Source organism: Podarcis bocagei, assembly GCF_964188305.1.
Source record: "Podarcis bocagei genome assembly, chromosome: W".
NCBI lineage: Eukaryota > Metazoa > Chordata > Lepidosauria > Squamata > Lacertidae > Podarcis > Podarcis bocagei.
The window spans coordinates 50815811-50959989 of NC_138131.1; the positions used below are offsets into that span (position 1 = coordinate 50815811).

The window sequence follows — 144179 nt, forward strand, 5'->3', positions numbered from 1 at the left end:
CTGTTAAAATTCATCTTGTTTGTTTTGGCCCAGTTCTCTAATCTGTCAAGGTCGTTTTGAAGTGTGATCCTGTCCTCTGGGGTGTTAGCCACCCCTCCCACTTTGGTGTCATCTGCAAATTTGATCAGGATGCCCTTGAATCCATCATCCAAGTTGTTGATAAAGATGTTGAATAAGACCGGGCCCAAGACAGAACCCTGTGGCACCCCACTAGTCACTCTTCTCCAGGATGAAGAGGAAGCATTGATGAGCACCCTTTGGGTTCGGTCAGTCAGCCAGTTACAAATCCACTGAGTGGTAGCATAGTCAAGACCGCATTTTACCAGCTTCTTTATAAGAATAGCATGGGGCACCTTGTCAAATGCCTTGCTGAAATCAAGGTAGGCTACATCCACTGCGTTCCCTTCATCTACCAGGTTTGTAATTCTGTCAAAAAACGAGATCAGGTTAGTCTGACATGACTTATTTTTCAGAAATCCATGCTGACTATTGGTGATCACAGCTTTCCTTTCTAGGTGCTCACAGACTGTTTGCTTAATGATCTGCTCCATAATCTTCCCTGGTATTGATGTCAGACTGACTGGGCTGTAATTATTTGGGTCCTCTCGTTTCCCCTTTTTGAAAATAGGGACAACATTTGCCCTCCACCAGTCTGCCGGGACTTCGCCTGTTCTCCAGGAATTCTCAAAGATGACTGCCAGTGGTTCTGAGATCGCATCTGCCAGTTCTTTTAATACTCTTGGATGAAGTTCATCTGGCCCTGGAGACTTGAATACATCTAAACTAGCCAAGTATTCTTGTACTATCTCCTTAGTTATTCTGGGCTGTGTTTCCTTTGCTGAATCATTTGCTCCAAATTCTTCAGGTCGGGCATTGTTTTCTTTATCGGAGAAGACTGAGGCAAAGAAGGCATTGAGGAGTTCAGCCCTTTCTGTGTCACCATCTTCTCCTCTGAGTGACCCCACTGTTTCTTTGTTCTTCCTTTTGCTACGAACATACCCATAAAAGCCTTTTTTGTTGCTTTTAACCTCTCTAGCAAGCCTGAGTTCATTCTGTGCTTTAGCTTTTCTGACTTTGTGTCTACACGTGCTGGCTATTTGTTTGAATTCCTCTTTGGTGGTTTCCCCCCTTTTCCATTTTTTGTACACATCCTTTTTTAATCTTAACTCAGTTAAAAGTTATTTAGATAGCCACCCTGGCTTCTTTAGGTCACCTTCCATGTTTCCATCTCATTGGTATTGCCTGACGTTGTGCTTTTACTATCTCCCTCTTAACAAACTCCCAGCCATCATGAACTCCCTTTCCTTTTAGTATTACTGTCCATGGGATCTCACCCAGCACTTCCCTAAGTTTTATGAAGTCGGCTTTCTTAAAGTCAAGAAATTGAGTCCTAGTATGCTTGGCTGCTCCTTTCCGCTGTATAGTAAACTTCAGAAGAGCATGATCACTCGCGCCTAATGATCCTTCCACTTCTACCCCACTAACCAGGTCATCAACATTGGTTAGGACCAGATCTAAAATGGCTGTTCCTCTTGTTGCTTCTCCCACTTTCTGGACAATGAAGTTGTCTGCAAGGCCAGTGAGGAATCTGTTTGACCTTATGCTCTTGGCCGGGTTTGAAATCCAACAAATATCCGGGTAACTGAAGTCCCCCATTACTACTATCTCCCTTCCTTTTGCATGCTTGGCCATCTGTTCCAGGAAGGCATCATCTATGTCCTCCGTTTGGCTTGGGGATCTATACTAAACTCCCACAATGAGGTCTCTGTTATGTTTCTCTCCCTTAATTTTGACCCAAATGCTCTCACTTTGGCTTTGAGGTTCTAAATCTTGGATCTCTTCACAGGTATACACATCCCTGACATATAACGCTTCCAGTGAAATCAGCGGAGAGAGCACAGGACCTCCGCTTGGCACGCCCACGCTGCGCAGAAGGCTTCCACGCAGAGAATCTAGGAGGAGACTTGGAGTCAAGCAACTTTTATGTTGGAAGAAATTTAGGTCACACCCACTGACGGATTCTGCCAGTGACTAAGACAGTCGCGTTTCAAGGGCTGTCAAACCAGGGAAAGTTTTAGCTATACGACTAGCTTGCAGCAGTTTGCAGTTTACGCACAAGCAACCCCAATTCCCATTACAGCAATCCGTCAGTCCCTTGTTGCTTGTGCGGAGAGCAGCAGAGGCAGTGTCATGAGTCAAGCTGGAGGAGCAGGCGCCGGAGAGGGGCCAGGAAGGAACCAACGCTCGAAGAGAGAAACAGAGAGTTGGAGCAGCAACTGGCTATAGTAGCGGCGCGGCTGGATGAAAGGCGGACTCAGGATGCCCAGGGGAAGCCCAACCCCATCGCAAGGAAGGTACCGGGACTAGTGCAGAAGTTTTCAGGCAACCCCAGAGACTATAATGCTTTTAAGACAGATGTGCAATATGCGCTGGACCTGCAGTATGAGGACTTTGCAGACGATGGGGGGAGGGTCGCTTTTGTGATAGGGCACCTGGAAGGCGGGGCCAGAGAATGGATTAGGCCCTTAATGGCATCGGAGAATGCCGCCTTAAAGAACTTGAGGAAATTTTTTAGCGCCATGGACCATATGTTCTCAAGTGATGTGGAGCAAAGCGTGACACGCCAGCAGCTGATGGAGTGCAAACAAGGGAACCAATCAGTGAGAGAGTACTGGTCACGATTTGCAATGCTAATCCACAAACTCGGGTGGGAACTGGGTTCAGAACCAGTGCAAATGCTATTTGAGGAAGGCTTAGCCTCTTGGGTAAAAGATGAACTTTCCCGCTCGCCCCGCCCGCAATCGATGGACCAGCTGACTAAAATGGCGCTTGCTGTGGGAGTATGCCAAGAGGCGCGCGCTCTGGAAAGGCGGGAAGGGAGAGTGGAGCGTTGGCATGACAATCGCATTCCAGACGTGCCTGGGCCACCTGCACCGCCCGTGCTGCCCGCGGAACCAATGGAAATTGGAGGAGCGCGCGTGCGCGGGGTTTCAAACTCCGGCGAGGTTCGCAAGAAAGAGGGGAAAACGACCAGGAAGTGTTTTCTCTGCCTACAGCCGGGACATTTTGCCAGAGTCTGCCCTCAGAGAAAAGCGTGGTAAGGAATGGTGGGGGCCGCGGGGGGAGAGCAGGAGCAGGGAAACGGCAAGGCTTGGCTGCAGGAGAGCGGGCACAGCAGCCAGGCGAGCAACCAGTGAAGGTGCCCAAACCAGACCCCCCCCCGGGCAGCAATAGCCATAGAGGTGGTGTTAGAACTCCCCAACGGACACCCTATTAAGGTAAAGGCATTGCTGGATTCTGGCAGCTCTTGCAACTTCTTTAGCAGGGATTTTGCACTAGAACACCAACTCCAGGTGGTGCCTCTCGAACACCCCCTGCAAGTAACAACCATTGATGGGAGAGAACTCTTGGGGGGGAGTGACCCACTAGACCCCTCCCATGAAAACGAGGGTCTCCAGACACACTGAGACAATTGCCTTTCACGTTGCCACATTAGCAGGGCCACCAATCATACTGGGAATGAGCTGGCTGGCACTGCACGATCCAGTAGTGGGGTGGCACCAGCGGACAGTCACCTTTGGGTCAGCTCACTGCGTAGAGCACTGCCACGAAGGGGAAGCCCCGAGGATGGCAGTAGCCAGGGTGGCAGGGATAGCGGTGGGAGAAAAGGTGAGAGTACTGTTATTGGTTTCAGAACTCACAGGGTTAAGGAGTTCTGTGTGACGTCTCTTACCTGAGGCGTGGTTAGAAACTCTTATGGGAGTGGATTGACTCTGAGAGTTTCAGTCTGGTTTCGCTTTTGCGGAGAGAGGACGCAAGATGGGTGGCTTTCACCAGGTTTGAAGTTATGCTGTTAAACTTCATGATTAAAGGCTAAGAAGATAAGGAACGCCTTTGTGTCTGAATTTATTACTGCAATTGCTTCACCGCTGTGTTTATCTCTGCTACTGGCAAGAGGGAGAGGCAGGAAGGATTTTTGGATCAGCACGGACAGACAGCAGAGCTGCGCAAAGGGAAGCGTGCTGGACTCCATGTTTGTTTTTCTTGGAACTCATGGCAACTTTGGCCTCTCCGTTGCCATAGGTTATGGGTGCTTGCCAACGCTTTGAAGCATTGCAGGAACGTCCCACGTGTGGGGGGGGAAGCCAGCAGGAGAGTTGCTGGGTCCAGCTGGAGCTCTGGAGCTGTTTCTCTGAGGCTGGAAGGAGCTCGCTGGGAGGAGAAGCCGATCTGCCAGAGGCCGGAGGAAGCTGATACCAGTCGTGAGTAAGCTTACCCCGGGGGAGAAGGAGATGGCTCAGTCCCAGGAACATGGCTTTGAGCTTAAGCTGCCATGTGAGAAGTTAACCACTAAAACGTGGTTGGAGTGGAGTTATTTAGCAGAGTTGTCCTTAGTTGGAGCCAAGCTCTGGGAATTGGTGAAGCCGATGTCTTCGTCAGCTGGGGCTGTTGCAAGCCAACGTGAAGCTGAGGAGCGTGTTCTGGCTTTTCTGGCTGAGAATGTAAGTGCTGATTTAAGGCCTATAGTTCTGGATGCAAGGAAACCTGCGGTCGCTTGGCTAGCTCTACAGGAAGTGTGCAAAGCTGGGGGCGGAAGCAAGGGCCGGGAGACGGCTGCATCGGAACAGGAGAGGCAAGAGGGCACTGACCACCTTCGTGGAAGCCGGTGCACAGCTGGGAAAGGCTGTGGGACCCCTGAGGGGGACGAAGGGACTATTGCCACTGCTGCTGTTGCTGCCAGTTTCGCAGGGTCTCAAAGCTGCGCAGGTGATGCAACATGTCTGCGTGAGGAGCTTGGAGAGAGGCAAGCTGCTGGGGGCCCTTTACCCACCACTGGGGGTGCAGGAAAGCGTCCTGGGAGCCCTGGGAGCAGTGGGGGGGCGGTGAGCAGTAAAAGCACAGAAAAGCCTCTTTTTCCAAAGGCTGCCAAGAGTTGTTTGCGTCGTAAGTCGAAGCCTGGGAAACAGGACAGAGCTAGATGCGTCAAGGTCAGCCATCTGCTGCAGAGGGAGATAACGGCTGCAGAGTTGTCTGGGAACTCTGAGATAAGTCCAGTCTTCGGAGCAACGAGAGAAGTTGCGGTTTCGGACGCTGCCAAGGACAGGGGGTGCAGCGGGACGTTTGTTGGCATGGCAACACTACAGAACAATTCCAGCAGGGACACAGCTGTGAAGTTTATAATCGACAGTGGAGCGAGTCATCACCTGATTGGAGAGACACCTGCTGGGGGGCTGCGGGACTGCAGGGCTGTTTTGGATGGGAAAATTGTGCAGTTTGCAAACGGTTCCCAAAAGCAAGTTTCTGACATTGTTGACGTGTATGTTCCTTTTTTGCAGGCGCAGCTGGAGATCTACGTTGTGCCAGGAATGTATTGTTGTCTGTTATCTGTACCAGCTCTTGTAAAAGAAGGGTACAAAATTTGTTTTGAAAATAACACCTGTTCTATTTCCAGAGGGGGGAAGCTGCTTGTCAACGTGGAAGGCAAGGACAATCTCTTTGTTCTGGAGACACCTCTGGAGGGTGGGGGGAATGCAGGAAAAGCACAGGCGCAGTGTGCTAGTGTTCCCAGTCATGATTCATGTGTTCATGTATGGCACAAGAGAATGTCTCATGCTTGTTCGGAAGATGTTAAAAGGTTGCCCGGCTGCACCAAAGGTTGTAAAATCACACCATGTGAGGGATCCCTAGTGTGCAGGGCATGCAGCAAGGTTCAAAGGTGCAGGTTTCCCGGGGTAAAGAGGGTAACCACAAAACCTTTTGAGTTGGTTCACACAGACCTTACAGGACCCATGAAGTGTGAGAGTCTGGGTGGGGCCAGGTTTCTGCTAACAATGGCAGATGATTTTTCTCAGAATTTATGGTGTTTCTCTCTCAGGTCACAGAGGGAGGCAGCGCAACTGATCCAGGATTGGGTTGCGGAGGTGGAACTAAGGTTCTCCACCAAGGTGCAAGAGTTCAGGAGCGACCGTGGGTCACAGTTCACTGGGTCTGCTCTGAAGGAATTCTTCAAGGAAAAGGGAATTCGTCACCAGGTGACGGGTGCAAAGTCTCCTCAAGAGAGAGGCGTGGCAGAGCACAGGAGTGAAACACTGGCTGAAGCTGTCAGGGTTTTGCTGTGTGACTCTGGGCTGCCTCAGAGCTTTTGGAGTGAGGCTTGGAAGTTTGCCAGCTTTGTTTTTAACAGGTCCTACAATCACGATGTAGGTGACACACCGTATTTTCTGTTGCACAAGAGGAAGCCACAGGTGCATTTCTTCCGTTCGTTTGGTTCTAGGGCTTCAGTGCCGATACCAACAGCGCAACGGAAGGAGGGTGGTCCTAGGTGCCAGGACATGATCTTCTGTGGGTATGATCCTGCGACAAATGGGTGGAAGTTTGCATACCCAGAGGGTGATCAGACCAAGCTGCTGGTCAGCAAGCATGCTGAGTTCTTTGAGCAGGGTGGTTGGTCACGGCCTAAGGTTGGTTCTGATTTTCTCTCAGAATGTCTGTCCGATTCTGAGGGGGAGGAAGAAAGGGAGGAAGGAGAGGCAAAGGCGGAGCCTGTTGCTGAAGACCAGGTTGCTGATGATGGTCAAGCACAGGGGTGGGTTTCTCCACAGGTTAAGATGGAACCCAAGAGCGAGCCTTCATCTCCTGTTAGCCATGTGCAGGAGGCCCGAAGACGCAGCAAGTCAGAGGGGGAATCTTCTGAGCTTGCTGGAGACACACTTGCTGACCCCAGTGGGTCAGGAGGAGCGCCCGAGGTTGTACTCCGGCGGTCAACTCGGACCACAAAGGGGATTCCACCTGAGAGGTTTCAGGTCACCAGTGCGTGGGTTGGTTTCGCACAGTGTGATTCTGGGAGTGTGGAAGGGATTCAACAATTGCCTGGGATAGATGCCAGTGGGAGGCAAAAGGCAATGGGAGGTGAGTTGAACTCAAAGAGGTCTGTAAATAGGGGTTCACAGTTTCCCTCAGGGTTCGAGACGAGAGGGGGTGTTATTGGTTTCAGAACTCACAGGGTTAAGGAGTTCTGTGTGACGTCTCTTACCTGAGGCGTGGTTAGAAACTCTTATGGGAGTGGATTGACTCTGAGAGTTTCAGTCTGGTTTCGCTTTTGCGGAGAGAGGACGCAAGATGGGTGAGCTTTCACCAGGTTTGAAGTTATGCTGTTAAACTTCATGATTAAAGGCTAAGAAGATAAGGAACGCCTTTGTGTCTGAATTTATTACTGCAATTGCTTCACCGCTGTGTTTATCTCTGCTACCGGCAATAGGGAGAGGCAGGAAGGATTTTTGGATCAGCACGGACAGACAGCAAAGCTGCGCAAAGGGAAGCGTGCTGGACTCCATGTTTGTTTTTCTTGGAACTCATGGCAACTTTGGCCTCTCCGTTGCCATAAGTACCACCTCAGTATGCAGACCTGGAAGAAGTTTTCAGTGAGAAAGAGGCGGATAGACTACCCCCTCACAGGCCCTTTGACTGTCAGATCAACCTACTCCCAGGGGCTCAGTTACCAGTGGGTAAGCTGTACGCCATGTCAGACAGGGAGATGCAGGAGTTGAGGAAGTTCATTGACAAGAACCTGAAGAGGGGCTTTATACGAGAATCAAGGGCGGTGGGGGGCAGTCCAGTGTTCTTTGTGGACAAAAGAGACTCCAAGGAGCCCCGCTTGGTCGTAGATTATAGGTCGGTCAACCGGGTATCGGAACCAGTGACCTTCCCTATGCCCAGAATTGATGACATTTTGGCCAGGGTAAGGAAAGGGAAGGTTTTTACCAAGTTGGACCTTCAAGGGGCGTACAATTTGATAAGGATGAGGGAGGGGGATGAATGGAAAACCACGATGTTCACCCCTCTGGGGGCCTTTGAGTACCTCGTGATGCCCTTCGGATTACAATCGGGTTCCAGCACATTTCAAGCTTTCATGAACCACGTGTTGGGGTCCCTGCTGTACAAGAATTGTGTGGCCTTCCTGGACGACGTACTTATCTACTCAGAGAACGAGGAGCAGCATCTGAAAGATGTCAAGAAAGTGCTGAAAAGGCTGCAGGAGCATCAGCTGTGGGTCAAACTGGAGAAATGCCAATTCCACGCCCGAGAGGTGGGGGGAGAGCTTCCAAGATGGCGCCGGCAAGGGCAGCCCTGCTCTAAGCTCCATGCTAGTCGTGCAGTTTTTTATTAGTTTTTAACAGTTTTATTAATTTCTTTTTACCTGTTTTAATTGCTAGCTAAGGCATTTAAACCTACAAGTGACACAGCAATTTGTCTCCCTTGTTGGAAGGACACTGAATCACCGGCTACACAAGGAACTAGAAGGCAAGCGTTGGTTAAAATTACTCCCGGGCACTGGATCACCGCTGCTGTAGCTGTAGCCTGGAGACAGGGTCTGAGCGGAGTCTCAATACTTGGGGAAGGGAAAGAAGCCAAGCCGAAGTTTTGAAGCCAGGCCAGGGGAGGACCAGAGGAGACCATAGGAGTCCTCAGGTGCCTGGACAAGCAGCTGAACCCGACGGGCTTGAGGACCCAGCCTCCCTCCCGAGCCGCTTTCTCCAGCTGCACTTCGTCATCCTACCAGCTAGTGTGGAAAGCTGTGAGGCTGTGAGGCTTCGGGTTGCTGAAATTACACTTTGAGAGGCAAAGAAGAAGTCTACGGCAGAGAGAGGTGAGAAGAAAGGAGACGGAAGTTCCAATTAAACAAAACAAAAGCCTGGAAGTTCGCAAAGCGGTGAGACCCTTCTGTTTTAAGTAAAGCCTGCCTTCACTTACCCCAGAGACCGAATAGGGGAGGGACGGGGGACCGGATAAAGATTTAAATTGAGAGCCCTTGACTTGTATAATTAACCGTGAAGAGGGCTGAGCTGGAGAAGATTTACTAGAGCCCTCAACAGGAGTAAATCTCTATCGGAATTTTACTCTTATTATAGCTCTTCAACGAACTGTGGAGAAATCCCTGGAGTTAAATACTCAGCTGCACAGCTAAATCACTGACTGTGGTAGGAAGTTCCCTTCTTCTCTCCTGTATTATTTATATTATTTAGTTCATATCTACTGTGGCTATGGGCAAGAGGAAACGCCTCAGAGAAGCAGAGGAATTACTGCTTCTCCCTAGCCCCAAGCTACAAGCTAAGGGAAGAAGAGTCCAGTCAAATCCTCAAGCAGCAGTTACTACACACAATAGATGTCTTCCACTAAGTGACTTGGATGTAGCCATTCCCAAGCCCCAAAATACCATCTTACACACTTGTAATCTAACGAGCACTCCCATTAAAGGTGGGTCTGACGTGGATGGAAAAAAGATCCAGGATAAAGAGAACCAGCTGGGAAATGAGTCCTCCCATTTACAATTAGTCATTAGGACACTGGACTGTATATTTAAAAAGATAGACTTTCTGACGTGCTCAATTTCCAAGCTAACTGAAAAAGTGATGGATATGGATGCCAAAATTGCCCTCAAAAATAACTACCAGAGGGGACCTCCACGGATAGCCCCACCAAAATCTGGGGCAAAGGGGATGAGAAAATACAAACTAAACAATCTCATGTGTAAGCAAAATCTAACACTGCAACCAAAGAAGGTGTGCCTAACGATAAGGTCAGAGATATGGGACTGGTCAAGCTTAGAAGGAGCTAAAATTGCCCTAAGTAAAATCCTGAGAATAAGCACAGTTCATATCGATCTTCGTGCTTTACTTCCGCTAACTCAATCAAATGGCCCTTACAAAGTTATTTTAGCCTTCCATTCGCTGAGATTACCCTTATTAATAATAAGAGAAAAATGGAAATTCATAAAAACAAAAATCATACCCACAAGGGTTTTTGCGGACAGCATAGTAAATCCACTACTTGTGGAAAAAGGGAAAGAGACATTAGATTCAGAAACAAGCTCTATAAAATCGCCAGACAAAGAGATCTTGCTCTCCCCACAGAGAACGGAGGAGATCGTCTGCAGCCCACAACTAGGAATGAATTTGGGTAGTTCCAGAATATCCAGTGGTGAAAGCGCCCTTATGAATTCATTTGATGAATTACAATCACAAGAAAAAGAAAAAATAATAAATAAATTAGACAAATTAAGAGAGAAGATGTTTCAGGCCAAAAGTAAAATAGGAAACAAAGAAATTCAAACAAACAGGGCCATTGAAGGCTCGGTGGACCTTCTCCAATTTAGCCCACAGCCCCAAAATAGGTCTATAAAATCCAAGGCAACGATACAGACAATCGTCCCGCCACCTTCATTAGTTAATTTGGAACCAGCTCATCCTGTACCAACCGGAATGGATATATCTACTAAAGAACAGCAAAATGTAAACAAAATTTCGACACATTCCTCAATGCCTGACCTGGAGTCATCATTATCGGACGGAGAATCCCTAGCTGATGATCTAGAAGTTCAATCTGTTATCGATACGGACTGGACAGAAGACCCCTTGGGCCATATAAATAAGATGATATACCCATGGAAGGAAAATCTAATAATAGCTAAAACTTGTACCGACCTAATCTCTGCCCCCCTAGGTGATAAGCTCTCTGATAAAACAAGGGATTTCAGAGAGGAGATCAGACCAAACCAGGACACTACCCCTATAGGACCGAGCGAGCAGAGCATAATTATAAACAGCTCAAGAGGCACACCTGCGTCAAAAGGAGAGAAGTCATCTACTATTAGTCAAAGGAAAATTACTGACTTCTTTAAATCTGACAACCCAAGATCAGCGTTCCCCCCTTCTCCATTGTGACTACCCAAACCCCAGTCAAATCTCCCCCCCCCCCATTCTCCTTTTTAAGCTGGAACATAGCAGGTTGGAAGGGGAAAAAATCTGACCCGGACCTTGTAAAACTAATAAACTTACACCAAGTAATTCTTTTACAAGAAACATGGGAAGAGGGGAGAGTAGATATTAATGGTTTTGATGTTACATCATTACCGGCATGCCCGTCTACTAAAGGAGGCCGGCCTAGTGGAGGATTAGTTATAGCAATTTCCTTGAAAATACAGGCAAAACTCACGCTTGTAAATGCTTCCACCTTTGCAATTACAGCCCTGATTACGGGGAAAAATTTTGAACTTGTTATAACAAATGTCTATCTTCCTCCTGGAGGCAACACTGCAGACTTATACAATAAATGGGGAATTTTGGAGGAACATCTTACTCTTTGTCTCTCCAAATACCCCAATATACCCAATGTTATAGCAGGGGACTTCAATGCTCGCATTGCAACAAACTGGGAGTCTTTAATCAAAGCCAAATGGTGGATAACTCCAGAATTCATTAATGACCTCGCCCTCCATACTCAAAGACTTTCCAAAGACAAAAGGGTAAATGAAGCAGGAACCCTTCTTTACCAATTGGTACTACGTCTAAACTTAGTGATTCTAAACGGGAACTGCCCGCCAGACGTACCGGGTGATTTTACACACATAAGCTCCTCTGCAAACAGTGTCCTGGATTATATGTTAGTATCTCATGACATTTTCCCCAAATTTTCCCATTTTAAAGTTGAAAATATTCAACTGAGCGACCACCTACCGTTGGTCGCCACAATGACTATAGACTGGACCCCAGATGGAGACAGGCACCCAACACATCTGATTACGAACTCAGTATTGCAAATCAAAAGTGTTAAATGGTCCGAATTACAGGCCCAAAAATACTCAGCATATTTCCAACAAGGGCTAAAACAAGCATATTCAGGCTTAATTGAGGACTACTACGATTATGACCAAACTCTAAGACTATTCTCGAATCTGTCAGAAGATCTATCGTCCTTTTTCTCTGTTCCGACGCATAAAATAAATCGAACACAAAGGAAGATAGGTGCATTGTGGTTCAATAGTGCTTGTAAACAGGCTAGACAACTTCTTGGTAACATCTACAAAGAATATAAAGCAACGGTCCTGCCAAAAGAATATTTCCAAGCAAAATCGGCCTACAAGCAAATTCAAAAGGGAGCTAGACAGGAATGGCAAGTGAATCAATGGCGGGCAATCATAGAAGCCTCATCATTACGGAACTCCAGACAATTTTGGCTCCTGGTAAATCAAAGAACTAAAAGATACCCTTTAACTATTATTCCTGCCCCGGTTTGGGAATCCTACTTAAAAAATTATTTTGCCACAACTGACTGTACTGCTAACACAAGAGATGAATTTCAAGAACAGCTTCCCCTCTGGCCCCCCACTGATCCGGAGGACATCCATGATTTGATCGTTAAACTCAAAACAGGGAAAGCGCCTGGGCCAGACCTGATCCCGGCAGAAGCTATAAAATACCATGCGGACTGGTGGGCTTAAGTCCTGGCGACCATTTTTGATGCCGTTAACAACTCTGGAATGATCCCGGAAGTATGGAAGGACGCTATTATCGTTCCAATCCACAAAAAGGGCTCACCAGACGACCCAGGAAATTATAGAAATATCAGTCTGCTCTCAATAGTGGGGAAACTGTATGCCCGCTTCCTGTTGAACAGACTTACCCAATGGGCCGAAGAGAAAAAATTAATTGGGCCCGAACAAGCTGGATTTCGCCCAAAACAGTCAACAATTAATCATATTCTAATTTTACAGCATCTTGCCTGGAAATATTCCACCCCAAAGGGTGGCCAACTCTGTGTGGCATTCATTGATCTAAAGGCAGCATTCGATAGTATCCCCAGGAACATCCTCTGGGAAAAACTCACCCGCTGGGGCATCGACAGAAGGCTTCTCTGGCTAATAATTAAACTCCATGAGAACTCAGTGGCCAGAGTGAGACTCACTCCAGAGGGCGATCTCACCAATTCAATTCCCATTAACAGAGGTGTCCGACAGGGCTGTATATTGGCTCCATTCCTGTTTAATTTATTCATAAGCGACATGAGGACTCCCCTAACAGAGGCTCAAGAAAGGATTCACGCACCCCGCCTAGCACTTTATCGTTGCCCTCTGTTACTATATGCGGATGACGCAGTCATCCTCTCCTTTTCTAGAGTAGGTCTCAGGAGGGCCTTAAAATTTTTTGGATCATATTGTAACACAAATTCCCTTACAATTAATTATGGAAAATCTAAGATCCTAGTTTTCTCAAAGAGCCGGAAACTCCATAATTGGAGAATTGATGGGAGAGTCATCGAACCAATTTATAGATTCCAATACTTGGGAGTTTGGTTACAACATAACCTTAGATGGAAGGCCCATGTAGCTTATGTTACAAACAGAGCCAAAGCTATCTCCTTGGCGATCTTGCGATTCTTCTTCACCGATGGAGCCCTCCACATCCCATCGGCGTTGAAAGTGTTCAAGGCCAAGGTGATCCCGACAATTGCTTATGCCATCTCAACTTGGGGGACTTTTGTCAACCTATCTCACCTACAGGTTATTCAAAATCAGTTTTTAAGAGGGATATTGAAACTGCCCAACTGTGTAAGTAATACAGCGTTACACATGGAACTTAATATTGTATCCCTGGAAAACGCCCTGTGGAAGCACATACTCTGTCACTGGTTATCTCTATGGCACAATCTCCCAAACTTGTATTTGATACAATGTATGTGGAGAGATGATTTCCAGAGCCCATGGGTAAAAAATTTACAACTGAAAATTACGGCAATGGGAATCTCCCCATCTAAATTACTAGAGCAGGACATAGTTCCAGCTAAAAGAACAGTAACCTGTAAACTAGAGGAGATGGACTTGCAGCAGAAAATGGTGTTGGGCAATGGTACCTGCTCACCTCAAAACCTTGGTTTATTACCCCTCTTAAGGCTCCCAAACTATTTGAATTCCTTAACTTCTTCGACTCATAGATATGCCTTTATAAAGGCAAGATTCAACGCCTTCCCATCGAACGTGCTGAGAAATAGATTTTCCAATGGACAGATATCGCTCTTATGTGATTGTAATTGTGGGGCACCGGAATCGTTGCATCACATAATCTTTGATTGTGCTTCTCACTCATCGGCCAGGAGCAAGTTTCTTGATCCATATCTAAAGGGAATCGCCGATGATTGGAATGAAGCCAAACTGAGATATCTACTAAATGATGAAGATCCCCTAAGATCACTCACGGTTGCCAGATTCTTGATCAGCGTCCTATCCCTAAAGAAGAAAAACGGACTCCTGTGCGGCTCGGATGACCCTTTTAAACCATGATATATGTTTTAGGATGTAACTAGGTGATATCACCACTGATGTCTTTTATTAATTTATGAGCAGAAGACGATGTCTATGTTGCAAATTTATTGTAATGTATGTTGTTGGGTCTTTTGCTTATTTTGCTTTGGTTCTTGTCTGTTCTTGTAAGTTTTTAGCTGTTTTAAATTTGGAGGTTTAAGTATATATATGTTGGTGGGAAACTGTCGTGTGACGGGCCAATGGCCGTAATAAATATCAATCAAGAATGGAAATAAAAAGTCCATTGTATAAAATACATTTGAGGGTCACTTGAGCAGGAAGCACGTGAGGCGCAGCAAAACACAGGCCGATAAACAGTAGACAAAGCCCATCTTTCCCAAACATCGCAGGAAAAGGCCAGAATTTACGAAGCGCATGAACCATCACAGCTTTCCTCAATGATGAAGCAATTGCTAATATATAATCATAGAACTAGGGAGTTTGAAAGGGCCACGAGGCTCATCTAGGCTTACCCCCTGCAATGTGGGAATCTTTGCCAAAGAGCTTCCCTCTTGTGGCTTATCCCCACAACAGATACTGACTTTGGGTTTTGGTCAAGCAAACAGTCTAATCCAGGCATTCCCAACCTGCGGCCCTCCAGATGATTTTGTCCTACAACTCCCATGATCCCTACCTCACAGGACCAGTGGTCAGGGATGATGGGAATTGTAGTCCAAAACATCTGAAGGGCCGACGGCTGGGGATGCCTGGTCTAATCTGTCAGTGCCTAAATGATCTCAAGTGTCAGAACAACTTGACTGCTATCAGGAAATTTCCCACCGTCCCATTTCGACTCTCCAGCACCTGATCTGCATCACCAAGCAATCCCAAAATGCCGACAGCTTTGAACCTTGCAAGATCAAATGTCTCGCCCTGGACTGGACTCGAGGGACGATTCCGACAGATTCCACATGGGAAACGCTCATGTCCCATGTAGCACCAAATCAGTAGTGCATGTGCTTTATAAAAAGCCTTGAGGAGATGATTGTGTTGTTGTTTAGTCGTGTCCAACTCTTCGTGACCCCCTGGACCAGAGCATGCCAGGCACTTCTGTCTTCCACTGCCTCCCGCAGTTTGGTCCAACTCATGCTGGTAGCTTCGAGAACACTGTCCCACCATCTCGTCCTCCGTTGTCCCCTTCTCCTTGTGCCCTCCATCTTTCCCAACACCAGGGTCTTTTCCAGGAAATCCAGGAAATGCTGGGTGAGATCCCATGGACAGTAATACTAAAAGGAAAGGGAGTTCATGATGGCTGGGAGTTTGTTAAGAGGGAGATAGTAAAAGCACAACGTCAGGCAATACCAATGAGACTGAAACATGGAAGGTGCCTAAAAAAGCCAGGGTGGCTATCTAAAGAACTTTTAACTGAGTTAAGATTTAAAAAGGATGTGTACAAAAACTGGAAAAGGGGGGAAACCACCAAAGAGGAATTCAAACAAATAGCCAGCACGTGTAGACACAAAGTCAGAAAAGCTAAAGCACAGAATGAACTCAGGCTGGCTAGAGAGGTTAAAAGCAACAAAAAAGGCTTTTATGGGTATGTTCGTAGCAAAAGGAAGAACAAAGAAACAGTGGGGTCACTCAGAGGAGAAGATGGTGAAATGCAAACAGGGGACACAGAAAGGGCTGAACTCCTCAATGCCTTCTTTGCCTCAGTCTTCTCCGATAAAGAAAACAATGCCCGACCTGAAGAATTTGGAGCAAATGATTCAGCAAAGGAAACACAGCCCAGAATAACTAAGGAGATAGTACAAGAATACTTGGCTAGTTTAGATGTATTCAAGTCTCCAGGGCCAGATGAACTGCATCCAAGAGTATTAAAAGAACTGGCAGATGTGATCTCAGAACCACTGGCAGTCATCTTTGAGAATTCCTGGAGAACAGGCAAAGTCCCGGCAGACTGGAGGAGGGCAAATGTTGTCCCCATTTTCAAAAAGGGGAAAAGAGAGGACCCAAATAATTATCGCCCAGTCAGTCTGACATCAATACCAGGGAAGATTCTGGAGCAGATCATTAAGCAAACAGTCTGTGAGCACCTAGAAAGGAATGCTGTGATACCAATAGTCAGCATGGATTTCTGAAAAATAAGTCATGTCAGACTAACCTGATCTCCTTTTTTGACAGAATTACAAGCCTGGTAGATGAAGGGAACGCAGTGGATGTAGCCTACCTTGATTTCAGCAAGGCATTTGACAAGGTGCCCCATGATATTCTTGTAAAGAAGCTGGTAAAATGCGGTCTTGACTATGCTACCACTCAGTGGATTTGTAACTGGCTGACTGACCGAACCCAAAGGGTGCTCATCAATGGTTCCTCTTCATCCTGGAGAAGAGCGACTAGTGGGGTGCCACAGGGTTCTGTCTTGGGCCTGGTCTTATTCAACATCTTTATCAACGACTTGGATGATGGATTCAAGGGCATCCTGATCAAATTTGCAGATGACACCAAACTGGGAGGGGTGGCTAACACCCCAGAGGACAGGATCACACTTCAAAACGACCTTGACAGATTAGAGAACTGGGCAAAAACAAACAAGATGAATTTTAACAGGGAGAAATGTAAAGTATTACACTTGGGCAAAAAAAATGAGAGGCACAAAAACAAGATGGGGGACACCTGGCTTGAGAGCAGTACATGTGAAAAGGATCTAGGAGTCTTGGTTGACCATAAACTTGACATGAGCCAACAGTGTGACGCAGCAGCTAAAAAAGCCAATGCAATTCTGGGCTGCATCAATAGGAGTATAGCATCTAGATCAAGGGAAGTAATAGTGCCACTGTATTCTGCTCTGGTCAGACCTCACCTAGAGTATTGTGTCCAGTTCTGGGCACCACAATTCAAGAAGGACACTGACAAACTGGAACGTGTCCAGAGGAGGGCAACCAAAATGGTCAAAGGCCTGGAAACGATGCCTTATGAGGAACGGCTAAGGGAGCTGGGCATGTTTAGCCTGGAGAAGAGGAGGTTAAGGGGTGATATGATAGCCATGTTCAAATATATAAAAGGATGTCACATAGAGGAGGGAGAAAGGTTGTTTTCTGCTGCTCCAGAGAAGCGGACACGGAGCAATGGATCCAAACTACAAGAAAGAAGATTCCACCTAAACATTAGGAAGAACTTCCTGACAGTAAGAGCTGTTCGACAGTGGAATTTGCTTCCAAGGAGTGTGGTGGAGTCTCCTACTTTGGAGGTCTTTAAGCAGAGGCTTGACAACCATATGTCAGGAGTGCTCTGATGGTGTTTCCTGCTTGGCAGGGGGTTGGACTCGATGGCCCTTGTGGTCTATTCCAACTCTATGATTCTATGATTCTCTTCTCATGAGGTGGCCAAAGTCTTGGAGCCTCAGCTTCAGGATGTGTCCTTCCAGTGAGCACTCTGGGCTGATTTCCTTCAGAATGGATAGGTTTGATCTTCTTGCAGTCCATGGGACTCTCAAGAGTCTCCTCCAGCATCATAATTCAAAAGCATCAATTCTTCGGCGATCAGCCTTCTTTATGGTCCAGCTCTCACTTCCATACATCACTACTGGGAAAACATAGCTTTTACTATACTGACCTTGTTGGCAAGGTGGTGTCTCTGCTTTTTAAGATGCTGTCTAGGTTTGTCGTGAGATGATTACCCCTCCTTTATTGCCTGTTCCGGGTTGCCCAACCACTACCCCAGAGTCCTCTCTTGGCAGATCAAGAGGAGCAGGTGACGGCAAAGGCGGCCGGGTTTTGAGCTGGGGCAGTCAGAATAAGGTCCACTCTCGATTCAAAACCCTCAAATGTATTTGATATCATTGATTTTTCATTTCTATTCCTTGCAGATCATCTCGTTGTTTTATTGCTACAACCAAGGGCTGATGCAAATTAAGAGGATAATGATAATGATGATAATAATAATAATAATAATAATAATAATAATAATAATAATAATAATAATAATAATAAAAAACTTTTATTTGTATCCTGCCCTCCCCGTCCGAAACCGGGCTCAGGGAGGCTAACACCAAATATGTAACACTGGTATAAAATCAAGCAATAACGAAATTACCTCCTGAAAACAAGCCAGGATCAAATTCAAATCCAATTAGATGGCTTTCCGCAGGATTAGGGTTGGGAACAGTAAACGCTCATCAGGCCCAACTCTTATATGGGCCTGTGAGAACACTGGGAGGCCTCTTTCATACTAGTCCTTACACAAAAAGAGAAGGGGAGTCAGGTTGAACCAAAGGCCCGGCGGAACAACTCCATCTTACAGGCCCTGCAGAAAGATGTCAGATCCCACAGGGTCCTGATCTCTTGTGGCAGAGAGTTCCACCAGGCCGGGGCCAAGGCTGAAAAGGCCCTGGCCCTGGTCGAGGCCAGCCTAATCTCCCTGAAGCCCAGGACCTCTAACATTTTTTTATTTGCAGACTGTTAGATCCTCCGTGGAGAGGCGGTCCTAGGCTGTATTCATTCGTTTGGCCCAACGTGGGGCTCGTACCCATGACCCCAAGATTCAGAGTCTCAGCGCTCTGCCGCCTGAGCTACTCACACAGCTGCCCTCTTGTGCACCTCACCTCAAATTTGTCCGAATTGTGCATGCCTGGGATTCACTGCATGAGATGGGAGGTGGGGTGGTTCCCAAAGTCAGAGCTCAGGTAGCCAACGCGGAGCCGGCCCTCACTGCCTTTCAGGTCCTTGGGGTGCTCGTAAGGCGGCTTGTGGAGCACGTTGATCTAGCAAGGGGATTCAAGAAAGCCGGGTTACGGAAATGACATGGGGGTGGGGGACATGAGGCCACATCTTTGAAGTTGTTCCAATGTTACAAATATACATACCTTTGACTTGACAGCCCAAGAAAGACACGCAGAAAATCTATGCTTTAACCGACTCTCCTCATTCCGCCATTTGAACGAATTTGGGCTCCACCTCCCTCCATGAGCCAAGAAGCAGGAAGTCATGTAGGCAGCAGGAACAGGGCATCCCGCCAGAATTCCCCAAGCCTGAGAGCACATACACGGCACCCCACCGAGGGAGGGACCAAGGGGGCAACCATAGACATCTGCCAAGGCAGTTTAGCAAGGCAGGTGTTCTGAATGCCCATCTCCAGACAAGTCCAGTGGGAAAGGACGTGTCAAGAGTTTTATTGTTCTTTCAGTGATGGAGATTTAAGGGGTCTGATAAAGGGACCTCATAGTGAATGCATAACCCTTGTATACCCCTCCTCATTTGTGATGTGCTAGTGATGTAGTGATGATGTATCAACGATGCTGCTTGAAGTGTATTCTGGGGGGAAGAAGGAAGTTTTAAAAGTTGACATTGCCCCATGCTCGGGGTTCTTACTCCTGGGCAGACCTGTGGTGCAACAGTAAGAATCATGGTCTACTGACCACTGTTTTGCTCCAAATTACCGGGCTGGGACTTCCTCCTTTTACTGACAGCATGGACCCATGGGGGACAAGTGCCCCGGTGAGCTAGGCTGTCAAGGAGTCACTCACCCTGGAATTTTTTCGCTTAACAGCCATTGGCGCCAATACAGAGCAGGCTTCCTAAACCTTGGCCCTCCAGCTGTTTTCAAACTACAGTGCCCATCATCCCTGACCACTAGACCTGCTAGCTAGGGACCATGGAGTTGTAGGCCAAAAGCATCAGGAGGGCCAAGGTTGAGGAAGCCTGATAGAGAGCTCTACCTCTCTTTCAAATCAGAGCCGGCAAAGGCGGTGGAGTTCCTGCGCGGGTGCCTCGAGGCGGTTGGAGGATGGATGGCAGCTAACTGGTTGAGGTTGAATCCTGACAAGACTGAAGTTCTGTGGTGTGTGGGCGGGTGGGGGGGACTCCCTGGTCCTGAACGGGGCAACTGTGCCCCTGAAGGACCAGCTGCACAGTCTGGGGGTCATTTTGGACCCATGGAGGCACAGGTCTGTTCTGTGTCCAGGGCAGCTCTATCTGGGATGCAGGATAAGACCCTCCCTGCCCACGGACTCTCTTGCCAGAGTGGCGCATGCTCTTGTTATCTCCAGCTTGGACGACTGCAATGCGCTCTATGTGGGGCTACCTTACTGCAATTAATCCAGAATGTGGTAGCCAGACTGGGGGCCGTGAACAGCCGCAGAGACCACATAACACCAGTCTTGAAAGACCTGCATTGACTCCCAGTACGTTTCCGGGCACAATTCAAAGTGTTGGTGCTGACCTTGAAAGCCCTAAACAGCCCAGCAGATGAAACTTTCCTCTGGTTGTCAATATTAAGAGGATGCCAGCAAGATCAAGCCTTTCTGTAAAATAAAGGATTTAAATCCAGTCTGACTGAGACCACATACCACCGGTCCCAAGAGATCTGCTTTGGCTCCCAGTACGTTTCCAAGCACAATTCATAGTGTCGGTGCTGACCTTGAAAGCCCTCAATGGCCTCGGCCCAGTAGACCTGAAGGAGCATCTCCACCCCGGACACCGGGGTCCCTCTCCCGAGGGCCTTCTGGCGCTTCCCTCCCTGCAAGAAGCCAAGTTACAGGGAAGCAGGCAGAGGGCCTTCTCGTGGTGACGGCCGCCCTGTGGAACGCCCTTCCATCAGATGTCAAAGAAATAAGCAATTATCTCACTTTTAAAAGACATCTGAAGGCAGCCCTGTTTAGGGAAGTTTTTAAATATTTAATGCTGTCTTGTGTTTTTAATATTTGGTTGGCAGCCACCCAGAGTGGCTGAGGATACCCAGACAGATGGGCAGGGTAGAAATAATAAATTATTATATATTATTATATATCCAAAGCCAACATGAAAGCATTCAAACTCTGACGGAACGGAGCGGCGCACACCTCTTCACAGCATAGACCCACCTTGTCCAGGCAAAGGTTCCCATGTCTCTCGGCAATAGCCTTTCGGAAGCCGTGAGACAGTGGATACAGCATGCTGTGATGGGGGTGCACCGAAGGGAGCCGGTTCTTCTCCAGCTGGTCAGCCACAATACTGACAAGCTTCTTCATTCTCTCGTCGTAATCGGTCCAATCACAGACGATCTGAAAGGGGGCAAAGAAAACCAGGGTTCTAGATTCAGGTAGGTAGCCGTATTGGTCTGATGAAGTCAAAATATATATAAAAATTGTCCAGTAGTGCCTTAGAGACCAACAAAGTTTGTTCTTGGTATAAGCCAGGCACCCCAAACCTTCGGCCCTCCAGATGTTTTAGACTACAATTCCCATCATCCCCGACCACTGGTCCTGTTAGCTAGGGATCATGGGAGTTGTAGGCCAAAACATCGGGGGGGGGGGCGCAGGTTGGGGATGCCTGATATAAGCTTTTGTGTGCATGCACACTTCTTCAGATACACTGAAGCGGAAGTCCCCAGACCCTGATATACAGAGGGAGAAGTCCCCAGACCCTGCTATATAAGAGTAAGGAGAAGCCCCCAGACCCTGATATATAGTGGGAGGGTGAGTTGGGGTTTTTCTCCGAAGGGTAGTAGGAGTCAATGGGTATGGTCCACCTGCTGGCAACTGTGAATGACTGAAAAAACAAGGGATGGTACGCAGATGACCTGAAATAGTTTTAGGATATGTAATGAGACACAGTCGTCCACAGGTTGACCATACCGATTGAGTCCTACTACCGTTCAGAGAAATACCCCGCCCCACCCTCCCTCTAAATATCAGGGTGTGGGGACTTCCGCTTCAGTGTATCTGAATAAGTCTGCCTGCACATGAAAGCTTAGACACAGAACAAACTGAGTTGGTCTCTAAAGTGACATTGGACAATTCCTGAATTAGGTGACGCTTTTACCATTACCGTGGTACCTTGGGACTCAAACGCCTCGGTTCCCAAATGCCGGAAACCCTGGGAGTGTTGGCCCTTAAAACTTTGCCTCACCTGCAAACAGTGCGCCAGGTTGCAGTAAGCGTCAGGAAAATCCGGCTTCAGTTTCAAGGCGGTGCAATACGAAGCAATTGCCTCTGGGATGTTTCCGGAATCCTAGAAAGGGAGGGATATTTCAGCAATTGCCACTAGCTTTTTTTCTCAACCATCAAAACCAAAGATGAAGAACAGACAGAAGGCACGATGATCCACACCTGGTAGACTTATAAAGTAACATTCAACAATCATTGGAATAGAACAGGGGTCGGCAAACTTTTTCAGCAGGGGGCCGTCCACTGTCCCTTAGACCTTGTGGGGGCCAGACTAGATTTTGGGGAGGGGGAAAAAGGAACGCATTCCTATGTCCCACAAATAACCCAGAGGTGCATTTTAAATAAAAGGACACATTATACTCGTGTCAAAACATGCCGACTCCCGGCTAGATTGAGAAGGCCATGGGGCCGTAGTTTGCCTCCCCATGCTATAGAATAATATTGAGTATCAGCATGTAAAAATTCAATAGAAACCTACTCTTAACAATTACAATAAATTGTAATTAATCGTACAATAAATGAATATTACAATGAATGATTATTGTAATTGATCATAGAATAAATGTTACAATAAATGGTTATAAAACAATGGCAAGTCACAGTGTCTACAATAGCCGCAGCGAGAATCTTAACAGACAAAGGATGGAAAGGAGAATCCCATCCCTACTAAGTTGGCGTAGCTAGCAAAAAGGCTAAAATACGCAGAATTAGCAAGATTATAATACAGGCAGAATTACGAGAGGTTTTGGAAGAAACATTTCATAGAGAACAGGACACTTGCAGAGTACAGTGGTACCTCTGGATGTGAATGGGATCCGTTCCGGAGCCCCGTTCGCATCCTGAAGCGAATGCAACCCGCATCTGCACGTCGCAATTCGCCGCTTCTGCGCATGACATCATTTTGAGGGTCTGTGCATGCGGCGAAACCCGCAAGTAACGTGCTCCGTTACTTCTGGGTCACTGCGGAGCGCAACCCAAAAATATTCATCCTGAAGCATATTTAACCCGAGATAGGACTGTATTGTCTAAATTTACAGGGGTGCCCAAATTTTCCCAAAGAGGGCCAGATTTGACATGAGGGCGGGGCAAATTTGTTGAGCTGTTTTAGGATTTAACCCCAAGGTTGTTGAGCTCTTTTTAGGATTGAAGTTGTTGAGCATTTGGGGGGGGGGGTTGCCCCAGTAAGTAAACCAGGTTACGCTCCCTGGCCACACGCTGGACATGTGTGGTCTAAAAAAAAATGTTGGGAAAATTTAAATTCTTTGGCAGGTGTGGATTGACAAAGGACAGCAGGAAATATGACAAAACCAATGCATTTTGAGATCTAGGAGAGACGAGCAAAAGGGCGCCATCGGAAATGTGACGTAGGGGTGATTGGAAGTCACAATGAGATTTTTGGGTGTGGAACTCCACCATACTTTCCGTCTATATAAGCCACCCTCTATTTGGGGGGGGGCTCAAATTTAAGAAAATGAGCCATTCACCCACCCAATCACCCGTATAAGACCTCCCCCCCCATTTTTATTTCAAAGTAAAAATAGCAATTTTTTCATTTTCCTTTTAAAAAAATTATTTACAAACAAACACATAGACACAAAACAAAATTCGTATTACCCTACCACCCAAAATTTCAGACATTAAAACCACCCTTGTGGCTTCCCTCCACCGCCCCTCACCCTCCTATATAATATTTCACATTGCCATTTTTATTTCCCCCCTATTTATTTATTTATTTATTTTTGATTTCATTTTACATGCTAGTTGCCGTACATTTTCAACACTATACATTACATATATGGATTCCCCACATCTAACCCTATACACAACTCAGCATTTACCCAAATACCCACGTGACTTCCTTCACTCACATTGCAATTTTTATCTAAATTTATATTTCTTAACTCTTTTAACTTACTATTTATTATTATTATAAACCAGATTTACAAACATTAAACCAAACATATCAACATGTTAGTTTTTGAGCAGTACTTGAACACATAATCTTCAAACCATTTCCATTATATTTTTATTTTCCAGTTTGATTGGTACCTTATTACTGCACTTGACCTTGCCACTTCTATAAATTCAATTAGTTTCTTTATCCAGTCATCCTTTGTGGGTATATATTTCCTGTTCCAGTTTTGTGCAAGGAGTAGCCTTGCTGCAGCTGTCGCGTATAAGAATAATATCTTCCCATCTTGTGGTATTTCTTTACCTCTTATACTCAGTAAATATGCCTCTGGTTTCCCCCTCTAAATTAATTCTGATCATCTTTTTTATTTCCTCATGAATTTTTTAACGTTTCTGTAGCCCCACCATAAACGTATCGGCGTGCCCTCTGCCTCCTCAGACTTCCAGCATAAATTCCAATTCTCCCCTTTTTCTTTTTGTGCCCCATCTCGGTTTGGGACGGCTTTTGCCAGTTGTTTTCCTTTTGTAAAAACTAAGATTCCCCTGCTGCCCCCCCCCAGTTTTTTTTTAAAAAAATAGATTTAGCAGAGACACAAAGCTTACCTTATGGATGGAAGCAAGGTTGCTGTGGGCATCGGCAAACGCAGGATTTATCTGGATTGCTCTTGTGTAGCATTGCAGAGCTCCCTGGACGTCTTGCATTTCCTTCAAGGTGTTCCCCATGTTGGAATAGGCGTCTGCAAAAGTGGGACTGATTCTGACATGGAGGGGGAGAGAAAAAGTGCCATTTTGGTACAAAAATACTCTGAAGTTACGCTGGAAATGTAAGGGTCAAGAAGGCTCTTTCTATCCTATACGGTGGTCTTTAGGGCAGTTCATTAAAAAAACTTTTTTTAAAAATGCCTTCTCCAAAGCCTTCACAAAATAGGAAAACGTCCAAGAAAACAGCTGTTTTCATGGAGGGTTGAGATATTAACTGATATGCACAAAATTTCAGATATAGCTATATAATCCCTAGTGTAGTAAGATAAGACCTTGGGAGCAGGCATCTTCAAAAAAGTGTTTTTTATGAACCACCCTAGTGGTCATGTGAGACAGTGAGACCTTGGTTCTCAAATGTTTTTTATACAGGTTTCTTTATACAGAAGGTTTTTTATACAGAAAGGTTCAGCATTGTGGCATCCTCTTCATACGGACAAGCAGCACTTTCCTTTTGGGAAATTCCATGCTCCTCAATTCTGGCAATTATTAATCACTCTCAATTCCACCCTAATAATTGCCACCTGCCCGGATTTTAACTTGTCTGAATTAATTTTTATTTGAATTACTTGATGTCTGCTTTTAGGCTCGTTGTGTTGTTTTTATGATGTTAGCTGCTCTGAGCCCAGCCTTGGCCGGCGAGGGTGGGATACAAACAAAAACAAATTATTATTATTATTATTATTACTACTACTCAAACGCTTTGGTTCCCAAATGCCGAAAACCCAGAAAAAGTGTTCCAGTTTCCAGGCGTTTTTCGGAAGCCAAACATCAAATTTGGCTGTCAGCTATTCTTTCTGGGGCGCCTGCACCAATCAAACAGACTTCGGGAACAGATTAAGTTTGGTGCTTTGGTTTTTGCAATTTATGTGGTGTTTTTGTTTCGGAGGCTTTTTTGGTTCATTTGTTTTTGCGACTGTGCGGATCCCAGTTTAGTTACTGATTGATTGATTGATTGATTGATTGTGTGATTGCAGAAACGGATAGAAGCCCCGGTCCCCATCCGAACAATGACTATCATCAGTGCAGGTGAGGAAAAAAAATAATTTTCATTTTTATCATTTACAAGACTGTTGTATTTATTTTAGAGTACAGTACATGGATGACTGCTTTCATTTTAGGGATCAGTGGTCTCGTTAGATAGTAAAATTCATGTTAAATGGCTGTTTTAGGGATTGTTTTTCAAAGTCTGGTACGGATTAATCCGTTTTGCATGACTTTCTATGGGAAAGTGCACCTTGATTTTGGAACACATTCAGTTTGAGAACCAAGGTACCACTGTATAATTAACTGGGGGGGGGGAGAGAACATTTGTGTAAAAACCAGAAGCCTTTCTAATAGGTTTAACGGGTGAAGAAATACCAAGAGACCTAAAAAGACAGTGTATTCTATTTATGCCAGAATGTTCTTAGCCCGGATGTGGAAGGAAGAGAAGGTCCCAACAAAAGAAGAGTGGATTATCAAAATGACTGTGAAGATCAGACATCAAGATGATAGGAAATTTAAGCAAAGAAAAAAGTTAAAAGGACAAAATGGGGAAAATAATGAAGATGAAATGTGAAAAAGCATGGTGCAAAAACCTTAAGGATATAACCATCGTTAGTTCAAAGATGGCAAAATTAAGGGAGAATGAGATAGGCAGGAGAAGTAAATATTTAAAAAACCAGAAGAGGGAAGCTGGGGGAGATTGGGATTCATCTATGCTGTCTGCAAGAATGATGTTTGTGTTGAATATAAAATGCTAAAACTTAATAAAAACTATTTATATATATAAAAAAATTAAACAAGAATGGGAAAAATTTATTGAATACCTTAAAGATACATATTTAGATAATAATAATAATAATAATAATAATAATAATAATAATAATAATAATAATAATAATAATAATAATAATAATAATAATAATAATTGTATCCCGCCCTCCCTGGCCGAAACCGGTCTTAGGGCAGCTAACATCAAATATATAACATTAGTATAAAATCAAACAATAATTAAATTACCTCCTAAAAACAAATCGGGATCAAATTAAAATCAAATTAGATGGTTTTCCACAGGCAGGATTGATATAACATTGATGAAGCCAAAGTAGCAAATAAGGAAATGGAATAGAACGAATCATTGTAATTACATGCAAGAAAAGATGGCAAAATATGGAAACGGGGGGTGGGGGGTGGGGGAGAGTCCAAGGGGTTTGTATAATCCCAGTATTGTATATATTGAAAATGTTTGGAGTGTATGGAAATAAAATGATAAAATAAAAAAACTGAATAATAATAATAATAATAATAATAATAATAATAATAATAATAATAATAATAATAATAAAATTATTTATATCCTGCCCTCCCCAGCCGAAGCCGGGCTCAGGGCGGCTAACAACAATCAAAATAGTCCAACATTTTAAAACATTCATTATAAAATTAATTAAATCAAATTAAAATCAAATTAATGGCAACCATCAAGCAAAATTCTGTGCAGGTTGCCAGAGGAGGGAGTCAGTCTGCGCCCTGACCAAAGGCCTGGTGGAACAGCTCTGTCTTGCAGGCCCTACGGAAGGATGTCAGGTCCCACAGGGCCCTAGTCTCTTGTGACAGAGCGTTCCACCAGATTGGAGCCGCAGCCGAGAAGGCCCTGGCTCTAGTTGAGGCCAACCTAACCTCTCTGTGACCTGGGATCTTTAGGGTGTTTTTATTTGCAGACCGTAAATTTCTCTGTGGGACATACCAGGAGAGGCAGTCCCATAGGTACGAGGGTCCTAGGCCGTATAGGGCTTTAAAGGTTAAAACCAGCACCTTAAACCTGATCCTGTACTCCACCGGGAGCCAGTGCAGCTGGTACAGCACCGGATGGATATGATCTCGCAGCAAAGACCCCGTAAGGAGTCTCGCCGCGGCATTCTGCACCCGCTGGAGTTTCTGGGTCAGTCTCAAGGGCAGCCCCACGTAGAGCGAGTTACAATAATCCAGTCTGGAGGTGACCGTCGCGTGGATCACAGTGGCTAGGTCAGGGTGAGAGAGATAAGGAGCCAACTGCTTAGCTTGGCGGAGATGAAAAAATGCCGCCTTTGTTATAGCTGTAATCTGCGCCTCCATGGAAAGGGAGGTGTCGAAGATTACACCCAAACTCTTAACGGACGATGCTGGCACTAATTGCACCCCCGCAAGAGATGGGAGTTGCCCCCTCAATCCCATATCGCTCCGTCCCAGCCAGAGGACCTCTGTCTTCGAAGGATTTAACTTCAACCGGCTCCCACGTAACCATCCAGCCACAGCTTCCAGACATCTGGTCAGTGTATCTGGGGCCGAGTAAGGATGGCCATCCATCAACAGATAGAGTTGGGTGTCATCGGCATACTGATGGCAACCCAGCCAAAAACTCCGGACAAGCTGGGCGAGGGGGCGCATAAAGATGTTAAAAAGCATCGGGGAGAGTATCGCACTCTGAGGCACTCCACACACCAAGGAGTGGCGCGATGACAATTCCCCCCCCAAGCGCCACCCTCTGTCCCCGACCGGAGAGAAACGAGCGCAGCCATTGAAGGACTGTGCCCTGGATCCCCACGTCGGCAAGGCGGTGGTCCAGAAGTTCGTGATCGACCATGTCGAAGGCTGCTGACAGGTCTAGAAGAATCAGCAGCCCCGACCCGCCTCGATCCAGCTGCCTGCGGAGATCATCTGTTAGGGCGACCAGAGCCGTCTCGGTCCCATGACCAGCGCGGAAGCCGGACTGGAATGGATCGAGAGCAGATGTTTCATCCAGAAACCTACCAAGCTGTTCAGCAACCGCTCTCTCAATCACCTTACCCAGGAATGGAAGATTTGAAACCGGGCGGTAATTGGATAGATCTAAAGGATCTAATGATGTTTTCTTTAAGAGCAGACACACCACTGCCTCCTTCAGTTCCCCTGGGAATATCCCAGTGCCAAGGGACAAATTGATGATATCCCCCAGGGGGGCCCGCACCTCGTCTGGGCACGCTCTAATCAGCCAGGACGGGCACGGGTCAAGAGGACAGGTGGTGGGCTTTCCAGCTCGGAGGAGTCTGTCCACATCGGCTGGGGATATCCGGTCAAAGTGGTCCAATACTGGACCCGAGGACAGTCGAGGGGCCTCCAGTTCCTTTATTGTATCCAAATTGGCAGGGAGGTCATGGCGGAGCAACAGGACCTTCTCCGCAAAAAAGCTCGCAAATGCCTCGCAGCTGTGTGTCGAATTGTTATTTAAATTTGGCTGTCCTTCAAGGGACAAAAAATAAAATAAAAATAAAAATAAAAAATAAAAAAACCTAAAAGAAAAAGAGAAAGTGCTTTATCCACAAGAGGAGAGCTTTCCCACAGGCACCAGACCAGCGCATGAGGAGTAATAATAATTATTAACAACAGCAACAATAATTTATTATTTATACCCAGCCACTCTGGGCGGCTTCCAGCAAAAGATTAAAATACAGTAAGGAGGAGCTCTTTCAATCTATTTTCCCCATGGCTTTGGAAGCTCACCTGATGGCCTCCTTGTAGTGCATGAGGGCCTCCTGGAGCTTCCCCTGCTGTTGCAAAACACTGGCTAAATTTGAATGCGCAGCTGCAAACTCCGGGAAGACCTGCGGGGAAGAAGCTCACTCTTAGTTTCCCTGAGAAGCATTCTAAAGAGACGGAGGCTGCTCTTTGAGGCTCAAAATTTGTGGGCGAGAAATAAATCCTCATTTGGATTGACTTGCAAAAATTAAGGAGGAGGAGGAACCTATGGACTGCCTTTTTAGCATGCATAGGAAATACTGTTGGGAGATCAGACTGTCAAATGACCAATGCCATATTTTAAAGAGCCCCTCTTTGATGCTCAAATGTGGCAGGGGCTGGCTGCAAAATAAATCACCGTTTGGAATGATTTGTGGTAATGATGATAATAATAATAATAATAATAATAATAATAATAATAATAATAATAATAATGGGCCTATGAACTGCCTTTTTCGTACGCATAGGAAATACTGTTAGAAAATAAGACTGTCAGGGGATCAAGCTCAGCCGACACAGAGAACAGCATGTGCCCAGCTTTTATTTCAATTTCTGTACCGTTCCTTAACACCTTGCATTGTTCTTCTGATGAAAAAGCAGATTTTTGGTCATTCCAGGAGGCCTAGGAATATAAAAAGGGGGACAGACCCTCTTCCTTCCAAAAGGGACTTATCGGACCATGCTTTGTCGAGCCTCAAAATGCTACTTCACTTTCACTTCTTCACCATTATTTCCGTTATTGATCAAGAAAAATTTGATCGGCGATTTTTAAAAAGACCCAGACTAGGAGTCCAGGGTACGCATGCCTAACCCTTATATGTCAATTTAATTGTTGTAATTCTCCACGCACGTACCTCAAGAGCTTTCCGGTAGAGGCGGACAGCCTCCTCGATATTCCCTTGTTCTCGCTTGATGTTCGCCAGGTTATTAAGAGAATCCGCATGAGTCGGACATAAACGGAGAGCTGTATTGTAGCATTCCTCGGCTTCGGCAACCTTCAAAACACAAAACAGAGTTTTTACACGAATATTAGTATGTCTTTCACAGGAGCCCAAAAGGCTGCTCTGTGATGTGATGGCTGGATTGAGGTTTGATACGGCCCCTCAGCTCCTGACGGTAACTTGGTATTAGAGCGGTTCATAAAAAACTCTTTTTTTGAAAATGCCTGCTCCAAAGTTCTTCTCTTACCAACAGTAGAGATTATATAGCTATATCTGGAATGGCATGCATATCAGTTAATATCTTTTATATATATATGCCAGCTGTCCTTTGTCAACAACCAATTGTTGCTGTTTTTTTATATTGAATATATGCTATATGGTAACTGTTGCACCTCATAGGTAACTCAAGCCTTCTGCACGTCACAAAAGATGTATTTTATCAAAGTCATTGTTGAACTGAAATACAATTAAGAAGTATATTAATAGTGAAATGCAATTAAGAAGAAGCATATTAACAGTAAAACCCCACAATTGTTGAGCCTTTTTTAAGGATTTGACCCCAGAGGTGCTGACCTTTTTTTAGGATTAAAGTTCTTGAGCTTTTTGGGGGGAAGTTTTGCCCTAGTAAATAAACCGCCACGAGGGCCGGATTAAATCGACCAGAGGGCCAGATTAGGCCCCTGAACTGGACTTTGGACATGCCTGGTCTAAAAGAACATTGGGAAAATTTAAATTCTTTGGCAGGATAGCAGGAAATATGACAAAACCAATGCATTTTGAGATCTAGGAGAGATGGGTGGAAGGCCCCCAAAGTGGACTTTGGACATGCTTGGTTTAGGGGAACATAAATACAAGAGCAGACTAATCCGATTCAAACTCTCTTTCCCGCACACTTACCGTCTTTTGCAAGATGTATTTAAGGAAGACAGTAAGGGAAATGGTTTTGGTCATACTAAATCAAAATTAAGAGACAGAGTTGCTAGATAGTAAAAGAAAATCATTGCCAAAAACGTATAAGAATGGCATACAAAGGATGAAGAAGTTAAGTCGGTTATGATTAAATGGGCTCAAGATTTTGGTCATAACATTGAATTAGATAAGTGGGAAAGATTATGGGCAAAAACAATTTATTGAATGTACAGCACTAATTAAAAATTTAATGAAGGTGACGTATAGGTGGTATTTGACGCCGACTAAACTTGCTAAAATATATATAACTCAAGATAAGGCACGCTAGAAATGCAAGGAGAAGGAAGGGAATTTCGTCCATAGGTGGTGGATGTGCACTAAAGTCAAAGTCTACTGGGATATGATTTACAAAGAATTGAAAAAGATCTTTAAATATACTGTTATTAAAAAAACCAGAGGCTAATTTTTGAAAGTGATTTACAAATGCTAAAGTAAATTGTTTTAAGTAGAGTAAGAAGGTAAATAGGGCGATATATGTTCAGGTAGGCAGCTGTGGTGGTCTAACACAGTTGAAATATATAAAAAATATATAAATTGTCCAGTAGCACATTGCAGACCAACTCAGTTTGGTCTTGGTAGAAGCTTTTGTATCTGAAGAATTGGACCTGCATACAAAAAATTATACCAAGAAGAAGCCAAGTTTAGCAAGCCCTGTTTAGGGAAGCTTTTAATGTTTGACGGACTATTGTATTTTAATATTTTGTCGCCAAGAGTGGCTGGGGAAACCCAGCCAGATAGGCGGGGTATAAATTTTATTATTATTATTATTATTATTATTATTATTATTATTATTATTATTATTATTATTATTATTATTATTATCATCATCATCATCATCATCATCATCAGGTGCTACTGGACAATTTTTAAAGGGTGATATAGAAATGCTAAGAGGATCGTGACTGCTTAAGAAAGCCAGGGAGTGGGAGCGGGGGAAGGGGGAGGGGAGTCGACGCTTGGTATGAGCAAAGTTGTATGTGACGATATGACAAAGGAAAAAATAAAAGAGGACTTCTTCTAGGTTCTGTACCCCAAATCCCCCCCCAAAGAGCCCAATTTCGAGGTCACCATCATCCGGAAGGCTTTTTTCAGCAAACCCTCTGACATACAGAAAGCAAAAGGGACCGGTTTCATTTTCTTTTTTTAATTTTTATTTTATTTATAACATAGTCCACAACAACTCATACATACAAACAGACCCACCACCATTGACTAATTATCAAAATTAAACTCCTATCCCCTTACACAAAGAAAACATAACATAAAAATAAAAGACTTTATTCTGTTAAATGGCCGCCTTATTTACCTCTTGTATACTATTTCTTTTGTATGGGATTATTACAATTTTTCCTAATTATGACTTAAACCACAAAGTCTCCTGTAGAAATTAATTGAAACAAGTCCAAGTGTATATTTTGGGGCACTGTTTGGTAAAGTATTCTCTGCATTTTCCCCATTCCTTTTGGAATTCTTGTCTGGGTTGTGCCCTAATTGTCTCTGTTAATCTGGCCAATTCAGCATGGGGTAAAAGCCTAAGAAAAAGCTAAACAACTTCAATCCTAAAAAAAGTTCAACAATTTAAACCCTAAGAAAAGAGCTCAACAACTTCAATCCTTAAAAAAAGTAAACAACTTTGGTCGGCCCTTATGGCCCTTCACTTCATCAAATCTGGCCCTCTTTGAAAAAAGTTTGGACACCACTGCCTAATAGGAAAGTTTCTGTATTTTTTTTTCACAGGCCCACCAGAAATGTATAAGTGTCCCTTCTTCTTTACTGCACCTCCAGCACAGTTTTTTTGTTTTATACATTTTAGCTATTTTGGCAGGTGTTAAGTACCATCTATAAAACATCTTTTATATAGATGTTCCCCCCACCCCAAGGCAAAAGGGACCAGTTTCTTACGCTGCCTTTCTCTTTCAGCGCGTTGGCCAGGTTGCAGTAGGCGTCAGGGAAGTGGGGCTGGAGCTCAATGGCCCTCTTGTAGGTATCGATTGCCAGATCGATCAGCCCCTGTTCGTAATACACACATGCCAGGTTGCCGTGGACAACAGCGTGGTTGGGACTCAGGCTCAGGGCCCGTAGGTAGGCTGCAACGGCTCTGAAATGAGATCAAGGACTGGTTCAGTTTCATTGTCACCAGGGTGGATAAAAATCTGTTTTTTAAAAAATAAAATGCTTTGGGAGGACGATTAAGAGGATCGAGGCGGGCCGGGACTGCTGATTCTTTTAGATTTGTTAGCGGCCTTCGACATGGTCGATCACAAACTTTTGGACCACCGCCTTGCCAACGTGGGGATTCAGGGCACAGTCAGACAATGGCTGTGCTCCTTTATCTCAGGTCGGGGACAGAGGGTGGCGCTAGGGAGGGAGTTGTCGCTGCGGCACTCCTTGTTGTGTGGAGTGCCGCAGGGCACAATCCTTTCCCAGATGCTTTTCAATATCTTTATGCGCCCCCTTGCCCAGATTGTCCGGAGTTTAGGGCTGAGTTGTCGTCAATATGCTGATGACACCCAACTTTATCTGTCAATGGACTCGGCCCCAGACACACTGACCAGATGCTTGGAAGCCGTGGCTGGGTGGCTGCGTGGGAGCCAGTTGAAGTTAAATCCTTCGAAGACAGAGGTCCTCTGGCTGGGTCAGGACAACATGGGGTTGGGGGGCCAACTCCCATCTCTTGTGGGGGCGCAATTAGTGCCAGAGCCTTCTGTCAAGAGCTTGGGTGTAACCTTCGATGCCTCTCTTTCCATGGAGGCACAGGTTGCAGCCACAGCAAAGGTGGCATTTTTCCACCTCCGCCGTATTAAGGAATTGGTTCCTTACCTTTCTCGCCCTGATCTGGCCAGTGATCCATGCGATGGTCACCTCCAGGCTTGATTATTTTAACTCGCTCTATGCTTAGACTCACTCTGACACCCTATATGGGATTTGGTATATAAATTTTCCCGTGGCTTTTTTTGCTGGCCCATGTAGCACCAGCATGGATAGCTGGCTTGGGTGAATAGCTGATGTTTCCTCCCTTTGTAGTCTTGATGAGGCTGCATTTTAAGCTGTATTTTAATTAACTGGGGTTTTTTTCTATTCTATTTTATTGTAATTTATATTTGGTGTTAGCCGCCCTGAGCCAGGCCCTGGCCAGTGAGAGCGGGGTAGAAATAAATAAATAAATAAATAATTCGGGGAAGAATTATTTGTTTTAAGTTTTTCATGTGTGCGAAAACTCAGTCCAAGTTTTTCTTGGGGAAAAAATGTTTCAGCACATCAGTTAAGCAACATGGATACATATGCTACCATGTTACTGTTTTAGTGAAATAAATTGCTTAAATTGTTATGAAGGAAATGTTTCTTTTCTCCTTCCAATCAAGTGCAGCAGAAAAGTTGTTCAAATAAAAAGTGTTCACTTATTAAAACTCACCATCATTTCGTCACAATCGGGCTGTATATAGCAGAACCAAATCATTTTGATATAACTGTAGAAAAGACTCTGAAGTTAGGATTCCAAAAAGGAAACCTGCCTCCGTTTGTCAATATTAAGAGGATGCCAGCAAGGCTGAACCTTCCGGTAAAAGGGGGATTTAAATCAAGTCTTATGGATTTGGGATTTAAATCAATTTGCTTTAAATAAAATCAACCCTCTAGGCAACAATGGGAGTTAGTTTGGGTATGGGTGCAACCACTAAACTGAGAATATAAGACGTAATGTGATTATACGCAAAACCAATAAAAAACATTTATATAAAAAAGAGAATATAAGCTCTATGCCTATTTGCTTACCTGTCAAATATACGCGCCTCCTTCAAGACGTTCCCCAGATTAATGTAAGCATCCAGGAAGTTGGGGTCCAGGGTCACCGCCTGAAAATATTTAAGATAATAGATTTTTGTTACTAATACAGTCATACCTCAGGTTGAAGTAGCTGCGGGTTAAGCATTTTCGGGTTGTGCTCCGTGGCGACCTAGAAGTAACAGAGCGCGTTACTTCCGGGTTCTGCAGCTTGCGCACGTGCAGACACTCAAAATGATGCCACACGCATCTACGGAAGCAGCAAATTGTGACCCGAGCATGTTCGCTTCAGGATGCGAACGGGGCCCCGGAACGGATCCCGTTCGCATCCAGAGGTACCACTGTATAACAGCATGGTTACTTTTAAATAAGTGGGTCAACTTTGACCTAGGCTGCCTCCTACCTACCTTCCTACCTTATCGATCTACCGACTTTATCTTATTATCTATCTACTTGCCTACCTATCTTATCTATCTATCTATCTATCTATCTATCTATCTATCTATCTATCTACCTACCCTATCTATCAAATCTATCTACCTACCTACCATCTAATCCAGGTGTGGCCCAACTTGGCCCTCCAACCCCCATCATCCCTACCTAACAGGACCAGTGGTCAGGGACAATGTGAGTTGTAGTCCCAAAACAGCTGGAGGGCCAGGTTTGGCCATGCCTGAATCTATCTACCTACTCAATCAATCAATCTAACTAATCTATCTATCCATCTACCAACCTTTCTTATATATGTATCTATCTAATCTACCTACCTAATCTATCTATCTAATCTAATCTAATCTAATCTAACTATCTATCATCTATCTAATCCAGTGTTTCCCAACCTTTTTTGGGCAAAGGCACACTTGTTTGATGAAAAAAATCTCGAGGCACACCACCATTACAGCCCCGTGACGTCAGCGCGCAGCGTCACTTGAGCTCCTTCTCCTGCTCGTTCAGGGCCGCAGTGGCGTAGCGTGGGTTGTCAGCACCCGGGACAATGCAAGTAATTTGCGCCCCCTAACCCGTGGATTTGCGCCCCCTAACACTAACCCCCAGATGTTGCGCCCGGTGTGGCCGGCCCCCCCTGCACCCCCCACGCTAGGCCACTGATCCATAGCTAAAAGCAGAAGTCGACAAATGTGTCCTGTTTTTTGCTCTTCAAAATGTGGCAACCCGAAGACCCCCAGGGACCGTCCAACCAGCCTAGGAAGTGTGCTCTGGTCGCGGGGGAGGAGACACGAGGCATTGCCATCCACACCTGGAATTGAGGAGGAGCTGGAAAGGTCCTTTGGTTTCACACCCAGGACCCATTTTTTCTCTCTTCTTTTGAGAAAGGGGTGGGAAACGGGATTTGGAGGGCGCATGTGTGCGTGTAGCTGAGCTCCAGTTGCTCTGGGCATTTCTGGACGGGGCCGGTAGCGTCTCTCCTAACCCCTCCCCACCCCGGTCTCCAGCCCCCCCCCGCCCAAAGGCTTCCCCCTACCTGGCCAAAGTTCCACCCGAAGCTGGAGATGCGGTTCGCGCTGCCCACGAAGAGGACGCCGAACTCGGAGAGGACGTATTCCTTGCGCTCAGCGCAGCGGCGCAGCTAGCCGCTCAGGGGCCCGGGGCGGCGCGCGCGTCCTGCAGCCAGGGGCGAGTGCCATGGGGGCGAGCCATGGCAGGGCGCGCTGCGTGGAGCCTCGCTGCAGCCTCCCCCTCAGCTGTAGGGAGGCTGAGGCGGTGGGCAGAGGCCAGAGCGGAGCTTGCGGGCAGTTCGCCCGCAGACGCATGGCTCAGGCACGCTGCAGGCACCGAGGTGTGGCGCCCAGTGCCCCCCGCCTCGCCTAGCTACCAGTGGCATAGGAAGGGGTCTGCGGTGGGTGCGGGGCTGAAAGGACAGACAAGGCTCCAGCAACCACCCCCACCGCCAAGTCCGCCGGTCCTGCAATCCCTTGCACGCTGACTTGGAAGTACAGTGGTACCTCGGGTTACATACGCTTCAGGTTACAGACTCCGCTAACCCAGAAATAGTACCTCGGGAGGGGCAGAGAGCTGCGAGTGCGCCCCCCGCAGATGTTGCGCCCAGTGCGGCCGGCCCCCCCTGCACCCCCCACGCTACGCCACTGCAGGGCCGGGTCGCCGCCGTGAGGGAAGGGCGCCGGGGCGCTGCTGCTGCTGCTGCTGCTGCCGCCGCCGCTCCCGGCAGGCATGGGCCCAGCTGAGGCGGCGGCGGCTGTTGTGGTGGTGGCGGCGATAGCGGGCGGAGGAGGGAGCGGCGGCGGGGCCGAGGTAGCCGGCGGCGGCGGGGGAGGCGGCGGCGGTGGAGCAGGAGGGCGGCCGAGGCCGGTGAGGGAGTAGGGTTGCCCGGGGCTTGAGGAGCAGTCGCCGGGAGTTGCTGCTGCTGTTGCTGCTGCTGCCCGGACATGCCGGCCACCTCCTTGTCCGCTGTCTCGCGCTCCTCCCTTTTGCGCGCGCTGCCCCACCGCCGCCCCATTGGCCGGGTCCTGTCAGCTGATCCTGTGTTATTTCCTATGTGTGTGTGTGAGGGGAGAATGGAGAGAGAAACCTCGGCACCACCACCGCGGAGCCGCCCCCGGCTCGACGCGGATCCTCGCCGCCGCCGCCCCGCCTCTCGCCGCCCGACTCGCCCGCCTCCCTCCCACGGCACACCAGGCAATCTCTCGCGGCACACTAGTGTGCCGCGGAACACCGGTTGGGAAACACTGATCTAATCTATCTATGCAAGGAATATCAACTGTACGAGAAATGGTACCAACTAATGGTACTAACAGGACACCGGAGGCCCATTGCAGCTGAAAAAATGCCTCCAGTTTTAATATAAAAAAGAATGGGAAACGTTTATTGCATATTGACAAAAGCAGTGCACACAGGTTAATACATTAGCAGGATTAATTTTTTAAAAAAACCCCACCTGTAATGGTTAAATTTAAAGTAGAATCATAGAATCATACAGCTGGAATAGACCACAAGGGCCATCGAGTCCAACCCTCTGCCAAGCAGGAAACACCATCAGAGCACTCCTGACATATGGTTGTCAAGCCTCTGCTAACTGGGACTTTTCTCTTGCTTTTCTTTTGTGCAAATACCCCCTTCCCCCTGTACCTACCTACCTCTCGACCCTCCCAAGGCCTGCTACCTGAAAGCCATCGAGACCCAACCCAACTTTGCTGTGGCATGGAGTAACCTCGGCTGTGTGTTCAATGCGCAAGGGGAAATCTGGCTGGCGATTCATCACTTTGAGAAGGTAACTGTTACAGAGTTTCTGGGCTCTAGATGGGAAGGCCTGGAAAAATAATGATAATGATAACAATCCAATATAAGCCCCATTAATTGGGCTAGTAGCGTTCTCTCTTCTTCTGTTAAATAATGTTTTATTAATTTTTCATTAATCACAATCCATTAGAAGCCCCATTAATTGGGTTAGTAGCGTTCTCTCTTCTTCTTTTAAAGAATTTATTATTTTCATTCATAGCAATCTGATTTAAGCCCTATTAATTGGGCAAGTGGCATTCTCTTTGTAAATTATTTTTTCATTAATTTTTTCATTAATAACAATCCCATATGAGCCCCATTAATTGGGCTAGTGACATTCTCTTTTTAAATTATTTTTTATTAATTTTTTTATTAATAACAATCAAATATAAGCCACATTAATTGGGCTAGTAGCATTCTCTCTTCTTTTAAATATTTTTTTATCATTTCTTTCATGAATAACCTGATCTAAGCCCCATTAATTGGGCAAGTAGCATTCTCTTTTGAAATATTTTTTTACTAATTTTTTTCATTCATAACAATCCAATTTAAGCCCCATTGGGCTAGTTGCATTCTTGCTGCCGTCGTTGCAGACATAAGAAGTCTTATACCTAGTGAGAAGGCTTCTGGCTTTTTTGACAAATGTATTTTCAAACATTTTCTTTAAATTCATCATATATTATTTCCCAGAAAGCCTTGACCAATGTCACATAATAACAGATGCATATTAGTATATCGCTGCTTCGCAAGATGTTGCAGGGCTGAATGAAGTGGTTTGTAATAACACTGTCAAAATTGGATGCAATTTTTAAATATATACAGTGGTACCTCGTTTTACATAGACTTCAGGTTATACACTCCGCTAACCCAGAAATCGTGCTTCAGGTTAAGAACTTTGCTTCAGGATGAGAACAGAAATCGTGCTCTGGCGGCTCAATGGTAGCAGGAGGCCCCATTAGCTAAAGTTCAGGTTAAGAACAATTTCAGGTTAGCAAAGAAGGAAAACTACCCAAGACTTTCTTTTCAATGACGAAAAACTGTAATCTAATTGATGTTTGGAGACTTAGACATCCACTGGAGAAACAGTTTACATTTTATTCGGAACCAAATCAGTCAATGTCAAGAATAGATCAAATTTGGGTCTCGAATGAACTAACTCCAAGAATTCGGCAAATTGAAATTCAGCCAAGAGTAATTTCAGACCACAGTCCAATAAAATTGGAAATTAAAGGTTATGAAGAAAGATCATTTAGATGGAGAATTAACGATTACCTCTTGGGTGATCAAAAAATCATACAAGAGGCGCAAAAGAAGTTGATGGAATATTTTATGGACAATGCCAATAAGTCAGGTAAATGGCTCGCGTGGCAAATTAAGAAAAGAAAGGAACAAAACATAATCAACAAAATTATTGTGGATGGAGAAGAGATTGAGAACCCGAAAGGCATTAGAAAAGGATTCTTGGACTTTTATAATCATTTGTACAGCAACAGAGAAAAGAACAATTTGAAGAGAATAGAAAGATATTTAAAAGAAAAAAAGGTGCAAAAGATCCCGACAGAAAAGAAAGACAGACTGAATGCCCCAATTGAGAATGAGGAAATAATAGAGGTCATAAAAGAATTGAAAAAAGGAAAGGCTCCAGGACCAGATGGATTTACAGCCAGTTATTACAAAGAATTGAGGCACACCCTGACGGTACCACTGAAAGAAGTTATGAATAATATTTTGAAGGAAAAAGATATTCTGGAAACTTGGAAAGAAGCCTTCATCATACTTATTCCCAAGCAAGATTCTGATTTAACACACGATCTCATTGTTAAACACAGACTATAAGATTTTTGCTGGAATATTAGCAAAAAGATTAAAAAAGGTATTGAGAGAATTTATTCACGATGATCAAGCAGGGTTTCTTCCAGGCAGGCAGATGAAACATAATGTGAGAAATATAATAAATGTTTTGTAATATCTGTCTGCTAGGAATGAGAAACAAGCTATACTAATGTTTGTAGATGCGGAGAAGGCATTTGATAATACAGTGGTGCCTCGCAAGACGAAATTAATTCATTCCGCAAGTTTTTTCTTCTTGCGAGTTTTTCGTCTTGCGAAGCACCGTTTCCCATAGGAATGCATTGAAAATCAATTAATGCGTTCCTATGGAAACCGCTTTCAAGGCTGGCGGTGCGGAGAAGGGCTTTTCTCCCCACCGCAAGCCTTCAGGACAGATACGGGAACAGAGGGGAAGGGGCGCAGCGCTTCTCCTCTGTTACCGGGGCTTGCGGTGGGAGGAGGGTTTTTCCTCCCCACCGCCAACATTCAGAACAGCATTCTGAATGTTGGCGGTGGGAAGGAAAACCCTCCTCCCACCGCAAGTCTTCAGGACAGCCACCCGAAGGCTGGCGCAGGGAGAAGGTCTCTCCGCCCCACCGCCAGCCTTCGGAGAGCCTTCCGAAGCCTGGCGGCGGGAGGAGGTCTCTCCGCCCCACCGCCAGGCTTCGGAGCAGCCTTCTGAAGGCTGGCGGTGGGGCGGAGAGACCTTCTCCCGCCGCCAGGCTTCGGAGCAGCCTTCTGAAGGCTGGCGGTGGGGCAGAGAGACCTCCTCCCGCCGCCAGGCTTCGGAGCATCCTTCCGAAGCCTGGCGGCGGGAGGAGGTTTCTCCACCCCACCGCCAGGCTTCAGAGCAGCCTTCCAAAGGCTGGCGGCGGGAGGAGGTCTCCACACCACCGCCAGCCTTCGGAGGAGGTCCGAGGACAGTGGGGAAGACGTGCTGCGCTTCCCCGCTGTCCCGGAGATTTCCCTATGGGCTTTCGTCTTGCGAAGGAAGCCCATAGGGAAATTCGTTTTGCGAAGCGCCTCCAAAACGGAAAACCCTTTCGTCTAGCGGGTTTTCCGTCTTGCGAGGCATTCGTCTTGCGAGGCACCACTGTATATCATGGGAATTTGTGTTAAAAAATTTAGAATTTATGGAAGTGGGGAACGATTTCTATAATGGAATAAGGGCGATTTATACAGAGCAAAGAGCTAAATTGATTGTGAATAATGTAATAACAGAAGAAGTGAAGATATGGAAGGGTATAAGACAGGGTTGTCCTCTCTCGCCACTGTTATTCATAATGGTTCTGGAAGTCCTCTTGAGTGCAATTAGACGAAATGAATTAATAAAAGGGGTGACAGTAGGTCAAAACGAATATAAAGTTAAAGCCTTTGCTGATGACCTGGTAATAACGATAGAAGATCCTTTAAAGAGTTTAAATGTGGAGATGGAATTTGGCAAGGTGGCCGGGTTTATATTAAATGTGGGAACCAGTTGACGGAAACCAGCCGTCATTTTGGGGTGCAAGGCAAAGAAAAAACACACACAAAGGCAAATGTCTCCATGGACGGAGGGCAAAAAAGCTCCTTCCTCTCTCTCCTCCGATTTTATTATCCTTTGTTCTCTCCAGCCGCATGGCAGCATTCCAATGTCTCACGTTACCTCATCCGGTCAAGCTTTAACCCACCCACAAACCATATAGGGTTACAGTGCCCAGAGGGGAGAACCTAACTCCTTATAGGGTCAATACATTCTAATACATTGTAAGCTCAGAGTGCTGGTCACCGAGGTCAGCAAGGCACCAGGTGGCACTACAAGCCTTTTCCATGACTTCCTGGCTCCCACATGCCCTCTTTCTTTATTTATTTAATCAGAGTCATATATGTCAGTACCAATACGGTTATATCGAGCGCGATAGGCGACTCTTGTGAGACCGGAAGCGGGCCGCGGACTGGAGAACCATGCAGTACATACAGAAATTAAAGAAGGAATACATTGTATACAGCAACACAAAATAATGCAAATAACTACTATAATGATCACTAAAATCAATAAATGTCGAAGCCAACTTCCATCCGGAAGCCAAGAATATAACCATGCCCATGGATCAACGGAAGGAGGGGGGGCAAACGGATTGTGGGCTACCATGGTTTCCATATGGTCGATTGTCGCAGATATGCTGACATTATTATCAGGAATAAACATGCAACAGTGAGAATGAACAAGCGCACAAACTCCTCCTTTTGAAGCTAAAATCACATTCAAAGTATAACGATTCTGTAAAACCACTTCTCTCATTGCAGACACCTCCTGGTTGAGTTCCTTCAAAGCTTTTATGGTATCATTGAATAATCCTTCAGTCCAATTTGCTAGCCGATGGAGGTCCCTATAGTTCATTGCTGCACCCACCGAGGGCAGCAAGGCCCGAGAGACCTGGGTACCGATATATTGATTTATGGGTGAATTTACCTCCCGACGATTTCGTAGTCTAAGAGAAGATGGTAACTTATCAACCTTATACAACAACGGAACCACGAGACCCAATGTACATGTGCCTGTGAGGTTTCGAGGAATGGCTTTGTATGCTTTTTCGCCACAAAGCAACCATAACTCTCTTTGGAGTAAATAGCTGATATTACTACTCTGTTGGGACCAATTAAAGGCTTCAGTAAATAAGGAACTGATATGAAATTGCTCATCTGTGGCATTTGCTAAGCCAGGGATAGAAGAATTCAGACTCCAATTTGCATGGTAGGTTTCTTTCCTAGTTTTTAGCCATGCACTGGTATCGCTTCTAAAGCACTGAGATTGGTCACTGTATGTTCCTGTAAGAGAACAAGAGCTATTAAACATGAATTTCAATGTATATTGACAGTTTGGATATATGCCCCATGATTCTTTCCCCTCTTTAATTTGAAAACAAATGGGGGCAGGCTCATGGAGGGTCAATTGTACTGGAGGCCAAAAAGTTTGCTTAGGGGATATAATATCAGTAAATTGAAAAGATCCATTGACAGGCACGCCATGAAGCATTATGCCTGAATGACTGGCAAAGGGCGGCATGTGCATACATAACCAACATTTAGAAGCATGCAATAAACTGGTAAACTTAATCATATCTTGTACAAAAATATTATTCCTCCATATCTTATGATAATTTTCTCCCCTAAAAGTCTTATTCAACAATGCTGTTCTTATAGTTCGAGAGTGGCTGAGCCGTGGATACTGCCAGCCAGAGTAGGATTCAGGCGACAGCTGCTTGCCAGCCGATAAGGTGAAATATGGTGGCTGCAACTGGATTGTGTCGTCTGCTTCTCATCCTTGTATAATGATGCAGCAAAAGATGGCAAGGCAAATGGTTAGGAAGGCACTTCTGTAGTTGAAGGGACTCGCCATGGCCGCACGCATCGAGCTGGAACCCACAAAGGCTTGTCCTCGACGTCCACTGCCGCGTACCCTCGTCCCCACGTGATCAGCGGAACAGGTCCATGCCACGCGGGATCAGGCAAGCGTCGGTACACCACCAAGGGGCGGGGGAGTGCCTCCTCCTTCCTAAAATGCAATTCCGCGGGAGTATGGGTCCTATTATGTGGATATAAAAGATGGTTAAGTACAAAAAGAACTTGGTGAACAGCCGAAGGGATATCTGCCGTTGGTATGCTTCGGCCGCCAAGCTGTTTAAGCAATAGTGTTTTGAACGTCAGGTGTGCTCTTTCCACTATAGCTTGACCTGTGGAGTTAAAGGGTATGCCATGAGTTAATTTCACATTCCACAACATACAAAATTCCGAAAATGTTTTAGAAATATATGCTGGACCATTATCAGTTTTGATACGCGCAGGTTTACCCATGACTGAGAAACAGCGGATAGTGTGCTGAATGACATGCCGAGCTGTTTCCCCCCTCATGGGCGTAGCCCATATGAATCCAGAGTGGGTGTCCACCGTGAGGTGAACCTTGGAGAGTGGAGCCAACACAGGTGTGTGTGTGACATCCATCTGCCAACACGCCAATGCAGACGTGCCCCTAGGATTGACAGCATCAAAAGGAATGGCCAGCTGAGATTTAGAACAAGAAGCACATTGGGAAACTATATCCCTTGCTTGGGCCAAAGGAATAGAAAAATGCTTTGCCAATGCTTTCGCAGGAAGGTGAAAGGTGTTATGACCTAGTATAGGGTCAGAAAAGAGAGAAAAGGTAGAAATGTCCCTCAGAGCCACATCTGCTCTTGCATTGCCCTCTGCTAAATACCCTGGGTGTGATGTGTGGGAGCGAAGATGTGCAACATAATAAGATAATTCTCTGTGCTGAAGTAAGGCCTGCAGGCCAAGAAACAAGGAAAACAAGTCAGAATCCAAGGAAGGAGTTATATAAGATATTGGTAAACTAGCAAAAAGGCGATATACATACTGAGTATCCACAATAAGATTGAAAGGTTGAGTAGGAAAGGATTGAAAGGCAAGAATCACAGCTGCTAGCTCAGCTCACTGGGCAGAAGACTGTGGAGGGGTATATAAACATTTCCATTTTCCTCCCTCCTCCCATGTCACCACCCCCCTACTTCTTGTTCTATCCATGAAGAGGGTTAGTGCAGAGGGGAGAGGTGTGAGAGACAAGGGGGTAGCCAAACATAGGTGACCTGTGTCAGAAATGTCAAACGGTCATCCTTTGGAGGGTTAAAAATGATGACACCTATAAAATCAGCTAAAGCAATTTGCACGTGAACGTCCTTTGATAACAATGTCTGATGTGGATTCAATTACTGAATAAATGTTCTTCGGTGGGGTATGTGGTAGATGTAACCATTCTATAATGCAGATAGTCTTCTTCTTGTTCCGCCTGAGCATATAAAATTCCTGTTGGCAACGATGTAGCAAATACGGCCAGGTGCAGCTCGTGTGCAGCACCTCTAGGTGGCGCATGTGGAAAGGTTTCAATGCTTCACCCACAAAATGTTGACAAAGTGTAGGGGAGTTCCGCATGCCTTGAGGACAATCCACTGATAACGTTGCGAATCGTGATATACTGGCAATGTAAAAGCAAACTGTTCCTTGTCTGCTGGAGCCAGTGGGATGAAGATGGTTCAATGTGGCCGAAAGTCAATTGTTCAGAGATAAGCTGTTCAGAAACAGGATGGTGCCATTGCTGCGGATTTTTCTTTTGGTGGAGGCCACCGTTCTACCCACACTGAGGTATCGGTGATCCTGGTTCGCCACGCTGGAAACGTTGTATCGGTGGCTACAGGCTGGTTTTCATTGAGCGCTGCTGCTAGCAGATGAATCTTGTGGGTGGCTGTATCACCAGACTGACAAATGCGAAGCATGGCTGCTGTGTCTGTGGCAGGATTGTGTATTATCGGTCTTAACGCAACCTTACAATCCTCTTTGGCATATTCAAAGGCCAATTGTTTGATAATTATTTGTTTGGCTTCAGGATTTTCAATTTGTCTACTCACTGCTGTAATCAGCCTGTCCATAAAGGAAGAATATGATTCTCTTGCCTCTTGCCTGATTGAACCCCACCTTGATTGAATACTGGTGGGTTCTGGGATTTTTCTCATTGCTTGTTGAGCAGCAAGAGCAGTATCCCTCAATAAAATCTGCAGCAGTGTGGCTTGTACTGAAGCCTGAGCAAAGGGCCCACGGCCCATCATAGCATCCATCACATCTGCGAGGGTAATATTAGGATTATTCCCTCTTGCTTGTTGCAGTAAGGCAGGAGCATAACCATGACAGGCGATTTCCCATTCATGAGCAAATAATACACCAGCTGATGGAGGTAAAACTGTACGTGCCAAAAGCTTGATGTCATCTGGAACCAACAGCTGGGCTAATGTGGCTTCCAAAAGAGCCTGTGTGAATGGTGCTTGCAGTCCATTTGTCCTGACTGACAATTGGAGCTCTTTCAAGATTTTAAAGTCAAAAGGTTGGTGCTGGGCTTGAGTTCCTGCTGGAGCACCAGCAGGAGGCACAATAACAGGGAATGCCATGGTATCCTGAGATAAGGAACAGGCAAGGGCTGCACGTTGAAAGGGGGTAGCTGGTTCTGCTGCTGAAAGAGCAGGGTCATTTCCAGCCAGACCACGATATTTTTGCAGGATTGGGTCCTCTAGTGAGGAACTATAATCTGGAGGCTTGGGTTCTGGAGCTGCTGGCAGGGCAAGGATTGGAACAAACTCTAACACAGCAGACTGGATTAAAGAAGCTGGAGGTTGTGATGGCAATGCAGCCAGGGAGATATTTTTTGGTGATAAAGAGCCCATAGCGTAATGAACCTTGCACCATGCATTTAAAATCCGAGTACTGATGCTGGGGAGCTCATGAAAATGTTCACCAATCTTGTCCCAAAGTTTCAGTTCCCAAGTCCCATTTGCAATTACACCCAAGTCCCAGGGAGAATGTTCATCAATGGCCAGAATGAGCTGTATCAAATCACCCTCGGGAACTTCCAGTTTGTTGGAGGAGAGGAGAAATTTTAAGTCTTTTAAAAATTTCTGTTGGGGAGTAGTCAAAGAGCTGCCCATTTTTCAAAAATCAATATAATAGAAGGGATCGAACTCACCGGGATCTTTTTTAAAGATGTAGAGCGCTTTGCAATCCTTGCCGGACGTAGTGAGTCGATGATAACCACTGCTTGGATCAAAAATCCTCTCAGTTTCTTTTAAAATCCTCTTAGTCTGCCTCAGACTGTTTGCTTCCAGTTGCTTCTTTTTTCCCTTTTAAAAACCTCAGCCGTATCCTTTTATTCTGCCTCAGAGAGGGCACCACTTGTGGGAACCAGTTGACGGAAACCAGCCGTCATTTTGGGGTGCAAGGCAAAGAAAAAACACACACAAAGGCAAATGTCTCCATGGACGGAGGGCAAAAAAGCTCCTTCCTCTCTCTCCTCCGATTTTATTATCCTTTGTTCTCTCCAGCCGCATGGCTGCATTCCAATGTCTCACGTTACCTCATCCGGTCAAGCTTTAACCCACCCACAAACCATATAGGGTTACAGTGCCCAGAGGGGGGAACCTAACTCCTTATAGGGTCAATACATTCTAATACATTGTAAGCTCAGAGTGCTGGTCACCGAGGTCAGCAAGGCACCAGGTGGCACTACAAGCCTTTTCCATGACTTCCTGGCTCCCACAATTAAATAAGAAAAAAACCAAAGTAATGATTAAGAATATGGACCAAAGTGCAATAGAAGTAATGCAACGAGAATCAGGGATTGAAGTGGCGAAGAAGGTAAAATATCTGGGAATATGGTTAACTCCAAGAAATATTGATTTATTTCAAAACAACTATATACCGGTGTGGAACAGAATCAAAAAAGTTTTGTAAGTTTGGGGAAGGATGAAACTTTCTTTTTGGGGTAGAATCTCAACGATCAAAATGAGTGTGCTTCCAAAGATGTTATTTTTGTTCCAAATGATTCCTATAATTAGGGGGACAACGACTTTCAAAGAGTGGCAAATTCAAGATATATCTGGCAGGGCAAAAAGCCAAGAATACAATGTAAGTTATTGACAGATGCAAAGGAAAGAGGAGGCTTTGCGCTGCCAGATTTGAAATTATATTATGAAGCGTCTTGTCTCTGCTGGTTAAGGGAATGGATAAAATTAAAAAACAATAAACTGTTAGAGTTAGAAGGATTTGATAATAGATTTGGGTGGCACGTGTATTTGTGGTTGGAGAAGAAGAAAAGTCACAAGGGTTTTGAGAATCACATTTTCAGGAGCTCCATAATAGAAATATGGGATAGGTGTAAAAATATATTAGAACCCAAAGTTCCACACTGGTTGTCTCCATTAGAGGTTATGAGTGTAAAGAAAATCAATATGAGAGGGAATTGGATCACTTACGGAGAGCTAATAATTAAAGAAGGGGGGAAATGGAAAATGAAGCCATATGAACAAGTAAAAGAACATGTGTTTGATTGGTTGCATTATTTTCAGGTAAATGAAATGTTTAAAAAGGATTTAAAAGAGTGGATATACGGAAAAAGAATCGAAATTTCAAATAGAGATGATAAACAATGATTATAAGATATTGTCAAAAATGTATAAAATGTTGTTGGATTGGCAAACGATGGACGAGGAGGTAAAGTCGGTTATGATACATTGGGCCAGAGACTTTGGTTATAATATACAATTGGCTGACTGGGAAAAATATTATGAAAATGGAAAAAGGAAAATATTATGAAAATGGTATATAGATGGTACATAACACCGGTTAAGTTAGCAAAAATGTTCAAAACATGTAATAAGTGTTGGAAATGTAAAGAAAAAGAAGGATCTTTTTTCCATATGTGGTGGGAATGTAAGAAGGTAAAGGGTTTCTGGGAAATGATATATAATGAGTTGAAGAAGATGCTTAAATACACATTTGTAAGGAAACCAGAAGCCTTTTTGTTAGGAATAACTGGAAGAGAGATAAATAGGAAGGATTACAAACTTTTCCAATACGCAGTAACAGCGGCAAGAATATTAATGGCCCAAAAATGGAAACAAGAGGAGCTACCGACCCTTGAAGAGTGGAGAATGAAACTTATGGACTATGCAGAACTGGATAAACTGACTGGGAAGATTAGATATCAATGGGATCACAAGTTCATCGAGGACTCGGGAAAGTTTACAGATTATCGGAAAAGCATATGTGACGAACAGACAACGCTAGTGGGATTTAAAGAGGCTTTGTGAAAGTTAAAGATGTATTGTAAAAAAGAAATAGAACTGAAAGGATAATATTAAATGGCAATATAAATTTAGAGAATGCATAAAAATAGAAAATATGGATTGGTGGAAAAGCTTGTGGAAGTCCAAAAAGTTGAAATTTGTGAATACTGTTTGGGATGGCGAATTTGTAAATAGGAAAATTTAATAAAAATTATTATTATTATTTAAAAAAAGAACAATTTCAGGTTAAGAACAGACCTCCGGAACGAATTAAGTACTTAACCCAAGCTACCACTGTATAATATTTTTTTAGTTTTCACAAAAAACCAAATCATTAAATTAAATAATATTTTTTTAAAAAACAACTGTATACACAATCAATGTTAATCCCACATTATGGGATTATTTGACTTGCCTCCCCTGGTTCCTTTGTATTATCATCATTCATTATCATCACTGGAGAGCCAGTGTGGTGTAGTGGTTAAGAGCGGTAGACTCATAATCTGGGGAACCGGGTTCGCGTCTCCACTCCTCCACATGCAGCTGCTGGGTGACCTTGGGCCAGTCACACTTCTCTGACGTCTCTCAGCCCCACTCACCTCACAGAGTGTTTGTTGTGGGGAAGGAAGGGAAAGGAGAATGTTAGCCGCTTTGAGATTCCTTAAAGGGAGTGAAAGGCGGGATATCAAATCCAAACTCTTCTTCTTCTTCAATAAAATCATCATCACTAATTTAAGGTTATCAGATTTTTTTTCAATGAGTCCGGGGATACTTTTCAACTTAAATGGATTTTGTATGGGGACTGATTTGTAAATCCGGGGACTGTCCTTACTCCAGAGGAGGGCAACCAAAATGGTCAAAGGCCTGGAAATGATGCCTTATGAGGAACGGCTAAGGGAGCTGGGCATGTTTAGCCTGGAGAAGAGGAGGTTAAGGGGTGATATGATAGCCATGTTCAAATATAGAAAAGTATGTCACATAGAGGAGGGAGAAAGGTTGTTTTCTGCTGCTCCAGAGAAGCGGACACGGAGCAATGGATCCAAACTACAAGAAAGAAGATTCCACCTAAACATTAGGAAGAACTTCCTGACAGTAAGAGCTGTTTGACAGTGGAATTTGCTGCCAAGGAGTGTGGTGGAGTCTCCTACTTTGGAGGTCTTTAAGCAGAGGCTTGACAACCATATGTCAGGAGTGCTCTGATGGTGTTTCCTGCTTGGCAGGGGGTTGGACTCGATGGCCCTTGTGGTCTATTCCAGCTGTATGATTCTATGATTCTACTTTAAATTTAACCATTACAGGTGGGTTTTTTTAAAAAAAATTAATCCTGCTAATGTATTAACCTGTGTGCACTGCTTTTGTCAATATGCAATAAACGTTTCCCATTCTTTTTTATATTAAAACTGGAGGCATTTTTTCAGCTGCAATGGGCCTCCGGTGTCCTGTTAGTACATTAGTTGGTACCATTTCTCGTACAGTTGATATTCCTTGCATAGATAGATTAGATAGATGATAGATAGTTAGATTAGATTAGATTAGATTAGATTAGATTAGATTAGATTAGATAGATTAGGTAGGTAGATTAGATAGATACATATATAAGAAAGGTTGGTAGATGGATAGATAGATTAGTTAGATTGATTGATTGAGTAGGTAGATAGATTCAGGCATGGCCAAACCTGGCCCTCCAGCTGTTTTGGGACTACAACTCACATTGTCCCTGACCACTGGTCCTGTTAGGTAGGGATGATGGGGGTTGGAGGGCCAAGTTGGGCCACACCTGGATTAGATGGTAGGTAGGTAGATAGATTTGATAGATAGCGTAGGTAGATAGATAGATAGATAGATAGATAGATAGATAAGATAGGTAGGCAAGTAGATAGATAATAAGATAAAGTCGGTAGATCGATAAGGTAGGAAGGTAGGTAGGAGGCAGCCTAGGTCAAAGTTGACCCACTTATTTAAAAGTAACCATGCTGTTATACAGTGGTACCTCTGGATGCGAACGGGATCCGTTCCGGGGCCCCGTTCGCATCCTGAAGCGAACATGCTCGGGTCACAATTTGCTGCTTCCGTAGATGCGTGTGGCATCATTTTGAGTGTCTGCACGTGCGCAAGCTGCAGAACCCGGAAGTAACGCGCTCTGTTACTTCTAGGTCGCCACGGAGCACAACCCGAAAATGCTTAACCCGCAGCTACTTCAACCTGAGGTATGACTGTATTAGTAACAAAAATCTATTATCTTAAATATTTTCAGGCGGTGACCCTGGACCCCAACTTCCTGGATGCTTACATTAATCTGGGGAACGTCTTGAAGGAGGCGCGTATATTTGACAGGTAAGCAAATAGGCATAGAGCTTATATTCTCTTTTTTATATAAATGTTTTTTATTGGTTTTGCGTATAATCACATTACGTCTTATATTCTCAGTTTAGTGGTTGCACCCATACCCAAACTAACTCCCATTGTTGCCTAGAGGGTTGATTTTATTTAAAGCAAACTGATTTAAATCCCAAATCCATAAGACTTGATTTAAATCCCCCTTTTACCGGAAGGTTCAGCCTTGCTGGCATCCTCTTAATATTGACAAACGGAGGCAGGTTTCCTTTTTGGAATCCTAACTTCAGAGTCTTTTCTACAGTTATATCAAAATGATTTGGTTCTGCTATATACAGCCCGATTGTGACGAAATGATGGTGAGTTTTAATAAGTGAACACTTTTTATTTGAACAACTTTTCTGCTGTACTTGATTGGAAGGAGAAAAGAAACATTTCCTTCATAACAATTTAAGCAATTTATTTCACTAAAACAGTAACATGGTAGCATATGTATCCATGTTGCTTAACTGATGTGCTGAAACATTTTTCCCCCAAGAAAAACTTGGACTGAGTTTTCGCACACATGAAAAACTTAAAACAAATAATTCTTCCCCGAATTATTTATTTATTTATTTATTTCTACCCCGCTCTCACTGGCCAGGGCTGGGCTCAGGGCGGCTAACACCAAATATAAATTACAATAAAATAGAATAGAAAAAAAACCCAGTTAATTAAAATACAGCTTAAAATGCAGCCTCATCAAGACTACAAAGGGAGGAAACATCAGCTATTCACCCAAGCCAGCTATCCATGCTGGTGCTACATGGGCCAGCAAAAAAAGCCACGGGAAAATTTATATACCAAATCCCATATAGGGTGTCAGAGTGAGTCTAAGCATAGAGCGAGTTAAAATAATCAAGCCTGGAGGTGACCATCGCATGGATCACTGGCCAGATCAGGGCGAGAAAGGTAAGGAACCAATTCCTTAATACGGCGGAGGTGGAAAAATGCCACCTTTGCTGTGGCTGCAACCTGTGCCTCCATGGAAAGAGAGGCATCGAAGGTTACACCCAAGCTCTTGACAGAAGGCTCTGGCACTAATTGCGCCCCCACAAGAGATGGGAGTTGGCCCCCCAACCCCATGTTGTCCTGACCCAGCCAGAGGACCTCTGTCTTCGAAGGATTTAACTTCAACTGGCTCCCACGCAGCCACCCAGCCACGGCTTCCAAGCATCTGGTCAGTGTGTCTGGGGCCGAGTCCATTGACAGATAAAGTTGGGTGTCATCAGCATATTGACGACAACTCAGCCCTAAACTCCGGACAATCTGGGCAAGGGGGCGCATAAAGATATTGAAAAGCATCTGGGAAAGGATTGTGCCCTGCGGCACTCCACACAACAAGGAGTGCCGCAGCGACAACTCCCTCCCTAGCGCCACCCTCTGTCCCCGACCTGAGATAAAGGAGCACAGCCATTGTCTGACTGTGCCCTGAATCCCCACGTTGGCAAGGCGGTGGTCCAAAAGTTTGTGATCGACCATGTCGAAGGCCGCTAACAAATCTAAAAGAATCCGCAGTCCCGGCCCGCCTCGATCCTCTTAATCGTCCTCCCAAAGCATTTTATTTTTTAAAAAACAGATTTTTATCCACCCTGGTGACAATGAAACTGAACCAGTCCTTGATCTCATTTCAGAGCCGTTGCAGCCTACCTACGGGCCCTGAGCCTGAGTCCCAACCACGCTGTTGTCCACGGCAACCTGGCATGTGTGTATTACGAACAGGGGCTGATCGATCTGGCAATCGATACCTACAAGAGGGCCATTGAGCTCCAGCCCCACTTCCCTGACGCCTACTGCAACCTGGCCAACGCGCTGAAAGAGAAAGGCAGCGTAAGAAACTGGTCCCTTTTGCCTTGGGGTGGGGGGAACATCTATATAAAAGATGTTTTATAGATGGTACTTAACACCTGCCAAAATAGCTAAAATGTATAAAACAAAAAAACTGTGCTGGAGGTGCAGTAAAGAAGAAGGGACACTTATACATTTCTGGTGGGCCTGTGAAAAAAAAATACAGAAACTTTCCTATTAGGCAGTGGTGTCCAAACTTTTTTCAAAGAGGGCCAGATTTGATGAAGTGAAGGGCCATAAGGGCCGACCAAAGTTGTTTACTTTTTTTAAGGATTGAAGTTGTTGAGCTCTTTTCTTAGGGTTTAAATTGTTGAACTTTTTTTAGGATTGAAGTTGTTTAGCTTTTTCTTAGGCTTTTACCCCATGCTGAATTGGCCAGATTAACAGAGACAATTAGGGCACAACCCAGACAAGAATTCCAAAAGGAATGGGGAAAATGCAGAGAATACTTTACCAAACAGTGCCCCAAAATATACACTTGGACTTGTTTCAATTAATTTCTACAGGAGACTTTGTGGTTTAAGTCATAATTAGGAAAAATTGTAATAATCCCATACAAAAGAAATAGTATACAAGAGGTAAATAAGGCGGCCATTTAACAGAATAAAGTCTTTTATTTTTATGTTATGTTTTCTTTGTGTAAGGGGATAGGAGTTTAATTTTGATAATTAGTCAATGGTGGTGGGTCTGTTTGTATGTATGAGTTGTTGTGGACTATGTTATAAATAAAATAAAAATTAAAAAAAGAAAATGAAACCGGTCCCTTTTGCTTTCTGTATGTCAGAGGGTTTGCTGAAAAAAGCCTTCCGGATGATGGTGACCTCGAAATTGGGCTCTTTGGGGGGGGGATTTGGGGTACAGAACCTAGAAGAAGTCCTCTTTTATTTTTTCCTTTGTCATATCGTCACATACAACTTTGCTCATACCAAGCGTCGACTCCCCTCCCCCTTCCCCCGCTCCCACTCCCTGGCTTTCTTAAGCAGTCACGATCCTCTTAGCATTTCTATATCACCCTTTAAAAATTGTCCAGTAGCACCTGATGATGATGATGATAATAATAATAATAATAATAATAATAATAATAATAATAATAATAATAATAATAATAATAATAATAAAATTTATACCCCGCCTATCTGGCTGGGTTTCCCCAGCCACTCTTGGCGACAAAATATTAAAATACAATAGTCCGTCAAACATTAAAAGCTTCCCTAAACAGGGCTTGCTAAACTTGGCTTCTTCTTGGTATAATTTTTTGTATGCAGGTCCACTTCTTCAGATACAAAAGCTTCTACCAAGACCAAACTGAGTTGGTCTGCAATGTGCTACTGGACAATTTATATATTTTTTATATATTTCAACTGCGTTAGACCACCACAGCTGCCTACCTGAACATATATCGCCCTATTTACCTTCTTACTCTACTTAAAACAATTTACTTTAGCATTTGTAAATCACTTTCAAAAATTAGCCTCTGGTTTTTTTAATAACAGTATATTTAAAGATCTTTTTCAATTCTTTGTAAATCATATCCCAGTAGACTTTGACTTTAGTGCACATCCACCACCTATGGACGAAATTCCCTTCCTTCTCCTTGCATTTCTAGCGTGCCTTATCTTGAGTTATATATATTTTAGCAAGTTTAGTCGGCGTCAAATACCACCTATACGTCACCTTCATTAAATTTTTAATTAGTGCTGTACATTCAATAAATTGTTTTTGCCCATAATCTTTCCCACTTATCTAATTCAATGTTATGACCAAAATCTTGAGCCCATTTAATCATAACCGACTTAACTTCTTCATCCTTTGTATGCCATTCTTATACGTTTTTGGCAATGATTTTCTTTTACTATCTAGCAACTCTGTCTCTTAATTTTGATTTAGTATGACCAAAACCATTTCCCTTACTGTCTTCCTTAAATACATCTTGCAAAAGACGGTAAGTGTGCGGGAAAGAGAGTTTGAATCGGATTAGTCTGCTCTTGTATTTATGTTCCCCTAAACCAAGCATGTCCAAAGTCCACTTTGGGGGCCTTCCACCCATCTCTCCTAGATCTCAAAATGCATTGGTTTTGTCATATTTCCTGCTATCCTGCCAAAGAATTTAAATTTTCCCAATGTTCTTTTAGACCAGGCATGTCCAAAGTCCAGTTCAGGGGCCTAATCTGGCCCTCTGGTCGATTTAATCCGGCCCTCGTGGCGGTTTATTTACTAGGGCAAAACTTCCCCCCAAAAAGCTCAAGAACTTTAATCCTAAAAAAAGGTCAGCACCTCTGGGGTCAAATCCTTAAAAAAGGCTCAACAATTGTGGGGTTTTACTGTTAATATGCTTCTTCTTAATTGCATTTCACTATTAATATACTTCTTAATTGTATTTCAGTTCAACAATGACTTTGATAAAATACATCTTTTGTGACGTGCAGAAGGCTTGAGTTACCTATGAGGTGCAACAGTTACCATATAGCATATATTCAATATAAAAAACAGCAACAATTGGTTGTTGACAAAGGACAGCTGGCATATATATATAAAAGATATTAACTGATATGCATGCCATTCCAGATATAGCTATATAATCTCTACTGTTGGTAAGAGAAGAACTTTGGAGCAGGCATTTTCAAAAAAAGAGTTTTTTATGAACCGCTCTAATACCAAGTTACCGTCAGGAGCTGAGGGGCCGTATCAAACCTCAATCCAGCCATCACATCACAGAGCAGCCTTTTGGGCTCCTGTGAAAGACATACTAATATTCGTGTAAAAACTCTGTTTTGTGTTTCGAAGGTTGCCGAAGCCGAGGAATGCTACAATACAGCTCTCCGTTTATGTCCGACTCACGCGGATTCTCTTAATAACCTGGCGAACATCAAGCGAGAACAAGGGAATATCGAGGAGGCTGTCCGCCTCTACCGGAAAGCTCTTGAGGTACGTGCGTGGAGAATTACAACAATTAAATTGAGATATAAGGGTTAGGCATGCGTACCCTGGACTCCTAGTCTGGGTCTTTTTAAAAATCGCCGATCAAATTTTTCTTGATCAATAACGGAAATAATGGTGAAGAAGTGAAAGTGAAGTAGCATTTTGAGGCTCGACAAAGCATGGTCCGATAAGTCCCTTTTGGAAGGAAGAGGGTCTGTCCCCCTTTTTATATTCCTAGGCCTCCTGGAATGACCAAAAATCTGCTTTTTCATCAGAAGAACAATGCAAGGTGTTAAGGAACGGTACAGAAATTGAAATAAAAGCTGGGCACATGCTGTTCTCTGTGTCGGCTGAGCTTGATCCCCTGACAGTCTTATTTTCTAACAGTATTTCCTATGCGTACGAAAAAGGCAGTTCATAGGCCCATTATTATTATTATTATTATTATTATTATTATTATTATTATTATTATTTCTAAATATGTATCTTTAAGGTATTCAATAAATTTTTCCCATTCTTGTTTAATTTTTTTATATATATAAATAGTTTTTATTAAGTTTTAGCATTTTATATTCAACACAAACATCATTCTTGCAGACAGCATAGATGAATCCCAATCTCCCCCAGCTTCCCTCTTCTGGTTTTTTAAATATTTACTTCTCCTGCCTATCTCATTCTCCCTTAATTTTGCCATCTTTGAACTAACGATGGTTATATCCTTAAGGTTTTTGCACCATGCTTTTTCACATTTCATCTTCATTATTTTCCCCATTTTGTCCTTTTAACTTTTTTCTTTGCTTAAATTTCCTATCATCTTGATGTCTGATCTTCACAGTCATTTTGATAATCCACTCTTCTTTTGTTGGGACCTTCTCTTCCTTCCACATCCGGGCTAAGAACATTCTGGCATAAATAGAATACACTGTCTTTTTAGGTCTCTTGGTATTTCTTCACCCGTTAAACCTATTAGAAAGGCTTCTGGTTTTTACACAAATGTTCTCTCCCCCCCCCCCAGTTAATTATACAGTGGTACCTTGGTTCTCAAACTGAATGTGTTCCAAAACCAAGGTGCACTTTCCCATAGAAAGTCATGCAAAACTCTATCTAGTGAACAATAGTGAACAATGTGGTGACAGAAGAGCTTCAGATTGAAAAAGGTACACGTCAGGGGTGCCCCCTGTCCCCTTTATTGTTTATCTCAGTCCTGGAGGTTTTGCTGAACATGATAAGGAAGGATCGGCAGGTACAAGGAATACGGGTCGGAGTGAAACAATATAAACTGAAAGCATTTGCAGATGACTTGGTTTTAACATTACAGGAGCCAGAATCTAGTACAAAAAGAGTTCTGGAACTGATACAGAAATTTGGTCGGGTGGCGGGTTTCAAGTTGAACAAACAAAAAACTAAGGTGTTAGGGAAAAATTTGACAGCTACTGAAACAGAAGAACTATATATCTAAAACCATAAAATTCCTATCACAATATTCCCCCCTTTGGGGCTAGAATTTTTCTTAAAAATTTTTGCCCCACAAATAATAACATCGGATGTTGTAAATGGATGTGTTTGTATAAATATATCATAAAAATAACACATGTTGCGTTTTGCTACTAAATTACTTGTGGCATTTTAACACCTTGGGAGAGACCATTTACTCAATAGTGTTCTATGCTTTACACCTAGCAGGAAGGTAAGGTCCACTAATGACTGAAAAGTGCAGTTTGCTTCCCCCCCCCCCGCCATTTTTGTGTTCTCAGGTGTCAAGGTAGCTCTTCTGTGGTCTCACACTGACATAGTGCTACAGCAACACATCCCTTCTGTTGAATCCCCTCAGGGCTTTCATTTAACCATGTCGCCTGGCATTCACCATAGCTGGCACAGGTTTTGGGCATCTCGTGAGGGAGAGGTCTTCGCCTTGGCCTTTAGCTATGGGATTTTATTATAGGCTGTGGTCTCGCACTCGCACAATGGGAAGTTGCTCACTTGCACTTAAAGGACCAAAAGCTAATTGCAGCCTGGATACACTTGCCCAATTCAAACTGAGTCCAATTTGAATTTATCTTGCCCCATGGTTCTCAACTCTTCAAACCAATCTGTTAAAGAAAACCATTCTTAACAAGGGCAGTTGTCCAAATAAGTCAATTTAAGTCTATAAGAAATCATTCCTGCTAAACCAAAGCATATCCACCCTCATGTTTCTTAGAAGCTTCTCCTTGGTTTAGCACATTTTTTAAAATGGGTAGGGAAGGTTGGCATAGTGCCAGGTGGGACAACGAATTGTGGATATCTAAACATTGGACTACACAATAGTGTGAGCTATTAGAAAGTATAAAATGCATGAGAATTCTCCATTGGTGTGTAAGCAATAAGACATTAAACATAAAAACAGTTACACACAATATTCCCCCCTTTGTGGAAATTACACTGTCAGACACATTTCAACATTCTTACATAATAAGACATAATACAAAACAAAATAATTCAATATCTGTTGCATATCTTGACACAATTGTGATCTTTTACGTATGTATCTTTTGAATCCTGGAGCAGAGGCTTGAGGTTCAAGTGAAAAAATGTCCTTGCAATTCAACTCCTCCCCCCTTTGTCAGTTCAACCCCTCCCCCCTTTGTCAGCCCCACTCCCCCCTCAGTCTATAGCCTTTGAAAGAGATAACTGTGGGCACTTTGAAAACTCTGGTGTTGCAGGTCTTGTGAGTTGAGGGGTTGTTGCTGCTTTTCATCATTGCACATCTGTAGAAGTGATATCCTGTAAGGGGGCAGGGTTTTGGGGAGACTTAAACACAGTTAGACAAGGAAGGGGGAAAAGGCAAAAGGGATGTCCTTGAGTTTTCCGTGGGAAGCTGCAGATAAATAAAAATCTTAGCACATTAAGCATTTTATTTATTTCAATATTATTATCACATTTCCACATAATTACTGTTATTATCTGCTAAGTTTGTTTGCTTTCCTTCACTTAATTTTTGTTGTTGTTGTTCTTTTCATATTATAAAATAAAAATTACTCCACATGTATAGAAAGAGAACTGTAAAAAATACAAAGGTTAAAAAATAAAAAGAAAGCAAAAAATTAGATTACCAGTTAGATGAAAATGGACTTGACACAAAGACATCAGATTCAGAAAATAACTATTATTAAATAGTACAAAGATATTATCAAAACCACACAGATTACTACTGGACTGGGGGAAAAAGGGAAAACAATGGGGAAAACTTAAAATTCACCATGTGCTATCCAATAAAAGGACTTCATGAAACTGACTTTCAACATGTGATGAACATGTCCCCAAAGTAAAACACACACACACAAATGACCTATGAGGAACCAAAAATAAATAAATGCTAAGACACACAATTAATAAGCAACCTGAAGTAACCTGAAGTAATCTGTTTTGGCATTCTAACATCACAAATGAAAATAAAAGTGTTTCTTGATGTGACATCAGCTGTAATGTTAATAGCGGAATATTGGGAAATGAGTTAATACCAATAAAAATGAATGGCAATTTAAAGTTGTGCAGGTACCTTGCACTAGCCAAAATGACAGAATTAGTAAGAAATGCTCAAACAATGTTTGGTTGTGCTTCGATTAACTTCATAGACATCATGGAGAAACTGATTAAATAAATGAAAACAGATTATTTGTAACTTAAAGTGTCAAAGGCACAAAGAGATGGAAGTTACTAATACAGCAGGGATTCAGACTTGTTTCACAGAACAGAAAGAAAGTTGCTGTTTGGCTTTAAGGGAAGAAAGACAAAAAGAAAAACAAATGCAATTACTTTTTATAGAGTATTTAAATCACTGTTTGCATCCCCTCATTATCATTTGTGCTGTGGGAGAAAAGAAAGGACACTCTGTTGAAAGGGAAAATTATTTCATGTGAGAGGTCTGTCAGGAAATGCTGTTCCTAAAATGCATAGGCATACACACACACACACACACACACACACTGTTATAAAATCTACTCAAGAGAGGAACTCACAGTGGGAGTGCTTTGATATTACCTGTGAAAAGAATTTGACATGTCCAGTACTTAACTCTTTTGTATTAAGTAGCCCCTGGAGCAAAACACATTAAGGGTGATTTCCCTCAATGGCTATTTGGAAAGGTTTCTCCCTGCAGCACACTGCTCTCCAAACCTTCTCTCTCCCCCCTCCAATCTCTCTCTCTCTCTCTCTCTCTCTCTCTTTTTTTTTTTTAAGCTGATCTAGCCTCTGTGCATGTGCAGAGTTCATGCCTCAGCAAACCTTTTATACCATTGAAAATGTTGCATCTTTTGGCTCAATTAGAATAAGGAAGGGAAAGGTAAGGAGTAGATTTTAAAAATATGGTTAGATTTTAAAACAAAAAAGAGAAACTCAGCAATTCAAGTATTCACCATTCAGCCCAAGCAAAGGAGTGCTTCCTTTATGTACAGGAAAGGGCTAATATCCCTCTGGCCATTCGCGGAACAATCAACCGCTCTCTTATTTATGAGTAAAAATGGCCAGAGAGTTAGAATTCATAGGATTATTTTATTTTATTTTTTTAACATTCTCAGTCATGGTCAAGGCTAATTCTACTTAACTATATGAATTTTTATGTGCTTAAACTTTGAGTAGACTTTTAAGTCTGATTTTTGTAAATAATAGACAAAATGATAAACACTAATCACTTAAATGCCTGATATCACCAGTTCTGCTTCAAACATCACGAGCAAATCTGGGCTGAATTTCAACACATCAGTTACAAATTGGGAAAGTTGAAAGGGACCTGGGGTCATCTAGTCCAACCCTAAAATACAGGGTTCATAGCAAGATTTGTACTACCAGAAACACACACATTCACCTCTCACCTTTAAAAACAAAGAGCAAATCTGGGCTGGATTTCAACTCATCAGCCACAAATTGGGAAAGTTGAAAGGGACCTGGGGTCATCTAGTCCAACCCTAAAATACAGGGTTCATAGCAAGATTTGTACTACCAGAGAGACACACACATACTTATGTACACAGACACAACTGGGGAAGAGACCACAAGCCATGCGCCTATCATGTACTATGGAAGAGGAAAATAAAAGTACCCAACCCTTTTAGCAGATCTTGAAGCTAGTTTGAGTGAGTGTTTACTTCCTTAGACTAAAGAGTGAAAGTTCCTAGATAAATTATCTTTAAAGACTGAAGTGAACATTTTTCCTAAGATAGGGAGAGGATCTCTTATAAAGCATAGTTAAAACAACCATAGATTTGATTTAAAAGGAATACAAAAGTGACAATTTTTCCTGAACTTGCAGAGGAATAGTAAGCCTAATCTATGCCCCCCCCCTTTGCAGTTTCCTTTAAAGGAAGCTTACTCGGGAGTAAATTTACCTGTGTGATAGGAATTTTATGGTTTTAGATATATAGTAATGTTCATAACTGCACATACATAGATCAGCACAGGAACCATTTTGATTCCTAAACTGACCAAATCCTTTCTCTGCAAGGTTAAAAATGGAAAAGCCTCCCCATTGTCTCTTCCTTTAATCTGTGTTTGAATAAGAAGAGTGACTAGTGGGGTGCCACAGGGTTCTGTCTTGGGCTTGGAGAAGAGGAGGTTAAGGGGTTATATGATAGCCATGTTCAAATATAGAAAAGGATGTCATATAGAGGAGAGAGAAAGGTTGTTTTCTGCTGCTCCAGAGAAGCGGACACGGAGCAATGGATCCAAACTACAAGAAAGAAGATTCCACCTAAACATTCGGAAGAACTTCCTGACAGTAAGAGCTGTTCGACAGTGGAATTTGCTGCCAAGGAGTGTGGTGGAGTCTCCTACTTTGGAGGTCTTTAAGCAGAGGCTTGACAACCATATGTCAGGAGTGCTCTGATGGTGTTTCCTGCTTGGCAGGGGGTTGGACTCGATGGCCCTTGTGGTCTCTTCCAACTCTATGATTCTATGATTCTATGATTCTATGATTCTAAGGTGTGAGCCTGTGACCTGGCCCAGGAAATAAGTATTTTAGCATTACAAAGGAATGGCCAGGCTCCCCAGAAAATCCAATCAAGTAACCTGCTAGACAGGAGATAAACAAGGAGAAGAGAAAAACAACATTTAAATTTCTGTGATGTAGGTGGGATGTATCTGAGGGGTGGTCTTAGGTTACACCCCTTCTGTGATGTATGCATAATGTTTCTGGGGGTGGTCCTGATCTAGAGAAGGGGAATTTCAAAAGTCTTTATAAGGCCTCGCAGGCCATTGTTCTGGATCCTCTTCCTCTCCTGCGTGTGAGGGGAGTACCCTGTTGCAACAGATCAATAAAGATCAAGCTTACTAGCTGCTTTGCTTCTCAATATTCTCTGGTTGGCCTCTGTTATTTTCTCCTACCAATAGGGAACCTATGTAAGGACTCTATATGGGCTCTTGGATACCCCATAAGGGAAAAGGGCATATTTTTATTTACAACAGATGGCGACCACGCACGAAGGGACTTTTGGTTACCCAGATTCTGGAAGCGAGGAAGGACTGGTTATCCAGCGCGCACCAGGCAGTTTGCCAGGAGGAATAACCAGTCTTCCATCGGTCCCAGGGTCTGGCAATAACTGGAGTTTCAGCGGGGCTAACCAGAGGAAGCAAATCTTGATCAGGCCGGCCTTAAAAAAACCAGTCAAGAGATCCCGGGATCACCAGGACAGCGCTTGCGAAGTGAGTATGAGTAGGAAAAATGGGTAGTGGGGTGGGATTCTGCAAACCACAGCAAACCTATACTTCTCAAATCCTTACTTCTTTCCTCACTTTAACTCTTGAAAAATTGCCTTCTCCTCCTTTCTGTCCCCTCGATCTCAACACCAGCCTTAGCCCTTCAGAGTATGCCCAGGCAAGGGTTGTGTGTGACTTCTTTCACTTAATTCTTTATGCCGACCTATTCCTTCGGAGTTTTGCCCAGAAAGGTCGTGCAATTTCTTCTGCACTGAAAACTATAATTCCCAAGACTATAACTCCCAGCGCAGCCGCACCTCTGCCATGGCGATCTTTGTTAGAAATGACCTGTGAACAGAGAACGCAAGGGCGCTGAATTCCTTTCCATCTTTCATATTCCAGAGTCTCAATCTGGCATTGCAAGTGTGCAAGCGTTCAGTAGGGACTCTGAGTTAGATTGTAAAAGGCAGGGAGGTTGCTGTGGGTTGTAGAATAGAGATTAAGTCAGGTACCCCCAGGTTTTCCCCTCGGAGATTTGTCCAGGTATCCCCAGGTTTTTCCCCTCGGAGATTTGTCCAGGTATCCCCAGGTTTTCCCCCTCGGAGATTTGTCCAGGTATCCCCAGGTTTTTCCCCTCGGAGATTTGTCCAGGTATCCCCAGGATTTTCCCCTCGGAGATTTGTCCAGGTATCCCCAGGTTTTTCCCCCTCGGAGTTTTGACCAGGTTTCCCCTTTTCCGGACCCTTCGGATTTTTGCCCAGGTCCAAACCCCTTTTAATTGAAAATGGGTGCACCTCAGTCAAAAGAAAAAAAGTCCCCAGACCCCTGGCGTGAAAGAAGCCCAGTTGGTGCTTACTTCCCGCCTGGACTCTGACAGTCCCCTTCAATTTGTGTTTAAGAAACGTTTTTCCTGTGTTTAAATTGTACTTAGGCAACATCCAGCAGCTGCTTATCTTAAATGTGCCATCTAAAATAAGAATGCAAGCTTGCTCCAAATTCTAAATCTAAGGAAGCCATGTTGAACCTTATCAGTCTTTAAACAAGACAAAAATTGAGAATGAAGTGTGCAAATGTTTGTTAAAGAGGCTCTAAAAGAGAGTTTTTCTCCCAAGTGGTAAAATCCTGTATACGTGCTACTTGTGTTCTGAAAGGAGGATTACCCCACCCCCTTTCTCTAGTTTCAGTGGGGAGGGTGATTTTAAGTCTAATGGTAAATGATGTTGTGTTGTAACTTTTGAGTTTGTGAGTACACCTGTGTTCCAGTCTAAGTTAACCTAATGTTTCTGCTGCAAAAGCCTAGTTGAGCCAACTGCTCTCTCAAGCTAAAATGCAGTGTATGTATTTCATTAAGCATATGCCTATGAAAGTATGGTGTTCCTTCTAAGAAAATCTGAGTCCAGTTTTAACTTTGATCTGGTTGGACAGAAGAGTTATTGTAAGGCTCCTGGTATCAGTCTCTATAAGACGTCCTGGCCTCTTTTCTTAGAAAATGCCCCCCCCCCCTGTTTCATTCTGTCTCTTTCAGGGTTTTTTTGTTTTTTTCCCCCTTCTCCTTCTTATTCTGTGCCAGGTAAATTTACTCCCGAGTAAGCTTCCTTTAAAGGAAACTGCAAAGGGGGGGGGGCATAGATTAGGCTTACTATTCCTCTGCAAGTTCAGGAAAAATTGTCACTTTTGTATTCCTTTTAAATCAAATCTATGGTTGTTTTAACTATGCTTTATAAGAGATCCTCTCCCTATCTTAGGAAAAATGTTCACTTCAGTCTTTAAAGATAATTTATCTAGGAACTTTCACTCTTTAGTCTAAGGAAGTAAACACTCACTCAAACTAGCTTCAAGATCTGCTAAAAGGGTTGGGTACTTTTATTTTCCTCTTCCATAGTACATGATAGGCGCATGGCTTGTGGTCTCTTCCCCAGTTGTGTCTGTGTACATAAGTATGTGTGTGTCTCTCTGGTAGTACAAATCTTGCTATGAACCCTGTATTTTAGGGTTGGACTAGATGACCCCAGGTCCCTTTCAACTTTCCCAATTTGTGGCTGATGAGTTGAAATCCAGCCCAGATTTGCTCTTTGTTTTTAAAGGTGAGAGGTGAATGTGTGTGTTTCTGGTAGTACAAATCTTGCTATGAACCCTGTATTTTAGGGTTGGACTAGATGACCCCAGGTCCCTTTCAACTTTCCCAATTTGTAACTGATGTGTTGAAATTCAGCCCAGATTTGCTCGTGATGTTTGAAGCAGAACTGGTGATATCAGGCATTTAAGTGATTAGTGTTTATCATTTTGTCTATTATTTACAAAAATCAGACTTAAAAGTCTACTCAAAGTTTAAGCACATAAAAATTCATATAGTTAAGTAGAATTAGCCTTGACCATGACTGAGAATGTTAAAAAAATAAAATAAAATAATCCTATGAATTCTAACTCTCTGGCCATTTTTACTCATAAATAAGAGAGCGGTTGATTGTTCCGCGAATGGCCAGAGGGATATTAGCCCTTTCCTGTACATAAAGGAAGCACTCCTTTGCTTGGGCTGAATGGTGAATACTTGAATTGCTGAGTTTCTCTTTTTTGTTTTAAAATCTAACCATATTTTTAAAATCTACTCCTTACCTTTCCCTTCCTTATTCTAATTGAGCCAAAAGATGCAACATTTTCAATGGTATAAAAGGTTTGCTGAGGCATGAACTCTGCACATGCACAGAGGCTAGATCAGCTTAAAAAAAAAAAAAGAGAGAGAGAGAGAGAGAGAGAGAGAGATTGGAGGGGGGAGAGAGAAGGTTTGGAGAGCAGTGTGCTGCAGGGAGAAACCTTTCCAAATAGCCATTGAGGGAAATCACCCTTAATGTGTTTTGCTCCAGGGGCTACTTAATACAAAAGAGTTAAGTACTGGACATGTCAAATTCTTTTCACAGGTAATATCAAAGCACTCCCACTGTGAGTTCCTCTCTTGAGTAGATTTTATAACAGTGTGTGTGTGTGTGTGTGTGTATGCCTATGCATTTTAGGAACAGCATTTCCTGACAGACCTCTCACATGAAATAATTTTCCCTTTCAACAGGTGTGTATATGCCTATGCATTTTAGGAACAGCATTTCCTGACAGACCTCTCACATGAAATAATTTTCCCTTTCAACAGAGTGTCCTTTCTTTTCTCCCACAGCACAAATGATAATGAGGGGATGCAAACAGTGATTTAAATACTCTATAAAAAGTAATTGCATTTGTTTTTCTTTTTGTCTTTCTTCCCTTAAAGCCAAACAGCAACTTTCTTTCTGTTCTGTGAAACAAGTCTGAATCCCTGCTGTATTAGTAACTTCCATCTCTTTGTGCCTTTGACACTTTAAGTTACAAATAATCTGTTTTCATTTATTTAATCAGTTTCTCCATGATGTCTATGAAGTTAATCGAAGCACAACCAAACATTGTTTGAGCATTTCTTACTAATTCTGTCATTTTGGCTAGTGCAAGGTACCTGCACAACTTTAAATTGCCATTCATTTTTATTGGTATTAACTCATTTCCCAATATTCCGCTATTAACATTACAGCTGATGTCACATCAAGAAACACTTTTATTTTCATTTGTGATGTTAGAATGCCAAAACAGATTACTTCAGGTTACTTCAGGTTGCTTATTAATTGTGTGTCTTAGCATTTATTTATTTTTGGTTCCTCATAGGTCATTTGTGTGTGTGTGTGTTTTACTTTGGGGACATGTTCATCACATGTTGAAAGTCAGTCTCATGAAGTTCTTTTATTGGATAGCACATGGTGAATTTTAAGTTTTCCCCATTGGTTTCCCTTTTTTTTTTCAGTCCAGTAGTAATCTGTGTGGTTTTGATAATATCTTTGTACTATTTAATAATAGTTATTTTCTGAATCTGATGTCTTTGTGTCAAGTCCATTTTCATCTAACTGGTAATCTAATTTTTTGCTTTCTTTTTATTTTTTAACCTTTCTTGTATTTTTTACAGTTCTCTTTCTCTACATGTGGAGTAATTTTTTATTAAGTGAAAGAAAGCAAACAAACTTAGCAGATAATAACAGTAATTATATGGAAATGTGATAATGAATAAAATGTTTAATCCACTAAGATTGTTATTATCTGCAGCTTCCCACGGAAAACTCAAGGACATCCCTTTTGCCTTTTCCCCCATCCTTGTCTAACTGTGTGTTTAAGTCTCCCCAAAACCCTGCCCCCTTACAGGATATCACTTCTACAGATGTGCAATGATGAAAAGCAGCAACAACCCCTCAACTCACAAGACCTGCAACACCAGAGTTTTCAAAGTGCCCACAGTTATCTCTTTCAAAGGCTATAGACTGACGGGGGGGGGGCTGACAAAGGGGGGAGGAGTTGAATTGCAAGGACATTTTTTCACTTGAACCTCAAGCCTCTGCTCCAGGATTCAAAAGATACATACGTAAAAGATCACAATTGTGTCAAGATATGTAACAGATATTTAATTAGTTTTTTTTTTTTTGTATTATGTGTTATTATGTAAGAATGTTGAAATGTGTCTGACAGTGTAATTTCCACAAAGGGGGGAATATTGTGTGTAACTGTTTTTATGTTTAATGTCTTATTGCTTACACACCAATGGAGAATTCTCATGCATTTTATACTTTCTAATAGCTCACACTATTGTGTAGTCCAATGTTTAGATAACCACATTTCATTGTCCCACCTGACACTATGCCAATCTTTCCCTATCCATTTTAATATGTGTTAAACCTCGTTTTGCCAAGGACAAACTTCTGGATCCATAAAACACCAGGTACATGAGGGTGGATATGCTTTAGTTTAGCAGGAATGATCCCTTATAGAGTTAAATTGACTTATTTGGACAAAGTGCCCTTTTTAAGAATGGTTTTCTTTAACAGATTGGTTTGAAGAGTTGAGAACCATGGGGCAAGATAAATTCAAATTGGACTCAGTTTGAATTGGGCAAGTGTATCCAGGCTGCAATTAGCTTTTTGGTCCTTTAAGTGCAAGTGAGCAACTTCCCATTGTGCGAGTGCGAGACCACAGCCTATAATAAAATCCCATAGCTAAAGGCCAAGGCGAAGACCTCTCCCTCACGAGATGCCCAAACCTGTGCCAGCTATGGTGAATGCCAGGCGACATGGTTAAATGAAAGCCCTGAGGGGATTCAACAGACAGGATGTGTTGCTGTAGCACTATGTCAGTGTGAGACCTCAGAAGAGCTACCTTGACACCTGAGAACACAAAAATGGCGGGGGGGAAGCAAACTGCACTTTTCAGTCATTAGTGGACCTTACCTTCCTGCTAGGTGTAAAGCATAGAACACTATTGAGTAAATGGTCTCTCCCAAAGTGTTAGAATGCCACAAGTAATTTAGTAGCAAAACGCAACATGTGTTATTTTTATGATATATTTATACAAACACATCCATTTACAACATCCGATGTTATTATTTGTGGGGCAAAAATTTTTAAGAAAAATTCTAGCCCCAAAGGGGGGAATATTGTGATAGGAATTTTATGGTTTTAGATATATAGTAATGTTCATAACTGCACATACATAGATCAGCACAGGAACCATTTTGATTCCTAAACTGACCAAATCCTTTCTCTGCAAGGTTAAAAATGGAAAAGCCTCCCCATTGTCTCTTCCTTTAATCTGTGTTTGAATAAGGTGTGAGCCTGTGACCTGGCCCAGGAAATAAGTATTTTAGCATTACAAAGGAATGGCCAGGCTCCCCAGAAAATCCAATCAAGTAACCTGCTAGACAGGAGATAAACAAGGAGAAGAGAAAAACAACATTTAAATTTCTGTGATGTAGGTGGGATGTATCTGAGGGGTGGTCTTAGGTTACACCCCTTCTGTGATGTATGCATAATGTTTCTGGGGGTGGTCCTGATCTAGAGAAGGGGAATTTCAAAAGTCTTTATAAGGCCTCGCAGGCCATTGTTCTGGGTCCTCTTCCTCTCCTGCGTGTGAGGGGAGTACCCTGTTGCAACAGATCAATAAAGATCAAGCTTACTAGCTGCTTTGCTTCTCAATATTCTCTGGTTGGCCTCTGTTATTTTCTCCTACCAATAGGGAACCTATGTAAGGACTCTATATGGGCTCTTGGATACCCCATAAGGGAAAAGGGCATATTTTTATTTACAACACCTGGCACAGAATAAGAAGGAGAAGGAAAAAACCTGAAAGAGAGAATGAAACAAGGGGGGGGGGCATTTTCTAAGAAAAAAGGCCAGGACATCTTATTGAGACTGATATCAGGAGCCTTACAATAACTCTTCTGTCCAACCAGATCAAAGTTAAAACTGGACTCAGATATTTTTCTTAGAAGGAACACCATACTTTCATAGGCATATGCTTAATGAAATACATACACTGCATTTTAGCTTGAGAGAGCAGTTGGCTCAACTAGGCTTTTGCAGCAGAAGCATTAGGTTAACTAGAAACATTAGGTTAACTTAGACTGGAACACAGATGTACTCACAAACTCAAAAGTTACAACACAACATTTACCATTAGACTTAAAATCACCCTCCCCACTGAAACTAGAGAAAGGAGGTGGGGTAATCCTCCTTTCAGAACACAAGTAGCACGTATACAGGATTTTACCACTTGGGAGGAAAACTCTTTTAGAGCCTCTCTCAAATAAACATTTGCACACTCCATTCTCCATTTTGTCTTGTTTTTAAGACTGATAAGGTTCAACATGGCTTCCTTAGATTTAGAATTTGGAGCAAGCTTGCATTCTTATTTTAGATGGCACATTTAAGATAAGCAGCTGCTGGATGTTACCTAAGTACAATTTAAACACAGGAAAAACGTTTCTTAAACACAAATTGAAGGGGACTGTCAGAGTCCAGGCGGGAAGTAAGCACCAACTGGGCTTCTTTCACGCCAGGGGTCTGGGGACTATTTTTCTTTTGACTGAGGTGCACCCATTTTCAATTAAAAGGGTTTTGGACCTGGGCAAAACTCCGAAGGGTCCGGAAAAGGGGAAACCTGGACAAAAAAACTTGGGGATACCTGGACAAATCTCCGATGGGAAAAACCTGGGGATACCTGGACAAATCTCCGAGGGGGAAAACCTGGGGATCCGAGGGGAAAACTTGGGGAAACCTGGACAAATCTCCGAGGGGAAAACTTGGGGATCCAAGGGAAAAAACCTGGGGATACCTGGACAAATCTCCGAGGGGAAAAACCTGGGGATCCGAGGGGAAAACTTGGGGATACCTGGACAAATCTCCGAGGGGAAAACTTGGGGATCCAAGGGAAAAAACCTGGGGATACCTGGACAAATCTCCGAGGGGAAAACCTGGGGATCCGAGGGGAAAACTTGGGGAAACCTGGACAAATCTCCGAGGGGAAAACTTGGGGATCCAAGGGAAAACTTGGGGATACCTGGACAAATCTCCGAGGGGAAAACTTGGGGATCCAAGGGAAAAAACCTGGGGATACCTGGACAAATCTCTATTCTACAACTCACAGCAACCTCCCTGCCTTTTACAATCTAACTCAGAGTCCCTACTGAACGCTTGCACACTTGCAATGCCAGATTGAGACTTTGGAATATGAAAGATGGAAAGGAATTCAGCGCCCTTGCGTTCTCTGTTCACAGGTCATTTCTAACAAAGATCGCCATGGCAGAGGTGCGGCTGCGCTGGGAGTTATAGTCTTGGGAATTATAGTTTTCAGTGCAGAAGAAATTGCACGACCTTTCTGGGCAAAACTCCGAAGGAATAGGTCGGCATAAAGAATTAAGTGAAAGAAGTCACACACAACCCTTGCCTGGGCATACTCCGAAGGGCTAAGGCTGGTGTTGAGATCGAGGGGACAGAAAGGAGGAGAAGGCAATTTTTCAAGAGTTAAAGTGAGGAAAGAAGTAAGGATTTGAGAAGTATAGGTTTGCTGTGGTTTGCAGAATCCCACCCCACTACCCATTTTTCCTACTCATACTCACTTCGCAAGCGCTGTCCTGGTGATCCCGGGATCTCTTGACTGGTTTTTTTAAGGCCGGCCTGATCAAGATTTGCTTCCTCTGGTTAGCCCCGCTGAAACTCCAGTTATTGCCAGACCCTGGGACCGATGGAAGACTGGTTATTCCTCCTGGCAAACTGCCTGGTGCGCGCTGGATAACCAGTCCTTCCTCGTTTCCAGAATCCGGGTAACCAAAAGTCCCTTCGTGCGTGGTCGCCATCTGTTGTAAATAAAAATATGCCCTTTTCCCTTATGGGGTATCCAAGAGCCCATATAGAGTCCTTACATAGGTTCCCTATTGGTAGGAGAAAATAACAGAGGCCAACCAGAGAATATTGAGAAGCAAAGCAGCTAGTAAGCTTGATCTTTATTGATCTGTTGCAACAGGGTACCCCCCTCACACGCAGGAGAGGAAGAGGACCCAGAACAATGGCCTGCGAGGCCTTATAAAGACTTTTGAAATTCCCCTTCTCTAGATCAGGACCACCCCCAGAAACATTATGCATACATCACAGAAGGGGTGTAACCTAAGACCACCCCTCAGATACATCCCACCTACATCACAGAAATTTAAATGTTGTTTTTCTCTTCTCCTTGTTTATCTCCTGTCTAGCAGGTTACTTGATTGGATTTTCTGGGGAGCCTGGCCATTCCTTTGTAATGCTAAAATACTTATTTCCTGGGCCAGGTCACAGGCTCACACCTTATTCAAACACAGATTAAAGGAAGAGACAATGGGGAGGCTTTTCCATTTTTAACCTTGCAGAGAAAGGATTTGGTCAGTTTAGGAATCAAAATGGTTCCAGGTCGGCCTTCTTGTACTGATCTATGTATGTGCAGTTATGAACATTACTATATATCTAAAACCATAAAATTCCTATCACATACTACCCACACGCATCTACGGAAGCAGCAAATTGTGACCCGAGCATGTTCGCTTCAGGATGCGAACGGGGCCCCGGAACGGATCCCGTTCGCATCCAGAGGTACCACTGTATAACAGCATGGTTACTTTTAAATAAGTGGGTCAACTTTGACCTAGGCTGCCTCCTACCTACCTTCCTACCTTATCGATCTACCGACTTTATCTTATTATCTATCTACTTGCCTACCTATCTTATCTATCTATCTATCTATCTACCTACCCTATCTATCAAATCTATCTACCTACCTACCATCTAATCCAGGTGTGGCCCAACTTGGCCCTCCAACCCCCATCATCCCTACCTAACAGGACCAGTGGTCAGGGACAATGTGAGTTGTAGTCCCAAAACAGCTGGAGGGCCAGGTTTGGCCATGCCTGAATCTATCTACCTACTCAATCAATCAATCTAACTAATCTATCTATCCATCTACCAACCTTTCTTATATATGTATCTATCTAATCTACCTACCTAATCTATCTAATCTAATCTAATCTAATCTAATCTAATCTAATCTAATCTAATCTAATCTAATCTAACTATCTATCATCTATCTAATCTATCTATGCAAGGAATATCAACTGTACGAGAAATGGTACCAACTAATGTACTAACAGGACACCGGAGGCCCATTGCAGCTGAAAAAATGCCTCCAGTTTTAATATAAAAAAGAATGGGAAACGTTTATTGCATATTGACAAAAGCAGTGCACACAGGTTAATACATTAGCAGGATTAATTTTTTTTAAAAAACCCACCTGTAATGGTTAAATTTAAAGTAGAATCATAGAATCATACAGCTGGAATAGACCACAAGGGCCATCGAGTCCAACCCCCTGCCAAGCAGGAAACACCATCAGAGCACTCCTGACATATGGTTGTCAAGCCTCTGCTTAAAGACCTCCAAAGTAGGAGACTCCACCACACTCCTTGGCAGCAAATTCCACTGTCAAACAGCTCTTACTGTCAGGAAGTTCTTCCTAATGTTTAGGTGGAATCTTCTTTCTTGTAGTTTGGATCCATTGCTCCGTGTCCGCTTCTCTGGAGCAGCAGAAAACAACCTTTCTCCCTCCTCTATGTGACATACTTTTCTATATTTGAACATGGCTATCATATCACCCCTTAACCTCCTCTTCTCCAGGCTAAACATGCCCAGCTCCCTTAGCCGTTCCTCATAAGGCATCATTTCCAGGCCTTTGACCATTTTGGTTGCCCTCCTCTGGAGTAAGGACAGTCCCCGGATTTACAAATCAGTCCCCATACAAAATCCATTTAAGTTGAAAAGTATCCCCGGACTCATTGAAAAAAAATCTGATAACCTTAAATTAGTGATGATGATTTTATTGAAGAAGAAGAAGAGTTTGGATTTGATATCCCGCCTTTCACTCCCTTTAAGGAATCTCAAAGCGGCTAACATTCTCCTTTCCCTTCCTTCCCCACAACAAACACTCTGTGAGGTGAGTGGGGCTGAGAGACGTCAGAGAAGTGTGACTGGCCCAAGGTCACCCAGCAGCTGCATGTGGAGGAGTGGAGACGCGAACCCGGTTCCCCAGATTATGAGTCTACCGCTCTTAACCACTACACCACACTGGCTCTCCAGTGATGATAATGAATGATGATAATACAAAGGAACCAGGGGAGGCAAGTCAAATAATCCCATAATGTGGGATTAACATTGATTGTGTATACAGTTGTTTTTTAAAAAAATATTATTTAATTTAATGATTTGGTTTTTTGTGAAAACTAAAAAAATATTATACAGTGGTAGCTTGGGTTAAGTACTTAATTCGTTCCGGAGGTCTGTTCTTAACCTGAAATTGTTCTTTTTTTAAATAATAATAATAATTTTTATTAAATTTTCCTATTTACAAATTCGCCATCCCAAACAGTATTCACAAATTTCAACTTTTTGGACTTCCACAAGCTTTTCCACCAATCCATATTTTCTATTTTTATGCATTCTCTAAATTTATATTGCCATTTAATATTATCCTTTCAGTTCTATTTCTTTTTTACAATACATCTTTAACTTTCACAAAGCCTCTTTAAATCCCACTAGCGTTGTCTGTTCGTCACATATGCTTTTCCGATAATCTGTAAACTTTCCCGAGTCCTCGATGAACTTGTGATCCCATTGATATCTAATCTTCCCAGTCAGTTTATCCAGTTCTGCATAGTCCATAAGTTTCATTCTCCACTCTTCAAGGGTCGGTAGCTCCTCTTGTTTCCATTTTTGGGCCATTAATATTCTTGCCGCTGTTACTGCGTATTGGAAAAGTTTGTAATCCTTTCTATTTATCTCTCTTCCAGTTATTCCTAACAAAAAGGCTTCTGGTTTCCTTACAAATGTGTATTTAAGCATCTTCTTCAACTCATTATATATCATTTCCCAGAAACCCTTTACCTTCTTACATTCCCACCACATATGGAAAAAAGATCCTTCTTTTTCTTTACATTTCCAACACTTATTACATGTTTTGAACATTTTTGCTAACTTAACCGGTGTTATGTACCATCTATATACCATTTTCATAATATTTTCCTTTTTCCATTTTCATAATATTTTTCCCAGTCAGCCAATTGTATATTATAACCAAAGTCTCTGGCCCAATGTATCATAACCGACTTTACCTCCTCGTCCATCGTTTGCCAATCCAACAACATTTTATACATTTTTGACAATATCTTATAATCATTGTTTATCATCTCTATTTGAAATTTCGATTCTTTTTCCGTATATCCACTCTTTTAAATCCTTTTTAAACATTTCATTTACCTGAAAATAATGCAACCAATCAAACACATGTTCTTTTACTTGTTCATATGGCTTCATTTTCCATTTCCCCCCTTCTTTAATTATTAGCTCTCCGTAAGTGATCCAATTCCCTCTCATATTGATTTTCTTTACACTCATAACCTCTAATGGAGACAACCAGTGTGGAACTTTGGGTTCTAATATATTTTTACACCTATCCCATATTTCTATTATGGAGCTCCTGAAAATGTGATTCTCAAAACCCTTGTGACTTTTCTTCTTCTCCAACCACAAATACACGTGCCACCCAAATCTATTATCAAATCCTTCTAACTCTAACAGTTTATTGTTTTTTAATTTTATCCATTCCCTTAACCAGCAGAGACAAGACGCTTCATAATATAATTTCAAATCTGGCAGCGCAAAGCCTCCTCTTTCCTTTGCATCTGTCAATAACTTACATTGTATTCTTGGCTTTTTGCCCTGCCAGATATATCTTGAATTTGCCACTCTTTGAAAGTCGTTGTCCCCCTAATTATAGGAATCATTTGGAACAAAAATAACATCTTTGGAAGCACACTCATTTTGATCGTTGAGATTCTACCCCAAAAAGAAAGTTTCATCCTTCCCCAAACTTACAAAACTTTTTTGATTCTGTTCCACACCGGTATATAGTTGTTTTGAAATAAATCAATATTTCTTGGAGTTAACCATATTCCCAGATATTTTACCTTCTTCGCCACTTCAATCCCTGATTCTCGTTGCATTACTTCTATTGCACTTTGGTCCATATTCTTAATCATTACTTTGGTTTTTTTCTTATTTAATTGTGGGAGCCAGGAAGTCATGGAAAAGGCTTGTAGTGCCACCTGGTGCCTTGCTGACCTCGGTGACCAGCACTCTGAGCTTACAATGTATTAGAATGTATTGACCCTATAAGGAGTTAGGTTCCCCCCTCTGGGCACTGTAACCCTATATGGTTTGTGGGTGGGTTAAAGCTTGACCGGATGAGGTAACGTGAGACATTGGAATGCAGCCATGCGGCTGGAGAGAACAAAGGATAATAAAATCGGAGGAGAGAGAGGAAGGAGCTTTTTTGCCCTCCGTCCATGGAGACATTTGCCTTTGTGTGTGTTTTTTCTTTGCCTTGCACCCCAAAATGACGGCTGGTTTCCGTCAACTGGTTCCCACAAGTGGTGCCCTCTCTGAGGCAGAATAAAAGGATACGGCTGAGGTTTTTAAAAGGGAAAAAAGAAGCAACTGGAAGCAAACAGTCTGAGGCAGACTAAGAGGATTTTAAAAGAAACTGAGAGGATTTTTGATCCAAGCAGTGGTTATCATCGACTCACTACGTCCGGCAAGGATTGCAAAGCGCTCTACATCTTTAAAAAAGATCCCGGTGAGTTCGATCCCTTCTATTATATTGATTTTTGAAAAATGGGCAGCTCTTTGACTACTCCCCAACAGAAATTTTTAAAAGACTTAAAATTTCTCCTCTCCTCCAACAAACTGGAAGTTCCCGAGGGTGATTTGATACAGCTCATTCTGGCCATTGATGAACATTCTCCCTGGGACTTGGGTGTAATTGCAAATGGGACTTGGGAACTGAAACTTTGGGACAAGATTGGTGAACATTTTCATGAGCTCCCCAGCATCAGTACTCGGATTTTAAATGCATGGTGCAAGGTTCATTACGCTATGGGCTCTTTATCACCAAAAAATATCTCCCTGGCTGCATTGCCATCACAACCTCCAGCTTCTTTAATCCAGTCTGCTGTGTTAGAGTTTGTTCCAATCCTTGCCCTGCCAGCAGCTCCAGAACCCAAGCCTCCAGATTATAGTTCCTCACTAGAGGACCCAATCCTGCAAAAATATCGTGGTCTGGCTGGAAATGACCCTGCTCTTTCAGCAGCAGAACCAGCTACCCCCTTTCAACGTGCAGCCCTTGCCTGTTCCTTATCTCAGGATACCATGGCATTCCCTGTTATTGTGCCTCCTGCTGGTGCTCCAGCAGGAACTCAAGCCCAGCACCAACCTTTTGACTTTAAAATCTTGAAAGAGCTCCAATTGTCAGTCAGGACAAATGGACTGCAAGCACCATTCACACAGGCTCTTTTGGAAGCCACATTAGCCCAGCTGTTGGTTCCAGATGACATCAAGCTTTTGGCACGTACAGTTTTACCTCCATCAGCTGGTGTATTATTTGCTCATGAATGGGAAATCGCCTGTCATGGTTATGCTCCTGCCTTACTGCAACAAGCAAGAGGGAATAATCCTAATATTACCCTCGCAGATGTGATGGATGCTATGATGGGCCGTGGGCCCTTTGCTCAGGCTTCAGTACAAGCCACACTGCTGCAGATTTTATTGAGGGATACTGCTCTTGCTGCTCAACAAGCAATGAGAAAAATCCCAGAACCCACCAGTATTCAATCAAGGTGGGGTTCAATCAGGCAAGAGGCAAGAGAATCATATTCTTCCTTTATGGACAGGCTGATTACAGCAGTGAGTAGACAAATTAAAAATCCTGAAGCCAAACAAATAATTATCAAACAATTGGCCTTTGAATATGCCAAAGAGGATTGTAAGGTTGCGTTAAGACCGATAATACACAATCCTGCCACAGACACAGCAGCCATGCTTCGCATTTGTCAGTCTGGTGATACAGCCACCCACAAGATTCATCTGCTAGCAGCAGCGCTCAATGAAAACCAGCCTGTAGCCACCGATACAACGTTTCCAGCGTGGCGAACCAGGATCACCGATACCTCAGTGTGGGTAGAACGGTGGCCTCCACCAAAAGAAAAATCCGCAGCAATGGCACCATCCTGTTTCTGAACAGCTTATCTCTGAACAATTGACTTTCGGCCACATTGAACCATCTTCATCCCACTGGCTCCAGCAGACAAGGAACAGTTTGCTTTTACATTGCCAGTATATCACGATTCGCAACGTTATCAGTGGATTGTCCTCAAGGCATGCGGAACTCCCCTACACTTTGTCAACATTTTGTGGGTGAAGCATTGAAACCTTTCCACATGCGCCACCTAGAGGTGCTGCACACGAGCTGCACCTGGCCGTATTTGCTACATCGTTGCCAACAGGAATTTTATATGCTCAGGCGGAACAAGAAGAAGACTATCTGCATTATAGAATGGTTACATCTACCACATACCCCACCGAAGAACATTTATTCAGTAATTGAATCCACATCAGACATTGTTATCAAAGGACGTTCACGTGCAAATTGCTTTAGCTGATTTTATAGGTGTCATCATTTTTAACCCTCCAAAGGATGACCGTTTGACATTTCTGACACAGGTCACCTATGTTTGGCTACCCCCTTGTCTCTCACACCTCTCCCCTCTGCACTAACCCTCTTCATGGATAGAACAAGAAGTAGGGGGGTGGTGACATGGGAGGAGGGAGGAAAATGGAAATGTTTATATACCCCTCCACAGTCTTCTGCCCAGTGAGCTGAGCTAGCAGCTGTGATTCTTGCCTTTCAATCCTTTCCTACTCAACCTTTCAATCTTATTGTGGATACTCAGTATGTATATCGCCTTTTTGCTAGTTTACCAATATCTTATATAACTCCTTCCTTGGATTCTGACTTGTTTTCCTTGTTTCTTGGCCTGCAGGCCTTACTTCAGCACAGAGAATTATCTTATTATGTTGCACATCTTCGCTCCCACACATCACACCCAGGGTATTTAGCAGAGGGCAATGCAAGAGCAGATGTGGCTCTGAGGGACATTTCTACCTTTTCTCTCTTTTCTGACCCTATACTAGGTCATAACACCTTTCACCTTCCTGCGAAAGCATTGGCAAAGCATTTTTCTATTCCTTTGGCCCAAGCAAGGGATATAGTTTCCCAATGTGCTTCTTGTTCTAAATCTCAGCTGGCCATTCCTTTTGATGCTGTCAATCCTAGGGGCACGTCTGCATTGGCGTGTTGGCAGATGGATGTCACACACACACCTGTGTTGGCTCCACTCTCCAAGGTTCACCTCACGGTGGACACCCACTCTGGATTCATATGGGCTACGCCCATGAGGGGGGAAACAGCTCGGCATGTCATTCAGCACACTATCCGCTGTTTCTCAGTCATGGGTAAACCTGCGCGTATCAAAACTGATAATGGTCCAGCATATATTTCTAAAACATTTTCGGAATTTTGTATGTTGTGGAATGTGAAATTAACTCATGGCATACCCTTTAACTCCACAGGTCAAGCTATAGTGGAAAGAGCACACCTGACGTTCAAAACACTATTGCTTAAACAGCTTGGCGGCCGAAGCATACCAACGGCAGATATCCCTTCGGCTGTTCACCAAGTTCTTTTTGTACTTAACCATCTTTTATATCCACATAATAGGACCCATACTCCCGCGGAATTGCATTTTAGGAAGGAGGAGGCACTCCCCCGCCCCTTGGTGGTGTACCGACGCTTGCCTGATCCCGCGTGGCATGGACCTGTTCCGCTGATCACGTGGGGACGAGGGTACGCGGCAGTGGACGTCGAGGACAAGCCTTTGTGGGTTCCAGCTCGATGCGTGCGGCCATGGCGAGTCCCTTCAACTACAGAAGTGCCTTCCTAACCATTTGCCTTGCCATCTTTTGCTGCATCATTATACAAGGATGAGAAGCAGACGACACAATCCAGTTGCAGCCACCATATTTCACCTTATCGGCTGGCAAGCAGCTGTCGCCTGAATCCTACTCTGGCTGGCAGTATCCACGGCTCAGCCACTCTCGAACTATAAGAACAGCATTGTTGAATAAGACTTTTAGGGGAGAAAATTATCATAAGATATGGAGGAATAATATTTTTGTACAAGATATGATTAAGTTTACCAGTTTATTGCATGCTTCTAAATGTTGGTTATGTATGCACATGCCGCCCTTTGCCAGTCATTCAGGCATAATGCTTCATGGCGTGCCTGTCAATGGATCTTTTCAATTTACTGATATTATATCCCCTAAGCAAACTTTTTGGCCTCCAGTACAATTGACCCTCCATGAGCCTGCCCCCATTTGTTTTCAAATTAAAGAGGGGAAAGAATCATGGGGCATATATCCAAACTGTCAATATACATTGAAATTCATGTTTAATAGCTCTTGTTCTCTTACAGGAACATACAGTGACCAATCTCAGTGCTTTAGAAGCGATACCAGTGCATGGCTAAAAACTAGGAAAGAAACCTACCATGCAAATTGGAGTCTGAATTCTTCTATCCCTGGCTTAGCAAATGCCACAGATGAGCAATTTCATATCAGTTCCTTATTTACTGAAGCCTTTAATTGGTCCCAACAGAGTAGTAATATCAGCTATTTACTCCAAAGAGAGTTATGGTTGCTTTGTGGCGAAAAAGCATACAAAGCCATTCCTCGAAACCTCACAGGCACATGTACATTGGGTCTCGTGGTTCCGTTGTTGTATAAGGTTGATAAGTTACCATCTTCTCTTAGACTACGAAATCGTCGGGAGGTAAATTCACCCATAAATCAATATATCGGTACCCAGGTCTCTCGGGCCTTGCTGCCCTCGGTGGGTGCAGCAATGAACTATAGGGACCTCCATCGGCTAGCAAATTGGACTGAAGGATTATTCAATGATACCATAAAAGCTTTGAAGGAACTCAACCAGGAGGTGTCTGCAATGAGAGAAGTGGTTTTACAGAATCGTTATACTTTGAATGTGATTTTAGCTTCAAAAGGAGGAGTTTGTGCGCTTGTTCATTCTCACTGTTGCATGTTTATTCCTGATAATAATGTCAGCATATCTGCGACAATCGACCATATGGAAACCATGGTAGCCCACAATCCGTTTGCCCCCCCTCCTTCCGTTGATCCATGGGCATGGTTATATTCTTGGCTTCCGGATGGAAGTTGGCTTCGACATTTATTGATTTTAGTGATCATTATAGTAGTTATTTGCATTATTTTGTGTTGCTGTATACAATGTATTCCTTCTTTAATTTCTGTATGTACTGCATGGTTCTCCAGTCCGCGGCCCGCTTCCGGTCTCACAAGAGTCGCCTATCGCGCTCGATATAACCGTATTGGTACTGACATATATGACTCTGATTAAATAAATAAAGAAAGAGGGCATGTGGGAGCCAGGAAGTCATGGAAAAGGCTTGTAGTGCCACCTGGTGCCTTGCTGACCTCGGTGACCAGCACTCTGAGCTTACAATGTATTAGAATGTATTGACCCTATAAGGAGTTAGGTTCTCCCCTCTGGGCACTGTAACCCTATATGGTTTGTGGGTGGGTTAAAGCTTGACCGGATGAGGTAACGTGAGACATTGGAATGCTGCCATGCGGCTGGAGAGAACAAAGGATAATAAAATCGGAGGAGAGAGAGGAAGGAGCTTTTTTGCCCTCCGTCCATGGAGACATTTGCCTTTGTGTGTGTTTTTTCTTTGCCTTGCACCCCAAAATGACGGCTGGTTTCCGTCAACTGGTTCCCACATTTAATATAAACCCGGCCACCTTGCCAAATTCCATCTCCACATTTAAACTCTTTAAAGGATCTTCTATCGTTATTACCAGGTCATCAGCAAAGGCTTTAACTTTATATTCGTTTTGACCTACTGTCACCCCTTTTATTAATTCATTTCGTCTAATTGCACTCAAGAGGACTTCCAGAACCATTATGAATAACAGTGGCGAGAGAGGACAACCCTGTCTTATACCCTTCCATATCTTCACTTCTTCTGTTATTACATTATTCACAATCAATTTAGCTCTTTGCTCTGTATAAATCGCCCTTATTCCATTATAGAAATCGTTCCCCACTTCCATAAATTCTAAATTTTTTAACACAAATTCCCATGATATACAGTGGTGCCTCGCAAGACGAATGCCTCGCAAGACGGAAAACCCGCTAGACGAAAGGGTTTTCCGTTTTGGAGGCGCTTCGCAAAACGAATTTCCCTATGGGCTTCCTTCGCAAGACGAAAGCCCATAGGGAAATCTCCGGGACAGCGGGGAAGCGCAGCACGTCTTCCCCACTGTCCTCGGACCTCCTCCGAAGGCTGGCGGTGGTGTGGAGACCTCCTCCCGCCGCCAGCCTTTGGAAGGCTGCTCTGAAGCCTGGCGGTGGGGTGGAGAAACCTCCTCCCGCCGCCAGGCTTCGGAAGGATGCTCCGAAGCCTGGCGGCGGGAGGAGGTCTCTCTGCCCCACCGCCAGCCTTCAGAAGGCTGCTCCGAAGCCTGGCGGCGGGAGAAGGTCTCTCCGCCCCACCGCCAGCCTTCAGAAGGCTGCTCCGAAGCCTGGCGGTGGGGCGGAGAGACCTCCTCCCGCCGCCAGGCTTCGGAAGGCTCTCCGAAGGCTGGCGGTGGGGCGGAGAGACCTTCTCCCTGCGCCAGCCTTCGGGTGGCTGTCCTGAAGACTTGCGGTGGGAGGAGGGTTTTCCTTCCCACCGCCAACATTCAGAATGCTGTTCTGAATGTTGGCGGTGGGGAGGAAAAACCCTCCTCCCACCGCAAGCCCCGGTAACAGAGGAGAAGCGCTGCGCCCCTTCCCCTCTGTTCCCGTATCTGTCCTGAAGGCTTGCGGTGGGGAGAAAAGCCCTTCTCCGCACCGCCAGCCTTGAAAGCGGTTTCCATAGGAACGCATTAATTGATTTTCAATGCATTCCTATGGGAAACGGTGCTTCGCAAGACGAAAAACTCGCAAGAAGAAAAAACTTGCGGAATGAATTAATTTCGTCTTGCGAGGCACCACTGTATTATCAAATGCCTTCTCCGCATCTACAAACATTAGTATAGCTTGTTTCTCATTCCTAGCAGACAGATATTACAAAACATTTATTATATTTCTCACATTATGTTTCATCTGCCTGCCTGGAAGAAACCCTGCTTGATCATCGTGAATAAATTCTCTCAATACCTTTTTTAATCTTTTTGCTAATATTCCAGCAAAAATCTTATAGTCTGTGTTTAACAATGAGATCGTGTGTTAAATCAGAATCTTGCTTGGGAATAAGTATGATGAAGGCTTCTTTCCAAGTTTCCAGAATATCTTTTTCCTTCAAAATATTATTCATAACTTCTTTCAGTGGTACCGTCAGGGTGTGCCTCAATTCTTTGTAATAACTGGCTGTAAATCCATCTGGTCCTGGAGCCTTTCCTTTTTTCAATTCTTTTATGACCTCTATTATTTCCTCATTCTCAATTGGGGCATTCAGTCTGTCTTTCTTTTCTGTCGGGATCTTTTGCACCTTTTTTTCTTTTAAATATCTTTCTATTCTCTTCAAATTGTTCTTTTCTCTGTTGCTGTACAAATGATTATAAAAGTCCAAGAATCCTTTTCTAATGCCTTTCGGGTTCTCAATCTCTTCTCCATCCACAATAATTTTGTTGATTATGTTTTGTTCCTTTCTTTTCTTAATTTGCCACGCGAGCCATTTACCTGACTTATTGGCATTGTCCATAAAATATTCCATCAACTTCTTTTGCGCCTCTTGTATGATTTTTTGATCACCCAAGAGGTAATCGTTAATTCTCCATCTAAATGATCTTTCTTCATAACCTTTAATTTCCAATTTTATTGGACTGTGGTCTGAAATTACTCTTGGCTGAATTTCAATTTGCCGAATTCTTGGAGTTAGTTCATTCGAGACCCAAATTTGATCTATTCTTGACATTGACTGATTTGGTTCCGAATAAAATGTAAACTGTTTCTCCAGTGGATGTCTAAGTCTCCAAACATCAATTAGATTACAGTTTTTCGTCATTGAAAAGAAAGTCTTGGGTAGTTTTCCTTCTTTGCTAACCTGAAATTGTTCTTAACCTGAACTTTAGCTAATGGGGCCTCCTGCTACCATTGAGCCGCCAGAGCACGATTTCTGTTCTCATCCTGAAGCAAAGTTCTTAACCTGAAGCACGATTTCTGGGTTAGCGGAGTGTATAACCTGAAGTCTATGTAAAACGAGGTACCACTGTATATATTTAAAAATTGCATCCAATTTTGACAGTGTTATTACAAACCACTTCATTCAGCCCTGCAACATCTTGCGAAGCAGCGATATACTAATATGCATCTGTTATTATGTGACATTGGTCAAGGCTTTCTGGGAAATAATATATGATGAATTTAAAGAAAATGTTTGAAAATACATTTGTCAAAAAAGCCAGAAGCCTTCTCACTAGGTATAAGACTTCTTATGTCTGCAACGACGGCAGCAAGAATGCAACTAGCCCAATGGGGCTTAAATTGGATTGTTATGAATGAAAAAAATTAGTAAAAAAATATTTCAAAAGAGAATGCTACTTGCCCAATTAATGGGGCTTAGATCAGGTTATTCATGAAAGAAATGATAAAAAAATATTTAAAAGAAGAGAGAATGCTACTAGCCCAATTAATGTGGCTTATATTTGATTGTTATTAATAAAAAAATTAATAAAAAATAATTTAAAAAGAGAATGTCACTAGCCCAATTAATGGGGCTCATATGGGATTGTTATTAATGAAAAAATTAATGAAAAAATAATTTACAAAGAGAATGCCACTTGCCCAATTAATAGGGCTTAAATCAGATTGCTATGAATGAAAATAATAAATTCTTTAAAAGAAGAAGAGAGAACGCTACTAACCCAATTAATGGGGCTTCTAATGGATTGTGATTAATGAAAAATTAATAAAACATTATTTAACAGAAGAAGAGAGAACGCTACTAGCCCAATTAATGGGGCTTATATTGGATTGTTATCATTATCATTATTTTTCCAGGCCTTCCCATCTAGAGCCCAGAAACTCTGTAACAGTTACCTTCTCAAAGTGATGAATCGCCAGCCAGATTTCCCCTTGCGCATTGAACACACAGCCGAGGTTACTCCATGCCACAGCAAAGTTGGGTTGGGTCTCGATGGCTTTCAGGTAGCAGGCCTTGGGAGGGTCGAGAGGTAGGTAGGTACAGGGGGAAGGGGGTATTTGCACAAAAGAAAAGCAAGAGAAAAGTCCCAGTTAGCAGAGGCTTGACAACCATATGTCAGGAGTGCTCTGATGGTGTTTCCTGCTTGGCAGAGGGTTGGACTCGATGGCCCTTGTGGTCTATTCCAGCTGTATGATTCTATGATTCTACTTTAAATTTAACCATTACAGGTGGGGTTTTTTTAAAAAATTAATCCTGCTAATGTATTAACCTGTGTGCACTGCTTTTGTCAATATGCAATAAACGTTTCCCATTCTTTTTTATATTAAAACTGGAGGCATTTTTTCAGCTGCAATGGGCCTCCGGTGTCCTGTTAGTACCATTAGTTGGTACCATTTCTCGTACAGTTGATATTCCTTGCATAGATAGATTAGATCAGTGTTTCCCAACCGGTGTTCCGCGGCACACTAGTGTGCCGCGAGAGATTGCCTGGTGTGCCGTGGGAGGGAGGCGGGCGAGTCGGGCGGCGAGAGGCGGGGCGGCGGCGGCGAGGATCCGCGTCGAGCCGGGGGCGGCTCCGCGGTGGTGGTGCCGAGGTTTCTCTCTCCATTCTCCCCTCACACACACACATAGGAAATAACACAGGATCAGCTGACAGGACCCGGCCAATGGGGCGGCGGTGGGGCAGCGCGCGCAAAAGGGAGGAGCGCGAGACAGCGGACAAGGAGGTGGCCGGCATGTCCGGGCAGCAGCAGCAACAGCAGCAGCAACTCCCGGCGACTGCTCCTCAAGCCCCGGGCAACCCTACTCCCTCACCGGCCTCGGCCGCCCTCCTGCTCCACCGCCGCCGCCTCCCCCGCCGCCGCCGGCTACCTCGGCCCCGCCGCCGCTCCCTCCTCCGCCCGCTATCGCCGCCACCACCACAACAGCCGCCGCCGCCTCAGCTGGGCCCATGCCTGCCGGGAGCGGCGGCGGCAGCAGCAGCAGCAGCAGCAGCGCCCCGGCGCCCTTCCCTCACGGCGGCGACCCGGCCCTGCAGTGGCGTAGCGTGGGGGGTGCAGGGGGGGCCGGCCGCACTGGGCGCAACATCTGCGGGGGGCGCACTCGCAGCTCTCTGCCCCTCCCGAGGTACTATTTCTGGGTTAGCGGAGTCTGTAACCTGAAGCGTATGTAACCCGAGGTACCACTGTACTTCCAAGTCAGCGTGCAAGGGATTGCAGGACCGGCGGACTTGGCGGTGGGGGTGGTTGCTGGAGCCTTGTCTGTCCTTTCAGCCCCGCACCCACCGCAGACCCCTTCCTATGCCACTGGTAGCTAGGCGAGGCGGGGGGCACTGGGCGCCACACCTCGGTGCCTGCAGCGTGCCTGAGCCATGCGTCTGCGGGCGAACTGCCCGCAAGCTCCGCTCTGGCCTCTGCCCACCGCCTCAGCCTCCCTACAGCTGAGGGGGAGGCTGCAGCGAGGCTCCACGCAGCGCGCCCTGCCATGGCTCGCCCCCATGGCACTCGCCCCTGGCTGCAGGACGCGCGCGCCGCCCCGGGCCCCTGAGCGGCTAGCTGCGCCGCTGCGCTGAGCGCAAGGAATACGTCCTCTCCGAGTTCGGCGTCCTCTTCGTGGGCAGCGCGAACCGCATCTCCAGCTTCGGGTGGAACTTTGGCCAGGTAGGGGGAAGCCTTTGGGCGGGGGGGGGCTGGAGACCGGGGTGGGGAGGGGTTAGGAGAGACGCTACCGGCCCCGTCCAGAAATGCCCAGAGCAACTGGAGCTCAGCTACACGCACACATGCGCCCTCCAAATCCCGTTTCCCACCCCTTTCTCAAAAGAAGAGAGAAAAAATGGGTCCTGGGTGTGAAACCAAAGGACCTTTCCAGCTCCTCCTCAATTCCAGGTGTGGATGGCAATGCCTCGTGTCTCCTCCCCCGCGACCAGAGCACACTTCCTAGGCTGGTTGGACGGTCCCTGGGGGTCTTCGGGTTGCCACATTTTGAAGAGCAAAAAACAGGACACATTTGTCGACTTCTGCTTTTAGCTATGGATCAGTGGCCTAGCGTGGGGGGTGCAGGGGGGGCCGGCCACACCGGGCGCAACATCTGGGGGTTAGTGTTAGGGGGCGCAAATCCACGGGTTAGGGGGCGCAAATTACTTGCATTGTCCCGGGTGCTGACAACCCACGCTACGCCACTGCGGCCCTGAACGAGCAGGAGAAGGAGCTCAAGTGACGCTGCGCGCTGACGTCACGGGGCTGTAATGGTGGTGTGCCTCGAGATTTTTTTCATCAAACAAGTGTGCCTTTGCCCAAAAAAGGTTGGGAAACACTGGATTAGATAGATGATAGATAGTTAGATTAGATTAGATTAGATTAGATAGATAGATTAGGTAGGTAGATTAGATAGATACATATATAAGAAAGGTTGGTAGATGGATAGATAGATTAGTTAGATTGATTGATTGAGTAGGTAGATAGATTCAGGCATGGCCAAACCTGGCCCTCCAGCTGTTTTGGGACTACAACTCACATTGTCCCTGACCACTGGTCCTGTTAGGTAGGGATGATGGGGGTTGGAGGGCCAAGTTGGGCCACACCTGGATTAGATGGTAGGTAGGTAGATAGATTTGATAGATAGGGTAGGTAGATAGATAGATAGATAGATAGATAGATAGATAGATAGATAGATAAGATAGGTAGGCAAGTAGATAGATAATAAGATAAAGTCGGTAGATCGATAAGGTAGGAAGGTAGGTAGGAGGCAGCCTAGGTCAAAGTTGACCCACTTATTTAAAAGTAACCATGCTGTTATACAGTGGTACCTCTGGATGCGAACGGGATCCGTTCCGGGGCCCCGTTCGCATCCTGAAGCGAACATGCTCGGGTCACAATTTGCTGCTTCCGTAGATGCGTGTGGCATCATTTTGAGTGTCTGCACGTGCGCAAGCTGCAGAACCCGGAAGTAACGCGCTCTGTTACTTCTAGGTCGCCACGGAGCACAACCCGAAAATGCTTAACCCGCAGCTACTTCAACCTGAGGTATGACTGTATTAGTAACAAAAATCTATTATCTTAAATATTTTCAGGCGGTGACCCTGGACCCCAACTTCCTGGATGCTTACATTAATCTGGGGAACGTCTTGAAGGAGGCGCGTATATTTGACAGGTAAGCAAATAGGCATAGAGCTTATATTCTCTTTTTTATATAAATGTTTTTTATTGGTTTTGCGTATAATCACATTACGTCTTATATTCTCAGTTTAGTGGTTGCACCCATACCCAAACTAACTCCCATTGTTGCCTAGAGGGTTGATTTTATTTAAAGCAAATTGATTTAAATCCCAAATCCATAAGACTTGATTTAAATCCCCCTTTTACCGGAAGGTTCAGCCTTGCTGGCATCCTCTTAATATTGACAAACGGAGGCAGGTTTCCTTTTTGGAATCCTAACTTCAGAGTCTTTTCTACAGTTATATCAAAATGATTTGGTTCTGCTATATACAGCCCGATTGTGACGAAATGATGGTGAGTTTTAATAAGTGAACACTTTTTATTTGAACAACTTTTCTGCTGCACTTGATTGGAAGGAGAAAAGAAACATTTCCTTCATAACAATTTAAGCAATTTATTTCACTAAAACAGTAACATGGTAGCATATGTATCCATGTTGCTTAACTGATGTGCTGAAACATTTTTTCCCCAAGAAAAACTTGGACTGAGTTTTCGCACACATGAAAAACTTAAAACAAATAATTCTTCCCCGAATTATTTATTTATTTATTTATTTCTACCCCGCTCTCACTGGCCAGGGCCTGGCTCAGGGCGGCTAACACCAAATATAAATTACAATAAAATAGAATAGAAAAAAACCCCAGTTAATTAAAATACAGCTTAAAATGCAGCCTCATCAAGACTACAAAGGGAGGAAACATCAGCTATTCACCCAAGCCAGCTATCCATGCTGGTGCTACATGGGCCAGCAAAAAAAGCCACGGGAAAATTTATATACCAAATCCCATATAGGGTGTCAGAGTGAGTCTAAGCATAGAGCGAGTTAAAATAATCAAGCCTGGAGGTGACCATCGCATGGATCACTGGCCAGATCAGGGCGAGAAAGGTAAGGAACCAATTCCTTAATACGGCGGAGGTGGAAAAATGCCACCTTTGCTGTGGCTGCAACCTGTGCCTCCATGGAAAGAGAGGCATCGAAGGTTACACCCAAGCTCTTGACAGAAGGCTCTGGCACTAATTGCGCCCCCACAAGAGATGGGAGTTGGCCCCCCAACCCCATGTTGTCCTGACCCAGCCAGAGGACCTCTGTCTTCGAAGGATTTAACTTCAACTGGCTCCCACGCAGCCACCCAGCCACGGCTTCCAAGCATCTGGTCAGTGTGTCTGGGGCCGAGTCCATTGACAGATAAAGTTGGGTGTCATCAGCATATTGACGACAACTCAGCCCTAAACTCCGGACAATCTGGGCAAGGGGGCGCATAAAGATATTGAAAAGCATCTGGGAAAGGATTGTGCCCTGCGGCACTCCACACAACAAGGAGTGCCGCAGCGACAACTCCCTCCCTAGCGCCACCCTCTGTCCCCGACCTGAGATAAAGGAGCACAGCCATTGTCTGACTGTGCCCTGAATCCCCACGTTGGCAAGGCGGTGGTCCAAAAGTTTGTGATCGACCATGTCGAAGGCCGCTAACAAATCTAAAAGAATCAGCAGTCCCGGCCCGCCTCGATCCTCTTAATCGTCCTCCCAAAGCATTTTATTTTTTAAAAAACAGATTTTTATCCACCCTGGTGACAATGAAACTGAACCAGTCCTTGATCTCATTTCAGAGCCGTTGCAGCCTACCTACGGGCCCTGAGCCTGAGTCCCAACCACGCTGTTGTCCACGGCAACCTGGCATGTGTGTATTACGAACAGGGGCTGATCGATCTGGCAATCGATACCTACAAGAGGGCCATTGAGCTCCAGCCCCACTTCCCTGACGCCTACTGCAACCTGGCCAACGCGCTGAAAGAGAAAGGCAGCGTAAGAAACTGGTCCCTTTTGCCTTGGGGTGGGGGGAACATCTATATAAAAGATGTTTTATAGATGGTACTTAACACCTGCCAAAATAGCTAAAATGTATAAAACAAAAAAACTGTGCTGGAGGTGCAGTAAAGAAGAAGGGACACTTATACATTTCTGGTGGGCCTGTGAAAAAAAAATACAGAAACTTTCCTATTAGGCAGTGGTGTCCAAACTTTTTTCAAAGAGGGCCAGATTTGATGAAGTGAAGGGCCATAAGGGCCGACCAAAGTTGTTTACTTTTTTTAAGGATTGAAGTTGTTGAGCTCTTTTCTTAGGGTTTAAATTGTTGAACTTTTTTTAGGATTGAAGTTGTTTAGCTTTTTCTTAGGCTTTTACCCCATGCTGAATTGGCCAGATTAACAGAGACAATTAGGGCACAACCCAGACAAGAATTCCAAAAGGAATGGGGAAAATGCAGAGAATACTTTACCAAACAGTGCCCCAAAATATACACTTGGACTTGTTTCAATTAATTTCTACAGGAGACTTTGTGGTTTAAGTCATAATTAGGAAAAATTGTAATAATCCCATACAAAAGAAATAGTATACAAGAGGTAAATAAGGCGGCCATTTAACAGAATAAAGTCTTTTATTTTTATGTTATGTTTTCTTTGTGTAAGGGGATAGGAGTTTAATTTTGATAATTAGTCAATGGTGGTGGGTCTGTTTGTATGTATGAGTTGTTGTGGACTATGTTATAAATAAAATAAAAATTAAAAAAAGAAAATGAAACCGGTCCCTTTTGCTTTCTGTATGTCAGAGGGTTTGCTGAAAAAAGCCTTCCGGATGATGGTGACCTCGAAATTGGGCTCTTTGGGGGGGGATTTGGGGTACAGAACCTAGAAGAAGTCCTCTTTTATTTTTTCCTTTGTCATATCGTCACATACAACTTTGCTCATACCAAGCGTCGACTCCCCTCCCCCTTCCCCCGCTCCCACTCCCTGGCTTTCTTAAGCAGTCACGATCCTCTTAGCATTTCTATATCACCCTTTAAAAATTGTCCAGTAGCACCTGATGATGATGATGATGATGATGATGATAATAATAATAATAATAATAATAATAATAATAATAATAATAATAATAATAATAATAATAATAATAATAAAATTTATACCCCGCCTATCTGGCTGGGTTTCCCCAGCCACTCTTGGCGACAAAATATTAAAATACAATAGTCCGTCAAACATTAAAAGCTTCCCTAAACAGGGCTTGCTAAACTTGGCTTCTTCTTGGTATAATTTTTTGTATGCAGGTCCAATTCTTCAGATACAAAAGCTTCTACCAAGACCAAACTGAGTTGGTCTGCAATGTGCTACTGGACAATTTATATATTTTTTATATATTTCAACTGTGTTAGACCACCACAGCTGCCTACCTGAACATATATCGCCCTATTTACCTTCTTACTCTACTTAAAACAATTTACTTTAGCATTTGTAAATCACTTTCAAAAATTAGCCTCTGGTTTTTTTAATAACAGTATATTTAAAGATCTTTTTCAATTCTTTGTAAATCATATCCCAGTAGACTTTGACTTTAGTGCACATCCACCACCTATGGACGAAATTCCCTTCCTTCTCCTTGCATTTCTAGCGTGCCTTATCTTGAGTTATATATATTTTAGCAAGTTTAGTCGGCGTCAAATACCACCTATACGTCACCTTCATTAAATTTTTAATTAGTGCTGTACATTCAATAAATTGTTTTTGCCCATAATCTTTCCCACTTATCTAATTCAATGTTATGACCAAAATCTTGAGCCCATTTAATCATAACCGACTTAACTTCTTCATCCTTTGTATGCCATTCTTATACGTTTTTGGCAATGATTTTCTTTTACTATCTAGCAACTCTGTCTCTTAATTTTGATTTAGTATGACCAAAACCATTTCCCTTACTGTCTTCCTTAAATACATCTTGCAAAAGACGGTAAGTGTGCGGGAAAGAGAGTTTGAATCGGATTAGTCTGCTCTTGTATTTATGTTCCCCTAAACCAAGCATGTCCAAAGTCCACTTTGGGGGCCTTCCACCCATCTCTCCTAGATCTCAAAATGCATTGGTTTTGTCATATTTCCTGCTATCCTGCCAAAGAATTTAAATTTTCCCAATGTTCTTTTAGACCAGGCATGTCCAAAGTCCAGTTCAGGGGCCTAATCTGGCCCTCTGGTCGATTTAATCCGGCCCTCGTGGCGGTTTATTTACTAGGGCAAAACTTCCCCCCAAAAAGCTCAAGAACTTTAATCCTAAAAAAAGGTCAGCACCTCTGGGGTCAAATCCTTAAAAAAGGCTCAACAATTGTGGGGTTTTACTGTTAATATGCTTCTTCTTAATTGCATTTCACTATTAATATACTTCTTAATTGTATTTCAGTTCAACAATGACTTTGATAAAATACATCTTTTGTGACGTGCAGAAGGCTTGAGTTACCTATGAGGTGCAACAGTTACCATATAGCATATATTCAATATAAAAAAACAGCAACAATTGGTTGTTGACAAAGGACAGCTGGCATATATATATAAAAGATATTAACTGATATGCATGCCATTCCAGATATAGCTATATAATCTCTACTGTTGGTAAGAGAAGAACTTTGGAGCAGGCATTTTCAAAAAAAGAGTTTTTTATGAACCGCTCTAATACCAAGTTACCGTCAGGAGCTGAGGGGCCGTATCAAACCTCAATCCAGCCATCACATCACAGAGCAGCCTTTTGGGCTCCTGTGAAAGACATACTAATATTCGTGTAAAAACTCTGTTTTGTGTTTTGAAGGTTGCCGAAGCCGAGGAATGCTACAATACAGCTCTCCGTTTATGTCCGACTCATGCGGATTCTCTTAATAACCTGGCGAACATCAAGCGAGAACAAGGGAATATCGAGGAGGCTGTCCGCCTCTACCGGAAAGCTCTTGAGGTACGTGCGTGGAGAATTACAACAATTAAATTGACATATAAGGGTTAGGCATGCGTACCCTGGACTCCTAGTCTGGGTCTTTTTAAAAATCGCCGATCAAATTTTTCTTGATCAATAACGGAAATAATGGTGAAGAAGTGAAAGTGAAGTAGCATTTTGAGGCTCGACAAAGCATGGTCCGATAAGTCCCTTTTGGAAGGAAGAGGGTCTGTCCCCCTTTTTATATTCCTAGGCCTCCTGGAATGACCAAAAATCTGCTTTTTCATCAGAAGAACAATGCAAGGTGTTAAGGAACGGTACAGAAATTGAAATAAAAGCTGGGCACATGCTGTTCTCTGTGTCGGCTGAGCTTGATCCCCTGACAGTCTTATTTTCTAACAGTATTTCCTATGCGTACGAAAAAGGCAGTTCATAGGCCCATTATTATTATTATTATTATTATTATTATTATTATTATTATTATTATTATTATCATCATTACCACAAATCATTCCAAACGGTGATTTATTTTGCAGCCAGCCCCTGCCACATTTGAGCATCAAAGAGGGGCTCTTTAAAATATGGCATTGGTCATTTGACAGTCTGATCTCCCAACAGTATTTCCTATGCATGCTAAAAAGGCAGTCCATAGGTTCCTCCTCCTCCTTAATTTTTGCAAGTCAATCCAAATGAGGATTTATTTCTCGCCCACAAATTTTGAGCCTCAAAGAGCAGCCTCCGTCTCTTTAGAATGCTTCTCAGGGAAACTAAGAGTGAGCTTCTTCCCCGCAGGTCTTCCCGGAGTTTGCAGCTGCGCATTCAAATTTAGCCAGTGTTTTGCAACAGCAGGGGAAGCTCCAGGAGGCCCTCATGCACTACAAGGAGGCCATCAGGTGAGCTTCCAAAGCCATGGGGAAAATAGATTGAAAGAGCTCCTCCTTACTGTATTTTAATCTTTTGCTGGAAGCCGCCCAGAGTGGCTGGGTATAAATAATAAATTATTGTTGCTGTTGTTAATAATTATTATTACTCCTCATGCGCTGGTCTGGTGCCTGTGGGAAAGCTCTCCTCTTGTGGATAAAGCACTTTCTCTTTTTCTTTTAGGTTTTTTTATTTTTTATTTTTATTTTTATTTTATTTTTTGTCCCTTGAAGGACAGCCAAATTTAAATAACAATTCGACACACAGCTGCGAGGCATTTGCGAGCTTTTTTGCGGAGAAGGTCCTGTTGCTCCGCCATGACCTCCCTGCCAATTTGGATACAATAAAGGAACTGGAGGCCCCTCGACTGTCCTCGGGTCCAGTATTGGACCACTTTGACCGGATATCCCCAGCCGATGTGGACAGACTCCTCCGAGCTGGAAAGCCCACCACCTGTCCTCTTGACCCGTGCCCGTCCTGGCTGATTAGAGCGTGCCCAGACGAGGTGCGGGCCCCCCTGGGGGATATCATCAATTTGTCCCTTGGCACTGGGATATTCCCAGGGGAACTGAAGGAGGCAGTGGTGTGTCTGCTCTTAAAGAAAACATCATTAGATCCTTTAGATCTATCCAATTACCGCCCGGTTTCAAATCTTCCATTCCTGGGTAAGGTGATTGAGAGAGCGGTTGCTGAACAGCTTGGTAGGTTTCTGGATGAAACATCTGCTCTCGATCCATTCCAGTCCGGCTTCCGCGCTGGTCATGGGACCGAGACGGCTCTGGTCGCCCTAACAGATGATCTCCGCAGGCAGCTGGATCGAGGCGGGTCGGGGCTGCTGATTCTTCTAGACCTGTCAGCAGCCTTCGACATGGTCGATCACGAACTTCTGGACCACCGCCTTGCCGACGTGGGGATCCAGGGCACAGTCCTTCAATGGCTGCGCTCGTTTCTCTCCGGTCGGGGACAGAGGGTGGCGCTTGGGGGGGGAATTGTCATCGCGCCACTCCTTGGTGTGTGGAGTGCCTCAGAGTGCGATACTCTCCCCGATGCTTTTTAACATCTTTATGCGCCCCCTCGCCCAGCTTGTCCGGAGTTTTTGGCTGGGTTGCCATCAGTATGCCGATGACACCCAACTCTATCTGTTGATGGATGGCCATCCTTACTCGGCCCCAGATACACTGACCAGATGTCTGGAAGCTGTGGCTGGATGGTTACGTGGGAGCCGGTTGAAGTTAAATCCTTCGAAGACAGAGGTCCTCTGGCTGGGACGGAGCGATATGGGATTGAGGGGGCAACTCCCATCTCTTGCGGGGGTGCAATTAGTGCCAGCATCGTCCGTTAAGAGTTTGGGTGTAATCTTCGACACCTCCCTTTCCATGGAGGCGCAGATTACAGCTATAACAAAGGCGGCATTTTTTCATCTCCGCCAAGCTAAGCAGTTGGCTCCTTATCTCTCTCACCCTGACCTAGCCACTGTGATCCACGCGACGGTCACCTCCAGACTGGATTATTGTAACTCGCTCTACGTGGGGCTGCCCTTGAGACTGACCCAGAAACTCCAGCGGGTGCAGAATGCCGCGGCGAGACTCCTTACGGGGTCTTTGCTGCGAGATCATATCCATCCGGTGCTGTACCAGCTGCACTGGCTCCCGGTGGAGTACAGGATCAGGTTTAAGGTGCTGGTTTTAACCTTTAAAGCCCTATACGGCCTAGGACCCTCGTACCTATGGGACTGCCTCTCCTGGTATGTCCCACAGAGAAATTTACGGTCTGCAAATAAAAACACCCTAAAGATCCCAGGTCACAGAGAGGTTAGGTTGGCCTCAACTAGAGCCAGGGCCTTCTCGGCTGCGGCTCCAATCTGGTGGAACGCTCTGTCACAAGAGACTAGGGCCCTGTGGGACCTGACATCCTTCCGTAGGGCCTGCAAGACAGAGCTGTTCCACCAGGCCTTTGGTCAGGGCGCAGACTGACTCCCTCCTCTGGCAACCTGCACAGAATTTTGCTTGATGGTTGCCATTAATTTGATTTTAATTTGATTTAATTAATTTTATAATGAATGTTTTAAAATGTTGGACTATTTTGATTGTTGTTAGCCGCCCTGAGCCCGGCTTCGGCTGGGGAGGGCAGGATATAAATAATTTTATTATTATTATTATTATTATTATTATTATTATTATTATTATTATTATTATTATTATTCAGTTTTTTTATTTTATCATTTTATTTCCATACACTCCAAACATTTTCAATATATACAATACTGGGATTATACAAACCCCTTGGACTCTCCCCCACCCCCCACCCCCCGTTTCCATATTTTGCCATCTTTTCTTGCATGTAATTACAATGATTCGTTCTATTCCATTTCCTTATTTGCTACTTTGGCTTCATCAATGTTATATCAATCCTGCCTGTGGAAAACCATCTAATTTGATTTTAATTTGATCCCGATTTGTTTTTAGGAGGTAATTTAATTATTGTTTGATTTTATACTAATGTTATATATTTGATGTTAGCTGCCCTAAGACCGGTTTCGGCCAGGGAGGGCGGGATACAATTATTATTATTATTATTATTATTATTATTATTATTATTATTATTATTATTATTATTATTATTATTATTATTATTATTATTATTTCTAAATATGTATCTTTAAGGTATTCAATAAATTTTTCCCATTCTTGTTTAATTTTTTTATATATATAAATAGTTTTTATTAAGTTTTAGCATTTTATATTCAACACAAACATCATTCTTGCAGACAGCATAGATGAATCCCAATCTCCCCCAGCTTCCCTCTTCTGGTTTTTTAAATATTTACTTCTCCTGCCTATCTCATTCTCCCTTAATTTTGCCATCTTTGAACTAACGATGGTTATATCCTTAAGGTTTTTGCACCATGCTTTTTCACATTTCATCTTCATTATTTTCCCCATTTTGTCCTTTTAACTTTTTTCTTTGCTTAAATTTCCTATCATCTTGATGTCTGATCTTCACAGTCATTTTGATAATCCACTCTTCTTTTGTTGGGACCTTCTCTTCCTTCCACATCCGGGCTAAGAACATTCTGGCATAAATAGAATACACTGTCTTTTTAGGTCTCTTGGTATTTCTTCACCCGTTAAACCTATTAGAAAGGCTTCTGGTTTTTACACAAATGTTCTCTCCCCCCCCCCAGTTAATTATACAGTGGTACCTTGGTTCTCAAACTGAATGTGTTCCAAAATCAAGGTGCACTTTCCCATAGAAAGTCATGCAAAACGGATTAATCCGTACCAGACTTTGAAAAACAATCCCTAAAACAGCCATTTAACATGAATTTTACTATCTAACGAGACCACTGATCCCTAAAATGAAAGCAGTCATCCATGTACTGTACTCTAAAATAAATACAACAGTCTTGTAAATGATAAAAATGAAAATTATTTTTTTTCCTCACCTGCACTGATGATAGTCATTGTTCGGATGGGGACCGGGGCTTCTATCCGTTTCTGCAATCACACAATCAATCAATCAATCAATCAATCAGTAACTAAACTGGGATCCGCACAGTCGCAAAAACAAATGAACCAAAAAAGCCTCCGAAACAAAAACACCACATAAATTGCAAAAACCAAAGCACCAAACTTAATCTGTTCCCGAAGTCTGTTTGATTGGTGCAGGCGCCCCAGAAAGAATAGCTGACAGCCAAATTTGATGTTTGGCTTCCGAAAAACGCCTGGAAACTGGAACACTTTTTCTGGGTTTTCGGCATTTGGGAACCAAAGCGTTTGAGTAGTAGTAATAATAATAATAATAATAATTTGTTTTTGTTTGTATCCCACCCTCGCCGGCCAAGGCTGGGCTCAGAGCAGCTAACATCATAAAAACAACACAACGAGCCTAAAAGCAGACATCAAGTAATTCAAATAAAAATTAATTCAGACAAGTTAAAATCCGGGCAGGTGGCAATTATTAGGGTGGAATTGAGAGTGATTAATAATTGCCAGAATTGAGGAGCATGGAATTTCCCAAAAGGAAAGTGCTGCTTGTCCGTATGAAGAGGATGCCACAATGCTGAACCTTTCTGTATAAAAAACCTTCTGTATAAAGAAACCTGTATAAAAAACATTTGAGAACCAAGGTCTCACTGTCTCACATGACCACTAGGGTGGTTCATAAAAAACACTTTTTTGAAGATGCCTGCTCCCAAGGTCTTATCTTACTACACTAGGGATTATATAGCTATATCTGAAATTTTGTGCATATCAGTTAATATCTCAACCCTCCATGAAAACAGCTGTTTTCTTGGACGTTTTCCTATTTTGTGAAGGCTTTGGAGAAGGCATTTTTAAAAAAAGTTTTTTTAATGAACTGCCCTAAAGACCACCGTATAGGATAGAAAGAGCCTTCTTGACCCTTACATTTCCAGCGTAACTTCAGAGTATTTTTGTACCAAAATGGCACTTTTTCTCTCCCCCTCCATGTCAGAATCAGTCCCACTTTTGCAGACGCCTATTCCAACATGGGGAACACCTTGAAGGAAATGCAAGACGTCCAGGGAGCTCTGCAATGCTACACAAGAGCAATCCAGATAAATCCTGCGTTTGCCGATGCCCACAGCAACCTTGCTTCCATCCATAAGGTAAGCTTTGTGTCTCTGCTAAATCTATTTTTTTAAAAAAAAACTGGGGGGGGGCAGCAGGGGAATCTTAGTTTTTACAAAAGGAAAACAACTGGCAAAAGCCGTCCCAAACCGAGATGGGGCACAAAAAGAAAAAGGGGAGAATTGGAATTTATGCTGGAAGTCTGAGGAGGCAGAGGGCACGCCGATACGTTTATGGTGGGGCTACAGAAACGTTAAAAAATTCATGAGGAAATAAAAAAGATGATCAGAATTAATTTAGAGGGGGAAACCAGAGGCATATTTACTGAGTATAAGAGGTAAAGAAATACCACAAGATGGGAAGATATTATTCTTATACGCGACAGCTGCAGCAAGGCTACTCCTTGCACAAAACTGGAACAGGAAATATATACCCACAAAGGATGACTGGATAAAGAAACTAATTGAATTTATAGAAGTGGCAAGGTCAAGTGCAGTAATAAGGTACCAATCAAACTGGAAAATAAAAATATAATGGAAATGGTTTGAAGATTATGTGTTCAAGTACTGCTCAAAAACTAACATGTTGATATGTTTGGTTTAATGTTTGTAAATCTGGTTTATAATAATAATAAATAGTAAGTTAAAAGAGTTAAGAAATATAAATTTAGATAAAAATTGCAATGTGAGTGAAGGAAGTCACGTGGGTATTTGGGTAAATGCTGAGTTGTGTATAGGGTTAGATGTGGGGAATCCATATATGTAATGTATAGTGTTGAAAATGTACGGCAACTAGCATGTAAAATGAAATCAAAAATAAATAAATAAATAAATAGGGGGGAAATAAAAATGGCAATGTGAAATATTATATAGGAGGGTGAGGGGCGGTGGAGGGAAGCCACAAGGGTGGTTTTAATGTCTGAAATTTTGGGTGGTAGGGTAATACGAATTTTGTTTTGTGTCTATGTGTTTGTTTGTAAATAATTTTTTTAAAAGGAAAATGAAAAAATTGCTATTTTTACTTTGAAATAAAAATGGGGGGGGAGGTCTTATACGGGTGATTGGGTGGGTGAATGGCTCATTTTCTTAAATTTGAGCCCCCCCCCAAATAGAGGGTGGCTTATATAGACGGAAAGTATGGTGGAGTTCCACACCCAAAAATCTCATTGTGACTTCCAATCACCCCTACGTCACATTTCCGATGGCGCCCTTTTGCTCGTCTCTCCTAGATCTCAAAATGCATTGGTTTTGTCATATTTCCTGCTGTCCTTTGTCAATCCACACCTGCCAAAGAATTTAAATTTTCCCAACATTTTTTTTTAGACCACACATGTCCAGCGTGTGGCCAGGGAGCGTAACCTGGTTTACTTACTGGGGCAACCCCCCCCCCCCAAATGCTCAACAACTTCAATCCTAAAAAGAGCTCAACAACCTTGGGGTTAAATCCTAAAACAGCTCAACAAATTTGCCCCGCCCTCATGTCAAATCTGGCCCTCTTTGGGAAAATTTGGGCACCCCTGTAAATTTAGACAATACAGTCCTATCTCGGGTTAAATATGCTTCAGGATGAATATTTTTGGGTTGCGCTCCGCAGTGACCCAGAAGTAACGGAGCACGTTACTTGCGGGTTTCGCCGCATGCACAGACCCTCAAAATGATGTCATGCGCAGAAGCGGCGAATTGCGACGTGCAGATGCGGGTTGCATTCGCTTCAGGATGCGAACGGGGCTCCGGAACGGATCCCATTCACATCCAGAGGTACCACTGTACTCTGCAAGTGTCCTGTTCTCTATGAAATGTTTCTTCCAAAACCTCTCGTAATTCTGCCTGTATTATAATCTTGCTAATTCTGCGTATTTTAGCCTTTTTGCTAGCTACGCCAACTTAGTAGGGATGGGATTCTCCTTTCCATCCTTTGTCTGTTAAGATTCTCGCTGCGGCTATTGTAGACACTGTGACTTGCCATTGTTTTATAACCATTTATTGTAACATTTATTCTATGATCAATTACAATAATCATTCATTGTAATATTCATTTATTGTACGATTAATTACAATTTATTGTAATTGTTAAGAGTAGGTTTCTATTGAATTTTTACATGCTGATACTCAATATTATTCTATAGCATGGGGAGGCAAACTACGGCCCCATGGCCTTCTCAATCTAGCCGGGAGTCGGCATGTTTTGACACGAGTATAATGTGTCCTTTTATTTAAAATGCACCTCTGGGTTATTTGTGGGACATAGGAATGCGTTCCTTTTTCCCCCTCCCCAAAATCTAGTCTGGCCCCCACAAGGTCTAAGGGACAGTGGACGGCCCCCTGCTGAAAAAGTTTGCCGACCCCTGTTCTATTCCAATGATTGTTGAATGTTACTTTATAAGTCTACCAGGTGTGGATCATCGTGCCTTCTGTCTGTTCTTCATCTTTGGTTTTGATGGTTGAGAAAAAAAGCTAGTGGCAATTGCTGAAATATCCCTCCCTTTCTAGGATTCCGGAAACATCCCAGAGGCAATTGCTTCGTATTGCACCGCCTTGAAACTGAAGCCGGATTTTCCTGACGCTTACTGCAACCTGGCGCACTGTTTGCAGGTGAGGCAAAGTTTTAAGGGCCAACACTCCCAGGGTTTCCGGCATTTGGGAACCGAGGCGTTTGAGTCCCAAGGTACCACGGTAATGGTAAAAGCGTCACCTAATTCAGGAATTGTCCAATGTCACTTTAGAGACCAACTCAGTTTGTTCTGTGTCTAAGCTTTCATGTGCAGGCAGACTTATTCAGATACACTGAAGCGGAAGTCCCCACACCCTGATATTTAGAGGGAGGGTGGGGCGGGGTATTTCTCTGAACGGTAGTAGGACTCAATCGGTATGGTCAACCTGTGGACGACTGTGTCTCATTACATATCCTAAAACTATTTCAGGTCATCTGCGTACCATCCCTTGTTTTTTCAGTCATTCACAGTTGCCAGCAGGTGGACCATACCCATTGACTCCTACTACCCTTTGGAGAAAAACCCCAACTCACCCTCCCACTATATATCAGGGTCTGGGGGCTTCTCCTTACTCTTATATAGCAGGGTCTGGGGACTTCTCCCTCTGTATATCAGGGTCTGGGGACTTCCGCTTCAGTGTATCTGAAGAAGTGTGCATGCACACAAAAGCTTATATCAGGCATCCCCAACCTGCGCCCCCCCCCCCCAATGTTTTGGCCTACAACTCCCATGATCCCTAGCTAACAGGACCAGTGGTCGGGGATGATGGGAATTGTAGTCTAAAACATCTGGAGGGCCGAAGGCTTGGGGTGCCTGGCTTATACCAAGAACAAACTTTGTTGGTCTCTAAGGCACTACTGGACAATTTTTATATATATTTTGACTTCATCAGACCGATACGGCTACCTACCTGAATCTAGAACCCTGGTTTTCTTTGCCCCCTTTCAGATCGTCTGTGATTGGACCGATTACGACGAGAGAATGAAGAAGCTTGTCAGTATTGTGGCTGACCAGCTGGAGAAGAACCGGCTCCCTTCGGTGCACCCCCATCACAGCATGCTGTATCCACTGTCTCACGGCTTCCGAAAGGCTATTGCCGAGAGACATGGGAACCTTTGCCTGGACAAGGTGGGTCTATGCTGTGAAGAGGTGTGCGCCGCTCCGTTCCGTCAGAGTTTGAATGCTTTCATGTTGGCTTTGGATATATAATAATATATAATAATTTATTATTTCTACCCTGCCCATCTGTCTGGGTATCCTCAGCCACTCTGGGTGGCTGCCAACCAAATATTAAAAACACAAGACAGCATTAAATATTTAAAAACTTCCCTAAACAGGGCTGCCTTCAGATGTCTTTTAAAAGTGAGATAATTGCTTATTTCTTTGACATCTGATGGAAGGGCGTTCCACAGGGCGGCCGTCACCACGAGAAGGCCCTCTGCCTGCTTCCCTGTAACTTGGCTTCTTGCAGGGAGGGAAGCGCCAGAAGGCCCTCGGGAGAGGGACCCCGGTGTCCGGGGTGGAGATGCTCCTTCAGGTCTACTGGGCCGAGGCCATTGAGGGCTTTCAAGGTCAGCACCGACACTATGAATTGTGCTTGGAAACGTACTGGGAGCCAAAGCAGATCTCTTGGGACCGGTGGTATGTGGTCTCAGTCAGACTGGATTTAAATCCTTTATTTTACAGAAAGGCTTGATCTTGCTGGCATCCTCTTAATATTGACAACCAGAGGAAAGTTTCATCTGCTGGGCTGTTTAGGGCTTTCAAGGTCAGCACCAACACTTTGAATTGTGCCCGGAAACGTACTGGGAGTCAATGCAGGTCTTTCAAGACTGGTGTTATGTGGTCTCTGCGGCTGTTCACGGCCCCCAGTCTGGCTACCACATTCTGGATTAATTGCAGTAAGGTAGCCCCACATAGAGCGCATTGCAGTCGTCCAAGCTGGAGATAACAAGAGCATGCGCCACTCTGGCAAGAGAGTCCGTGGGCAGGGAGGGTCTTATCCTGCATCCCAGATAGAGCTGCCCTGGACACAGAACAGACCTGTGCCTCCATGGGTCCAAAATGACCCCCAGACTGTGCAGCTGGTCCTTCAGGGGCACAGTTGCCCCGTTCAGGACCAGGGAGTCCCCCCCACCCGCCCACACACCACAGAACTTCAGTCTTGTCAGGATTCAACCTCAACCAGTTAGCTGCCATCCACCCTCCAACCGCCTCGAGGCACCCGCGCAGGAACTCCACCGCCTTTGCCGGCTCTGATTTGAAAGAGAGGTAGAGCTCTCTATCAGGCTTCCTCAACCTTGGCCCTCCTGATGCTTTTGGCCTACAGCTCCATGGTCCCTAGCTAGCAGGTCTAGTGGTCAGGGATGATGGGCACTGTAGTTTGAAAACAGCTGGAGGGCCAAGGTTTAGGAAGCCTGCTCTGTATTGGCGCCAATGGCTGTTAAGCGAAAAAATTCCAGGGTGAGTGACTCCTTGACAGCCTAGCTCACCGGGGCACTTGTCCCCCATGGGTCCATGCTGTCAGTAAAAGGAGGAAGTCCCAGCCCGGTAATTTGGAGCAAAACAGTGGTCAGTAGACCATGATTCTTACTGTTGCACCACAGGTCTGCCCAGGAGTAAGAACCCCGAGCATGGGGCAATGTCAACTTTTATAACTTCCTTCTTCCCCCCAGAATACACTTCAAGCAGCATCGTTGATACATCATCACTACATCACTAGCACATCACAAATGAGGAGGGGTATACAAGGGTTATGCATTCACTATGAGGTCCCTTTATCAGACCCCTTAAATCTCCATCACTGAAAGAACAATAAAACTCTTGACACGTCCTTTCCCACTGGACTTGTCTGGAGATGGGCATTCAGAACACCTGCCTTGCTAAACTGCCTTGGCAGATGTCTATGGTTGCCCCCTTGGTCCCTCCCTCGGTGGGGTGCCGTGTATGTGCTCTCAGGCTTGGGGAATTCTGGCGGGATGCCCTGTTCCTGCTGCCTACATGACTTCCTGCTTCTTGGCTCATGGAGGGAGGTGGAGCCCAAATTCGTTCAAATGGCGGAATGAGGAGAGTCGGTTAAAGCATAGATTTTCTGCGTGTCTTTCTTGGGCTGTCAAGTCAAAGGTATGTATATTTGTAACATTGGAACAACTTCAAAGATGTGGCCTCATGTCCCCCACCCCCATGTCATTTCCGTAACCCGGCTTTCTTGAATCCCCTTGCTAGATCAACGTGCTCCACAAGCCGCCTTACGAGCACCCCAAGGACCTGAAAGGCAGTGAGGGCCGGCTCCGCGTTGGCTACCTGAGCTCTGACTTTGGGAACCACCCCACCTCCCATCTCATGCAGTCAATCCCAGGCATGCACAATTCGGACAAATTTGAGGTGAGGTGCACAAGAGGGCAGCTGTGTGAGTAGCTCAGGCGGCAGAGCGCTGAGACTCTGAATCTTGGGGTCATGGGTACGAGCCCCACGTTGGGCCAAACGAATGAATACAGCCTAGGACCGCCTCTCCACGGAGGATCTAACAGTCTGCAAATAAAAAAATGTTAGAGGTCCTGGGCTTCAGGGAGATTAGGCTGGCCTCGACCAGGGCCAGGGCCTTTTCAGCCTTGGCCCCGGCCTGGTGGAACTCTCTGCCACAAGAGATCAGGACCCTGGGTGACTTCCGGTCGGCGCCAGCGCTAATGGCGGTCCTCTTTCCGAGCTCCGGAGGAGGACTGCTCTGCGAGTTCGGGTCTGACCCGCTACGGCAAGCGGGGGACCCCTAAAATCACAGGCGCGGAAGCCTGTGAACGAGGAGATTCGGTGGGCACCAGGAGCGCCCCCCCTTTACCGCAGAAAGAGCCTTTTTAAAGGCTCCGGAACGACATCGGGGGAGCGCGGTGCTCAGAATCGCTACCCAGCCCGCAGGGTGAAGCCGCGTCGCTATTAGCGGAGAGCGCCGATTCCTTCCTGTAAATTTCGGACTGAAAAAACCCGTGAGTAAGACTGAACGTCTATTTGAATCTAAAGTCTGGAAATTTGGCTGAAAACGGGGAGGTGAAAATTAAGGAAGTCTGCCTTCCCCCGACTGCATGAAAGTGAAAGCAACGAAACTTTAAAGCTGCATCCGCAAGAGACATTGCCTTTGATTAATTAAATCTGACATTTGGACTTTAGATCTCCCCTCTAGCTAGCAGGGCAGAGGGGAGGCAAAAGAGACATTAGTAACTGCATGATCTATTTAAAAGAAAAAAATTTCTGCTGCCTCAATAACCTGAAACGGACTGCTAAATAAGACAATAGGGCACTGAACTGACTTTTCCCTGTGAAGGTTACATTGTGATACAAAGTTCCTGGATTCTTTTGCTACAGTATACCAGAGTAGGCTGAGACAGTATCTACTGGAAAACTGCTGCAATTTATATTTACAAGCCTCCTGATATACTTGTTTTAAACTTTCTTTCTTTCTTTTTGTATTTGGACATTTTCTTTGTCTCTGTATCTGGACATTTTGATTTGCTCCCCCTAGAGGGTAAAGTAAAGGCCGATATAGCTCAAGACAGTGGAATTTTCCATCCGGAAACGGTTCCCGTGGGAAACGACCTTGGGACATGAGTGGTCCACTAGAAGAGATAGCCACAAGAGCTAAGACTAGACAACAACAACAGCACCAGCAACAGCAACAGCAACAAAAGAAGAGAGGCTCGATTACAGGCGCAACCCCTACAGGACCTACAGGAATAACAGGACAAGAAAAAGTGACAGCTGTCTCCATGGATGCTGTGACACAAGCTTTACTTAAGATAAACCAATCCCTGGAGACTCTAACAAAGCAGAGCTCAGAAAATACACAAAAATTAACAGAGTTATCAGCAAGATTAGATCTGAACACAGAATCTATAAACAAATTGGTCCAGGAAAATTCTGCAACACGTAAAATTGCGGAAGAAGCTAGAGCTATTGCTGGAGAGACTCAAGAGAACTTAGAACCGATTGCCAAAAAGGTGCACGAGCATGACGCAACTCTGGCTTTGTGGGAATTACAGAGAAAAGAGAGAAATTTGAAATTGAGATTAATTCCAGAGAACGAAGGTGACAATCTCATGGAGTTTTTAACACAAGAGTTTGCTGACTGCTGGGAAGATTTGGAGGAAGACGAATTTAAAATCACAACAGCGTTTAGACTGGGTAAAAAACAGAACAGAAAGACCCCGAGGGATTGTTTGATTACCCTTAGATCCAAGGAAGAAAGAGACAAAATATTAAGACTACATTTTGGAAAGGCCTTGCAAATTGGAAATTCAGCTGTACAGATTTTTAAAGACATCCCAAAATATATCTTGGATCTGAGAACCTTCTATAAGGATCTGGTTTTTTTGTTAAAGAAGAATACCATCCTCTTTAGGTGGGAATTTCCACAGGGATTGTCTTTCGATTACAAGGGGAAGAAGGTGAAAATAAAGACTATACAAGACAAAGAGAAATTTTTGGAAAGAAACCGAGAGGACCTACAGAAGGGAACTGTGGACCCAATTGCAGAACAGAGGAGAGCAATAGACATTTTGAATCTTTCGTTTGGACACATTCCACCACCATCAGAGGAAGAGCAACAACTTGGAGCTGTTGGAGGTGTGTCAGAAAAATAACAAGATGGCTCTGCAATTCCTTAGTTGGAATTGTAATGGGCTCAATATGCCTTTGAGGAGACGACAAGTTTTTCATATTCTGAACAGAGAACAACTGGATTTGATATGCCTACAAGAAACCCATATAACCAGAGCTCACAGGAGATTACTTATAAACAAAAGACTAGGACAAGAATTTATCTCATCAGACAAAGTCAAAAAAAGAGGAGTTGTGATCTATGTAAAAGAGAAATGGGCTCCAAAAATGATGTTTAAAGATGAACAAGGGAGATATTTGGCAGTTGAGATACAAGTACAAGGAGAAAAATTTTTGATAGTTGGAATTTATGCACCAAATGAAGGTAAAGCTGAATTCTTCAAGAAACTTCATGAAACTTTGACGGACTATCTGGATTATAATATGATAATTATGGGACACATGAACGGTGTGGTCTCCACTAACATGGACAAGGCACAAAGACTGACAGTTACCAAGGAAGGGAGACTTCCTAAGACTTTTTTTGAAATGACGGAAAATATGGACTTAATAGACATATGGAGAACAAGGAACCCTCTTGAGAGAGAGGGAACCTTTTTCTCCCAAGCAATGACGACCTGGACCAGAATCGACCAAATCTGGATTACTAGTGGGATGGCTCCAAAGATTAAGAAGGTAGAAATCTGCCCAAAAACTTGCTCCGACCATAACGCTGTGAAGATGGAAATGAAACTTACAACAACTGGTCAATTTAGATGGAGAATGAATGACACCCTCTTTCGAGATAAGGAGATCCTCATGAAGGCCCAAAAAACTTTAAAGGACTATTTTGAAATAAATTTAAGGGCCGATGTGGAAAAAAGAGTGATCTGGGACGCAAGCAAAGCTGTGATGCGAGGTTTTTTGATTCAACAAAACTCAATAAAGAGGGGTGGACCGGAAGGTGCCAAAGAAGGACAGAACCTTGTTTATGTATGCAACCACAGCAGCTAGGATTCTCATCGCTAAGTTCTGGAAAACACCAGATTTACCCACACTGGAGGACTGGCAGACGCAGTTGATGGACTATATGGAGTTGGCAGAAATGACTGGCAGAATCCGAGATCTGAGCGAAGAAACTATGGAGGAGGACTGGAAAAAATTTAAGGACTATTTGCAAAAACATTATAAGTTGTTTGAATGTTAAGATAGCGCACGATTAAGAAATGTTATGTTTCCGCAATTTATTTTAAGAAATGATAAAGTAAGTATTGATAGAAAAAACGAGAAATATTTGAAACAAATTATTATGTTTATTAAGAATGTTAAAACTAAATTACAATTTTTTGAAATTGGTAACATAATACATTTAAAGGTATAATAAGATGGGAAACAAGATAACAAATTGCTGAACTGGCTAGAACAATGAATGCAATGCTGAGAGGATGCGAGGAGGTCCAAAAGTGAATTGCTGAAAGATGTTAAGGAAAGTTTCATAACATTTTTTCTTGTTTTTATTTTTCCTTATATATATATATAAAAAATGTTTCTTGTATGTTGCCATGTAAACAAATTTGTTAATCTATGAAAAGAAACGCAATAAAAAATCTTTATAAACATAAAAAAAAAAAAAAAACAAAACTCAATAAAGAGGAAGAAACAGAATGAGAAAAAGGAAAAGATTTTGGAAAAGATAAAGGAAGGAGAGAAAAAATTAAGAGTAAAACCAAAGTCCCAGGAGATTTTAAGAGAGATTAAGTTATATCAAGCACAATATATGGAATTGATGAACCAAGAGATTGAATGGAAGATAAAGCAAATGAAACAAAAGACATTTGAATCGGCAGATAAATGTGGCAAACTCCTGGCATGGCAATTGAAGAAAAGGCAGAAATTAAATACAGTTACAAGCCTAGAAGTGGATGGAAAGAACATATCTAAACCTAATGAAATTAGAAATTGCTTTTTGAGCTACTTTAAAAAAGGGACTCAAGGACCGCAAAATGAAGAAGATATAGATAAATTCCTTACAAAAAATCTCTCATCAAAGTAAGATGGATCTGAATCAGAGAATAACAGAACAAGAGATAGAGGCTGCCATTCAGAATATGCAACTGGGCAAATCTCCAGGACCAGATGGACTGACTTCCAGATACTACAAATCTTTGAAGGAGTGGTTGATTCAACCATTAAAAGAAGTCTGTAATGAGATTCTAGAGGGAAAAAAGGCACCTGAATCGTGGAAAGAAGCGTATATTTCACTCATACCAAAGACAGAGACTGAAAAGACTCAATTGAAGAACTACCGCCCAATATCACTACTTAATGTGGATTACAAAATTTTTGCAGACATTTTGGCAAAAAGATTTAAAAAAGTGTTGATGGAAAATATTCATAAGAACCAAGCAGGCTTTCTCCCAAAAAGACACCTAGCAGACAATGTAAGGAATATAATAGACATTTTGGAAAAGTTAGAGGTGAATATAAATACTAAAGCAGTATTGATTTTTTGTGGACGCGGAGAAAGCCTTTGACAATATTTCTTGGAGTTTTATGACAAAGAATCTTCATGGGATGGGGGTAGGCCAAGGTTTTGAGAATGGTATGGGTGCAATATATTCTGAACAAAAAGCTAAGTTGATTGTAAATAATGTAATAACTGAGGAACTTAAGATAGAAAAAGGAACACGACAGGGGTGCCCAATTTCCCCATTGCTTTTTATTTTGGTTCTGGAGGTGTTGCTGAATATGATTAGAAATGACCAGCAGGTCAAAGGTGTACAGGTCGGAGCTAAACATTACAAGTTAAGAGCATTTGCAGATGACCTAGTATTGACTTTGCAAGAGCCAAACACTAGTACGAAAAAGGTGCTAGAAATAATCCAACAGTTTGGCCAGGTAGCCGGATTTAAGTTGAATAAACAAAAAACTAAAGTTTTAGGAAAAAATTTAACAGATATGGAGAAGGAGAAATTCCAAGAGGAGACAGGGTTGACGGTGGTCAAGAAGGTGAAATACCTAGGGGTTTATTTGACATCTAAAAATTTGAATTTGTATAAGGATAACTATGAAAAATGTTGGTCAGAAATTAAAAAAGATCTAGAAATATGGTCAAATTTGAAATTGTCAATGTTAGGCCGAATTGCAGTGATTAAGATGAATGTATTGCCTAGAATGTTATTCTTGTTTCAAACCTTGCAGATTCTTGACAAGATGGAATGTTTTAAGAGGTGGCAGAAAGATATCTCGAAATTTGTCTGGCAGGGCAAAAAGCCCAGAATCAAATTTAAAATATTGACAGATGCTAAAGAAAGAGGGGGTTTTGCCCTGCCGGACTTAAAATTGTACTATGAGGCAGCAGCGTTTTGCTGGCTGAAAGAGTGGATGCTCCTCGAGAACACAGACATTTTGGATTTGGAAGGTTTTAATAATGCATTTGGTTGGCACGCATATCTATGGTATGATAAAATTAAGCTGCATAGGGCCTTTAAAAATCATATTGTCAGAAAAGCATTGTTTAATGTTTGGATAAGATATAAAGATCTGTTGGAAAACAAAACCCCCAGATGGGTGTCTCCAGTGGAAGCTAAAGCAGTGAAGAAACTCATATCCTTAAAGGAAAACATTATGAAAATGGTTTACAGGTGGTACATGACCCCAGTCAAGCTGGCAAAAATTTATCATTTGCCTGATAATAAGTGTTGGAAATGTAAAGAGACTGAAGGTACCTTCTATCACCTTTGGTGGACATGCCCGAAGATTAAGGCCTTCTGGGAAATGATTTATAATGAAATGAAAAAGGTACTTAAATGTACTTTCCCTAAAAAACCAGAGGCCTTTCTCTTGGGCATTGTCGGCCAATTGGTGTCAAAGAGGGATAGAACTTTCTTTATGTATGCTACAACAGCAGCAAGAATACTCATCGCAAAGTATTGGAAGACACAAGATCTACCCACTCTGGAAGAATGGCAGATGAAGGTGATGGACTATATGACATTGGCTGAGATGACAGGCAGAATCCGTGATCAGGGAAAAGAGACGGCGGAAGAAGAATGGAGAAAATTTAAAAGCTATCTTAAGGACTATTATAAACTTGATGAATGCTAGAATGTTGAGGTTTTCAGGAAAAAAGGGATACAGTGATATAAGACCAGATTATAGAAAAGATTAAGACGACAGAGGTTGGAAAGGAATATTTAGAAGTTGCTAAAAAATTATGGACATTGGGATGCAGAAAGGGGGGATATGGGGGAGTCCCGGAAAAGAGGTTTATGAAAAAATGTTATGAAATTATACGTGTTTGTATGTCTTTTTAGGTGTTTGTTTGTCTTTAAAAAATTCTGTAAAACCAATAAAAAAATTATATATAAAAAAAAAAGAGATCAGGACCCTGTGGGATCTGACATCTTTCTGCAGGGCCTGTAAGATGGATTTGTTCCGCCGGGCCTTTGGTTCAACCTGACTGCCCTTCTCTTTTTGTGTAAGGACTAGTATGAAAGAGGCCTCCCAGTGTTCTCACAGGCCCATATAAGAGTTGGGCCTGATGAGCGTTTACTGTTCCCAACCCTAATCCTGCGGAAAGCCATCTAATTGGATTTGAATTTGATCCTGGCTTGTTTTCAGGAGGTAATTTCGTTATTGCTTGATTTTATACCAGTGTTACATATTTGGTGTTAGCCTCCCTGAGCCCGGTTTCGGACGGGGAGGGCAGGATACAAATAAAAGTTGTTGTTGTTGTTGTTGTTGTTGTTGTTGTTGTTGTTGTTGTTGTTATTAAGAGAGTTTCTGTACTGGTCCAGTAAACGCTTCCGCTGCGCCACCAGCAACAGCTCTCTTTTTGCAGAGTATTAATTAAGTCCAGTGCAGAGATTCTTGTTGCAGTACAGGCTTCAGAGTCTCAGCAGCAAAGAAATAACGACACAGGGAAGCCTGTCTTTCCAAAGACAGGTTTATTGCAGAAAGATAACAGAAACACCTCCGGAGCTTTCGGACATTTTTGCTTCACGCCCCAAACACAGAGAAAACAAACACTCTTTATATACTGAGCAACTTAACAACTTAACAACTTAACGAGCTTGACTACTTAAAGTCACATGACATTGCTAACTTGCCAGCGTCTTAGGTTTCACACCCTAACACCCCCTCTCGCTGGCAATACAAAAAACAAAATTACTTCAGACCCATTTCTTCACAAAAGTTTTCATGCCGCTGAAACCCAAGCGGTTTTGTAAAACCATCAGCTTGATTTTCATGACTGGGACAGTAATTTAATTTAACAATTCCTGCTTTTACCATTTGACAAACATTTTGAAAGCGGATATCCAAATGTTTTGTACGACCTTTAAACTGCCCATTTTGTGCTAACTTAAGACACGGTTGATTATCACCCCATACAGTGATTGGAGTGATGGCCTTTTCATACATCTCTTGTGCCAAGCATTTGTAAAATTCTAGATCTCTACATAACTCAGATAAGGCACAGAACTCAGCTTCTGTTGACGACAAAGCAATCAGATTCTGTTTCTTGGATCTCCACCCAATCAGAGAGTTACCAAATTTTATTACACAGCCAGACACTGATTTTCTATCTTTTAAATTTGCCCAATCACTATCTGCCCAACAAGTAATCTGTGCTTGTCCTTCCGAAGATAATTCAAGACAAAAATCTTTGGTGTATTGTAAATATCTTAACACTCTTTGAATTCCTTTCCATGCATTTACACTAGGTTTTGAAGCTTCTCTGCTGAGTAAGTTAACAGCGTAAGCAATATCTGGTCTACTCCATTGCGAAAGATGAAGTAAGCTTCCCAGTGCTGACTGAAAAATTTCAGCACGCTTGAATTCAGCACTATCCTTGAACTCATTGTCTTTTACAAAACCCATTTCCATTGGTGTTTTAACACCTGCACACTCAGTCATGTTAAACTTTTTCAACATTTGCAATATCTTGCCTTTTTGATTCAGTAGAAAACTGCCATTTTTGGTCCTATCTATCTGAACACCAAGATAGACCTTCACATCACCAAGATTCTTAACTTTGAAGTGTTTATTTAACTCTTTGGCTAGTTTTTTTTACTTGTTCTTGTGTCTTTGAAGTATAAATCAGGTCATCTACATAGACAAGCAAAGATTCTTTAGCATCTCCTGAATTTCTGAAATATAAGCAATTGTCAGCCTTGCTCCTGCTAAAACCAATGCCTACCAAAACGTCATTCAAACACTCATTCCAATTATGAGCAGATTGCTTGAGTCCATAAATAGATTTATGTAGTTTCCATACCTGATTTGATTTACCAACTTTCAATCCTGGCGGTAGCTCCATATAGAGCTCTTCAGCCAAGTCTGAATGAAGATAAGCTGTAGAGACATCAAATTGATTCACTTTGAACCCTTTCTGAGCAGCAACTGCTAATAGTGCCCGTAGGGTTTCACTCCTTGAAGTGGGTGCATAGACTTCGGAATAATGTAACCCCTTTCTTTGCGTAAAGCCTCGAGCTACAAGTCTTGCTTTGTACTCTGGTTTCCCCATCGCTGTTGTCTTTATCCTGTACACCCACCTACAACTTACTGCCTTGGCACCTTCTGGCAGTTTGGTGATGGAAAACACACCCAGTTCTTTCATAGAATTCAACTCCTTTTGCATGGCCTCACGCCACCTACTGGCCTCCTCCTGGGGTAATTGCTCAACCTCCTCAAAACTTTCAGGTTCGCAATTTGCCAAACCAGCCCAAACACTAATAGCTTGGTACCTTTCAGGAGGTTTACCTTTGTTGGTACGCTTAGAACGCCTTAACAGTTCCTGCGATGTTCCTTCAGTTTCCCCCTCTGACCCAGAATCACTAGTCGTCACCTGTTTGTCACTAGTAGTTGAAGAACTTTCTGATTCTGACTTTACACGTCTCTCTTGCTGTACAGGTGAACTTTTAGAGCTAGAAGATTCTGACTTTACAGACTTGGGTGAACTAGGCGATTTCTCACCCTTGTCCTCAGACTCAAATTCCTTAGTCTGTTCTGGAACTAATACCTGCCCTGGGGCCTGAGTTTCATTGCTACTGTTCACCACATCAAATAGTATGTCAGGATTTCCATGAATTTTATTCCAACCATCCTGTTCACAAAATTCTGCACTTCTGCTGATTGTGATTTTCGTTTGATTGCCTTCTACATTTACAAATCTCCAACCTTTTGTGTTTGCTTGATAACCACAGAAAATCATTTCTTTAGACCTAGGATCGCCTTTCCTACGTTGTGCCCTAGGCACCAGCACATAAGCACGACATCCAAAAACTCTTAGATGATCAATTTTTGGTTTTTTCCCAAATAGCATGAAGTAAGGAGTGTTGCCTACTGTGCTATTGTACACTCTGTTAAAAGTATAATTCGCATACAATGCAGCCTCAGCCCAAAAACGCTGTGGAAGTCCAGAATCAAACAGCAAAGCAGTAATGGCTTCCTGTAATGTTCGAAATTTTCTTTCGGCAACTGCATTCTCCTGTGGTGAATAGGGATTGGTAAGTCTATGAACTATACCTTTCCTTTTTAACCACGTCTCCAGCGTGTGGTTCACAAATTCCCCACCACGATCTGATTGTATTTTACGTACCCTGGTGTCAAATTTACATTCAACTTCTTCAATCCAATCCATCAGGATGGAAGCTGCTTGTGATTTTTCTTTCAGAAAGAAAACCCAACTAGCCCTTGAAAAGTCATCCACCAAAATTTGCATAAATCTCGCACCTCCAAGCGATTTGACTGGCATAGGGCCACACACGTCTGTGTGCACAAGTTCAAAGGGTTTCTTGCTTACTCTATCAGATCTAGGATAGTTACATGTCTTAACCTTAGCATGTTTACAAGCACAACAATCCAGAAAATTTGGACAGGGTTTAATGTTACACTCCTCAGCTAAATCTGGCATCTTGCTTACATACTTAAAGCATATATGAGCTAACCTTCTGTGTAGTAGATGTGCACAACCTGTATGAGGAGCCTTATTTACACACTTAGCTTGCGCTTCACCTGTTGAACATCTACCTGCTGCTAACTGCTCTTCATCCAAAACAAAAAGCCCATCCTCACAGGGAATTTTAACTAGCTCCTTTCCCTGTTTCGTAATGATGCACACATCATTTTCAAACTCAACCTTAAAACCACTTTTTACCAGGCATGACACACTCAAAAGTCCATTCTTCATTCCTGGAAGAACAAAAACAGGAAGGTTAGTTTGCAAACAGTTAACATAAATTGTGCCTTTAAGGTTCATTTCTCGTTTACTATTGTCTGCTATAGTCACGGTTTTTGCAACTGGCAATGTCTTGCAGTTCATCAAGCGGCCACTAGATGTCGCTGGAACTAAACTGTGACTTGCTCCACTGTCAATTATCCACTTCAAGGTTTGTTGGCTCCTTTTAGGACTCTGTTGTGCTGCCATTGCAGATAGTCCCTTATCAACACCTGCTCCCCCTCTGGATCGTTGATTCTTGTAGTTCTCACGTCGTCTTCCTCTGTAACTCCGGAAACTGGCCTTGGACTGTTGAAATTCCTGTTGCTTTTCTGGACACTTTGCTATCAAATGAAACCTGCTACCACATCGAAAACATGATTTGCTGGCCATAGCAGACACTTGTGAGGCTTCCTTACAGCTCTGCCTGCTATTTTCCCCACGCTGGGAATTATCTGAACATCCAACCCTTGGGGTATTTGAATTATCAATACGTTTTCGATGATGTTGATATTCTTGTTCACACAATCTACCAGTCACATAATTCATATTCAGCTGGTCCTCTGGCAAAACTTGTAAAGTTAGTACTAAGTTTTCAAACCCTGCATGCAGGCTGCTAAGCAGAGTATAAACTTTAATATTTTCAGGAAAATTCACACCTAAAGATGACAGTTGGTTGAAATACTCAGTCATCTGTGACGTGTGTTCAACCACACTATCCCCTGGCTTCAATTTCAACTCATACAAAGCACGTATAATGTTCACCTTCTCTCCGGGCGTGGCTCTATGGTGAATTCGCCTAAGAGCTTCCCAAATTTCAAATGCAGACCTTAAATTTTCCACATGAGGTAATTGGGAATCGTCTATCGATACCATCAACATGCATCTAGCTTTAGTGTCCATTTTATCATGTTCCCTGTTCTGAGCATGTGCAGCAGCCTGTTGCTCTGCTGTGGCATCTGCTGCAACAGCCACAAACGGCTTTCGCCTCTGGACATAGTCAGCCCACACTTCTTTGGCTTCCAACCAGACTTGAGCCCTCTTAGACCACTGCACGTAATTAGCAGAGTTCAACTTTGTAAAGGGAACCTGGAAATTTTCTGCTGCCATTCTTGGGATCTGCTGCTACTCCCTCTGTGTGCCCTTGTTTCTCTTTCCCCTTGGGATTTGTCTTACTCACTTTTCAGACGCCTCCAGCCTCTCAGTTCCTTTAAGAGCTGGATTTACGACCAAGCCGGTCTTCTCTCATCCAAAAGCTGCTTTCACTTTCTCTGCACACAATACAGCTGTAGAAACGTAGAAGGAGTCCATAACCTAAGAGAGTTTCTGTACTGGTCCAGTAAACGCTTCCGCTGCGCCACCAGCAACAGCTCTCTTTTTGCAGAGTATTAATTAAGTCCAGTGCAGAGATTCTTGTTGCAGTACAGGCTTCAGAGTCTCAGCAGCAAAGAAATAACGACACAGGGAAGCCTGTCTTTCCAAAGACAGGTTTATTGCAGAAAGATAACAGAAACACCTCCGGAGCTTTCGGACATTTTTGCTTCACGCCCCAAACACAGAGAAAACAAACACTCTTTATATACTGAGCAACTTAACAACTTAACAACTTAACGAGCTTGACTACTTAAAGTCACATGACATTGCTAACTTGCCAGCGTCTTAGGTTTCACACCCTAACAATTATTATTATTATTATTATTATTATTATTATTATTATTATTATTATTATTATTATTATTATCATTATCATCATCATTATCCTCTTAATTTGCATCAGCCCTTGGTTGTAGCAATAAAACAACGAGATGATCTGCAAGGAATAGAAATGAAAAATCAATGATATCAAATACATTTGAGGGTTTTGAATCGAGAGTGGACCTTATTCTGACTGCCCCAGCTCAAAACCCGGCCGCCTTTGCCGTCACCTGCTCCTCTTGATCTGCCAAGAGAGGACTCTGGGGTAGTGGTTGGGCAACCCGGAACAGGCAATAAAGGAGGGGTAATCATCTCACGACAAACCTAGACAGCATCTTAAAAAGCAGAGACACCACCTTGCCAGCAAGGTCAGTATAGTAAAAGCTATGTTTTCCCAGTAGTGATGTATGGAAGTGAGAGCTGGACCATAAAGAAGGCTGATCGCCGAAGAATTGATGCTTTTGAATTATGATGCTGGAGGAGACTCTTGAGAGTCCCATGGACTGCAAGAAGATCAAACCTATCCATTCTGAAGGAAATCAGCCCAGAGTGCTCACTGGAAGGACACATCCTGAAGCTGAGGCTCCAAGACTTTGGCCACCTCATGAGAAGAGAATCATAGAATCATAGAGTTGGAAGAGACCACAAGGGCCATCGAGTCCAACCCCCTGCCAAGCAGGAAACACCATCAGAGCACTCCTGACATATGGTTGTCAAGCCTCTGCTTAAAGACCTCCAAAGAAGGAGACTCCACCACACTCCTTGGCAGCAAATTCCACTGTCGAACAGCTCTCACTGTCAGGAAGTTCTTCCTAATGTTTAGGTGGAATCTTCTTTCTTGTAGTTTGGATCCATTGCTCCGTGTCCGCTTCTCTGGAGCAGCAGAAAACAACCTTTCTCTCTCCTCTATATGACATCCTTTTCTATATTTGAACATGGCTATCATATAACCCCTTAACCTCCTCTTCTCCAAGCTAAACATGCCCAGCTCCCTTAGCCGTTCCTCATAAGGCATCGTTTCCAGGCCTTTGACCATTTTGGTTGCCCTCCTCTGGACACGTTCCAGTTTGTCAGTGTCCTTCTTGTACTGTGGTGCCCAGAACTGGACACAGTACTCCAGGTGAGGTCTGACCAGAGCAGAATACAGTGGCACTATTACTTCCCTTGATCTAGATGCTATACTCCTATTGATGCAGCCCAGAATTGCATTGGCTTTTTTAGCTGCCGCGTCACACTGTTGGCTCATGTCAAGTTTGTGGTCAACCAAGACTCCTAGATCCTTTTCACATGTACTGCTCTCAAGCCAGGTGTCACCCATCTTGTATTTGTGCCTCTCATTTTTTTTCCCCAAGTGCAATACTTTACATTTCTCCCTGTTAAAATTCATTTTGTTTGTTTTTGCCCAGTTCTCTAATCTGTCAAGGTCGTTTTGAAGTGTGATCCTGTCCTCTGGGGTGTTAGCCACCCCTCCCAGTTTGGTGTCATCTGCAAATTTGATCAGGATGCCCTTGAATCCATCATCCAAGTTGTTGATAAAGATGTTGAATAAGACCGGGCCCAAGACAGAACCCTGTGGCACCCCACTAGTCACTCTTCTCCAGGATGAAGAGGAAGCATTGATGAGCACCCTTTGGGTTCGGTCAGTCAGCCAGTTAAAAATCCACTGAGTGGTAGCATAGTCAAGACCGCATTTTACCAGCTTCTTTATAAGAATATCATGGGGCACCTTGTCAAATGCCTTGCTGAAATCAAGGTAGGCTACATCCACTGCGTTCCCTTCATCTACCAGGTTTGTAATTCTGTCAAAAAACGAGATCAGGTTAGTCTGACATGACTTATTTTTCAGAAATCCATGCTGACTATTGGTGATCACAGCCTTCCTTTCTAGGTGCTCACAGACTGTTTGCTTAATGATCTGCTCCATAATCTTCCCTGGTATTGATGTCAGACTGACTGGGCTGTAATTATTTGGATCCTCTCGTTTCCCCTTTTTGAAAATAGGGACAACATTTGCCCTCCACCAGTCTGCTGGGACTTCGCCTGTTCTCCAGGAATTCTCAAAGATGACTGCCAGTGGTTCTGAGATCGCATCTGCCAGTTCTTTTAATACTCTTGGATGAAGTTCATCTGGCCCTGGAGACTTGAATACATCTAAACTAGCCAAGTATTCTTGTACTATCTCCTTAGTTATTCTGGGCTGTGTTTCCTTTGCTGAATCATTTGCTCCCAATTCTTCAGGTCGGGCATTGTTTTCTTTATCGGAGAAGACTGAGGCAAAGAAGGCATTGAGGAGTTCAGCCCTTTCTGTGTCACCATCTTCTCCTCTGAGTGACCCCACTGTTTCTTTGTTCTTCCTTTTGCTACGAACATACCCATAAAAGCCTTTTTTGTTGCTTTTAACCTCTCTAGCAAGCCTGAGTTCATTCTGTGCTTTAGCTTTTCTGACTTTGTGTCTACACGTGCTGGCTATTTGTTTGAATTCCTCTTTGGTGGTTTCCCCCCTTTTCCATTTTTTGTACACATCCTTTTTTAATCTTAACTCAGTTAAAAGTTATTTAGATAGCCACCCTGGCTTCTTTAGGTCACCTTCCATGTTTCCATCTCATTGGTATTGCCTGACGTTGTGCTTTTACTATCTCCCTCTTAACAAACTCCCAGCCATCATGAACTCCCTTTCCTTTTAGTATTACTGTCCATGGGATCTCACCCAGCATTTCCTGGATTTCCTGGAAAAGACCCTGGTGTTGGGAAAGATGGAGGGCACAAGGAGAAGGGGACAACGGAGGACGAGATGGTGGGACAGTGTTCTCGAAGCTACCAGCATGAGTTGTCTATTCCACCATGAGTTGTCTATTCTATGATTCTATGATTCTATGATTCAAAGATGATAAAGCTCTGATTGGGCTTTTTTCAAATTGGTGTTTTTGGGGTTAGAATGCACATTCAACCAAAAATCGCAGGTGACATGTTTGTTACCAGCCCAAATCAAGAATAGGTGTTTTGGTTCCATCTCAATAGTAAAAGGACAAATAAGCTTCGATTGCTCTTTCGGTGTTCATTCACCCACAAATAGCAAAGCGGTGCAATAAGCCTAAACAAAGCCAAACAGGTTGTTTTGTTTTCCAACTACATAGAAAAAAGAATTTTGGATTGCGTTTACTTCATTTCGTGTTTTTTGCTTTTAATGCACATTGACACAGAAATCGCAAAGTGTGTGTAATGAGACCAAAATAACACAACACCATCTTTTCGCTTCCATATGCATAGAGAGAGGACATATAAGCTTTGATTGGGCTTTTTTCAATTCGCATGGTGTTATTTGGGTGTGCGCCAGAATCACCCCAAACCAATGGAAAAAGGTATTTTGGGTTCCATCTACATAAAAAGAAGATGATAAAGCTCTGATTGGGCTTATTTCAAATTGGTGTTTTTGTTTGTTTTTTATGTTTTTTTTAAAGATATTTTATTAAATTTTCACAGTAAAAGACAAAAAAAAACCGAAATCACACAAAACAAAAAACAATACGATACAAAAATACAGACATAAAACATACAACATAGTTAAACCAAACTTCCATAACCCTCTTTCTTGACCCCCCTCGCCTCTCCCTTTCCTGTGTTCCCATTTACCAAATCATGTTCAGCAATTTGTTTTAAATTAAACATTTCAGCTATTATGTCTCCAATTTTACCCTTTGTTATCAAATATTTAGATATTTAAACTTGACATAATATTATTCAAATTTCATCTTTGTTCTTATAGTTCAGTTATTTTCATATTTCGTTCAACTAGGTTACTAATGCCATGTTGTCTTTATATCCTGCATCATTCTAACATTCATACATTTTACAGTACTTTTGCAAATAGTCCTTAAATTTTTTCCAGTCCTCTTCCACTGTCTCTTCTCCCAGGTCTCGCATTCTGCCAGTCATTTCTGCCAATTCCACGTAGTCAATCAGTTGCATCTGCCATTCTTCCAGAGTGGGCAAATCTTCTGTCTTCCAGTACTTTGCGATGAGTATTCTTGCTGCTGTTGTCGCATACATAAATAAAATTCTGTCCTTCTTTAGCACCCTCTGGCCAACAATGCCCAAAAGGAAGGCCTCTGGTTTCTTAGGGAAGGTATATTTAAATACCTTTTTTAGTTCATTATTGTCAGAGCTGCCCAGGGTCCCAGCTCACAAAGGACCAACGCCAGTCCGTTGTTATATACAAAAGTCTTTATTGAAGTTCAGTTTGTCTTTCACATCAGGAGCGTGCAGCTCTACGTCTGAGACTCTAGACCGCCGAAGCTCCGTCTGAGTCTCCTCCCTCCAGACACCAGTTTAAGACCCTAGCCTTGCTCCACCTCTTCCTTTGCTCTTTCCTCCTCTGGGTCCGCCTGTCAGCTGGGGTCTCGCCCTTCCTAGACTCTTCTGACGCTGAGTCCCCTGAGTCTTCCCCCTGCCTCCGGCGGGCTTTAGGACCTGGTTCCCCATCCGGGTTTTCTGCTGTCCCGCGCGCCTGTACATTCGAACTTGGCGTGCGCGCCCAGCCGGCAACCCTCCTCCTGACCGTTACACTGCTCCTGTCACTGCTTCCCCCTTCGGGGAGGCCAGCTGGACCTGACATCCCCTCTGTTCCCCCACTCTCCGACAGAGGCGTGGTCAGTCCCGACTCTTCTTCTCTCCCTGCTGGAGGAGACGCTGCCCCTGACACCTGGGACTCTTCCCCCCCACTATGCTCTGGTGGGGAAGCTGGTCCTGATCTCCAGCTGCTGCTTTGGGAGTCCCCGCTGGCCCCTTGTTTCTGGTGTGTCTCCCCTGGGACCCCCCTTGCCCCTACGCTGCCCTCAGATCCTTCCCCTTTGCTCTCCATCTCCTCTCTCCCCTGTACCTCTGCTCCTGAGCCCCTGACATCCATCCCGCCCTCGAAGCCCCCCTTCCCCCCTTCCCCTCTTCTGGGGCGGGTTCCGGGTGCTCCAGTGCTGTGGGGGTGAGTGCGGGATACAGTTCTTTCCCCCTGGCGTGCAGCCGACCAGTTGGATCCGGCCAGCCCGTAATGGGCTCGCCGACGTCGATCTCCTCTGCTTCCATCTCTCTGCATTCGTGTTCGAACCCAAGGTCCTCCCCCAACACGTCCATGTCCGTCTCTCCCCCTGTTACCTCGGGTGATGCTGCGTGCCAGGGCCCCCTTAGCAGTTCCCTGCTCCACCCCACCTTCGGTTGAGTGTCCCACCAATAAGAGCGGTCCGTGGCAGACCCCAAGAGTGATCCCTCCGGGGAGTTTGTGTCTGGCGCCGTTTCCTCAGCAGATGAGAACCCCTGGAACGTGCTGGTTGAAAGTGTGGGTGTGAAAATCTGCTGTCTGTGCGGGAAGAGTGCATGGAACTCGTCTTTGAGGTAGTGCTCCTCCAAGGCATAGTCCGGCACCCACCTGTTGGCGCTGGCCGGGGTACCTTCCCTGGCGAGGAGATATTCAACTCCCTCTTTCCCCCATCTTGAGTCTAAAATCTCCGTGACCTCATTGAGTGGCGCCGCCCTCGGTGACCCCTCCCCCGTTGGCGACTTTCTAAGTGGGCGAGGTGCGGTCCCTGGCGCCTGAAACCTGTGGGGTTCCTTGTAGGGTGTGAGGACTGACCTATGAAATACCGGGTGCATTCTGGAGCCCTCCGGGAGTGTCAACCGGAAGGCCACTGGGTTGATTTGTGCCTCGACTTGGTAAGGCCCTAACTGCTTGTGTTTGAGCTTCTTCTTAGCTAACGTTCTGGCCGGCACTGCCTGGGCCGCTAACCAGACCCAGTCCCCCACCTGGATGTCTTCCCCGACTCTCCTGTGCCTGTCTGCCTGCACTTTGTAGGCGTGTTTTGCTAGTTCCAAGGTCCTTCGGAGTTGCTCGTGGACCTCCTGTAACTCTGCTGCCAAGTGCTCTGCTCCCCGTGGCTCCCCCTCCCCCTTCGTCTCTAACTCCGGGAAGGTTCTGGGATGCCGCCCATTGTTGGCGAAGAACGGTGTCACCCCTGTAGACCCGTGCTACGTGTTGTTGTTGGCAAACTCGGCCAGCGGTAGGTAGTCCACCCAGGTCGAGGGCTGTTGATTCGCGTAGCATCGCAGGTACTGCTGCATGATGGCGTTGACCCACTCCGCTTGTCCGTTGGTCTGCGGGTGTCGTGCCGACGCTAAGTTGATCTTGACGTTCAGGATGCCCAGCAGCTTCTGCCAGAAGCTCGAGACGAATTGGCGACCCCGGTCAGACAGGATGGACCGTGGTAAGCCGTGAACTTTGAACACGTGGTCTATGAACAGTTTGGCAGTCTGTTCCACTGTGGCCACCTTCGCGCAAGGAATGAAGTGCGCCATCTTGGTGAACAGGTCTACGATCACGAGTACCGCTGTTTTGCCTCGCGAGCTGGGCAGATCTGTGACAAAGTCCAGGGCCACTTTCTCCCACGGTTCGAGCGGCGTCTGTAGCGGTTCCAGCAGTCCCGCCGGCTTCTTGTGCACTGGTTTGGCCCTTTGGCATGTGTCACACCTAGAGACGTAATCCGCGACTTCTCCCCTCATCTGGGGCCACCAAAAGTCTCTGGCCACCAATTCCGCCGTCTTGTCCTTGCCGAAGTGCCCAGCACTGGGCGCGTCGTGTAACTGCTGCAGGACTTTAGCTCGGAGGTCGTCCCCAGGCACGTAGAGAGCTCCTTTGCGGGTGAGCAGTCCGTCGCGTATCTGGAACTCATCGTCCTTCGCTGTGCCTCTTCGCAGCTCCTCCATCTTGGATTGTGCGAAGGCATCCGTCTGCAGTGCGCGACGCACTGCATCCAGGTCCACGGTGGCTGAAGCGCATGCCCACGCTTTCGGTGCGAAAATGTGTTTGGCCGCCACCAGTGCCGCTTCCTCGAGATACTGCGGTTTCCTGGATAGTGCATCTGCCATGACGTTGTTGTCTCCCGGGATGTATTCTATCCGGAAGTCGAAATCCGCAAAGAACTCCGCCCAGCGGATGTGTCTCTGGTTCAGGAACCGCGCCGTGCGCCAGTACTCCAGGTTCTTATGGTCCGTGCGGACCTGCACAGTGTGTCTGGCTCCGATGAGGAAGTGCCGCCACGCCTTGAAGGCTGCATGAATGGCCAACAACTCCCTGTCCCAGATGGTGTAGTTCTGTTCCGACTTGCTGAGTTTCCTGGAGTAGAATGCGCAGGGCCTCCAGTTCCCTTGCGGATCTTGCTGCAACAGGACCGCCCCCACCGCTCTGTCTGATGCGTCAGTCTCAACCCTCATTGGTTTGCCGGGGTTTACGTGTAGCAGCTGTTCTTCGGACGCGAAGAGATGCTTGAGTCTCAGAAAAGACTGTTCCGCCTGGTCCGTCCAGGTGAACTTCTTCTTCTTGGAGCTGAGGGTGTCCGTGATAGCCGCCGTCTCCTTCGCGAACCCCTTGATGAACTTGCGGTAAAAGTTGGCGAAGCCGACGAACTTCTGGACCTCCTTCCGATTGCGCGGGCTCTTCCAGTCCAACACCGAGCGGACCTTGGCGCTGTCCATGGCGAGTCCCTTGTCGGACAGCTTGTAGCCCAGGAAATCCACCTCCGTCACGTCGAACTGGCACTTCTCCAGTTTGGCGTAAAGTCTGTGCTCCCGTAGTCTCTGCAGGACCTCCTTGACGTCTCCCTCGTGAGCCTCCTGCGATTCCGAGAAGATCAGGATGTCGTCTAGGAAGCATACGCACTTCTTGTAGAGGAGGCCCACTAACACGTGGTGCATGAAGGCTTGGAAACAATGGGAGCCATTTTGCAGACCAAACGGCATAACTCTATATTCATAGGTGCCTAAAGGCGTAAACATGGCCGTCTTCCACTCATCGCCCTCCCGCATGCGTATAAGGTTGTACGCCCCTCGTAGATCCAACTTGGTGAAGATCCGTCCCTTCCTCACCGTCGCAAGCAGGTCGTAGATCTTGGGCATGGGGAATGCTGTGGGCTTTGTCCTGGAATTTATGATCCTGGAATCAACTACGATTCTCCGTTGGGGCGTGTCTTTCTTCTTCACGAAAAACAGGGGACTGCCCCCCACTGCTTTGGATTCAAGTTGTGATCTATGAACTCCCTGAGTTCTTGCAGTTCGTCCTCAGACATGGAATATAGTTTTCCAGTCGGCAGTGTCGCCCCCGGTAGGAGGTCAATCGTGCAGTCGTAGGGCAGGTGGGGAGGCATCTTGTCCGCTTCCTTCTCGCAGAAGACCTCCAAAATTGCCTTGTACTTGTTGGGCACCACCTGCACCATGCCTAGGTGTAGCTGCTGTTCATCTTCCTGTCCCTCCTCTTCCTGGCCGGTTCGGATGCAGTGTTCTGCGCAGTAGGAGGAGCAGAAGGTCAATTGCCGCTGGTACCATGCTAATGCCGGGCTGTGCCTATCCAGCCAACTCATGCCCAACACTATGGGCGTGTCCGACAGGTGGGTGACATTGAAGCTGATGACTTCGCAGTGATTTCCAATTTGCAGTACCATAGGCGGCGTTTGCTATACCACCTGTCCACCCAGTAGCTCCCTGCCATCGACCGTGACAACGTTTAGGGGCATCGCGGCTGGTAGGAGCGCTATGCGATGTCGCCTGATGAAGTCCACCCCCACAAAGTCTGCATTACTACCAGAGTCAATGGTAATAGGGACTTCCAGGGTGAATCCATTTGGCAGCTGAAGTGATGCGGTGAGTTGCACCACTGGTTTGGGTGGGAGGGGGTCTGTGGGCTGCAAAATCTCTGGGGACTGCTTCACTGACTCGCCTGGCTGGGCCCCAGTGCCTCTGCCTCCAGCCAGGCTTCGTCGTTTCCCTGCAGCTGTTCCCCCTGCTGAACTGCTCCTCTTACTGTTGCTGAGGCTGCAGTGTGCTTCTGGATCCTCTGGGGACACTCTTTGGCCATGTGCTGTGCACTGTCGCAGATGTAACACTTCCTGCTCCCTCTAGGAGCCTTCGTCTTGACTGCTCCTGGTGTTTGGGCTCTGGTCGCTGTCTGAGCCTTGGCACCACCGATCTCCATCGGCTCTTCTCCCTCCCCCAGTGGAGGCGTGGAGTGCGCGTGCCCTGTTTCTCTGGGTATGAAGGGAGGTGTTTTGGCCGGTGTGCGTGCCAGACGACCCTCATCCCTGCCCCAAGGGCGTTCTTCCAGGCGTACCCCTATCGTCAGCGCTCTCTGGACGACTTCTGTGGTAGTGGTAGGTCTCTCCCCCCTCGCCAGCTCATCTTTCACGGGTCCATTTAGCCCCTCCCAGAACAGATCCCTCACGGCATCAGAGTCCTTCTCCCAGCCCAGCACATTTACCAACGCAAAAAAGCGGGAGTGATATTGTCTCACCATGGCTTTGCCCTGCTGCAGCCCGTGCGTTTCCCTCCTGGCCACATCCACATCTACCGTTGATTTAAAACAAGCGTCCATAGCCTCGATAAATGCGTTTGAATCCTGGAGGGCGGGATCATTTTCGCGCCTGTCAGGGCTGCCTCAGGTCCCAGCTCACAAAGGACCAACGCCAGTCTCTCTTTATATACAGAAACGTTTATTGCAGTTCATTTTTCGTTTCACAGCCGAGGCGCGCAGCCCCACGTCCGTAACGCTAGACCGCTGAAGTCCCCTCTGAATCAGTCCCTCCCCTGCACCAGTTTAAGATGCTTGCTTTGCTCCACCTCCTCCTGTCTTTCCTTTTCCGCAGGGTCTTTCTGCCCGCTGGAGTTTCGCCCCTCCTGGATTCCTCTGACACTGAATCCCCAGATGGCTCTCCCTCCCTCCTGCGGGCTTTGGGACCTGGCTCCTCCCCCAGGCTCTCCGTTTCCCCTCGCGCTTGCACATTTGAACTTGGCGCGCGCGCCCAGCTTCCAACCTTTCTCCTGATCGTTACATCACTCCTCTCACTGCTCCCCTCCCCTTCCGGGACGATAGCTTGTTCTGACCTCCCCTCTGTTCCTGCCGACGGAGCTGCTTCCCCTGACACACTGGAACCTCCCCCCCTTCGCTACGCTCTGGAGGGGAAGCCGGTCCCGATCTCCAGCTGCTGCTTCGGGATTCCCTATTTGCTCCTTCCCCCTGATGAGTCCCCCCTGGGGCTCCTCTTGTCTTGGCTACAGGCGCCCCCTCCTGGGAATCCCCCGATTCGCTGGAAAGGCTCATGGAATCCCTCGGGCCACCGTCCTCCTCTTCCTCACTGTCCTCGGACTCTTCCCAATAGTCCTCCCTCTCCTGCCTCCCATGTGCCTCTGCTCCTGAACCCCTGACATCCATCCCCCCTCGAAGCCCCCCCTTCCCCCCTCCCGCTGCTCGGGTGCTGGTTCCGGGTGCTCCATTGCCGTGGGGGGTAATGCTGGAAACAGTTCATTTCCCCCGGTCTGCCGCCCCCCAACTGGATCCGGCCAGTCCTTGATGACCTCGTCTACGTCGATCTCCTCTGCTTCCAATTCAGTGTATGTGTGCTCGAACCCGGGCTCCTCCCCCAACACGTCCATGTCTTCCTCTCCCCCTGTTACCTCGGGCGATGCTGTTTGCCAAGGCCACCTTAGCCACCTCCTGCTCCACCCCACTTCTGGCTGATCGTCCCACCAGTAAAAGCGGTCCGTGTCCACCCCCGAGCACGATCCCCCCCCCTTGGAGACTTCCAGTCGGCGCCAGCGTTTAATGGCGGTCCTTTCTCCGAGCTCCGGAGAAGGACTGCTCCGTGAGTTCGGGTCTGACCCGCTACGGCAAGCGGGGGACCCCTAAAATCACAGGCGCAGAAGCCTGTGAACAAGGAGACTCGGTGGGAACCAGAAGCGCCCCCCTTTACTGCGAAAGAGCCTTTTTAAAGGCTCCGGAACGGCATCGGGAGTGAGCGTGGTGCTGAGAGTCGCAACCCAGCCCGCGGAGTGAAGCCGCGTTGCCATGAACGGAGAGCGCCGATTCCTTCCTGTAAATTGAAATTCGACTGAAAAACCCGTGAGTAGGACTGAAAGATTATTTGGGACTTTAAAACTAAAATTTAAAATTCAGCCGGAAACGGGAAAGGCAAAAAATAAGGAAGTCTGCCTTCCCCCAACTGCATGACAGACTAAGCAACGAAAACACAAAGCTGCATCTGAAGGAAAATAATCTTATGACTGCTTAACCTTGGCATTGGACATGATCTCCTCTCTAGCAGGCAGGGGCAGAGGGGAGAAAAAGTGACTTTATAACCTGCATGACTTTTTAAAAGAGAAAAGTTTTCCGCTGCCTTAATCCCCTGAGACGGACTGTCAAAATAAGATACCAGGAACTGTATTTAGAACTTGATACAACTTGTTACAAAGTTATACTGTGGAAGCTCTGCTTGTTACAGTGTTGGGACTTTGCTGCAACAACTCTTTGGATAGTGTGGACAGAGTAATTATATAGAAAAAGTGTTGCAGCACTTATATTGAGGAATCCTGGTCTCTTTGTTCTTTGTTCTTTGTTTCCTTCACTTGGACATTTTGGTTTGCTCCCTCTAGAGGGTTGAGAAGTAACAGTTGCAGAGCAACGGATTAAGACAGTGGGATTTTCCATCAGGAAACTGCTCCTGTGAGAACGTCCTTGGGACATGAGCGGCCCAGCAGATGAGATAACTACCAGAGCTAAAGCAAAACAACAACAACAAAAGAAAAGAGGCTCAATATCAAGCCTAACACCGACAGGAGCAGCTGGGCAAGAAAAAGTGACAGCTGTTTCAATGGATTCAATGACACAGGCGTTACTCAAGTTAAATCAATCTTTAGAAGCTTTGACAAAGCAGAGTACAGAAAATTCACAAAAATTAACAGAATTAACAGCAAGGTTGGACTTGAATACGAAAAGTGTGACATCTAACACAGAATCTATAAATAAGCTGATTGAAGAAAACTCTGCAACACGTAAAATCGCAGAGGACGCCAGACATATTGCTGAAGAGACACAGGAAAAACTAGAACCAATCTCCAGAAAAGTGTATGAACATGATGCGACCTTGTCTTTGCTGGAATTACAGAGAAAGGAGAGAAACCTGAAATTAAGACTAGTTCCCGAAAGTGAAGGGGACAGCCTTGTGGAGTTCCTCACACAAGAGTTTTCTGACTTTTGGCAGGAAGAATTGCAGGAGGAAGAATTTAAGATAACAACAGCATTCAGATTGGGCAGGAGACAGAACAGAAAGACTCCGAGGGATTGCCTGATTACTTTTAGATCCAAGGAAGAAAGGGACAAAATATTAAAACTACATTACCAAAAGGCCTTGGAAATTGAAAACTCTCATATACAAATCTTCAAGGACATCCCTAAATATATTCTTGAGGTGAGAACCTTCTATAAAGATCTGGTCTACCTGCTGAAAAGGAACAACATACTTTTTAGGTGGGAGTTCCCACAAGGACTGTCCTTTAACTACAAGGGAAAGAAGGTGAAAATAAAAACAATTCAAGACAAAGAGAAGTTTTTGGAGAAAAACCACGAGGATTTGCAGAAGGGAACGGTAGACCCAATTCCAGAGGTAAAAGGGGCGGTAGATATCTTGAATCTATCGTTTGGACTTAAACCACCATCAGAGGAAGAGCAGCAACTTGGAGCGGTAGGAGGAGTAAATGACAAATAACAAGATGGCCCTGCAATTCCTTAGCTGGAATTGTAATGGGCTGAACATGCCCACGAAAAGACGTCAAGTTTTTCATATTCTGAAAAGAGAAAAATTGGATTTGATTTGCTTACAAGAAACCCATGTGACAAGGGTACACAGGAAATTACTTATAAATAAAAGACTAGGACAAGAATTCATCTCATCGGATAAAGTTAAGAAAAGAGGAGTGGTGATTTATGCAAAAGAGAAATTGGCCCCAAGAATGATGTTTAAAGATGAACAAGGAAGATATTTGGCAATTGAAATACAAATACAAGGAGAAAAACTGTTAATTGTTGGAATTTATGCACCAAATGAAGGGAAGGCGGAATTTTTTAAGAAGCTGCATGGAACTCTGATGGACTATTTGGACTATAATGTAGTAATCATGGGAGATATGAATGGTGTGGTTTCTACAAATATGGACAAGGCACAAAGACAGACAATCTCTAAGGAAGGGAGACTTCCGAAGACCTTCTTTGAAATGACTGAAAATATGGACTTGATAGATATTTGGAGAACAAGGAACCCACTCGAAAGAGAGGGAACTTTCTTTTCTCAAGCAATGATGACCTGGACCAGAATCGATCAAATCTGGATTACTAGTGGGCTGGCTCCAAAGATCAAGAATATAGAAATCTGCCCCAAGACTTGCTCTGACCATAACGCCGTGAAGATGGAAATGAAATTTATAACAACTGGTCAATTTAGATGGAGGATGAATGACACCCTGTTTCGAGATGAGGAGATCCACAGAAAGGCCCAAAAAACCTTAAAGGACTATTTTGAATTAAACCTAAAAACTGATGTAGAAAAAAGAGTGATCTGGGACGCAAGTAAAGCTGTGATGCGAGGATTCCTAATCCAACAAAATTCAGTAAAAAAGAGAAAGCAAAATGAGAAGAAGGAAAAGATCCTGGAAAAGATAAAAGAAGGAGAGAAGAAATTGAGATCAAAACCAAAGTCCCAGGAGATTTTGAGAGAGATCAAGTTATACCAGACACAATATATGGAACTGATGAACCAAGAGATTGAATGGAAGATAAAGCAAATGAGACAAAAGACATTCGAATCTGCAGATAAATGTGGTAAGCTTCTGGCTTGGCAATTGAAGAAAAGACAGAAACTAAATACAGTTACAAACCTAGAAGTGGATGGAAAGAATATATCCAAACCCAATGAGATTAGAAACTGTTTTTTGAGCTACTTTAAAAAATTATATTCACAAGGACCGCAGAAGGAAGAGGATATAGATGAATTCCTTAAAAAATATGGACTACAAAAAATCTCTCATCAAAGCAAGGTGGATCTAAACCAGAGAATAACAGAACAAGAGATAGAGGGTGCCATTCAGAACATGCAACTGGGCAAATCTCCAGGACCAGATGGACTGACTTCCAGATACTATTAAGCTTTGAAGGAGTGGTTGGTACAACCGTTAAAGGAAGTCTGTAACGAGATTCTAGAGGGGAAAAAGGCGCCAGAATCGTGGAAAGAAGCTTATATTACACTCATACCAAAGACAGAGACTGAAAAGACTCAGCTTAAGAACTACCGCCCAATATCATTACTCAATGTGGATTACAAAATCTTTGCAGACATTTTGGCAAAAAGATTGAAAAGAGTGTTGATGGAGAAGATTCACAAGGACCAAGCAGGCTTTCTCCCAAAAAGGCACTTATCAGACAACGTGAGGAACATAATAGACATTTTGGAACTATTGGAGGTGAATATAAACACTAAAGCAGTGCTGATATTTGTGGATGCGGAGAAAGCCTTCGACAATATTTCTTGGAGTTTTATGAAAAAGAATCTTCATGGGATGGGGGTAGGCCAAGGATTTGAGAATGGTATGGGTGCGATATATTCTGAACACAAAGCTAAGTTGATTGTAAATAATGTGATAACTGAAGAATTTAAGATAGAAAAAGGGACACGACAAGGGTGCCCAATTTCCCCATTGCTTTTTATATCAGTCCTGGAGGTTTTGCCAAATATGATTAGAGATGACCAGCAGGTTAAAGATGTACAGGTCGGAGCAAAACATTATAAGTTAAGAGCCTTTGCAGATGATTTGGTACTTACTTTACAAGAGCCAGATACTAGTACAAAGAGGGTGTTGGAGATAATTCAAGAATTTGGTCAGGTGGCCGGATTCAAACTGAACAAACAAAAGACTAAAGTTTTGGAGAAAAATTTAACAGGTATGGAGAGGGAGAAATTCCAGAATGAAACAGGTTTGACAGTGGTTAAGAAGGTGAAATACCTAGGGGTTCATCTGACATCTAAAAATCTGAATTTGTATAAAGACAATTATGAAAAATGTTGGTGAGAAATCAAAAAAGATCTAGAAATATGGTCAAATTTGAAACTGTCAATGTTAGGCCGAATTGCAGTTATTAAGATGAATGTATTGCCTAGAATGTTATTCTTGTTTCAAACTTTGCAGGTTCTTGACAAGATGGACTGTTTCAAGAGGTGGCAGAAAGACATTTCAAAATTTGTCTGGCAGGGCAAAAAGCCCAGAATAATATTTAAAATATTGACAGATGTAAAAGAAAGAGGGGGATTTGCCCTGCCGGATTTAAAATTGTATTATGAAGCAGCAGCGTTTTGCTGGCTGAAAGAGTGGATGCTCCTCGAGAATACAGATATCTTGGATTTAGAAGGTTTCAATAATGCATTTGGTTGGCATGCATACTTATGGTATGATAAAATTAAAGTGCATAGGGCCTTTAAAAACCAGATTGTCAGAAAAGCATTATATAATGTCTGGATAAGATATAAAAACTTGCTGGAAAACAAAACCCCTAGATGGTTGTCACCCTTGGAGGCTAAGGCATTGAAAAAGCTCAATATGGAGGCCGAATGGCCAAAGTATTGGGAAATCTTGGAACAAGACGGAGATAAATTGAAGTTACAGAGTCATGAGAAATTGAAACCCAAAGTACGAGATTGGCTCCATTATTATCAAATAATGGAGGTGTACAAACAAGATAGGAAAATTGGCTTCCAGGTGGAGAAATCAAAATTAGAAACTGAATTGTTAGAACCCAATACTAAGAACTTATCAAGAATGTATAATTTGCTGCTGAAATGGAATACACAAGATGAAACAGTTAAATCAGCTATGATTAAGTGGGCACAGGACATTGGCCATAATATTATGTTTGCTGACTGGGAATGGTTGTGGAACACCGGGATAAAATTTACGGCATGTAATGCTTTAAAGGAAAATATTATGAAAATGATCTATAGGTGGTACATGACCCCAGTCAAGCTAGCAAAGATTTATCATTTGCCTGATAACAAGTGCTGGAAATGTAAAGAATCTGAAGGTACTTTCTACCACCTTTGGTGGACGTGCCCAAAGATTAAGGCCTTCTGGGAAATGATATATAATGAAATGAAAAAAGTACTTAAATGTACATTCCCTAAGAAACCAGAGGCCTTTCTCTTGGGCATTGTCGGCCAATTGGTGTTAAAGAAAGATAGAATTTTCTTTATGTATGCTACAACAGCAGCAAGAATACTTATCGCAAAGTATTGGAAGACACAAGATCTACCCACCTTGGAAGAATGGCAGATGAAAGTGATGGACTATATGACATTGGCTGAGATGACTGGCAGAATCCGTGATCAGAGGAAAGAGACGGCGGAAGAGGATTGGAAGAAATTTAAAATTTATCTTAAGAACTATTATAAAATTGATGAATGCTAAAATGTCGAGGTGTTGAGAAAGAAAAAGGGATTACAGTGACATAAGAATAAGTTGAAGAAAAGACTATGAGGACACATATTTGATAAAATTATTTAGAAGCTGCTGAAATAATCTTGGAAATTGGGATGCAGAAAGGGGAGGTATGGGGGAGTCTGAGAAATGAGGGTAATGAAAAAAAGGTTAGGAAATTATACATGTTTGTTTGTCCTTTTATTTGTTTGTATTGTTTAAAAAATGCTGTAAAACCAATAAAAAATTTATATATATATATAAAAAAGAGCACAATCCCCTTGGAGGGCTCGATTCCGCCGGCGTCTCCTCTGCGGAGGAGAACCCCTGGAACGTGCTGGCGGAAAGTGTGGGCGTAAAAAGCCAGCTGTCGAAATAATCCGCTGGCATGGGCCTGTGTGGGAAGAGTGCATGGAACTCGTCTTTGAGAAGCGGTTCCTCCAGAGCATAATCCGGCACCCTGGCGCTGGATAATAATAATCCGGCACCCTTGGCGCTGGCCGGGGTACCCTCCCTGGCGAGGAGATATTCTACTCCCTCCTCCCCCCATCTCGAGTCCAGAATCTCCGTGACCTCGTTGAATGTCGTGGCCCTCAGTGACTTCCCCCCCTCTGGTGACTTTCTGCGCGGGTCTGGTGCTGTCCCTGGCTCCTGAAACCTGTGTGGGGCCTTGTAGGGTGTGAGCACCGACCTATGAAAGACCGGGTGCATTCTGGAACCTTCTGGGAGAGTCAACCAAAAAGCTACAGGATTGATCCTGGCCTCAACTTGGTATGGCCCTAGCTGTTTGTGTCCTAGCTTCTTCTTAGCTAACGACTTGGCCGGCACTGCCTGGGCCGCTAACCATACCCAGTCCCCCACCTGGATGTCTTCCCCTGCCCTCCTGTGCCTGTCTGCCTGCACCTTGTAGGCGTGTTTAGCTAGCTCCAAGTGCCGTCGGAGTTCCTCGTGGACCTCCTGCAATTCTGCTGCTAAGTGCTCAGCTCCCTGCGGCTCCCCCTGCGCCGTCGTCTCCAACCCCGGGAAGGTTCTGGGATGTCGCCCATTGTTGGCGCAGAACGGTGTCACCCCCGTTGACGCGTGCTTCGTGTTGTTGTAGGCAAACTCGGCCAGCGGTAGGTAGTCCACCCAAGTCGCAGGCTGTTGATTGGCGTAACATCGCAGGTACTGCTGCATGATGGCGTTGACCCTCTCCGCTTGGCCGTTGGTCTGCGGATGCCTCGCCGACGCTAAGTTGATCTTGACGTTCAGGATACCCAGGAACTTCTGCCAGAAACTGGAAATGAATTGGCGGCCCCGGTCGGACAGGATGGACCGTGGCAAGCCGTGAACCCTGAACACGTGGTCTATGAACAGCTTGGCGGTCTGTTCCGCTGTGGCCACCTTCGCGCAAGGAATGAAATGCGCCATCTTGGTGAACAGGTCTACAACCACAAGTACCGCCGTCTTGCCTCGCGAACTGGGTAGATCAGTAACAAAGTCCAGCGCCACCCTCTCCCACGGCTGTAGTGGCGTCTCCAGCGGTTCCAGTAGTCCCGCTGGCTTCTTGTGCACTGGTTTGGATCTCTGGCAAGTGTCACACCTGGCGACATAATCCGCGACCTCTCCTCGCATCTGGGGCCACCAAAAGTCCCTGGCTACTAAGTCTGCCATCTTCTCCTTGCCGAAGTGACCCGCGCTGGGTGCGTCGTGCAACTGCTGCAGGACCTTCGCGCGGAGATCGTCCCCCGGCACGTAGAGAGCACCTTTGCGGGTTAGCAGGCCGTCGCGTATCTGGAAATCGCCGTCCTTTGCTGTGCCCCTCCGCAGTTCCTCCATCTTGGATTGCGCGAACGGATCCGTCTGCAGCGCGCGACGCACCGCGTCCAGGTCCACGGCGGCTGAAGCACATGCCCATGCCTGCGGTGCGAAAATGTGCTTGGCCGCCACTGGTGCCGCTTCCTCGAGATACTGGGGTTTCCTGGAGAAAGCATCTGCTATGACATTGTTGTCTCCTGGGATGTACTCTATCCTGAAGTCGAAATCCGCAAAGAACTCCGCCCAGCGTATGTGCCTCTGGCTCTGGAGCTTCGCCGTGTGCCAATACTCTAGGTTCTTATGGTCCGTGCGGACCTGCACAGTGTGTCTGGCTCCGATGAGGAAGTGCCTCCACGCCTTGAATGCTGCATGAATGGCCAGCAACTCCCTGTCCCAGATGGTGTAGTTCTGCTCCGACTTGCTGAGCTTTCTGGAGTAGAACGCGCAAGACCTCCAGTTCCCTTGCGGATCTTGCTGCAAGAGGACCGCCCCCACCGCTCTGTCCGATGCGACAGTCTCAACCCGCATGGGCCTGCTGGGATTCACGTGTAGCAGCTGTTCTTCCGACACGAAGAGGCTCTTAAGTCTCCGAAAGGACTGCTCCGCCTGGTCCGTCCAAATGAACTTTTTCTTCTTGGAACTGAGGGTGTCCGTGATAGCCGCCGTCTCTTTCGCGAAACCTTTGATGAACTTGCGGTAAAAGTTGGCGAAGCCGACGAACCTCTGGACTTCCTTCCGATTGTGTGGGCTCTTCCAGTCCAACACCGCACGGACCTTGGCGCTGTCCATGGCGAGTCCCTTGTCGGACAGCCTGTAGCCCAGAAAATCCACCTCCGTCACGTCGAACTGGCACTTCTCCAGTTTGGCGTAGAGTCTGTGCTCCCTTAGCCTCTGCAGGACCTCCTTTACGTCACTCTCGTGAGCCTCCGGCGATTCCGAGAAGATCAGGATGTCGTCGAGGAAGCATAAGCACTTCTTGTAAAGGAGTCCCGCTAGCACGTGGTGCATGAATGCTTGGAAACAGTGGGAGCCATTTTGGAGGCCAAACGGCATAACTTTGTATTCATAGGTGCCCAACGGCGTAAACATGGCCGTCTTCCACTCATCACCCTCCCTCATGCGTATGAGATTGTACGCGCCGCGCAGATCCAGCTTGGTGAAGATCTTCCCCTTTCGCACCGTCGCGAGCAAGTCGTCAATCTTAGGCATGGGAAATGCCTTGGGCTTTGTCATCGAGTTTATGGCCCTAAAGTCTACGATGAGCCTTTTTTGGGGCGTGTCCTTCTTCTTCACGAAAAACACAGGACTGCCCCCCACTGCCTTGGATTCTTGGATGAATCCCCGCTTCAAATTGTGCTCTATGAACTCCCTGAGCTCCTGCATCTCGTCCTCGGACATGGAATACAGCTTCGCAGTCGGCAGCGTCGCTCCTGGCAAGAGGTCAATTGCGCAGTCGTAGGGCCGGTGGGGGGGCAACTGGTCAGCTTCCTTTTCGCAGAAGACCTCCAAAAACTCCTTGTACTTGTGGGGCACCGACTGCACCATGCCCAGGTGCAGCTGCTGCCCTTCCTCCTGGCCCTCCGCTTCCTGGCCGGGCTGGATGCAGTGCTGTGCGCAGTAGGATGAACCAAAGGTGAGTTGTCGCTGGTACCACGCTAATGACGGGCTGTGTCTATCCAGCCAACTCATGCCCAACACTATAGGCGTGTCTGACAGGCGGGTGACGTTGAAACTGATGACCTCGCGGTGATTCCCAATCTGCATCACCATGGGTGGTGTCTGTTGTACCACCTGCCCGCCCAGCAGCTTCCTGCCATCGACTGTGACAACGTTTAAGGGCAGCGTGGCTGGTAGAAGCGCTATGCGATGTTCCTTGATGAACTGCACCCCCATGAAGTCTGCGTTGCTACCGGAGTCAATGCTAACAGGGACTTCCAGGGTGAGTCCATTAGGTAACTGGAGAGTTGCAGTGAGTTGCACCACTGGCTTGGGTGGTAGGGGGTCTGTAGGCTGCAAAATCGCTGGGGACTGCTTTACTGACTTGCCTGGCTGAGCCCCAGCATCTCTGCTTCCAGCCAGGCACTGTCATTTCCCTGAAACTGCTCTCCGTGGTGAGCTGCCTCTGTTACTGTTGCTAAGGCTGCAGTGTGCTTCTGGAGCCTCTGGGGACACTCTTTGGCCATGTGTTGCGCACTGTCACAGATGTAGCACTTCCTGCTCCCTCTAGGAGGCTTAGTCTTGACTGCTCCGGGCGCTGGGGCTCCGGCTGCTGTCTGAGCCTTGGCACCACCAAGCTCCATCGGTTCCTCCCCCTCCCTCAGCGGAGGCGAGGGATGCGTACGTCCCAGGTCCCTGGGAAGAAAAGGAGACGCTCTAGCCGGTGCACGCACCTGGCGACCCTCATCACTGTGCCAAGGGCGTTCTTCGTTGAATCCTGACAAGACAGAAGTACTGTTTTGGGGGGACAGGAGGCGGGCAGGTGTGGAGGATTCCCTGGTCCTGAATGGGGTAACTGTGCCCCTGAAGGACCAGGTGCGCAGCCTGGGAGTCATTTTGGACTCACAGCTGTCCATGGAGGCGCAGGTCAAATCTGTGTCCAGGGCAGCTGTTTACCAGCTCCATCTGGTACGTAGGCTGAGACCCTATCTGCCTGCGGACTGTCTCGCCAGAGTGGTGCATGCTCTGGTTATCTCCCGCTTGGACTACTGCAATGCGCTCTACGTGGGGCTACCTTTGAAGGTGACTCGGAAACTACAACTAATCCAGAATGTGGCAGCTAGACTGGTGACTGGGAGCGGCCGCCGAGACCATATAACACCGGTCTTGAAAGACCTGCATTGGCTCCCAGTACGTTTCCGAGCACAATTCAAAGTGTTGGTGCTGACCTTTAAAGCCCTAAACGGCCTCGGTCCAGTATACCTGAAGGAGCGTCTCCACCCCCATCATTCTGCCCGGACGCTGAGGTCCAGCGCTGAGGGCCTTCTGGCGGTTCCCTCATTGGGAGAAGCAAAGCTACAGGGAACCAGGCAGAGGGCCTTCTCGGTAGTGGCGCCCACCCTGTGGAACGCCCTTCCACCAGATGTCAAAGTGATAAACAACTACCTGACATTCAGGAGACATCTTAAGGCAGCCCTGTTCAGGGAAGTTTTTAACGTGTGATATTTTATTGTATTTTTGGTTTTTATGGAAGCCGCCCAGAGTGGCTGGGGAGGCCCAGCCAGATGGGCGGGGTATAAATAATAAATTATTATTATTATTATTATCGTGAGCGCTCTCTGCACGACGTCTGCGAGGGTTTGAGGTCTGTCCCCCCTTGCCAACTCATCCTTTACGGAGCCATTGAGTCCCTCCCAGAACAAATCTCTCACTGCCACGGAGTCCTTTTCCCAGCCCAGCACATTCAGCAATGCAAAAAAGCGGGAATGGTACTGTCGTACTGTAGCCTTGCCTTGCCTCAATCCATGCATCTCGCGCCTTGCCACATCAATGTCCACGGTAGATTGGAAACAAGCGTCCATGGCCGCGATAAATGCGTCAGAATCCCTGCGGGCAGGACCATCTTCGTGCCATAAATTGCGTAGCCAGGCTTTAGCTTCCCCATGCAAGTGGGATACAATGAAGCCTACTCTCTCCTCCTCATCTCTAAAATCCTTCCGAAGCAAATGCAGCGCATATACGACGTCAGCTCAGAAACTGGGATAATGCTTCAGGTTCCCATCGAAGTGGGCTACTAAACTGCCCCCCTGCCAGCCGAGTCCAATTCCCTCTGACCTGGGCCCCGGGAACCCTTCTTTGCATGCACGCTCCCACCTGGCTTGCAGATCCTGGCACCGCGCTTCTGCTTCCTCTCCTGTCTTTTTGGAGATCAGTACTGCCGTGGAAAGCTCCGCTACTGCGTTTCGCAGTTCTGTTAGTTGCTCCTCCGCAGTCATCTCTGCCAACCTTCGTGAGCTTGCAAAAAAAAATTTTTGCGTACAGAGAGGGGACTTACTGTCAGGGCTGCCTCAGGTCCCAGCTCACAAAGGACCAACGCCAGTCTCTCTTTATATACAGAAATTTTATTGCAGTTCATTTTTCGTTTCACAGCCGAGGCACGCAGCCCCACGTCCGTAACGCTAGACCGCTGAAGTCCCCTCTGAATCAGTCCCTCCCCTGCACCAGTTTAAGATGCTTGCTTTGCTCCACCTCCTCCTGTCTTTCCTTTTCTGCAGGGTCTTTCTGCCCGCTGGAGTTTCACCCCTCCTGGATTCCTCTGACGCTGAATCCACAGATGGCTCTCCTGCGGGCTTTGGGACCTGGCTCCTCCCCCGGGCTCTCCGTTTCCCCGCGCGCTTGCACATTTGAACTTGGCGCGCGCGCCCAGCTTCCAACCTTTCTCCTGATCGTTACATCACTCCTCTCACTGCTCCCCTCCCCTTCCGGGAGGATAGCTTGTTCTGACCTCCCCTCCGTTCCTGCCGACGGAGCTGCTTCCCCCTTTTTTTATTATAAATTTTTTTTATTGGTTTTACAATTTTTTTTAAAACAATACAAACATATAAAAAGACATACAAACACGTATAGTTTCATAATCTTTTTTTCATAAACCTTGTTTCTCAGACTCCCCCATACCTCCCCTTTCTGCATCCCGATGTCCAAAATTTTTAGCAACTTCTAATTATTTCTCTCAAGCCTCTGTCCTCTTAATCTTTCCTTCAGTCTAATCTTATATCACTGTAACCCTTTCTTTCTCAAAACCTCGACATTCTAACATTCATCAAGTTTATAATAGTCCTTAAATTTCTTCCATTCTTCTTCCGCCGTCTCCTTTCCCTGGTCACGGATTCTGCCAGTCATCTCAGCCAATGTCATGTAGTCCATCACTTTCATCTGCCATTCTTCCAGGGTGGGTAGATCTTGTGTCTTCCAATACTTTGCGATAAGTATTCTTGCTGCTGTTGTAGCATACATGTGATGGGATGATGAGCTGCTTGTGCGTAAAATCGTAGTCCCTCAGAGTTTGTGCAACTCCACAAACCTCTGTGTGTGACAGAGCTCCTCAGACATGTCTGCTCTAGTCACTTCCAGATTCCGACAGTGGTTGTTTTCGGAAGCGCTTCCAGCATAAAAGCTCCTTAACGGAAACACGTCTTCGGGACTCGCGGCGTGACAGCTTCCGGCGAGGAATGGGTCTCCCTATGGGAGCTTCTGACACCTCCCCACTGTTCTCGCTGGACGTGTCCCTGAGCCCTCCCTCTTGCTCGCTTTCCCTCAGAGATCCTCCCCTTTCCCTGCTAGTTCCTGCTTTAGCTGCTGCGTCTCTCTCAGCCTTAGTGAGACTTTCCTCCAGAGACCCATCTCTCCCCCTGCTGGTCCCTGCTTCAGCTGTTGAGTCCCTCCCAGCCTCCGTGAGCCCTCTCCCCACCTGTTCCTCCGATTGCAGTTCCCTGACAATACATAAAGAAAGTTCTATCTTTCTTTGACACCAATTGGCCGACAATGCCCAAGAGAAAGGCCTCTGGTTTCTTAGGGAAAGTACATTTAAGTACCTTTTTCATTTCATTATATATCATTTCCCAGAAAGCCTTAATCTTCGGGCATGTCCACCAAAGATGATAGAAAGTACCTTCAGTTTCTTTACATTTCCAACACTTGTTATCAGGCAAATGGTAGATTTTTGCTAGCTTGACTGGGGTCATGTACCACCTATAGATCATTTTCATAATGTTTTCCTTTAAGGCATTACATGCCGTAAATTTAATACCGGTGTTCCACAACCATTCCCAGTCAGCAAACATAATGTTATGACCAATGTCCTGTGCCCACTTAATCATAGCTGATTTAACTGTTTCATCTTGTGTATTCCATTTCAGCAGCAAATTATGCATTCTTGACAAATTCTTGGTATTGGGATCTAACAGTTCAGTCTCTAATTTTGATTTTTCCACCTGGAAGCCAATTTTCCTGTCCTGTTTGTAAACCTCCATTATTTGGTAATATTGGAGCCAATCTCGTACTTTAGGTTTCAATTTCTCATGACTTTGTAATTTCAATTTATCTCCATCCTGTTCCAAAATTTCCCAATACTTTGGCCATCCGACCTCCATATTAAGTTTCTTCAGTGCCTTAGCCTCCAAGGGTGACAACCATCTAGGGGTTTTGTTTTCCAACAAATCTTTATATCTTATCCAAACATTAAACAACGCTTTTCTGACAATGTGATTTTTAAAAGCCTTATGCACTTTGATTTTATCATACCATAGATATGCATGCCAACCAAATGTATTATTAAAGCCTTCTAAATCCAAGATATCTGTATTCTCGAGGAGCATCCACTCTTTCAGCCAGCAAAACGCTGCTGCTTCATAGTACAGTTTTAAGTCCGGCAGGGCAAATCCCCCTCTTTCTTTTGCATCTGTAAGTATTTTAAATTTTATTCTGGGCTTTTTGCCCTGCCAGACAAATCTCGCAATGTCTTTCTGCCACCTCTTGAAACAGTCCATCTTGTCAAGAATCTGCAAAGTTTGAAACAAAAATAGCATTCTAGGCAATACATTCATCTTAATAACTGCAATTCGGCCTAACATTGACAATTTTAGATTTGACCATATTTCTAGATCTTTTTTAATTTCTGACCAACATTTTTCATAGTTGTCCTTATACAAGTTCAAATTTTTAGATGTCAAATGAACCCCTAGGTATTTCACCTTCTTAACCACTGTCAAACCTGTCTCTTCTTGAAATTTCTCCTTCTCCATGACTGTCAATTTTTTTTCCTAAGACTTTAGTTTTTTGTTTGTTCAGTTTAAGTCCGGCTACCTGGCCAAATTGTTGAATTATATCCAACACTCTTTTCGTACTAGTGTTTGGCTCTTGTAAGGTCAATACTAAGTCATCTGCGAATGCCCTTAACTTGTAATGTTTAGCTCCGACCTGTACACCTTTAACCTGCTGGTCATTTCTAATCATATTCAGCAACACCTCTAGAACAGAAATGAAAAGCAATGGGGAAATTGGGCACCCCTGTCGTGTTCCTTTTTCTATCTTAAGTTCCTCCGTTATCACATTATTTACAATCAGCTTAGCTTTTTGTTCAGAATATATTGCACCCATACCATTCTCAAAACCTTGGCCTACCCCCATCCCATGAAGATTCTTTTTCATAAAACTCCAAGAAATATTGTCAAAGGCTTTCTCCGCGTCCACAAAAATCAGCACTGCTTTAGTGTTTATGTTCACCTCTAGCAATTCCAGAATGTCTATTATATTCCTTACATTGTTTGATAAGTGCCTTTTTGGGAGAAAGCCTGCTTGGTCCTTATGAATCTTCTCCATCAACACTCTTTTAAGTCTTTTTGCCAAAATGTCTGCAAAAATTTTATAATCCACATTAAGTAATGATATTGGGCGGTAGTTCTTAAGTTGAGTCTTTTCAGTCTCTGTCTTTGGTATGAGTGAAATATACGCTTCTTTCCACGATTCTGGTGCCTTTTCCCCCTCTGAAATCTCGTTGCAGACTTCCTTTAACGGTTGAACCAACCACTCCTTCAAAGATTTATAGTATCTGGAAGTCAGTCCATCTGGCCCTGGAGACTTGCCCAATTGCATGTCTTGAATGGCACCCTCTATCTCTTGTTCTGTTATTCTCTGGTTTAAATCCACCTTGCTTTGATGAGAGATTTTTTGTAATCCATATTTTTTAAGGAATTTATCTATGTCCTCTTCATTTTGTGGTCCTTGAGAATAAAGTTTTTTGAAATAACTCAGAAAACAGTTTCTAATCTCATTGGGTTTAGATATGTTCTTTCCATCCACTTCTAGGCTTGTAACTGTATTTAGTTTCTGCCTTTTCTTCAATTGCCATGCCAGAAGTTTGCCACATTTATCTGCCAATTCGAATGTTTTTTGTTTCATTTGCTTTATCTTCCATTCAATCTCTTGATTCATCAATTCCATATATTGTGTTTGATATAACTTAATCTCTCTCAAAATCTCCTGGGACTTTGGTTTTGATCTTAATTTTTTCTCTCCTTCTTTTATCTTTTCCAAAATCTTTTCCTTCTTCTCATTCTGCTTTCTCTTTTTTATTGAATTTTGTTGATTCAAGAATCCTCGCATCACAGCTTTACTTGCATCCCAGATCACTCTTTTTTCCACATCGGCCTTTAGATTTATTTCAAAATAGTCCTTTAAAGTTTTTTGGGCCTTCATGTGGATCTCCTTATCTCGAAACAGGGTGTCATTCATCCTCCATCTAAATTGACCAGTTGTTGTAAGTTTCATTTCCATCTTCACGGCGTTATGGTCGGAGCAAGTTTTTGGGCAGATTTCTACCCTCCTAATCTTTGGAGCCATCCCACTAGTGATCCAGATTTGATCAATTCTGGTCCAGGTCATCATTGCTTGAGAGAAAAAAGTTCCCTCTCTCTCAAGAGGGTTCCTTGTTCTCCATATGTCTATTAGGTCCATATTTTCCGTCATTTCAAAGAAGGTCTTCGGAAGTCTCCCTTCCTTGGAGATTGTCAGTCTTTGTGCCTTGTCCATATTTGTAGAAACTACACCGTTCATGTCTCCCATAATTATCATATTGTAATCCAAATAGTCCATCAGAGTTTCATGAAGTTTCTTGAAGAATTCCGCCTTGCCTTCATTTGGTGCATAAATTCCAACTATTAAGAATTTTTCTCCTTGTACTTGTATTTCAACTGCCAGATATCTTCCTTGTTCATCTTTAAACATCATTTTTGGAACCCATTTCTCTTTTACATAGATCACGACTCCTCGTTTCTTAACTTTATCCGATGAAATGAATTCTTGTCCTAATCTTTTATTTATGAGTAGTTTCCTGTGTGCTCTGGTTACATGGGTTTCTTGTAAACAAATCAAGTCCAATTGTTCTCTTTTCAAAATATGAAACACTTGACGTCTCTTCAAAGGCATGTTCAGCCCATTACAATTCCAGCTAAGGAATTGCAGAGCCGTCTTGTTATTTTTCTGTTACTCCTCCAACCGCTCCAAGTTGTTGCTCTTCCTCTGATGGTGATGGGTTAAGTCCAAACGATAGGTTCAGAATGTCTAGTGCTCTCCTTTGTTCTGCAATTGGATCCACAGTTCCCTTCTGTAAGTCCTCTTGGTTTCTTTCCAAGAATCTCTCTTTGTCTTGTATTGTCTTTATTTTCACCTTCTTTCCCTTATAGTCAAAAGACAGTCCTTGTGGGAACTCCCACCTGAAAGGGATGATGTTCTTCTTCAGCAGGTAAACCAAATCCTTATAGAATGTTCTCAACTCCAAGATATGTTTAGGGATGTCTTTAAAAATCTGTATGGATGAATTTTCAATTTGCAAGGCCTTTTGGTAGTGTAATTTTAATATTTTATCTCTTTCTTCCTTAGATCTAAGGGTAATCAAACAGTCCCTCTGGGTCTTTCTGTTCTGTCTTCTGCCCAGTCTAAATGCTGTTGTAATCTTAAATTCTTCCTCCTCCAAGTCTTCCCAGAAACCAGCAAACTCTTGTGTTAAAAACTCCACCAGGTTGTCTCCTTCGCTCTCGGGAATCAGTCTTAATTTCAGATTTCTTTCCTTTCTCTGTAATTCCCACAAAGCCAGAGTTACATCATGTTCATGAACCTTTTTAGCAATCGGTTCTAAGTTCCCTTGAGTCTCTCCAGCAATAGTTCTAGCTTCCTCTGCAATTTTACGTGTTGCAGAATTTTCTTGAACCAGCCTGTTTATAGATTCTGTATTCAAGTCCAATCTTGCTGTTAGTTCTGTTAATTTCTGTGTATTTTCTGTACTCTGCTTTGTCAAGGTCTCCAAAGATTGATTTATCTTGAGTTACGCTTGTGTCACTGACTCCATAGAGGCAGCTGTCACTTTTTCTTGTCCTGTTATTCCTGTAGGAGTTACGCCTGTAATTGAGCCTCTTTTCTTTTGTTGCTGTTGCTGGTGTTGTTGCTGGTGGAGCTGCTGTTGCTGGTGGAGCTGCTTCCCCTGACACACTGGAACCTCCCCCCCCCCCCCGCTACGCTCTGGAGGGGAAGCCGGTCCCGATCTCCTGCTGCTGCTTCGGGATTCCCTATTTGCTCCTTCCCCCTGATGAGTCCCCCCTGGGGCTCCTCTTGTCTTGGCTACAGGCGCCCCCTCCTGGGAATCCCCCGATTCACTGGAAAGGCTCATGGAATCCCTCGGGCCACCGTCCTCCTCTTCCTCGCTGTCCTCGGACTCTTCCCAATAGTCCTCCCTCTCCTGCCTCCCATGTGCCTCTGCTCCTGAACCCCTGACAGCGCCATAAATTGTGCAGCCACGATTTAGCTTCCCCATGCAGATGAGTTATTATGAAGCCTACTTTCTCCTCCTCATCTCTAAAGTCTCCCCTTCGCTCTCCATCTCCTCTCTCCCCTGTACCTCTGCTCCTGAGCCCCTGACAATTATATTTCATTTCCCAGAAAGCCTTAACCCTTGGGCACGTCCACAATAGGTGAAAGAATTTTCCTTCAGTTTCTTTACAATTCCAACACTTATTGTCTGGCAAATGATATATTTTTGCAAGCTTGATTAGGGTCATGTACCACCTGTAATCATTTTCATAATATTTTCTTTCAGGGCATTACATGCCGTAAATTTCACACCAGTGGTCCTCAAATTGGTGTTTTTGGGGTTAGAATGCACATTCACCCCAAAATCGC

At 44.3% G+C, this 144179-nt stretch overlaps 1 protein-coding gene, 1 long non-coding RNA gene and 1 pseudogene across 3 annotated transcripts; 2 read left to right on the plus strand and 1 right to left on the minus strand.

Annotated features, from left to right (window-relative positions):
- Positions 1 to 18644: 18644 nt before the first annotated feature.
- LOC308578100 lies at positions 18645 to 84027 on the minus strand (annotated as a pseudogene). Its single transcript, XR_014013530.1, has 9 exons — positions 83833 to 84027; positions 34865 to 34944; positions 32996 to 33191; positions 30038 to 30178; positions 29169 to 29269; positions 24513 to 24666; positions 21961 to 22062; positions 20934 to 21113; positions 18645 to 18836 (listed from the first exon to the last, which is right to left on the minus strand). The product of XR_014013530.1 is annotated as an uncharacterized misc_RNA (transcript).
- On the plus strand, positions 37925 to 55737 carry LOC308578019. Its single transcript, XR_014003812.1, has 4 exons — positions 37925 to 38117; positions 50852 to 50931; positions 52605 to 52800; positions 55603 to 55737. It is a non-coding gene; the product is annotated as an uncharacterized lncRNA (long non-coding RNA).
- Positions 84028 to 86960: 2933 nt separating the features above from the next.
- LOC308578103 (uncharacterized protein) lies at positions 86961 to 103349 on the plus strand (the record flags this gene model as incomplete). Its single annotated transcript, XM_081178375.1, has 8 exons — positions 86961 to 87085; positions 88759 to 88954; positions 91772 to 91912; positions 92684 to 92784; positions 97289 to 97442; positions 99894 to 99995; positions 100844 to 101023; positions 103121 to 103349. The coding sequence occupies 8 exons, from the start codon at positions 86961 to 86963 to the stop codon at positions 103310 to 103312; spliced, it is 1191 nt and encodes a 396-aa protein (XP_081034501.1). The 3' UTR covers positions 103313 to 103349.
- Positions 103350 to 144179: the final 40830 nt, after the last annotated feature.